We start from the raw sequence: 141729 nt of genomic DNA, 5'->3' as shown, positions 1-141729 counted from the left end.
GGCTTCCCATTCTCTCTCCCCCCGTTTATGAGCAATGAACACATTTCCTTTCCCTATCTGTTCTGCTCTTTGGCAACTGTGTGTTGCTGCGGATCTCTGAAGCACTGAGGTCCATAATTTTCAGGAGTAAAAAAGATTTATGTGAAAATTCATGCTTGATAAATACCAAGCCAGAGAGAGACCTTAAAAAGAAAATCAGATTTGATGTTTTCTCCCAGTGGGGGGGCACACTCACCTCTCGTGAGCGTCCTTCTGTCGGGTGTGTGCAAACCTGCACTCTCTTTCTCTGCTCACAGTGCCTGTGAATACTGTCCAGACTTGTCAAGAGGGTCTTCAATGGCCCATCACATGAAGGAATCCCATCTGGGGTAAAAGGTCTAACAGGGCCTATCACAGTGCCCTTGTCAGTATCTGCAGCCCTGTCTCTGGGCTCAGTTCTCAGCCTCTTCTGGGCTAGCTTGAAGTCTGTGTCTGCCCTGGTATAAAGCTGTAGCCCCAGGGCTTTCTCCTTGGAGACTCTTTAAGTCCTGCCCTTCACCTGGGCCTCTAAACAAGCATTATCCCCTTCTTGGAGCTTGGAGCTGCCACCGTCCAGGCCCACCCACTCCGGGTCCCAACCCAGGGACCCTACAAATAGCAGCCACGTGCTGCTTCCTGTCATAGTTGCTGCAGCTGTTGTTCCCTGGGCCGCTTTCCACATAGCGCCTTCTACTTCACCCTTATCTCAGGGCTGAAGTTCTTCCACACAGCATGCCAGTGTCACCAGAACCCATCTTCCGGCTCACCCTTGAACTCCAGCAGAGAGCACCTTCCTTGCTCCTGTGGTCCCTGCCAGGAACTGACTAGCGCAGGCCGCCTTGCAGCGGCTTTTATTGGAGCCTGCTGAGGTCTGATTGGCCGCTTCCCTGCAGCCTTTCTAGGCAGGCCTGAGGGACCCACCTTTACAGTTGCTTTACTAGGGTGGGGTGCGATAGGACCAGGGCGCCTCACAGGGCTCAGGACAGCTCATCACAGTCCCCATAGACACTAGCCACAGAACCCGGGGCTAAGGAATGAATCACCAAGTGCTTGTCACTGGAATGGATAAAAGACAAATGCCTGCTGATGTAGAAGACAGTGTAAAGCAGCAGTTCTCACCCAGGAGTGTGGGGCCACAAGCAGGTTTCAGGGGATCCGCCAAGCAGAGCCAATGTTTGACTCGCTGGGGCCCAGGCCAGAGAGCTGAAGGGCCGCCGTGCAGGGCTGAAGCCCGGGGCCCTGAGCCCTGCCACCTGGGACTGAAGCCGAAGCCTGCGCAACTTCGCTTTGCGGGGCCCCCTGTGGCGTTATAGCATGTTGGGGGGGGGTGCTTCATGGGTGGGGGGAACCCACGCTTTAGGGAGGCTAGCCTGCCAGCCCTACCCCTGCTGCCCAAGGCCCCACCCCCGCATGCCAGAGCCCCAAAGTCCCTGAACGCGCACACACCCCACCCACCCCGAGCCCCGGTGTGCCTGCCCCAGCCACATCGGGTCAAGCCACTGCCGCCGGCCCCCAAACCTCCCCCTCCCCCCCCCCCCCCCGAAGCACCAGGCCAAGCCACCAATCTCCCCAAGTGCTGGGCCCCACACAGCTCCAGGCCAGCCCCAGTGCCAGGCCGAGCCACCGGCCTCCCAAAGCACCATCTCCTCCCGCCCCCCCGCCGGCCCCAGCACCCAGCTGAGCCTCCTCAGCCCGCCAGCCCCTGGCTCTCCGCATCCCTCCTCACCTCCCCCCTCCATCCCAAGGAGGAGGAATTGGGGGGGCAGCAGGGACCTCTGGGGGCGGGGGGGGCGCTGTGTGGAGGAGGTAGTGGGGGTTTCAGGGAAGGACTGGGTGTCTGGGAGCAGCGCCAGGCAAGGCTAAGCCTTCCCTGGCCTATTATACCCGCCACACATGGCAGCGGGGGGGGGGGGGGGGGGGCTCAGAAAGCTAAAGGTTGAGAACCCCTGGGAGATGATTGCAGTGCAATGACTCCTAAGTGGCTCTGGGTGGCATGTAAACCTCTTTTTAAGTCTCAGACCATTGCAAGCTGCACTGAGTCACAGCTGTACATTAGAATGACAAAGGGACAGAGGGATAACCACTGTTGAAATGGCAGCCTGACCATATACTTGCTGCAGCAGAAATGAACCCCTAAATGTACCGTTTAATCCCGGCTCAGGCGGAGTCTACCCACCTCTGGCAAGCTGCTGAGCGTGTTAACACGCCCCACTCTGCAGTCTGTACTGCCAACAAAGTATTATTGAACTGAACTGAGCTGCAAGAAAGTCAAGTCATTTTGGGGAGAGTGTGATCTCCTTTCCCGTCTCATGTTCACTCATCCAAGTTTAATATTAAACCAAGGCTGTTCCAGCCCACAGACCCGTGGCCAGTACATTGGAGCTAATGAAATGACTGATCTTATACCTAATGAACACTTACTGCATGGACACATTTTTAAAATGTCCCACTTTTCCTTTTGCAGCCACTGGCAGGTTTCTGCAGGAGGCTTTTTTTTGGTTTGTTGGTTTATACCTACAGTAGCTCATAATTTTTGATTCCTCAGAGAGCTGCAGCTTCTTGTGTTCTCACTAGGTACCTGCTTTCATTTTCTTCTTGCTGGATCAGCTGGAGGTAGCCTCTGACTTAGCAGCAGTAACATCAAGTTTAGACCCCGGAGGGCAGTGTCTCTCATTATTCAGTTCCACAAAGAGGTATTTAAGGGTCAGTTCCTAGACCTCCTTGGGCAGAGGGAACAGGAACACGGGCACCTTTGTTGATGAATAGCAACGACCCCCCTTCTTCTAAAAACCCAGCATGCATTTCCTCCCTCAGCTAAGCAATCTCTCTGCTCCAGGTTCCATGCCAGACTGGAGCTTTGAAGTTCTCCCAACCACTGATCCAGCACTAAGCCTTAATGCTGGAGGCTCCTGCCGGTTTGGATAAAACTTTTTCAAATATCTCTAAAACGACTGATTCAAAAACTAAACCAAACCCAGAATCTCCCACACACAGAGAACAATTTGCAAAAAGCATCTCACTGCAGCCTAGCAGTTAGTTCTTACTGGCGCATATCTAGTGAATTTAGACAACCATTATTTCGCTGACATTTAGAAAACGTACTAGCTCACTATGGGCTTGATCCTGCACCCACTGACATCAATGGTAAAGTTCCCCTTGGCAGGCACCATGGAGCATATTACAAGGGAAGTGTTCCTACAGGTTTAAATGCATTTAGGGGCATGGCTGGGGGTGGGGGTGGGGAAGTAGCACCAATCCTCAGAAGAGCTGATGTGGTACTATGAGAAGGTCAACTACAGTCCCGGGGTGACGTGTGCTCAGCTCCGCAAGTGATGGGCAGCAAGTTACATAAAAGGACTGGATAATCTACCACCACCATCTTGCCATACAGCCACAAGCAACGCCCCACCACAAAGAGGCCATTAGAGTAAATCTCAATAATCCCTTTGCAAATATGAATGGACTGAGCCTCGAGACACCCTTCCAGTGGACGAGGGAGTATCATTCCCAATTTACAGGTGGGAACTATGGTTCAAAGAGGTCAGTAGCAGGTTCAGACCCCTTACTCACATGGAGTAGTACCTTACTCTGTGTGTCATCTCAACTCATTCAGGGGACTACTCAAGAAGCAAGGAACTACTACTACTGTCCCTTGGTGACTTGCCCAAGGCCATTCATTGAATCAGTAGCAGAGCTGGTAACAAAACCCAGGAGTCTTGACCCCTCCTGTTTTAACTTCTACATAATCCTGACTCCCTAGAAAACAGACAAGTGGTTACCTTATTTTTCTCTCTCTCTACTGTGGGTTTTGCAGGATGGTAGCATTTTTCTTCATGTAACTCAAACAGCCCCCTGAACCAATCTGACTAAGCTGCCTATTGGTCTTGCTGAAACCAAGATGGTGGCTTCTGCCCATTCCAAGCGCGGTCGTTGGCAGTGCTCCTGAATCTGGACTCTAACAAAGACCCAGATCTTCCAAGGTAGTTAGGGACCTAAATGCCTTTGTGGGTCTGGGCCCAAACTCTTCACGCATAAACACATGATGCATGTGAAGGTCTTTGTGTTAACGCATCTGCAGTCATGCTGCCGGGGGATGATTTATTTCCTGTAAGTCTCCATGGGAGAGGAACTCTGTCCGCATCTGTTTTCATACTCAGAAATGTTCCTTATCGGTGTACTATCAAAACCAGTGTAGAGAAGTAAACAACCCTGATTCTTCACACTGCTTGGACAGTGACAGCAGAGTGATCACTTTCACTTTGCTTCTGAAATCATTTTCACTTTCAGTTTCCAATGCAACATCCCAGGGCTGCTGGATTTGCATTTCCACCACCACAGCTTGGGGAACGTTTAAAATATTCCCATGAAACGCATCGTCACGCACACATTCCTGTTAGATCCTGAATAAATCCCTTCTCACACGCACCTCAATTTTATGTTCTGGAAACATCTCATGTCCCAATGCCCTAGACAGACCCAGGAGTAGAGTGGATAGAACTTCAGAATCTCTGTTTTGTGGGCAATCTTGACATTTCACAATTTGTTTTTGTTCAGAATCGGAATTCCTGCCAAATGGAAATTCTGAAAAAAAAATTCACTGACATTTTCTCCCACTGGCACTCCGGTCCAAATCAACACAATTTCACAAAAACGGCAATTTCTGACAGAAGACTCGATTGACAAAAATTTCCCAAGCAGTTTTACAAGGGAGTAATTTTAAGCATGTGTGCAGCCCCACCGACTTCAATGGCTCTATTCCTGTGGAAAAGGTAAGCATGGGAGGCTTTGCAGGACGGAGGTCTAAATTTTGGACCCCAAGTCAATTGATAGTGTTCCTGTAATTCACAAATCTTTTATTTTTAATGATGCAGCATGGATGATTAAATGGGGGGTGGGGACTCACAGAGAAATGTTTATTGAAAAGGATTAGTTATGGGGTAACTGCTGTGCTAAGTACATATTTTGGCTTGGCAGCAGCAAATACCTGACTGCCACTTTCGCTAGGGAAATAGCTGATCTGTTTTCAATATACTGGGTTATAAATAATTTGCCCAATTTCACTTTATTTTTAAAATCAAAACTCTTTTTGAATCCCACCAGAGAAGAGAGCTCTTTAAAGCGTGAACATGCTCTGAAAGGTGACTATGGAAAAATGGCACTTTCTTACTCAGATGTGAGGGAATCGTGCCTGCTAACTTCGGCCCCAATCATGCAAACACTCACATGAGTAACCTTACTCACACCAGTAGTCCCGTTCCAATCAATAGGACTACTCACACCAGCAGAAGTGATTGCAGGATTGGGGCCTAAAATACATTTTTTGCTGCTTTTTATACCTTTTAACCCTCCAGAGCAACAGAGCTAAGACAGCACGAGCTGGATTCAAGTCCTCAATGTGCATTAGCAACAGAACTGTTTACTAAGTTCCAGTCAGTTACATCTGAAGGCAATGGGACCACACAGGCGTCACTGAGGACATATTTAGCCTGCCAACCCTTTATGACTGGTGATGATGCATCAGAAAGATCACAGCTTGACTCTCAAAGCCCAGGCTGAGTTTGAGCAGCTGGCAGAAGACGCTTCCCCCCATCCCATTACTTATAATTATGCAGATTTGCTCAGGAATCCCTGAAAAAATGTGAAACATGGAGCCCCAAAATGCCATTTTTACAATCATTTTTCTGAATAGAACCATATTTGCCGTTATTAGAGTTGGCCTTAAACAGACATGCATCTATTTCACATCTTTTTTAACTGAAATCCAGCAAGATCCCTTTGTTGGCAGTTTCAGCTTGGAGTGGCATTTTTAAGCAAAAAAACCTGAAGCCCCCAAAATAATGAAGACAAGTGTCTTTATCAACATCCAAAGACCAACTAGATACGAGGGCAAGATCTAAATGAATTAAGGCCTTGATCCTGCAACAACTTACACATGCTTAACTTCATACACCTGAGCAGTTCCATTGCCTTCAATGACAATTCACGGGGCCTGATCCAAAACCCATTGAAGTCAATGGGAGTATGTCCATTAATTTCAATTGCCTTTAGATCGAGCCCGCAGTCCTTAAAGTTACGCACATACATAAATCTTTGCAGGAGCCGGGCCCTAAGTGGTTATTTCTTCCCCAGTCACAGTCTCTTACTGTCACGCCTCTCACAGACAGAGCACGCGCCCACCCTCCCCCACAAGCAACTAAGAACACACCAAAAGTAATAACACATTATTTAAAAATTAGAACTATATTTAGTCAATTGGTTAGAGTACAAACACTTTATACAACACAATTAAATAAATGACTCCATAAATCCAGTCCGTTAACACATGAGATTAGGGCAAATATACAGCTGCCGTTCTGAACAGCCCAGCTCCTCATGCATCCACTGTGCAGATGCTATCCAGGCACACATCTTACTGCTGGCTGGTTTGCAGGAGCAATATACATGGAAACATTTTGTGGTTTCAAACCATTTGTCCTAGTTTCTCAGTAAATTCTAAAGAAAAATCAAGGCAATTTCAACTTTTATCCAAGGCATCTCCATTCTCTTTCCTCCTCCCAAGAGACGTGTAATGCAGGAAACGATGCTAAAAACAGGCATAAAAAACACAGTCACCTAACGGAATGCTAATGTGTGTTAATATCGAAGGCTGGAATTCGTAAAGAAGCCTAAGGTAGGAAGATAGATCTCCAACACTCGTGGAATTTCAATGGGATTTAGGCACCTCACTCCTTTCAGCGCCTTTGAAAATCCCAGCCCAGTGCTGCGCTGGAGAGAAAACTGTTTTAACCTGTGTCCCAGTCTTGCTCCCAGTGACTTCATTGGAGCAGGACCAAGCCCCTCATCTCCAGCTGTACAAACCTGGCCCCTGATCCTGCAGGCTGACCTGGACCCTGTGTCTGTGTGGAGCCCCACTGAAGTCAGTGGGGAGCCCAGATAGGCACAGGAGTCTGCCCAGTGGGCAGGATCAGGACCTTGCAGCACTCCCTGGAAAGGCACCTTAACCTAACTGATTCTGTGACCCCTGAAAATGGCAAATGTTTCCGAGTCCGTCTGATCACCAGAGAAGCTGTTGGTATATTACACTCTCCCTTTAATTTCCAGTGTGTGTGGGCACTGGGTTTTGGCAACTGTGCACTAGTACTCTGCTTTTCTCGTATTAAATATGCTAGGAAGAGGCCTCCAGAATTCTGTGGCTCTGAGACAGTAAATGAAGGTCCAGCTCCAAAAATAAAATCATCCTCCAAAGAATTTGGTTTTTTTTCCTACAGAACACCCTGGAGATTAGATTACTTTCAAGGTGAGGAGACCTTCAGGAACCCTCTAAAATACTGGCACAAGACATGGTCAAATCTAGGTGCCCCTCTGAAAACCAACAGCGCTGGACATGTTTACGGAAGGGAATTATAAAGATAATAAATCCTTCCTCTCAATAATTATTCATCTAATCATACACATGCTTCACAGTAACTTGTAAATGTCACGTGAGTGAGGGCATGATCCAAAGCCCATTGAAATCAATGGGAGTTTTTCCATTGACTTTGGTGGGCTGGGGATCAAGCCCTGGCTGTGGAGGTCTACAGGAAGCAATCGTAAGAGAGCTTTTTCAGAATAACCGGGAGTCCTCTTTTCCCCATAAAGAGATGTTACATGCCCATTGTTCAAGGATTAGCAACCCCAATTAGACAAAACACAGCCCAGGGCATTATCTTGACCAACCCTTATACCATCTTTGAAGAGCAAGGAAACAATCTGTATTTAAACTATAGGCCAGACAAGCTCAACATCTTGATGTTAAAAGGGAGCCAGAAGATTTTTCATCAACATCTTCCGTTTGCTATTTAATCCTGCTCAATCGTGTGTTTTGCTACAGCTCCTCACGTGGCTCTTGGCTCACAAGTGGGCTTGACGCACGTTTTTACTTCCTGCCCACCTTTTGGGGTGGTACGGACAGGAGGCAATATCTTTAATCTTTGTCCTGTGCAACGGAAAAGCTTTATCTACTCACACAGAACCTCTATTCCCTCAACAGGGAATAGAATATACCCAAGATTAAAGTAACTGGAGAACAAACCTTTGTCTAGAAGAGGTATTGGAATCTATGCTGATATAAATGCAGGGATGGTGAAGACAGCAAGATACTTGTTTGCTTGAGCTAAAAATCACTGTGCAACTCACACAGAGCAGAAATGCCACATGTGGTTTTGAGAGTGGTCATCGTCGCTCAATGAAGAGTGGATAGCACAAACCACCATTATTCCTAATGGGGTTATCTGCACAAGCCAACCAAAGCAAGACCCAAGCTTCTCAGCCACTGAGTCTACAAAAGACTTAGCAGAAAGGAAGAGACAGAAACAAGCCTGTTTCTAGGCAGCTTCTTGTTCCCTTTGTTCTCCAGATTGAACGCCAGTTAGGATGGAAACAGAAGGTGTTAAGCCTTCTGCTCATGTCCCATCTGAAGTTACAATTACGCGAAGGACAAACAGTTATTTGCCCAGCAAATCACCAGGACATAATAACTGGTTACCGGTGAAAAAGTAAAAGCAAGAACAGATTTACTCTGAAATCCTGTTTTCATGCCACCATCCTTTGCAATAATGAAGGGGAAAATAACTGCAGGTGGATGAGACTCCATAATATACCAGACCATAATGAGATCATGGATTTAAGGGGCCAAAGCAGCAGAGCAAATCTTTGCCTAGAGGATGACGGTACCAGAATCCCACAGCACATTTCTCAGGGGACTTTTTAACAGAGTGTGGCTCAGACTTTGAGGTCTGATGCTTTTAAGCCAATAGAACAGCTAGTGTGATAGATGCAGCAGACTTTCATAGTTCGACATTTTAGTGATTTCAACTTGAAAATTAGATTTCTCTTTAAAAAAAAGTAAGTTTACATGGTGACAGGAATTATTTTGGAAAACATGAACATTCCCCCCTCCCTGAACATAGTTCATACACTGGGAACCTTCAGAGCTTGTTGGAATTGTATCCTGGTGGCAAGAGATGACAAACTAGCAAGTCACCATTTAAATAATATAGAGCGTTGACTAATTATGAGGTCTTTGGTTTTGCCAGTTTAACGGCATGGGGATGCTTGTGAGAACTTTTCCTGGGTGAAGCCAACCACTACAAAATGCTGCGGTGGTCAACAGGATTTTGAGTTTGACACTTTATGTTAACTTTGGGGAAGGAAACTAAGAAAAGGGAAAACATCGTGGACCAGATTTTGACTGTCATCTAGGCTGAGTATCATCTGAACTCCATGAATGGTTCCACTGACTTCAGTGAAGTAAGATACTATTCACCAGGAGAAAAGAGATCAGAAGTTAGGCCCAGATCTACAAAGGTATGTAGGCACCTAACTCCCATTGATTTCAATGGGAGTTCGGAGCCTAAATACCTAGGAGGAGCTGAGCACTAGTCCTTAATTTATTTCCCCCATCATAGAAAAGACAACAGAGGAGGAAGGATACTGCTGAGTCCCAGGCTTGTAAGGACACTGGACACATACTGGATATAAGTCAGAACCTCAGCCTACGCCTTTCAAAATGTCAAGGCAAAACTCTGGCTCAGTTTTAACCCCTTTTGCACTTTGTAAAGCAGAATGACTTCAAAAATAGAACAAGCTTCTAAGATCTCAGAGGCACTGGCAGCTCTTTGAAGATAAAGTAGAACCACATGACCACACAGGAGAGGGAATGGATAAGGGCCCATCCAATGAGCAGGCCAAGAAAAGAACTTTGAAGGAAAAGAACGTCTACAACATGAAGGCAGGAGCAGTTGTCGAACAGACGGCTCCTTATGGATGGGAAAGTTGGACACAGGGGAAGACGAAGGATGGAGGCTCTGGAACGGTCACACTTGCTGAATCCTGACTAACGCAGACACCCACTAAGCGGAGACTGGGACAAAGCAGAGGAAGTGTGTCTGTTGCTGGACAAGAGCTCAAGAAGTTAAAGGGGCACTGTCAAGTAGCCCATGATCCAAAATTTGACCTATCTTAAAAATCAGTACCAGCCAGAAGGAAGTTCTCTCTTTCCTCTTAAATCCACTTTGTTGCTGAATTTTTTTTAGGCTACTTCCTAGTTTCACCAAACCCCAGCAAAAAGATAGATCATCCATCACGCTGCTCCTGCAGCAGCCTATCAGGACAGGTTTAGCCCTGTGTGGACACTGACAAGGCCAGGAGGTGGGGAGGATGGAAGTCACGTTTGCCTGTGCAGGATTCGAAAAGACGAGCGAGGTGGGGAGGAAAAGGCTCAGAATTTTGAGAAATGGAAGACACCGATCGGTAGGCAAAGACCAGTTTATTTCAGGAGCTTCTCTGTGGGTGTTTCAAATAAGAAAATTAAAGAAAAGAAAATTAAAACGAAAAAAGTAGTCAACGGTGCCCTTTAAAGACAGGCGACTGATGGTGTATCAAGCAGGGGGTAGGGCGCACATGGTGGAAAGAATGAGCAGAGGGAGAAAGGTGAGTGATGAGATGGAGGCTGGGATGCAGTAGGAAGCCCCTGTCCTATGCAAATTGGCATGTTGTAACTGAAAACAGACCTAGACCTCTTTCTATGCAGCTTCCGTAGCACCCTGTATGGATGGTACATCAAGTTCCTTTCCCTGGTGAAACTGTTTCTCAGGGCCAGGCCATTTTAACAAGGCGATGTTAAGCATAAAGGGAGGCCAAGGCTGGATTTGAACATGATGGGAGTCAGGTTCCCGGAGCTACCAGGCTGTCCCATCTACACGACAAAGACTACAATGCTGGGGTACCCAGTTACAACACAGCAGGGAGTCACGTTTATGGGACCATGTTCTAACAGGTGTGACTGACGCGGGCTACAGCCTGATCTGGCAAATGCTTTAGTTCTAGGTACACAGGCAAGTCTGAAGCATATTTTAACTGTGTGGAGGGAACTAGCATATTGCAGGTGGGCCTCCAACACAGTGACAGTAGTGTCTGTTAGTCCTTAAATGAGGTCTCTCTTTTCCTCACCCCCATCAGGTGAGCCACCTGGAGGCTAAGAGGCAAGAAATGACCCTTGCTTATTTCAATTCCTTCCTGTAAAGTTCTTTGCTGGATCACAGGGCATCAGATGCCCATTTGCCCTCCCTCTTGAATGAGCTCACTGTGCTCTTACCACATCGATGCATTTCATACTCTAGCCTGGAAACTGGGGTTCATGATGGCTTTCAGCTCTGAGTTCATGCTTTATGGCCTACACACAGTCCTGGGCTGATATGAACTACAGCTAAACCCTAACAGAGCGCCAAAGAGTGACCGTTTTCCTTGTGACCCCCAGAAGGTAGCTGCTCTTCCTGGAACAAAAGGCCAAGATGCTTCAGGGATGGGCCCAGGGTTAATACCTAGAGATAGAGCGATTGCCTCTGGGGAAGACTTACTGAAGACATCCCCAGGGACCCGTCCTCATCAGCTCCAAGGCCCTGAAAAACCAAGCAGGGCTGGCATGTATTCTTGGGAACATGCTCACAACTAGGAGGCTGGTAAGTAGGGAGTGGCAGAGGCCACAACACGTTAAAGGCATAAAGTCCATTTTAACATTCCACCTGCATATTTTTTCCCCTTAAGCAAATCCCTCAGCTGCCCACACAGTGCCCACCACTGCCCTAGATACACAGACCCACACATGGAAACAGATAATAAATACAGAGTTTATATACACACGCACACATACATAGCACCACTTCTATAAGGCGTCGAAGATACTAAATGTACATTACAGGGAGGTGCTTGTTATAAAGAGGTATTTATAATGAGCTTCCAAAGAGCCAGGAGACAAAACATACAGCAGATAGCCTTATATCAGAGGTAGCCTTACAACAGACAGCTTCAGTACCAAGGCGCTGGATAAAAACTATGCAAGGGGAGCTGGAGGCAGAGAGGAGGGCCAGAGAAAAGGAATGACAAAAGTAGAATTGGAGTCCTGCTGGAACTTTAAAAAGAAGCTTCAAGCATCCGGGTTTGTTAATTTCAAGCTCGAGCTCACTGGCTCGGAAACGCTGCCCGCCCAGTGCAGAGACACAGCTGGGATAAACACTTGACGACTGCGCAGGTGACGAGGTGGCTGCCGCGACAGGGATGGGCCCACCCGTCCGACAGAGATCTCTCCCTGAACCGAGGCGTCAGGAAACGCAAGTGGCACCATTACCGCTAGCAGGAAGGAGATTTGATATGAGCAGGGGTTAGAGGGACGGAAGGAGCGGGGAGAAAACCCTGGTTCAGCCCACTAGCTGGTTCGATTCACTACCCAGATGGAGGTGCAGCTCAAGACAGTGGCCGAGGAGGAAGTCAGAAGCACTCCAGGGAGCAGTCACGAAAGAGGAAGCATTGTGAGCACTGCTAGTTCTGCCCGGGTGGAGGGGGGGGACACAAGGGGGGGCTCAGTGGTCCCCACAGAGAACTGTGAGGGTAGGGAGTCCACTGTGTTTAGGATTCATGAGAATAAGCCTCTTCCCTGCTCAGGAGGGCTGGGGCAGAGGACTGAAGTCACCCAGTATGTGTGTCCATATCAGGGGTGTTAGCCCCCCCTGTCTGCACTAACTCCTTATCCTTTTTTAAATCCAGCTGAGATCTCCAGGCCTCCCTTGATTAGGGCATCTCTTGAGAGACCCCACCCTGTATCACTTCCTTCTCAGCTGGGGCAGGGAAGGAGAAAGTGATCGCGCCTTTCCTGGCTCTGCCATTCATTCAGAGGCAGGGGGAGGGAAATGGGATACTAGCTAAAAGTGGCAGCCAGTCTCACCCTCTGCTGCGGTGCAGACACCACTTGGGGGATCAAGCGTCTAGTGTTTATCCAGGCCTCCGAAAGAGCTTGACATTGAGGGAAAGATGCTAGGCCCAGTGTGGAGTTTTCCTATCAATTTACGAGCTCCTGTCCCCCGTTAGCCCGGCTGCTTAAGCCCGTCCAGTAGTTGGGAGGCAGGGGGTTCTAGCCCACCACTACACTTCAAGTGATTTTGTACAGCAGATTCACTCTCTTCCCCCCCCCACCAGAAAACAAGCGAATGGCAGGAGACAGCACCAGGAAGGGCTCCGACCAGCCCCAGCATCCTCCACTGCAGGGGGTGGGGGACACGCCCCATGGCTCCTTCCATACTGAATACTCTCCATACAATTCTTTTAAAACTTTTATTCAATAATATAGAATTCCTTTAATTATAATATAGAACTGTCCATCATGCCATATTTCCCCCTGCTGCCCCCTCCCTGCTGCGTCAAGTCTGGAGCCAGCTAGTTAATACGTTACGCTGGGGTTCAGGGGGGCAAAGGTCAGCATGGGGGGGAAGCAACATTAGCCAACAACCGGTTTGCATACCCTTCACATTTTCCATGCTTTCTGGGTCAGGAAGAGGTCAACAGGAAGTCAAAGGTGGAGGAACCTTTTACATTCAGAAGTAAGGTTTGTGTTTATAAACTGGTGGGTGCCATGGAGCCGGTGCGGTCTCTGGTCTCGTCACCTGCCACCGCAACGCCGTCCGGCCGCCAGCTCTGTACACACGCTGATAAGACGTTTGATTTGGTTCTTGTTCTGCTTATGGAAAATTGGGAGGAACAGCATCGGACCTAGGGAGAGATGGGAGGAGGGAAGTGAGCATCAGGCGCGAGCTGCAGTTGATGCCAATGCGTTGCCAGAACTTTTTCCTTCTTCAGCACCTAGTAGGCTGAGCACAGAGCCGAGGAGACAGAAGCACGTTCTAATCTTTCCCTCACAATGTACTCCCTACACAGGCATGGGCATGTCACAGAACCTATGTCCCTCAGTTTCCCTATCTGTAAAGTAGGATAATACTGCCCTAATTCCCAAGGATGGTGCAAGGCTTACGCGGTGCTTTGAAGATGTCAGCATTGTAAAAGTGCTAAATTATGATCGCGTGGAATGGCACGTGAATCAAAATCTGTTTTTTCTACCTTGCCTCCCATACATATGGTTAGCAATGCCCCCCTTAGATAACATTTTTATTGGGGGCCAATAGGAGTCTCTCTGTGCCCCCAACACATTATCTCACCCCCACTCAGATGCCTTCATCACACCAAGCTTCCCTATGCACTACTTCGAACGTCCTCCCAGGCCCTGCTGATCTTGAGAGCAAAGCATCAAGCTCAGATTCTGAACTCCAGCCCTTCACGTGGTGCTGTAGCACTGGGCCGGGTTGGTAGGTGGGGAATTTTCACTGTACCTTTGTGAGCTCACCCACCTCACTGCCATACCTGTGACAGATTCATGAGCAAACAAGAAGGGGTGTGGTCAGGGATCTCCCTTGCCCCTTTCTTTCTGAAGACAAAGCGGTTTTCATCATCATAAGGAGAAGGAGATGTGAAATATTTACGAAACGGGGGAAGTGGCATTCCCGGCTCTGGGCACCTAAAACACTGACAGGCTCACAGAGAGACAGGGATCAAGCTGGAGCTGTGCGCACACACGTAATACTCACTGTACAGTACAGCAGCAAGGAATGGTAGGTCGCAAGGGTATTTCCATAATAACCATTTCAATCAGCTCTCTCATTTCCTTTTGGGCTGAAGCTTCTCACATTTGGTCTCAACGCCAGCTTTGAGGTGGTGGGACTGGGCTGAATTTGCAGGCTGACTGGGGCAAGTCACTTAACCGTTCTATACCCCACGGCTCCCCCTCTTTAAGATGGGAAACACGATATCTCTTCCTAACTTACTTTGGGTTTGGAAAGCATTGCTGAGATCTTCAGAGAAAAGGGCCAGCCAGAGGACAAGGTGTGTAGTGCATGTTGGTATGGCTGGGTCAGGGAAGAATGCGTGGAGGTCTCCACACCTATCAATGGGAGGTCTGACGTTGGGTCCTGAGCCTGGTCCTCTCCCCCAGAGCCTTCCACCCCTTTTCCCTCTGCAGATTAAAAAAGGACTGTGGGTGAAGATTCTACATCCACACCCCATTAGTTACCGATGTAAAAGCCAGGAGCTGAGCAATGCAGATGGTCCCCACTGCTACAAGAAATGTAAACCCCTGCGTTTCCCAAACGTGAACATCGACATTCACTTAGCATTGGTTTAACAGGGTGGAATTTAATGCTAAATACAAAAAACTGGAGTTTATGCAACACTGAGGCTAAGAAGCCAACCAATCAGAAAAGTCAGGAAATTCCCAGTGTTAAGGTCCTACCCCAACACTAACATGACCTCATTGCCATCTATTGTTTTACGGTTATAGATCAGAGGTTCCCAACCTGTTTTTGCTGAGACCCCCTTTCAGAGATACCTGTCTCATGCGTGCCCCACTCTTTCTAAGCAAGGGGAGAGAGGATGCCTGGTACCCAAGGGGGCACTCACCATGTGGCTGTTGAGGAAGCCACTTGCTGCATGCATGGTCCAGCAGTCTTAGCTGCCGGGACACAGCTCCCTGCCCGTCTTGCTCCCAAACTGCGCAGGGGAAGTGAACAGGGTAGCGTTAAGGGCTGGGGTCAGCAGGGAAGCGGAAAGTTAGTACTGGCCCCCTGCCAGACAGAGCCCCCTGCTGACCCCAGGCCTTCAAGAGCAGCCACACCTGCTTCCCGTGCAGAGGCTCTGTCCAGCAGGGGAAGTGGATGGGACTCTACCCTGAGGCCACGCTGAAGGGCCAGTGTCAGCAGGGGGCTCTGTCTGACAGGGGGCCAGTACTCACAGGGTGCAGCCTTCAGCTCCCTGCTCAGACAGTCCCCATCAACCTCCCCAGAAGAGGAGGGTAACTGCCAGTAGGTGAGTGCTGCAGCTGTGTAATGCGGGAGCGAGACCGGCAGGGAGCTTGTTTCTGGCAGCTGAGATGTCTACACACAGCCCCATCCGCTTCCCCTGCCAGGCAGAGCCCACTCCTGCCCCCTGGTCCTTCAGCCCGGCCGCATCAGCTCCTCGTGCCCCCCAGATAAACCTCAACGTGCCCCACAATTTGAAAGCTTCTGGTATAAATCATGGATTCTCAGACCTGGGGTTGTGAACACATCAGGCAATCGCAACTGCTCTGCTGACTCCATATGTCTAAAAAGGGGGGTGGGTCCCAAACAGACAGAAGAGGGAGACAGAAAGTGGGGAGGCAGTGGGGGAGACACCATCCCAGAGTGAACACTGCTGAGAACCACTAGCATAGGTTAAAACAAACAGTCTATTGGAGGTTCATAATTAACAAGGAACCTTCACTTTTGAAATTTTCCAACTTCCTACTGCGTGAGTTCTTAATAGCGAACAATCCACCCACCTGCACTGAGAAGTGTGTGTGTACATACGTACACATGCCGATTAAGAATTCAGGACACAAAGAGTGTGACATATTGGGTTTTCCAACCTGAACTCTCTCCCTGAAGGAGAGCTCTAGAAAACAACCCCGGTTTGAAGTTTCAGCGGTGAGGGTATGAACACAGTTCAGTTAAACCACAGCTGGTGCGATTCGGTCTCGGGGCTATAAAACTGCAGTGTAGATGTTCTGGCTGGAACCTGGGCTCTGAGACCCTCCCTCATCCGGGGTCCCAGAGCCCAGGCTCCAGCCTAAATAACTACACTGTAATTTCAGAGCCCCGCAACCCGAGTCAGCTGACATGGGCCAGCCGCAGGTGTGGTTTTTTTAACACTGTAGACATACCCCGAGAGTCTTGCAAGCCCAAAAGTTTATTCACTGGGCATAGGACACTTCCTTTGAACTCAACAGCCGCTAAAGCGATTTTGCAGAGACTTTCACAGAATTCCACCTTTGAGCTGAGAGCAAGTATGAGAAGTATCAGGCCAAAAGGAGCTCATGAGAGCAAGTTAAAGAGCCAGTTCTGATAAAAAGGAAATTGGAACAGAAGTTAGAACTCAATCCTAACTACAGGATGCAAAGCCTTCAGCTGCTCTTAGTTTCTGCACATCCCCATAGACTAGAAGACAACAGAAGTTCATACGTATAGATATTTATTGGTTTCAGTGAATTATACAAATGGATTTGACCTGCTATCAATGCCAATATAACTTTATTGGGATATGGAATGTAAACAGATGTTTCAAATAGAAACATTCCAACCTTATATTATAAAAAAAAAAATTAAATATTTGACAATGCCGGAGAAAGAAATTCGGTGTTTAGGTGCTGGTGGCAAAACACTATCTCCGGTTTCTAGGTTTAGGAGGTTTCTAGAACCGCTGGAGAAATTACACATAGAACAAATAAAGAAGCAACTGTGAGTTGTGGGGCTATAAAGCTATCAAGGGATCGGATGAAAAGCCACAAGAAAACCACCCCACCCCCCAACAGAATCTTAGCCCCAGAATTCAGCATCTGGCTGATTGTTAACACACTACATGGACCCAAGCTCTGGATCAGTAGCTTTAGTCACCCCAAAAGCACCACTCCCTTCCTGTTCCCACCACATCACTGCTTACTGATCCTCCCCCCTTGCTGTTCCCACTACTGCATCCCCAAGCTCTCCTACTGCATTTCCTCACAGCTTCCCCATTCTGCTCTTCATTCAATGGTGCTGGCCTGAAACACTCCAGATTCATACTCTGGAATTGTACTTCACCTGGCGTGAGCCATGAAACAGGTTACATGGCTGTATCTCTCTTATTACAGGATCAGCTTTCCTGAGGTCTGTGGGAAAGTATTTTGCCTGCTACAGAAAAAACCTCCTGCCTCTACATTCAGGACTTTCCATAACAGGCCTAACACGTTTTCTGAATGCACCTGCGGGGGTGCTCACCTCTCTCTGAGCAACTTAGAAAGTGGCAGTTGGTTTTAATGATCCAAAGCAATCCTGAGACACTCTTCCTCCGCAACTGAAACCGAAATGAAAGGGCCAAACTCAGACCTGGAGCAAGCAGGTGTGACTCCCAGACCTCGGAGCTGTATCTGCTTCTACCCAGTCTGAATTTGGCCCCAGGCGTCCACAGTTCCAAAGGGCGTATTTATATAGATGCATGCTGTGGTCCACTGGCAGAATGGCAAGTTTGCTCCACCAGCGTGGTAGGAAAAGGCTAGATTGGGAAGGAAGAGCAGGCGCCATGGAAGTGTGAACAAGAATCAGTCACCGTGAGCCCTGGGTATCTTGCAAACCATTTGCCCAGGGCTTTGGTACCACAGGTTGAGTTACATTATCCACAACCACCAGAGAGGAACAGAGGTGCTAGCCCCCCAGAGGTTAGATTTCTGCTGAGTATAAATGGGGGAGGGGTCTTGGTTATTCCCTTCACTGTGTGACTGAAGGTTTTGTTTTTATTTGTAAACATCTTGAGTTACCCGTTGTTTTCCAGCCTTCATCGCGCTGCTGTCAGGCCACTGGAGAGCACAGCATTTTCTGAGCTGGGCTGGGACTGCTCCTTCACCACTGGGTCTGCAAGAGAGACAAGGATCAGCCAGGGATGGGAAGCAGTATTACAATGAGCAATATCAAAGCTTCACTTTCATGAAGGCTTAGGTTCTTCCAAGGAACGCCCCCCTCCAAGCAGCACAAGCTTCCATTAGACTTTGGAGAACCTGGAATTCCAGCCGTCAGTATGACAGCAAGATCCATAGGGAGGTAGTGAATGGAAGACTCACCTCCCACCTGATCAACAAACCCTTCTTTCCTTTTCAAACCCAGCCATGTGACTCTGACCCCAGGTCTTGCTCCCCCTGGGACTCACAGAAATATGGATGCTCCATGGCCTCTTTGGCAGTCAGTCTCTGTTGATGGTCATATCGCAGAAGTTTGTCCAGAAGGTCCAGGACTTCAGGACTGACCAGGTGTCTGTTCTCGCTATGGATGAAGTTCTCCCAGCGTTTTCGCGAATGCCTGTAGCAGAGGGATGTCTTTCATAGTACAGACCGATCTCTGAATGGCACAGCAGCTACCATCAGATCCTAGGAGGGTTCACCTACCACACCCATATGTGAATTTAGAGGGCAGTGTTGGAGCTAATTAGAGCTACCTATCAACGCCCTCTACATCCGGCATTTCACTAGTGACACCCAACATGGGCAGTGCCACTCAAGCCTTCTCCTTTACAACCCAGTGTCCTTGGCTTTTGGCAATGCTGGGCTCGAGTGAAGTGTTCTGTATCTCAGTGAGAGGGAGAGAACTGCACAGTAAGGCTAATTTAGAAGTGCTCTCTTTATGAGCAGCTTTACAGAGGCCTGTTGCTGTCAAGGGTTCCATTCGATAAAGAACAGGCATAAATTCTAAACAACTAGGGTGACAGCTAGGTTCTGTAGCCTGCAACGTGCAGGAGGTCAGACAAGATGATCAGGATGGCCCCTTCTGGGCTTAAAGTCTATGAGATACATACAAGGGCTTTAAAAGCACGCTCAGAGTGGCGAGAAGGTCTCTAGTTCAAAGCCAGCCTTGCAAATTTTTACTCGCCATCCCACACGAGGCTGGTAATTTCCCTTGACAGACCAGTAAGAGATAGTCATCAAGACTTGCAAAGCAATGCAGTTGATTCAGCCACCTGTCTCCCACTAATTTTAACTGGGAGATGGGTGATTAAATCCCTTACCCTGCTTCGAAAATATCAACCCGGGTTTCTCATTATTGTCATGGGAAAGGATGGGCAAGTAGATCCTGGGTCTGGGCTGGCAAATTTGTGACACAATTTTGCAAGCTGAGAGCATGAAGGCAAAGCAATTTCTGGGATCTAAGGAAAGCACAGATAGCCATATGTGGGGTCAGAAAGGAATTTTTCCCCCAGGTCAGATTGAGAGTGGCCTGGGGGATTTTTCGCCTTCCTCTGCAGCGTGCGTTTGGGGGTCACTTGTCAGGATTTCCCTGCCATTGCAGGGGCCTAGGCACTGGTGCACCTTGGTCCCCCTACTAGTCTCCAGTGGGCTGTAATCCTTTGGTCTAATTTTGGTTGGAGTTAGCATGCAGATGCTGCGTGGTCTGGGTGGCCTGTGGTATGCAGGAGATCGGACTAGATCATCTGATGGTCCTTCCTGGCCTTAAACTCTACGACTGACTCGTAGGGAACAATTCCCAGCATCTGTGGTAGGTTCCCCCCCAACCAATTTCAAGTCTTTTTACTGGCATCACGAGGAATGGCAGAGAACCGAATCTACTATGCAAATCTAGTGGCTTATTCAGTGCATAGACAGCCGGAGGATAGAAAAAAAACTAAGTTTCATTAATAGCTAGATAAGAGGCAGACAAATGACACCGCAGCCCAGGAGACCTAAAGCAGCACTTGTGCTTTGGAGTCACTCTTGGGATGTATGTTTAAAGAAAAGAAACCAAAAGTCACGTTTTGCTTCTTGCCTCCCCTACTTACTGTCCCAGGATATCATTGAAGTGCGGATCCAGTTCTATGTGGTACTTCTTCAGATACCCATACAGTTCATCTGTGCCCAGAACCTTAGCAATGCGAACCAGCTGCAACAAAAGATAGATTTACAGAAGCAACAAGAGAAGGGCAGGTCACTGACTTAAGAGACTGTCCTGACACCACTGTCCTGGATGGATGGATGGAAGGGCTGCTGCATCCATGGGTCCTCTTGCATTTGGTAACCACAAACAAGAGTGGGAAGTTAGTCTGTTAGCACCTGAGCAGCTAGACATTAGAAGCTCAGTGTTGGGGAAATCCTGAGGTCCAAGGAAAGCCCCTTACTAACTTGTTTCTCCAGCACCACAACAATTTGTGCCACATATCACTGGGCCTTCCAGAAGGCACATGCTTTCTGCTGTGCAAGTCTTGACACCTCAGTTCAATCAAATGCATAACAATGCCTACCAATCAGATGGTCCCAGCCCCAACCAAAGGAAAGAGGCAAACAAGAATTCCCCCTTTCAGAGTCAGACAGCATCTCCTCACCTGATCATAGTTGTCCTGGCCATGGAAGAAGGGCTCCTTTCGGAAGATCATGCTGGCCAGCATGCAGCCTAAACTCCACATGTCTAAGCTATAGTCGTACATCTGAGGGGAGGAGAACAAAATCAAATGGAGGAAGGCCACACACACCTTAGACCCAAGCCCCAAAAGACCCCTAGTCAAAGGAGGCTCTCGGCTTTCCAACTTCATGGCAAAGTTGCTCTAACATGGTAACCCCCAGGGGGCAAATGGACAAACCAAAAGTGGCCTGAGTGCAACCATAAGCAACACACTAAGTAGCCATTTGGATGCAGACTCTTACTTGGTAGTCCACAAGGAGCTCTGGTCCTTTGAAGTACCTCGAGGCCACGCGGACATTGTATTCCTGAGCTGGATGGTAGAACTCTGCCAAACCCCAGTCTATGAGCCGCAACTAAACACGCAATAGAGAGAAACACACAGAGTAGGAGCAAACAGGGTTCGTTGCCAAGTACAAACAAGTCAGGTGAAGCCAAGTCTGCCAAAGCTTTTTTCAACTGTTTGGTGAAAGCCCGGAGCCCTTTGTGCAATGATGCTGTATCGCCTTGTCTCTGCTCATGCTGCCACCTCACTCGATTATTTGCAGGGCTTTGTGGAGTTACCAGGGCTCGGCGAAGTCTCTGCCCGGCAACCCTAATCAAATAATCTATTGCTGGGTGACTCATCGGTTACTAACGCCACCAGTCAAATAAAAAGACAGCTAATTGGATGCTAGGGAACAAGCAGCAACCAGCCGCATTAAACAAAAATCAAAAGCACAGCTGGGTGTAAAGGCAGCATCAATGCTAACAAGTGGGAAGAGCTACGAGAGAGTCACTGGCTAGAGCAGCCCTTTCGGGTGAGAAATGCAGACTGCACCACACTTGCACAGACCTGCAGATGGCGTTATAACTGCCTGGGAGACTGTCAACCCCTGAGCTGTTGGCATCAGCTGGGAGACCGCTACTGTGGCTTAGCAGCTCAGGAGAAATGTGCAGGTGGGAGGACTCTATGGCACCACTTGAACTGGCCAGATGGAGGGAAAGACCCTGAGATACCACTGTCCCTTTGGTATATGCAGCATCCACCCCAAATGAGAAAGGGGTAAATCGGCAGTTCACTGCCGCATGCAGCCATGAAGTTAAGATGGCACTCCAGTGCTGGATATCAGGTTTCTGACACAATGGGCAAGTACCCACTAAGCTATTTTATCCCATGGATTGACCAGTGTGCGTCAAAAATGACAGAGGAGACACGTGAAAAAGAGGCCACGGTATTGCACATGGCAGGCCTGTGCAGATAAACCACAGGCTTTCACCTAGGAGATCAAGCCTGAGCACAGGTGAAAGGAGGTTATCCACTAACTTCATCCACGCACACTTCGAAAAAAGTCATCTGAAACCTAAAATAGCTACAGAATTCAGAAGAGGACCCAGCGCTCAAGCCAGTGGAGTGAAGTTACTCGAGGGCTCTGAAAATACTGTGGTCTCGCATAATACCACACACACAGATGAGCCAGGGCTGGGGCAACAGCCCCTACTCTGAGCCTCTTGGCTTTTGGGGATTTAACTGGGGGAAGGGTCTTCTACTTAGTAGGTTTAAAAAATAATAAAAAAAACCCCAAAAGCTAGAGAACTGGTAGATCCCACAACCCCCCCACGCACCAATATCTCCTATCCCCTAAGAAAGCAAAACTCTGTATTGAGACTATAACTTCACTGGATCCAACGACAGGAGAAGCTTATGTTCCCAGTGTATAAAATCCATGTCCTCTTCAGACAAGATAGGATGTCATAACAGAACACTCATAACAATCACACTGTCCAACAGAGGAACTTCTGCCCCTCTGACCTCCCACTTGTGCCCCGTTCCCCGCCCTCTATTTCTCTTACCCTCCGTCCCAAGCTTTCCAGGTGGTAGCAGTGACCCTTCTCTTCTAGCAAGGGTTGGAAACTACTCCCCAAATAAGCGGAGGAATTGCAGTAAATAGAAGCAATCCCCACACATTCTGGCCAAGTCAGAGCACTTTGCTTCTGCAGCGCTCAGAGAAAAGGCAGCAGAAGTAAAAGGTGCTAGCTCAGACTGACAATCCCCAGCAGACGTGTTGTACAAGTGATCTCGCTCGGGGAGAGAGAGTGGTCAGGGCTGGGAACAAGAAAGCCACAGCCTAGAGTAAGGACATTGTGGTGGCAAAGTTTCAAGCTGCCCCGAACCCTCAATAACGCTGTGCCCCACTGCAGAAGTACCTTTTTCTGTTGGTGGTCTATCATGACGTTGTGGGGTTTGACATCCCTGTGCATGATCCCCATGCTGTGACAGTAATCCAGGGCCTGGCAGACAGACAATATACAGTCATGTTAGACAAACCAGTAAACACAGACCAAAGTCCATGATGTAGCACATGGTTCTCCAGCCAATAAAGTAGGTGTGCCCGAATGGGGAGAGTACAGCACGTGAAGGACAATGAAGAACCACTACCCTTGTTTCGCTCACCATCCTGGTTGCGGCAGAAGAGACATGTTGCCGGTAGAGAAGGGGCCATTCTACACTTGGTTCATTTGTCATACAAGGCTCCGACTCCTGGATCTGTGCTCCCAGCATGTACTTTAGAGCTATCTCACTGGCTCTTGAGATGTCCCACAACCACAAGTGACTGTCCGTCATTTCCGCTGTCACTGCTGGCAGGAGAGGAACTCCCCAGGAATGCAGTGATTTCTATCATTTGCTCAATGTTTTAGGGCCTTTGAGGATGGCTTTTCTTCTGAGACTCCAGAATTTGCTTGGATCTACCAATAATTTCTAAACAAAGATCACACCTGTGCAAGGCGCATAATGACTTGAACACTATGGGACGAATGATGATGTAGTTCAAAGCACAAGGCAGGAAACACAAGCAGAGAGTGCACAGACATGAGTTCTACTCTCAGCTCGAGGACCTTGGGCTAGCTGCGTCCCTGTGCAGCTGTTCTCTGTGTAATGAGCCAGAAGCATGCAGCTTTTCTACCTCAAAGGGATGGTGGAGCTAAATCTATCAAGGTTTGTCAAGTGCTTGGAGATCCTCACATGGAAGGCTTTAGAAGAGGACGATGTATTCTCTGCCTTTGTTGTGTTTGTGGAGCTGAATTCCTTATGCAGTTTGTCTAACCTGCCTTGTTCCTCTCCCTCATTTCTATAAAAATAGAAGCAGCCTGGAGCTTCATAGCATGTCTTGAGTTCAATCAGAAGGGGATTTCCCTCCCAGACAGGCACACAATTATTCCCTGAAAGGACTGGGAACACGGATGGGTAACCACAGCGTGGGGTGGCTAGGAGATCTATTCCAAGTGGTCATCTTGAGTCACTGGCCCCCCGGAGTGGACACTCCAGGGCTTGGACAGCCTTTTCCGACACTTCCAGACCCAAAGCCAGCCCAGGCGGCCTGGAAATGGCAGTTTTAATAATCCAGTTGCCCTGCTGGGAACCAATACAGACAACAGCGGCTGCCTTGGTGGAGATTCAACAGGAGAGTGCCCAGAACACAGCTTTGAGAACCGACGTGCTCTGCTAGCTCCTTCAGACTGAAGCTTGAGATCCCATAGAGACGGTTCAGCAGATCTCAAAGACCTGCCACATGATGGCCCACAAGCCTCAGGAGAGAAGGGGGGAGGGTGGGGTGTCTAATAAAACTCAAAGGAGCATAAGGGCGCACACTGCTCCCTTGAGGATGTCATTCATCCCTTTTCTTCCCTCTCTGTCATTTGGAAGAAGTACCAGCCAAATAGGTGCCTTACTGTAAGTTTCTCGGTCTGGACTCAAAGGGCCTTAGTTACCCTAAGAGGTAAGTCGAAGGCCAGCAGAGCCATGAGGGTCTAAAGCCTCAGCCCCACCGACAGAAAAAACTTCAGGGGCTTTGAAAGATTTCAAAGCATTTAACGAGCCAGCTTGTTTCTGAACCACAGGCTCATTCAGGGGAAGGAATATTTGAAGCCACCTACCTCCCACCCAACTCCCTAATTGCCCTGGTGACTCTGGACAATTGGGGTTACCAAATCAAGTTCTGTAAAAGCTCAGGAAAATGCCCCTCTTGTGCATGCACTCAGGTTCTGCAGTATCAAGACAACACAGGGCTGGTGATCCAACCCCTCTGGCTTTGCATAATGCCAACCATGCCTAGCCCACCTACAGTATGAAAGACAACTAGAGAGCCCCAGTTCAGTTCTGAACTTCCCACATTCTTCTCTCCTCCACGGGGGCTGGTTAGTTTGCTCTCCTCACATCAACCCTCCCAAATGGGCTCTGTTATGTGACAACAATTCTGCATTAACTACCAGAGAGGAAACAAGCCGAAGTGTCAGTTTGCCAGTGGGCTGCTCCAGGAATTCTGCCATTGCCTCAGAGACATTCATTCCCCCAGCCCGACTCCATGGCCTTTGATCGTTCTTCACGACCATCACTCACCTTGAGCAGCTCATACATATAAAACCGAATATCAAAGTCTGTCAGGATCTGGTACAGTTGCTGAAACAGATTGTGGGAGAGAAAGAGAAGGGCAAATAAATATTCAGATCTTGATTGTTTTAGTCTAAAACTGCACCTTTTAGTTCCTAACCCCCACTTCCTCAAGTACTGAAGCCACTCTGCATCCTTTTCTAATGCCGGGAGCCAGCGTCTGAACTCAAAAGGAATGTCAGGTGTCAGTGTAGGGTTACTCTGGTTAATCGGATATGTACATGGAAATGAGGGCACAGATTCCGCAGTGGGAAATGTCGGCATCCTACAGACTCATCATTGCCCCTTTGCTTCCTCTAAACTGGATGATCCCCTATAACATCAGAAAGCAGATAGATGCTTAGGAGAATATTAGCTTTCACGTTTCCTCTGCGTATCGAGACGATCTACACTGATCGAGAAGGCTGGAGTGGCAGTTGCTGCAAAGGGACAGAGACAGTAATACGGAAGGGAAAAGTAGTCCAGAGACTCCATCACAAGGTGGGAAAGAGATCACAGTACTGAGTTCAATACTGGCAGTGTAAGTGATCTACTGCGGTCTCACTCTTTCCTCTATGTTCCCATTGGGATTAGTAATCACGGCTACTGTAAAGCAGCAGGGGAAGCATTTAAGACGCAGGGTGCACTTAAAACCATAACTCATCAGCAATACCACTAATGTCTTTGTCACCCAGTCATGCCCAGCGTGAGCCACCCCTTGGGTCATGACTAGCACAGATTTAGCATTTCACTCTATATCCATCATCGGCACCTTCCTCAGCCCAACCCTGTTCCACTGCTCCTACCCCATGGGGTGAGTTCTTCCCTCCTTCCCAAGAGGCCCAGCATGGTGCTAGGAAACAGCAGCTGTGCGAAGCATGACATGCACATTGAGTTTTACAGAAAACACCAGGACTTAACCTTTTTTCCTTTTTAATAAACAAGCATCTCCTCAAAGCCCAGTCAAATTGTTTGATTTCATTAACTTCAAAGCCAGCTGCGGACTCAGGGCACTGCCTAGTAGTTTCAAGAAAACTGCAGCATGGTGATTTGAAGTTCACATTCAAAGGAAAGAGAGCAGACCCTGAATTCTCCTCAACGCTGGCGCGGTGTGGTGTTAAATGCTGAAGAGTGAGGTAAACAAGTCACCGCCCATGCCTAAGGCACCCTCAGCAACACACCTCAACCGCCCAGCCTTCACCATCCCTGCTCCAATAAGCTGCCTGCTCATCCAGCGACGTACAACACAGGTACAGCGCAGGACCTGGTTAGTGCCTCTTGGGGTGCAGACTAAATTCTGTTTTCGTGAGCTAGGGTGATCCTAACATTCAAGCGCAACTCAGTGAAGCAGGCACAAGTCAGCAAGGATGAGACTAAGATACAGCAATAAGCCACAGCAGGGCGTCTGTTCAGCTACTGGGGCTCACCGTCTGCTCTCCTCCAGCACACCAGCAGCCTCCTTCCGCATGCCCTGGAGCACATTATTGCTAGTGGAGCCCAGCTCTTTCATCTGAAAATTTATTTAGTTTTCAAACAAGCCATTTTGAAAAGTTGGGGGGGGGTTATGAAATTAATCTTTCCACGAAAGACAGACCATAATTGTCTTCATTAACATACCACCTTTCATCTGCAGATTTCAGAAAGCTGGGACAGATTATTCTTCCCATTTTACAGATGGAAAATGAGAGACTAAGGGCCAGATCCTCAAAAATACCTAGGTAACTAACTCCCATTGGTTTCAATGGGAGCAAGGTACCTAAATGACATTTGGGGCTAAGCAACTTGCCAAAGTAGCACAGGGAGTCTATGTCAGATCAAGGGAGAGACCCAAGTGCTCTCACTCCTTAGTCCCACTTCAGGCTGCCTTCTCCCAAGAGGAGAGAGAAGACAGTAGGAAAGAGATGATAAACTCTTTCCCCTTCTTAGCCTGAGGAAGGTATTCTAATTATTGTCCCTCCCAGCCCTCTCCCCATACCGTTCCCCTGAAGCTAGGCTGCCTTTTCAGCTGAAGTTTGTTGCCCAACAGCCTCTTTCAACACCCTTCCTTGTGCAAACGGAACATGAAATACAGAACAGTTCCCTACGTTTTAACAAGAGAAAGTCAGAGGAGTTGCTGGAGGAGCTCACGCTACTGCTCAATGGACTCCTTAGCACAAAGGTGGAATGGGGTATTTTAAGACTCTCTTCCTGAGCCTTCCTCTCTCAAGCTCCCTTGTACCATTTTACGCCCACTGATTGTTTCTACCACCCTTTTAACCTGCTAAGCACAGGGCCTTTTAAAGCCAGAGCCAAGGTCTCCAAAGCATGGTGCACCAATAAGAATATAGGTTTGGGAAATCTGGGTCCACGGAGAGAGAAATAAAATGAACATCCTCCCAACAGGGTTCCAGGCTCTCTTTATTTAAACTATTTACAGAGCACTGGCAGGTCCCTTTCTCACCAAGTTCCCTCTCCAGAGTTTCCTTCTCATGCTCTGTTCTCAGTGTGGTTTTAGTCCGAAGAGTGACACAAACATCACTGTGAGGCTCTGTATCTCGGTGCTTTCTGTTCACATCTGCTCTGTTAACTGCCAGCCCTTCAAACTGAAGGTGGGCTCTGCTCTGCCAGTCAAACTGGTCTCTTTCCTTCTCGCACATCAGCACCAGCAACAAAGGCTCCACAAGCCCATCAGGCCTTCAGTGACACCTGTACAGCCCTCGAGGGCTTTCAGTGGGTTTGTACAGATGGAATTGATTGTCCTTGAACAATTCTGTTGATGCCCAAGAGGGAACCAGCTCCCCCTCCCTCTCTGAGCCAAGTTGGTCCCTGCAGAGCTAAGAGGAGTTAATCAGTGAACACTTTTTCTCACTACAGCGAGCTAATCTGCCTGCCTATGCAGGGGGCACGGATTTCTGGAATAAGGCGCTATACTTTTTAGGACTTTTCAACATAGTACTGCATTTAAGGGGTGCTGCTTGGAGGTGTAAAGCATTCCAGTGGGATCACTTGAAAAAACATTTGCCTGTTGGCTGCTGGTGTTTATAGCTAAGCTAAGAAACAGTTTTATTTCATGCCTTTATATCCCATTTATGCGTTGCAAATGTAGTGGGAAACTATATTTATCCTCAATATGCATAAGCTCGTGCGGGAAGGTGCAGGGAAGCTGTCACTCAAGAGGTGAAAAATAGAACTAAAGGGAATCCCAGGACACAGGAGTCCTAGCAGCCTGCCTGCATCACCCCATACACCGAGAAAGAGGAGGGACCAGCTAACCCATCTTCATATTCTATGGTCATCTTCACCCTGGGTAGAGATATAATCCCAATTGCTCCAAAAGTTATCTGGATAGAGCTTCTTCACTTTCTTCGACTCTGCCCCATACAGCTTAGATCTCCCTTCCTGATCTGCCGTGCACCTCTGCCATTTCTCTTTCTCAAACACCTCTTCTAAACAGCCTATAAACTCTACTCCTGACTGTCAAAGTGGGCTCTACTAAAAATAAGATAGCACAACCTGTGCAGGGCTGCTCGAAAGACTCCATCTTTCTCTTTGGGGCAAGAGCCATTATCTTGCAGACCTATGAAGCACCACACATTTCTGGTAGTACACAAATATGCATCATTAGAAGGTTGTTGAGGGAGAAGGGAGGAGTTTGGGACCATAGAGGTGCGTCAGCTGTTTTAACTTCCAACTGGAAGCAGAAAGACAATGGGCACTTTGTGCCTCTACCTAATACCCATTTGCCTGACTTTCATTTGGTCTGAAGTCACAATTTAAAGGCAATCATTTGTGGGTAGCTTGTGATCTCAAAGATAACCATGAGTATAAACAGAATTTAAGAGAAATATTGGCCACTCATTAAGTAGAGACATTCCGTTTCACGTGAGAAAATAATTTTAAGTATGATTTTTCAAACTCTGGCTCATCAAGCCCACAGGTATACAATTAAGCAGTTTAAGATTATAATTTGACCAATTTAAAAAGTAAGGTATTCATCTACTTAAGGTATTTCTAGGGCCGCCTATCACCACAGAATCCAAATATTATCGTTTTAAAATATTTAAATTCCTTTGATTCTAAAGTTTGAGTCACTAAATCTGGGAACTCCAGTAGCTTTAGTTTAGGTAGGTCCTACAATGTTTTAGGCTCCTCTCTTGCAAAGACAGACCACGAGGCAGCTGAGGGAGTCCAAGCAGCACTATTCTCAGGGTTATGCAGATACCACTAGCGATGCTTCTGCTCCAAAAAAAGTGACATTAACCAAGTAGAGTAACAAGCAATTAACATTAAGCAAAAATGTAATTTCACTGAAAGCACGAGGGAAAGCATTTGCCAGAAAAGAAGATCAATACGGACATTTTCTAGCTTCAAAGAGGATATTACAAATGAGAGCGAGAGAAAGATAAAAATGTAATACTGTAAAATATTTGGCAGTGGCCCATCATGGTCAAAACAGTCACTTGGAACTAGCTTGAGAACCCTCTGCTCATGCTCTGACAATTTTTTCTGACACACACACACACACACACACACACACACACAAGGTTGTCACACTGCCATTGGGTGTACAAGTTATTATAGCAATCACAAGTTCAAGCATTTAGCATATGGACCAATGCCACCGAAATGAGTAAGAGGACAATTCCCTATCACTCGAATTAGAAACACGAACCATTGAAAGAAAGAAGGAAAAAACTGAAACAGGAAGGAAAGCTTCCAGTTTCAGTCTCCAGACATCTTATTAATAAGGTTCAAGGAGAGCCAGTGAGAACTGACATGAGGATTCTTGGACCTGTTTTCACTCAATCCTCCAAGCACCTCGCTCCTGTCTTAGTACAGAGACAGATTTTGGGGCTTTATTTTAAAAGGAGAGATCCTCTTGTGTATTTTTGCACATGCATTGGCTAGATAGGCACTCAGTCATCTGTGCATGTAAATACATGAACCTGCAAACTCAAAAAATGTAGGTCCTAAACAAGGCAACTGAGGTTTAGGCTACAAATATACTACTCTTTCCTAGCCAGGCTGAATGTCTCATGGTGTAGACAGGATTTTCATATTTTCAGTTTCAAGCAAAGTTTTCCAGTTCTGTCTCATATCAATCAGCAGAAGTCAGAGAGTAAAGAATCTTTAAAACTTGGACTCATTTGTGTCTTGATGATCCTCAAGGCTCAGGCTTTTATATTTACTTTTTAATGATTCATTTTAAAACAATTTAATTTCTTCTGATGCAATGGCCACAACTCAGCAATCCAACTTCTGATGTCTTGTTCAGATACGAACAACATGGATAACAGTGCACAACTTAGCTTGCAATCAGTGGGGAAAATAAAACAAGCAACTATTCCTGTTCTTGGTGGGAATGACAGTTTGCTAGGAATGTGGCACAGAATCCATACCAAACCATCAGGAGAGACCATTTAAGTCCCCTGCTACTGTATCCACTGACCATTATTCCCAGATATCTTTATGTTTAGAACAGTATTTAGGAGACAGCATTATCTGGTAAGAACTGGGTAGGTTTTCATAGAATACAGCATCATAGGACTGGAAGGGTCCTCAGGAGGTCTTCTAGTCCAGTCCCCTGCATTCAAGGAAGGACTAAGTATTATCTAGACCATCCCTGATGGGTGTTTGTCTTGAGTTGTTATATCTAATATCTCCCCGGATGCTACACCAGCTGGGGAACTGAAAATCAAATCACTGACTTGGAAATATGCCCTGCTTTGGATTTTTGTGTAGAGAGATTATTAGGCACTTGTGGCTTTTTGGGATAGCAAGAAGGGATCCTTGTTAAAAACAACTGGATTTGCTTCCTTAGGACTTGTCTTTATCTCATGCTGTTTGTTAAAAAGTGTAAATAAAGCGTAACAAGTACTTCAAAAGATTTCCAGCCATCAACCAAAATGGCTATGTCCTTGGGGCCAAATGCCTAGAGTCAGCATGCTTGGTGTGTACAGAAGCCCATAGTTCAGAACAGTACACACTGTTTGCACAATCCAGCTGATTCAAATTAAACCCAGACAAATCAAGGTCATTTTAATTAGCCCAGAAAGGTTGCTGCATAACACTTTAATGGGGCAATGCTCACTTCCCCTCAAACACTCGCAGGACAGATTCTCTTGCACGTTACCATATTCTGGTCTCCCTGCTAAATCCGTACATAGCGTAAATAATGTCCAGAACGCTGCAGCCAGATTAACTACATGCGCATCACAGTAGCACACCACTCGCTACTACACTGACTCCCACGTGATGGAAGCCAGGCATGCAATCTTGAACCACAAGGCTTAGAGAACTTGCAGGTCTTTCACATGGCCAATATACTGCTTCCTTATTCCTTTCGGCATGTTTTCAGTGACTGGGGCCAAAGTTGCTAGCAGTCCCATCTTGAGGGAAAAGGTTAATCAGCTTCTTGGTAAACCATAAGTTCGCAATGCTGTGTGTGGAGCACAGGGCACACTTATTCCCTAAGCTCTGAACTCAGGGGGTTTCTTCTTTTTAGTTCTTCTCCTCCTTTCCCCCATACTCTAGCAACTCCACCTCTGAAAGGCCTTGAATTTGAGCTCTTTTGGGACAATCCTGGAGTCCAGAGAAATTCACTAGAGAGCAAAAGGGATGCAATGTAATAACCTTGGGACCAAAGGTTTCGAAGCACCTAAAGATACATAGAGGCACCTAGGTGCTTAACTCCCATTGATTTAAATAGGAGCTCATTAGGTGCCTATCTGTATCTTTAGGCACCTAAATACCTTTAAAAATCTGTCCCTTGCTGATCTGGGCGTGAAGGACCAAGTTCTGCTCCTCTCTGTAAGAGTAAGTTGTACTGGCAACAGCCCAGTGACATTCCTTGTACATTTCTTGAGTACTTGAGGCCTAAATCCTAAGAAGCACGCGTCCACCAACAGTTCCCACACTCGGTCACCTTATTCGACATCGCAGTACAGTATTTTCCTACATATGGAGTAAGAAAACGGTTCTCAGAGACAGTGGGGTGTTCACTGATGGCTGTTAGAATTAATTATAAATGACTCATTAAAAGGCCATCTCGCAGAGTTAATAACTTATGATACAAATGCACCTGGAGCAAGGAGGGATAACCACACCTACTTCAGAAAGTTACTAACTACACAACTCTCTTGCAGATTAGCTCATTTCCCCCAGTCAGAAACTGTTACAGTAGCAAATATGCTCACTGATGGACCAACTCAGAGAGGTTCACCAGAGGAGAGAGAAATATTCCACTCAGTTCCCCACCTAACACAAAGGCAGAGAATATACAGCAGTCTGGAGAAAAGCTTTACATCTCCTCCAAGACAGTCATGTCAGACCTTGGCTATGATCTTTCCAAGTGAGAACACTCTTTCAGACCTTAAGTCACGACTCTACACACCAGCTCTGCAGGATTTCTATACAAATCAATGCCACCATCTCCATCAACAGCCCTGCCATAAATAGAGTATGATAGCAGAGGGATTAACTTAGATTTAAAATACAGCACAGCAGCAGTTGCTATGTTGAGAGAGGGTAACTAGGAAATGCAGTAAACTCTCCCATTTTCCTGTATCCTTGGAACTCACTCCTCAAAGTCACAAGGAGGGACAGCTGAGCAGTTTCGAGTTTTATTTCTCAGAGCCATACTTGATCTGTGTTGGCTGAAGTTACAAGGGAAGTTAGTGTATAGACCAAATCCATTATCTCCCCACTGTTGTCAACAGCAACTTGGCTTTTCAAAGGGTCTCCAGTAAACCTGGTGCATGGCAAATTTAGAGGACCATGACACCTCCCACCTCCCCCACTTTAGTACAAAGACAGACTCACCTTAAAATCTGTATTATTGATGTACTCAAACACCAAAGCTGGGGTCTTTGACTGCAAGAGAGAAAGATGAATGGTTTAGCCATCTTCCTGCAAGAGCAGTACCTTCTGCCCTTTCTGAGCCCCAGAATTTCCGACTGACAAAAAACACTTGCATTTACTTTCCTTCCCACAATCCCCGCTCTGCCACCGAAGTGCGCTGGAACAAACCATGCTTATTACCCAGACAGCAAGCACCAGCTAGGCATTTCCCACCACGCTTTCCCCCCTCCAGCTTGTTGATCACAGATAGCACAAGATGTTAGTGCACAGCAATGTGAAATGTATCTCCTCACAGCTGAGCTGATAAGTGAAATTGTATCATTCTCTTGCTAATACTTAGAACTTGCTAATCATTTTCTCTTGCAGTTGTCAATGAACTAGAAGGTCATGTGACCCCACCCAACAACCCCTTCCCTTATCCCCCAACCAAAGAATTTGTTCTGGGAAAGGGGCAAACGTAGCATCTAAACAACAAACCAGACCAAACAAGAGAAATATTATTTAGGAAGGAAAGAAGGTTTAGGTTGGATATTAGGAAAAACTTTTTCACTAGGAGGGTGGTGAAACACTGGAATGCGTTATCTAGGGAGGTGGTAGAATCTCCTTCCTTAGAGGTTTTTAAGGTCAGGCTTGAGAAAGCCCTGGCTGGGATGATTTAATTGGGGATTGGTCCTGCTTTCAGCAGGGGGTTGGACTAGATGACCTCCTGAGGTCCCTTCCAACCCTGATATTCTATGATTCTAAGGAAGAGGAAATAAGCAGTAAGCTGTTAAGTAGGAAGACAACAAGATGTAACCAAGTGGGAGGATGAGCATCTGCTATCAATTCACCTGGACAAATCTTACCATTGTTTAAGCCTCAAGTGGCCATGACACAGAGATGGCACGTGTGAGAGAGGCATGTTTGAGTCACCAAGCTTTCCCCCCACACCAATCAATTCAAGAGGCATCATTAGATACAGAAAGGGAATCAAGGATTTTGGCGTACAGGGAAGATTACCAGGTCACCCAAATCTAGGTATTCTCAAAAGAACCTAAAAACCCAACACTGCTCTTCAGTGAGGGAAGATGTAAAAAGCAAGATGAAGGCTAAGATGACAAGACAACCAGCAACAAACAGGAGTTTTGCACTTGAAACATGTATTTCCATCAATTACCCCACAGACTACAGCTCAAGACAAGCCCAGCACACAAGATACCTCAGGACATACTGATACCTACCACTGGATCCTTGACAGTGTCAATCAGCTTAATGATGTTGGTGCCACCTCGCAGATTCTCCAGAATCTTAACCTCTCGTTTTATCTTCTTTTTCTTCACTGGCTTAAATACACAAAAGTGATTAGAAGTGAGACCCTTTCAGAAGATACCACCAGTTCTCATCCAGTGATTTATAGTGGACTGAACTACTTCCCTCCTCTTGGCGGAGGGCAAGTGAGAACACTCCTAACTGCAAGAAGGCAGCAGTTTTCAGAAAGGGCTGACATAGGGCAGACAGGCACCTCAAAACAGCCAATTCTCTGTTGTCAGGATGGGTTACTTTTCTGTTACATGCAATGGCAGAGCACTTTACAGACAAAACCAGCCACAAGTACTGTGGTCATCACCAAGTCTAAAAGCACTTGAAAACCACCCAACACGGAAAAGGTAACAGTTAGCTGTTATGCATTATTGCATTTATCATCACATGGTAAATATGGCGGACGCTGTACCACAGCCTGTGTTTACCGGTTTAACGCATGGTGTTTTAGTTCTACAGCTGTGCAGTTCTTATTTCTTTGGGAAGTAACTTATCTTGAGTCATCCTTCAGTTAGTTAATTTGCTGAAATTCCAGATATCAACATTGATGAAGCAGTTTAGACATTTAAGTGTATAATTACACACCATGTAATCCTTCAACTACCCCAGGGAGTGCGAACACGCAGTAAAACTGCACCTGGCGACAGGTTATTGCTTTTATACACACTTCAAAATATTCTTACAATTTTTTTTAAACTGTCGTAAGCTTGTCTTCAAACATACACACTCCAAAAACCTCTTTTTGGGAGTAAACTTTATGAAGGAGGGTTCTTATCAAATAAAACGTTTTTTTCCCCAACCAGACTGATCAGCTGCCCATTCCATATAAAGATTCATAGATACTAAGGTCAGAAGGGACCATTATGATCATCTAGTCCGACCTCCTGCACAACACAGGCCATAGAATCTCACCTACCCACTCCTGCGAAAAACCTCTCACCTACGAAGTCCTCAAATCGTGGTTTAAAGACTTCAAGGAACAGAGAATCTTCCAGCAAGTGACCCGTGTCCCATGCTACAGAGGAAGGGGAAAAACCTCCAGGGCCTCTTCCAATCTGCCCTGGAGGAAAATTCCTTCCCGACCCCAAATATGGCAATCAGCTAAACCCTGAGCATATGGGCAAGATTCACCAGCCAGATACCCAGGAAAGAATTCTCTGTAGTAACTCAGATCCCACCCCATCTAACATCCCATCACAGGCCATTGAGCCTATTTACCATGAATATTTAAAGATCAATTAATTACCAAAATCATGTTATCCCATCATACCATCTCTTCCATAAACTTATCGAGTTTAATCTTAAAGCCAGACAGGTCTTTTGCCCCCACTGCTTCCCTTGGCAGGCTATCCCAAAACTTCACTCCTCTGATGGTTAGAAACCTTCGTCTAATTTCAAGTCTAAACTTCCCGATGACCAGCTTATAGCCATTTTTTCTTGTGTCCACATTGGTACTCAGCTTAAATAATTCTTCTCCCTCTCCGGTATTTATCCCTCTGATATATTTATAGAGGGCAATCATATCTCCCCTCAGCCTTCTTTTAGTTAGGCTAAACAATTTACATAACTCAGCATAAGGGGAGTTAACGTTGTTGACTCCCATTTCCTGCACCTGCTTGGAGGAAAAAGCAGCGCAGCAAGTAAGATTTTAAGACAATGGCTATGAACAATGGTTCATTGGCCGCAAGTGATCTGCAGACGGAGCCATGGAGAACCACAGTGAGGTACTAAGAAAGGATTTAAGTTCATGAAAAGCACTCTCTCCTACTCACATACTGCTCTGTCCCAAAAAAAAAAAAAAAATGGTTTGTAGAATGAGAAACTTTAGAGACTCACCATTGTAACATTGAATTGAAAAACGTTCCTTTTTCATTTTGGCTGCCTCCTGAAGCACTGAAAGTTAAAGATCCTTGAGAGGCTTTTAAAGTCTCTAAGAGCTTTCAATTTGAAAACAAAAGTCACAAAAACCCCTTACTCACAGGTATGAACACTAACCCCCCCCCCATCAGATCCTGCCTATAAAGAGCATATCATAAATACAAACCAACGAACTCTCAGTAAACAGACTGCTCAAAAAGCAAGAAAGCCAAAGGAAAAAACTGAAGTTTCAGTTAACAGACTCCCATTAAATATGTTATATTTAAAATCTACATTAAGAAAACATTAAAGTGGGACTGTTAAGCACCCACAAATTAGGAGAAGAAAGTTAATATCACCTTAACTCTACCCCCTTGTGAATACACACTACTATACAGTTAGTCATGATCTCAAACTCTCTCTCAAATTTAGTCATTTTAGGCTTTTGGAAATTCCATACAGTAACTAGTCAATAGTCACACAGCCAGAACACTGTGGCCTGAACACCTTAGGGAGGATCTGGCCAGCTTTGCAAGATGTGCAGTGAACGAGGCAAAGGCTTCTGCGTAGCCCTTTAGTTCACTGTGAACCTACAGTAAATTTTGCAGTATGCAATTAAGTTTTAGATACAGGCGTGCTGCATATCCCACCTTCAAAGAGTTAAAATATCATCCTATCTTTACTGCACGTACACAGAGAAAGAGTCAGGTCTCAAGTCAGTCAAATCAAAACAAACCCCGTTTTCACCAGAATTCTCCAAAGCCACTATCCCCCAATAAGGGCTATTTCTCTACCAGATTATGTTTTGTTTTTACTCTCCAACCATTTTAGCTTTAAAGCTGTTCTGAAAACATTACAACTGCATTTATTTACATTACGGAGCAAGTATCTCCTCTCTCATATGCTCTCAAACACAGCTGAACCATTTTAACTCAAACTTTCCAAAACAGGTCATCTTCCAACAGACACCAAGGTTAGAAATTTTCCAACTCAAAGGTGAAAATTGCAGAAAAGATACAAACTACTGAAAACATGGGTTTACTATGGAAACAATTAAGCAAAGCCTCACAGATAACAGTTACTGAGGCTCCCATAACACATGAATTGCAGCACAAGATATAATGCAACCGTATAAAATTGCATCATGCCCATCAGTTACAAGAGTCAATCAGGGCCGTGGCCCATCACCACTCCCCAGTGTCCAATGGAGAGAGGACAATGGAAGGCAAGAGTCACACAGGTAGCAATGACAGAACTGAAATGTCTGTGGCAGCAGGGGAAGGGAACAGTCGCCTGTGTGTGTCATGCACCCAGCACTGTAATCAGTGAGGGAGGGTTGGTTGTTTTTTAAGCCACCAGGGAGAGGTTTCATTATGGAACTATAATTCTGTCCATATCAGAATGTAAACCTTCTAGCTTTGTTCCCATGGTTTGATTATCACCAAAAGGCCAAGATGGAATTAAAGGCACATAGATAAATACAGTTACTGGATGCACACCCGGTGTTGCTAGTAACTGAAAGAACGAACTAGGTTGCCACTCCATCCTCAGCACTAGCCCATTAAACCTGGCCACCAACAAAGTCTCAGAACTCTGCGTGAGCTGCGCTGTCTCTCACGCTGCAATATCTAGGCCCAGCCAGGAAGCTGAAGAGGCATCCTTAACTTGCCAAGAGGACAAAAATGATGCCATTTGAAGTGCTGTTGTAGTGGTGTTGGTTCCAGGATATTAGAGAGACAAAATGGATGAGGTAATATCTTTTATTGGACCAACTTCTGTTGGGGAGAGAGACGAGCTTTCAAGCTACACAGAGCTCTCCTTCGGCTCAAAAGCTCGTCTCCCACCCACAGAAATTGGGCCAAAAGAAGGTATTACCTCACCCTCCCTGTCTCTCTCTCAAGGTGATGTCAGACAGTTAACGTCTGTATTTCATGCCCTAGTCTAACAGGGGGGAGGAGTAAAACCCACTTTCCCCTTCCACTGTACTAACTCCAAGGCCCTTAGCACCAGCCTGTAGGCAGAGGTACTGTGCTTCCTCCATCCTGAACATTTTAGTTCTTCATGACAGTAGCAATGACCGCTCCAGTTAATCATGAAGAAAGGTTTCTATTCTAACCCACTTTTCAATTACTCATACATGTCCCAGCGTTTTGCCTTTTGTCATGAAAATCTCCAGGCTTGGTCTCTGGCTGAAAGTGGTTTTTCTTCTTTTCAAAATGTGAGCAAAAAACTGGCCGCTCTTCCGATCAAAGAGAGTGACTAAAATCTTTGTAGCTGAAATGCCAGCAGGTAGACGAAGTCTGACAGGGTTATCGTTGTCATTAAAAAAAATCGTTTTGAGAGCTCTAGCAATAACTGGATTCAACTTGACTGAGTTAGGGCCCTTTCAAAACTGCATGCAATGCATGTGCAGTGTATTTTTACTGCTATGCTCATGAAGCATGTAGCTAAGGCCAGACAATACACACAGCTAACTCAGCCATGCACTTTACAAGGTGTGCATGGACAGAGGCAAGGGCAAACCTGAGCAGGTCCACCCCCACCCCCGACAGCCAGGAGCTTCTACAGCAGCTGACCTGTTAAGGAGCACAGGAGGTAAACCCTGCTCTCGTACTCCTTGGCAATGCCATAGCTGGGGTATACTATACTAAGGTAAGCCTGCCCTGCTTAGCATTATTTAAAGTTAGATGGGAGAGGGCTCTCTGCTTGATACCTTATCAGATGATTGGCCCAGGGCCATTCTGCCAGTATTTAGCCAAACTGTCAGGATTATGGCATTTTTGTCTATCGTTTCTCCTTTATAAAAAGGATGCTCTAGGAAGTTCCACTAAGTACTACATTAGGGGAATAGAAGGGTTGCACAGTTAATGTTCAAGGGTCAGGAGCAGCCAGCCTGAAGGTCACGTGTAACTTTCCCTCAACCCCCTTGTACAGATGCATTATGGTCACGCTCTCAGACATCATACAGTTTTCTCCTACAACCTTAAATATCTGCGTACCCTCTGAGCGCCATGGTACTAGCCTCATAATGCCAAGCAAGGCCCATCTCAGCCCTTTAGCTGAAGAGTACATAAGGAACCGGACGTTTCCTTGTATATGCAGGGCACCTCACTTAACAGCTAAGGCAGGGCGACACTTCCAAGTTTCATAGTAGAACTATTCTAGGTAGAGATGTGATTCCCCCCCGCCCCCATTCTCTTTCTATTTTTTTTAACTGAAATAGCTATACTGGTAAAAGCCCTACTTATACCAGTATAAAGGTGCCTTAGATCGTGATAGTTATTCTTCCTCTTGTACAGGAAGACCTATTACCAGTGTAAAGCATCTTTATACTAATGTAAGTGCATCCCTGCCGGGTGCTGCGTTTTGCACTACTTTAATGACATCAGTATAGTTAAAGCAGCACAACCTTCTAGTGCAAATAAGGCCTCACTTTTGTAGGTAACTGCCTCCTCTCCCAAACTGCATCTACACAGAGAGGTATTGAGGACTGAAAACAAAATGTGCAGTGCATGTCTGCTGACCACGTTTAACAAACATACCTTAGAGACAAGGTTACATATAGGAAGCCAGATGATGACAAAGACAGTGTACATACGTGAGAATGAAAAATACATAAGCTGCAGCCTGTGTAACTAGAACTGTAGAGAATACTGTTTAGGAGAATTATCCTGGGCATGCAATTAAAGCCTTATTATAACAGATTTGAGATTGCACATGCAACTTTCATCACTCAAGGCGGGAAGTGACAACATTAATCAGGCAAACTAATATTTTCAACCTTTAAAAAAAAAACAGAATATTCTTTTGTTCACCAAATCCTATCGGCACATGCCGTAATGATTCCAATGAATCAGTAAGCAAATCTTGGTGTGCAGAGTGCAGCCTCAGAAGAACTTGCCTAGCATCCATATGACAATGTTTAATAAGTAGATTGTACTAAAGGTCTGTTTATAGCTAACAATTGTTACCAAGGGGGTTATTATAACCAACCTACTAAGCACAACATTGATTGCTCAACAGGGAAAATGGCTTCAGGACAGCTGAATTTATTTTGTCATTAGCAAATGTTAGCTGGAAAACTAAGTAATACAGATTTAAAGCAGTTATGAAAACGAACATTTGTTTTAACAATTTGTGCCTTCACTGTCTTGCAAAATGTCCTTTACAAAAAAGTTTAAAAGAAAACTCCCAAGAGCAGCAAAGAGAAGAAAAAAGCATCTGAAAATGCTAAATTGTTTTTTCCTTCATAATTCTCTTCTCCCACTCTGTAAAGTTGCATACTGATAGCATTCATCCTTTCAGCTGAAGGATGGATGGACAGGGCTCCATCCGGGACACTTCAAGACTGCTGCACTTGAGATATTCAGGACCCAAACCTGGATCCTCCTTCCTGGACCAGCCTAACAGAACTTATTTACCAAGGTTCTGTCCAATGCCAGCGTGAACAGACTGATTACACGCCCACTTTGCCAACACCCAGCTAAGAACTCTCTCCTAGTTCTTAACTAACCAATTGACCTTGTTGTATGATAAATCAGTAGCTGTTTGGTGCAACTGAGTGACATCTTTGTATTACCACTTTAAATCAAGTACACAATTTTAATCAGTCACAACACCATTCAAAAATGGGACTCTGGCAACAGAATAAGCTTTAAACCGCACAAGGCTAACAGCATAGATTGCTCCACCGCCTGTGTATTTCATAGTTTCTCTGCGTGTTTTCGCTAAACATCAGTGATGTGTTTAAACGAGTGTTGTGGAATATGCAACAGGCAGATGCTTTGGGCCAAGAGAAAGGAGGCACTTCTTCACAGCACAATTGAAAGAGTAGAGGGGAAGGCACAGAACTACCAGGAATATGCTTTGGTACAAGCTCAGTTTTTAGGATGGAGATGGTGACTGAGTCAAAAGCTGCAGCCATGAGGAACCAGTGACACATCTGATCCTACTCCAGGCTCTCTTCTTCACACCAATACGAAAGTCATTTAAGTGTCTTAAAGTTAGTTTCTTCAAAAAGGCTTATAAAGACTCTAGCCTTCAAAGAAAATCATACAGTGGTTCTCAGAGAATCTAACAAAACAAGACAGATAAGGAGGTTTTCATCCTACTGAGAGGATATGACAACCAAAAAGGATGATAAAATATAATACTGTACAGTAGTCTCATCAAAACCGCTGCTTAAAAGTAGCTTTGGATAGGCCCCTCCCTCCCAGTAACTCTGATTGGGGGGGGGAACGGACCAAACTGTCACACTGCAATTAGGCGTAGGAGCTAATGCAGCAGCTGCAGGGTTGAAAGCATCAAAACGAGCAAGAGAACAATTCCATTTTCACTAGAAACGCAAGCCCTTACACTTCATCATTCAATCCCTCTGCTTTTTATTGCAGCCCTTCCCTAGCCTTCATGCGCGTGCTGCCTATTCAGATTGTAAACGCCTCAGGGGAAGAATCTTCTCCCTTATGTGTCTGAAAACATACAGCGCACTGAACAAAATATACAAATCTAGAGAACAGAAATGGGAAAAATCCTACAGATAGATGTATAGATAGATACACACACACAGTCACTGCCTTGGGCAGACACCAGTATTAGAGATAACAGGCACAAGAGAGAACTCAAACTCATAGGCTGTGAAAATCAACAAGGAAGTGACACTACAGAAGGTGTGCACTGGCAACTTTAACTAGAATGGTCCCAACTATTCCCATCTTCTTTCACTCATTTGTAACTTTCTCGAATTTTTAACTTTGGGGCTGCAATTTGCTATGCTTGTTCTTACCTTCAGAAAAGGGGAGGGCGGGCTCCCTGAGGTTTTAGGCAAAACAGATGAGCCATTTTCAGGCATAGAGGGATTGAAAAAAGTGTCCCGTCCCCATCCCCGATTAAGAAAAAATGATTGCAGCCAAGTTTGGGGTTTTTTTTTTTAAATAGCTTTAGCAACTCAGCAGAAGGTGATGGAAAACTTGAAATTTGGCAGGTGTACAGCACGTAAATTGTAGATGGTCCTTTCCCTGGTCCAGTGAAAATCCAGTTTGACTGGGTTTGAGTTATGATGTTTAAAAAAAATCAAATCAGACTTTGGACATCTGCACTGGATTATGTTAGATAACTCTGATATTCCATTGAGAATATGTATGCACATTACATAATGGGAACTGGCACCAAATAGATGATGCCCTGGTATTCCTTTGGCTGAGCAGCAGAATTTCAGGGCTCAATCCTTGGTCCGGCTGAGCTGTTCTTGGGATAGGACCTGAGTGGGAGGCAACGGTGGCCATGTGCCATCTTTGCATGTCTCTCGATCCTCAGATTGGCTTGGCCCTTCCCATAAAATTAGAGCATCCCTGAGGCTGTTCTAACTTCAATTACTAATGCCTCCCTCACCCCACCCCCAAGAGGCAGTTACACTAGATGGAAATCACCGGAGCACAGCAGCACCCTGACCATATTCCCCTAGACTGAAGGGCATGCCTTACACACCCTAAGCTGGCAGAGAGGTAGGTACATCACCCAAAAAATACTCCATACTAGGAAAACCCTCAGCAGCCTGGTTCATAGGTGGTGCCTGCTTCGGGTGGCCTTACAGATTCTTTGCACCACTGGAAGAATGCAAAGGCCAAGCAAGCGGAACTCACTTTTAACAGCTGATTGCTGTGGAACGTGATCTCCGAAAGCGCACATGGGACAAGGCAAGGGTTTCCGACTCACTGACTGTACATATTGTGCACCACAGAGCATTCAATTGTTGTCGAGCTACAGTGGGATGTGGAGGAACTTGCTTTCTTCGTTTGTTTAAAATAAAACACACACTTGGGACGTTTCATTCAAAAACGTTACATTAAAAGAGCATTAAGGTTGGCAAGTGAAGCACTCAAAAGTCAGGAAGTGACAAAGTTAAGGTTGCCGGCACAGTCTTGTGCAGATGCACTATGAAAATATCTAATGACATGCTCACAGTGAATGAGGCAAGGTTTTGTAGTGAAATAGGACATGGTCCAGAGCATCCTGCCTTATTCACCACAGTTGTATGGCGTGTCCAGAAATGAAGTTGGAGCCCGCAGCATCCTGCCCTCATTCACTGTAAAAGCTATTTGGCATGTACCAAATGAGGCAAGAGGCTATGGGAGAAGAATGGTTAAGGCAGAGGACTGGGACTTAGGAAATCTAGGCTGTATTCTTGCCTCTTTCACAGACTTTCTGTGCGACTTCTGACAAGTCTCTCTCTCTCCCCTCCCCACCCCACCCCCTCTGTAGCTCAGTTTTGCATCTGAGAAACCACGATAAAACTTCCTGATATCACAGGGGTGAGGTCAGGAACTCAGCCATTACGGTGGTAAGAGCCACAGAAAAGCCTATAAAGAATACATCAGTGCAGTGTGGCATACAGCAGATAAGACATGGGGCTGTATTGAACAGTGACGGTAAAAATATTGAACACCTGTCTAGTTAACAGGTTTCAGAGTAGCAGCCGTGCTAGTCTGCATTCGCAAAAAGAACAGGAGGACTTGTGGCGCCTTAGAGACTAACCCATTTATTTGAGCATAAGCTTTCGTGAACTACAGCATCCGATGAAATGAGCTGTAGCTCACGAAAGCTTATGCTCAAATAAATAGGTTAGTCTCTAAGGTGCCCCAAGTCCTCCTGTTCTTTTTGTCTAGTTCACGAAGCACTGTGTCAAGCTGCACACTGAACGAGGACTAGGGGAGCACCCCATTAGAGGGTGCAGCAATACATACAAACAGCTCTGCACTGCAAGAAATGTGACAAAAAATTAAGATGCTAAATAGGTTTATCCACCAGCAAGTGATTTTTTTAAGCCACACGCACGTGTTAAATTCTGGTTTAATTTTTCCTTTCACAGACGAGAGGCTGAATTCTGAGGGCCAGAAAGAGGCATCCTATTTACTAAAACTCAAGAGTACACAAATAGGCTTAATTATTACAGACGTAGTGACAGGAAACTAAGTAATCCATGTAGATCAGATTGTGACGTATTATCTACATGTGCTATGATTTTGCATCACACACAAGGTGGCAATCTGAAAGTTGCCTTTTACTGATCCAGTTTCCACTTTGAAGAAAGCTCATCTTTATCTTCCTGTATTTCCTGCTTTCACAATGTGACTCCAGGAATGCTGTTTACACACGGAAGTGAACAATGTCAGCCTGAGGCCTAAGGGCAGCAAAACACACTGACAGTTCAATCTCACTTCCAGGCCCAGCAGACACTAGGCGCATTGCTGGAGCAGCACACTCAGACCCTGGGGAAAGGGAACGCCTTGCCTTGCTCAAATGACTCTCTCCAACTGACTCACAAGTGATGCTGACAGGCTCCCAAAATGGACATGGATCCAGTCTACAACAGGAAGAAGATATCATCCCACTGCAGGCCCTTTGGGCAGGAAGGGGGAGGAAGAGAGACAGGAAGATTTCAGAAGACCCTTTCCTCGCAGCAGTGGCTCACTGGCACCCATTTGCATATGGTGATACATGGGTTCTCCTGGCACTGGATCAGCCATCTGAAGGTCCACCACCAAAGCCGTAGGGTGGATTTGCCAGACTGGTGGTAAACATAAGCATATGGTTTCCTGTGCTTAGTCTAGAGACATCTCTCCATATGACAATTATACTCTGGCTACCTTTTAATATTCTCTCTTTAAATGCTGACTTTTGTGCCCTTAGAGTGACAAACAAATGCGTAGATCATGGCAGCAGCATTCAAAGGAGGGACAGGCCTGAACAGTAAACCAAAAAAATTCAGCTACAACATGCAAGCCTCACTTCTACATACTAGCCAACTGTTTGGTGTGGAGACACTCACTGAAGATTCAGATCACTGCCACCTTAATTCTGAACCCCAGTTAAGAAATCAGAGGCCCTGGATGAGCAGACCACCTGGTCCTGAAGGAGAAAGGAAAGGATCAGAGCCAATGCTTATTGGCCAGCCAAGCAATCAGAGCAGCCTGGGCTACCAAGGGGATTTTGTTGGAGCAAACTCTGTCAGACCTAGTAGCCAATTCGCAGGCTGACAGATACATGCTGCTCTGCCAAAAAGAGCCATGCCTGTATGGCAGTTAGCTACTAGCCACAGCGGCTGAGGGGCCACTCCTTAAGTACAGCCAGCCTTCCCCAACTGTAGCACTGAGGATTGATGCATGTCGGAGTTCTCAGCATTTCTAGTGTTGGAAGCGGGCTTCTGTACATTAGGAGGGAAAGCAAGAAAATGATGGTGGACAAGGACTGCAGCTGCCAACCACTGCAAAGCCAAATGATTTAATTGGGGATTGGTCCTGCTTTTAGCAGGGGGTTGGACTAGATGACCTCCTGAGGTCCCTTCCAACCCTGATATTCTATGATTCTATTCTATGATTCAAAGCATTCTGTTAATTCATCAGTCTCTTATTTCTCTCCCCTTTAATATCCTTCCTTAATCAGCTGAATGGTCTGCTGCTAAATAATGCAGTTATTGGTTCTTTCACAGGCTGAGCATGCTGCTTCCAGTGCTCGCAGATATCAGAAACTGCACTCCCCACATGCCACTATGGAGCACTTGGCTGTCCCAAACCATTAGGATTTTAATAACTACCTCTGTAGTTATGTCTTTAACGTGCCACTATCATGAGGATGTTACCAGATCAGAACATACCATGCAGTGAGCGATGGTAAACAAGTTTCCTCCTTTGCCTTGATTTTCAATTATGTTTACTACTAATGTTAAATATCCAAGAATTTGCCACTTTCTAGAGTACCAAGTCCAAGACTTAGTTTGCTTTCCCAGAAATCTATACAGCCTGGCTCTGTCACAGTTAAATGCCAATCATTTAAAGGTTAATGGAAGGATTCCCCCTCAAGGCTTCACATTACTGTTGACAGGACAGTTCACATGCCATTTTAGACAAACATTGCCAGATATTATTTACCAAGTGCAGACAGCACATCAGTCTCATTCAAACATCAGGACGGACAGCATTCCTGTCCCAAAGAGCTCACAGTCTCAATCTGACAAGCACCCCATGACTCCTACTACCCAGGGTGGGAGGGGAGAAAGATTAAAACATCACTACAGGATACAAGTTGAAAATATGTTTCCAGAGATGTAATCCAGCACCCCAACATCAGAGGGGGCAGGGCTGAAACTCAGGTTTATGAGACACTGAATGAGACCTAAGACCTCTCCACGCCCCCCGAAAAACCTAGCAAGATGTCCCCTTCACTACACTTTTCCAGCTCAAAAAAGACTAATGATCATCAACTGGACACTCACCTTGAGGATTTTCACAACCACTCTCTCGTTGTTGGTAATGTTTATGGCCTCAAAGACTTCGCTGTATTTTCCCCTGCCGAGTTTCCGAACCAGTTGGTAATCGTCCTGATTACTGTGGACAGCGAAAAGGAAAATAACTGACAGGCTACTGGGCTGGAATTCTCCTTCCTCCCTACCCGATTAGCCCTTTGCATCCAAAGCACTTGGAGACAGCTCTGTGCATTAAGTGATCTGATTTCTGGTGAGGGGGCAGGCTTGAAACAGCTACATTCTGCAAACCCATCCCCTAACTAGTCTCTCTAGGCCCTCTCTAGGTTGAGAAAAGCCTTTAATCAAATAGGTCAGTTTGCAGCACAGGCGCCCACAACCATCTCCTCTCTGTCACACAGCCCCACAGAGAAGAGGGGAGGGGGCACTGTGACAACCCCACTCCCCCATTGAGCCTGCTCTCTCCCCATCCTTTAATATCCTTCTCAGGAAGGAAGAGAGACTCTGGCAGCTCGGAGATCTCCACCCACCCCTGGGCATCTGCTCTCACCGAGTCTACTGCAAGGTGGTTTCTGGGGTGGGCTTCGCGGGCAGGTTCCCAGTGCCATGAGGGGCAGTACCAACCCCCCTAATGCAGATCCTTGGGGCGCACTCGGGACCAGACTCCACCACCCACCTGAAGATCTGGTCATGGGGGGGGGGGGCAGGTCCCATCCACCCCCCCGGCCCTGTGTCTGGCAGAGGGGTGAAGGCTCCGCGTATCGGGCTCCCCCTGGCCCCCGCTTCGGAGTGTGGGTGGCAGCAGCGGGGTCTCCCTGAGACAGGACTGGGGGGAGGATCTCCAGCCTGCGCCCCCCCCCCCCACGCCCATTCACCAGCTCCCAGAGCCCCGGCCACCACCTCACCCCAGGCCCCACCGCGGCGTCTCAGCCCAATCCCGCCACTGCACCCTCCCGGTCCCCAGCGGCCCAGCCCCCCTGCTGCGGCCCAGCCCCCCCGCCTCCAGTCCCCTGCGCCTCAGCCCAGCCCCCCCCAGCCCGGCTCGGGGCGGGGGCCGCTTTACCCCCAGCTCGGGACGTGCGCCTCGTAGTCCCAGTACTCGCGGCTCCTCAGGCTGTTCACCTCGGCGTAGACCCGGGCCCTGCTGCCGGCGGCCGGGCCGGGCATGGCGGGGGCGAGCGGCGGGGGCGGCTGCAGGAGGCGGCGGCGGAGGGGGCCGGCGGGGCTGCCGAGGCGGGGCACGGAGCGCAGGAGGGCGGCGGCGGGGGGCAGCAGAGCCAGGCCGGCCCGGGGGGGAAGCGGGACGGGGGGGGGCCGGTCCCGGCCCGGCGGGGGGGGGGGGGCGGGGCTGGCGGGCCGGGCTCCGGGTCCCGCGCGGTCTCTGCCCGAGGCCCGATCCCCGGCGGCGGCGGCGGCAGCCTGAGCCGGCCCCGAGCGCAGCGCAGCGAACCCGGAAAAGGGGCTGATCCGGCGGCCGCGGCCCAGCCAGCAAGAGAGTCCGCGGCGGAGACCGGCTGGGCGGGCGGGGCACAGCGACCCCTGCGGCCGGGGGGACTCCGCGCAGCCGCTCGCGCTCTATTGCTGCCGTGAGCCCCAGCGACCCCAAGAGCCCTCCGACCCCGCCCCCTTCCAGAGCCTTCCGACCCCGCCCGCCGCCAGAGCCCTCTGACCCCGCCCCCTTCCAGAGCCTTCCGACCCCGCCCACTTCCAGAGCCCTCTGACCCCGCCCCCCATCAGAGCCCTCCGACCCCGCCCCACGACCCCCACCCACCCCAGAGCCCTCCGACCCCGCCCCCTTCCAGAGCCCTCTGACCCCACCCACCGTCAGAGCCCTCCGACCCCGCCCCACGACCCCCACCCACCCCAGAGCCCTCTGACCCCGCCCACTTCCAGAGCCCTCTGACCCCGCCCCACGACCCCCACCCACCCCAGAGCCCTCTGACCCTGCCCACCGCCAGAGCCCTCTGACCCTGCCCCACGACCCCCACCCACCCCAGAGACCTCTGACCCCGCCCACTGTCAGAGCCCTCCGACCCCGCCCACTTCCAGAGCCCTCTGACCCCGCCCCCCGTCAGAGCCCTCCGACCCCGCCCCACGACCCCCACCCACCCCAGAGCCCTCCGACCCCGCCCACCGCCCCACGACCCCCACCCACTTCCAGAGCCCTCTGACCCCGCCCCACGAGCCTCACCCACCCCTAGAGCCCCATGACCCAACCCCATAACTCCCACCCACCCCTGGAGCCCTCTAACACTGCCCCATGACCCCCACCTATGCCTAAAGCCCTATAACCATGTCCTCTGGAGCCCCTAAATCCCCACGGCCCCTGCTTTTCCCACCTATCCCTAAAGCCCTATAATCCCTTTGACCCCCAACCTCCCTCCTACTCCTAGAGACCTGTAACCCTTCTCCAAACCCAAGTGGTATAATCCCTTTTACCCCAAAACCCTATAAATCTCCCACACCCCGCTATCCATAGAGCCCTATAATCCACAATCTTCACTGTTTTATAATTCCCCAAAGACTTACAACCCCCAGTCTCCACTACGAGCTTTCAAACACTAAAGGCCTATAACCCCTCACCTCTCTTCCTAATCCTCCTAGTCCTATAATCCCCTATTTTATTGCCACAGACCCTGAGCCTTACTGAGCCTCCACTCCATTCCAGCTCCATAACCCTGAAATCCAACATGTCCTAGAACCCCCTACAAGCCAAAGGTCCCAGAGCCCTGCAACTCCCCATCCAACCAGGTCCCACCCCACATCTCAGAGCCTAAGATCTCCTTCCTAGTTGTTCAGTCCCCCCAAAGTCTCCATCACACACCCTCCATCACCTACTTCTCCATCTCCATCCAACCTTACTGCTGCTTCTACACCATCACCTCCTGCGCACCCCACCACCATTTCAAGCTAAACACCATGGCACCACTCACACCATCCCCAACATGCAGTGGTGGCTAAAAGACACAGCGGACCTCAAAATAAAGGGAACCATTTTAAACCTAGCCTGGCCTGGTCTCCTTTGAATCCTTTCTATAGCAGTTTAGCAGGGCACCCATCCATTCTATTCTCCTAGATTACTGCAGCTTTACAGGGAACCCAGGTAATAAGGAGGGTTCAGTTTGGTATCTTAAGCCAAAAACTTATGATCCACTGATTCCCCTATGATGCCTCTCAGAGAAGAGGAAGTGAAGCTAGCTAATTAATACTTAGCAAAAAGAAAAGGAGTACTTGTGGCACCTTAGAGACTAACCAATTTATTTGAGCATAAGCTTTCGTGAGCTACAGCTCACTTCATCAGATGCATACTGTGGAAAGTGAGCTGTAGCTCACGAAAGCTTATGCTCAAATAAATTGGTTAGTCTCTATGGTGCCACAAGTACTCCTCTTTTTGTGAATACAGACTAACACGGCTGTTACTCTGAAACCTGTCATAATACTTAGCAGTAAATGTTCTCTCTGGAACATACGCAACACAATATCTAACTACAACCTTAATTCATGTGGCTACTGCCCCCAAGTCCCTCTTTGCAGTAAATCAAATGCAGAGTTAAGATTGACTGGCAGTGCCATATGCCTACAGAACATCTAATGCACCTACACTTAAATCTCTGAAAACTAGGAAATACAGTGCTGAGGTCTGCTATTTCAGATCAATCCCAAGTGGGTGATATCAGTTGCGGGGAGGGGCCAGAATCATAGTTTGAGTCCCATTTGTGTGCAGAAAAATGTAACCGTAAAAGTCACTTGACTTTTTGGGCAAAGGCTGTATTTTAGCAACTCCTTGCCAAATAACCTCAGATATGGCTCACTGACCCTACCTTAGATCCCCATTAGGCACAGCAAATTTCAAGGCAATCTCAGTAAACATGTGGATTTTACAGCACCAGGAAAAATCAGCCATTAAACAGTAAGCCAGTCTCAACCTTAACTAAAGCGGTGCTACCATCCCACTGTGGTAGCTGGGAGTACCCAGGGCAAAATGCACAGGTGCAATGCAGAGTGGTGCAAATTAGACCCCCATACATTCATTAGCTTATGATTCCTTTATACTAGTTAATAGGGCTGGTCTAGTCTATGGAAAAGTGCATAGGTACTGCTACATAGATGTAGCTACTTTAAGTCAAACCCCTAATGTAGACACAATGCACTGGTGAAAACAGTGCTTGTCCTGGTGTGATTTACCCCAGTGATTCACTGAGATAAATTGCACTGGTGCATTCCCTGTCTTTCCCCAGTGCAGTGCCCCAGCACAGGGAGGATTGGCTGTGGTATAGCTACACTGATCCAAAAAACTCCAGTATAGACAGAGCTTTAGACTCCCGAAGGCCTATTTGCACCAGCTCTACCAAGGTGTACGTGTGCCTAAGTGATTTCACTGAGAGCAGGACTGGGCTTAAATTCTGTGGAGTAAACAGAACTGCAGCTACATAAGGGCTAGATTCTAACACCCTTACCCACACGAGCAGTCCTACTTGTGGAGCAAAGTACTTCTCAAAAGGAGTAAAGGGGCCGGGGTAAGCACCACGCAGGCTTTCCGATAACCCTGGGTCAGACTTAGAACCTCTTCCTCCCACTGGTGAGCAATTACTCACACAGTCCCAAGGACTTCACCGGGACCCTTTGAAAGAGTAAGTGCTCACCAGAGTCAACAAGAGCTCCGCAATCTGACCTCCTACGCCCACATCTCTAGCTCTGGCTATTCTGCAGGCTCTTCGTGGTAGGGTCTAACTTTTGCCTAAGTATCTTGTGAAAGTAAGAGGCCTCTCCCTTAACTCCTGTAGAGTTTTATCAAAGTCAAGGGTTTCTATGACTTGTTTTCCTTGGTCTCCAGTGCAACACATTCCACTTCTCCCTGGAACATATATGTAAAATGTTGCTTTATGCTTAATCCAACTCCTTAGACCTTCAAATGAGTCAGTGAACTCTGTGTGAAAGAAGCATTTGTTTTATGTAAGACCTTGAGTCATTCACTCCAGAGAGCCTTTACCACGCACTCTTGGTTTAAAAATGGGCAGACCCATTATTCTAGTGCCTAGAGCAAATCGGCTTTGCATTCCCTCTCTTTTTTTATTCTCCTTATCTTGACCCACCATTACTGAGCTATTTCTAGAGCTGCTCAGAAAATGATGTTTTTTGTGAACATTTTTGAAAGCAATTTGGTTTTAAATGGTTTTCCATTTGTGGGGGAAAAAACTAAAAACTTTCCAGTTTTACATTGAAAACCAGGAAGTTTCTCACACAAGTCTTTTTTTTCCTGTGAAAATTTTCATTTAGAAAAAAAGGCAATTAAAAAGAAAAAAGGTTTCAATGGAAAATTTTCATTCAACTCAGGTTATTTCTCATTTGACCTGGGAGCTCTTGTTTACTCATATATACGACATCAGATAATATATCGATTAACGCCATCTCGGTCTGCAGGAAGAGCCACACCAGAACTGGCCAGTGAAACCTCTAGCTGAATACCCTGTCTCTTATATTGGCCAGTACCAGCTGCTCCTGAGGAAGGGGCAAGAACCACATAGTGGACACTATGGAACAATCTGCTCCTAAGGGAAAATTCTCCCTAACTCTCCTCAGTTAATGTCTGGCTTGTGCCCTGCAGCATGACAGTTTATACTTATTTTTAAATTTATCCTAACATAGCTATCCATGTTCTCATTATCCAGACAAATGGCTCCTCTTTTTTTAATCTTCTTAAACTCTTGATTTCTATCATGTCCTGTGGTGGTGAGTTCCGCGGGTTAATTATCTATGGTGAAAAGTATTTCTTTTAATAGAATTTTCATTGTCTAGCCCCACCATTCATTGGTTTGTCTACTTTATCTTGTCCCCTTACCATTCTTCTTCTCTCTAAACTAAGCAAACACACTGACCGTGGATGTTCCCCTTGATTTTTATTTCTTTGACCAATTGTCACTTTGGGTTGCCTTCTCCTCCTTTCCCAACCATAGCCCTTTGCTCTCCAAGGGCTTCACTTCCATAGCTGCTCCACCTGGTGTTTCTGGTTTCTCTGTTTTCCTTTGATCTTCATGTGCCTGCTCTGTTATGGTTGGGGGAAGCTGGTGCAGGAGTGGCTTTATGCTGAGAGCTCCCCTGCCCTAGAATGAGAATTCTCCATTGGTCAGTTAGATCTTTAGAGGGGCATAGGAGGTGGATCAGAAATAAAAATCTGGCCTGTTCTTTGAACATTGCTTTGCAGATGACTAGCTCTAATAATTGGGTGACAAAGCCCTTGCCCTCACTTAGGCAATGCTCCCACCGAAGTCAGTGAGAGGAAAAAGTGCTAAGGGTCCCATCTCTCATCATCAGGAGTTTTGCCTGAGCCAGGTTGTCAGCACTTGGCTCTGTGACTTTCATGTGCCTGTTTGTTTCCCCCATTCTTGGTGACTCATGCCAGGGAGTTGTTAAATCCAGCCTTTCCTCCCACCCCCCCCTTTGGGGGAGGGGGAACACGAACATGCCAGCGATGTCAAGAGCTTTGCTGCTTCTGAAAGGTTAAACTGTTGGTTATTTGGCAGCTTTTCCAGCCTCCAGCAGCTGGGTGCGGGAGAGAGGCTGACTGGGCTGAAGTTTTATCCATTGATGAGGCTAATTGGCAGACACTTAAAACCAGCCCTTCTAAATTCAGCCACTGTTTGCCGGCAGCTTTCCCCCAAGACATCATGATTCTCATCTCAGATCGCATGAGGATGCCCTTTCCTAGAATTCTTCTGATGGAAGGAAGCGGTGTCAGGGCTGGGAGCTGGCTTGGAGTGACAGGCCTCTGTCATCTGGATTTAGGGCCTTGAGGCAGTAAAAATCAAAGGAAAGGGGCAGACCTGCCCCAGAAGCCGTGGGTAGAGGAGCGGGGAGTAGAGGTGGTACTGCTTGTTCCCTCCTCCCCAGGAAGGTCCCTTAGGGTATGTCTACACTGCAGCTGGGAACCAGCCTTCCAGCCCCAGGAGAGGGACTCCCACTAGCAGACCTGGAGCTAGTGCACTAAAGATAGCAGAAAGAAAAGGAGGACTTGTGGCACCTTAGAGACTAACCAATTTATTTGAGCATGAGCTTTCGTGAGCTACAGCTCACTTCGTGTACAGCTCACGAAAGCTTATGCTCAAATAAATTGGTTAGTCTCTAAGGTGCCACAAGTCCTCCTTTTCTTTTTGCAAATACAGACTAACACGGCTGTTACTCTGAAACCTGTCATTGTGAAAGATAGCAGAGTGGATGTTGCAGCTCGGGCTCTCAAGCCCTGGGGCTTGGGTGGAGCTGCAGCCTGTCGTGCAATGTCCACATAGCCATTTTGAGCACTCTACCTTGAGCCCGGCTAGGCTAGCGGGGGTCTGGCTCGCTGGGCTGGGACGCTGGCTCCCTGCTGCAGTGGAAACATACCCTAGGCCAACAGGGCTCTGAGGAGGGATATGTTGGAGGGGGAAGGTGTGGAGCATTGCAGACAGTTTATGTGGCCAGCTCCCTTTAGATTAAGCCAGGTGAGTGAAAGCAGCAGGGGCGGTGGCCACTAGGAGCAGCATTAGCTCCGGCTCTGTGCTGTCCTTTCCCAGTGAAGGGCGAATACACTGCATGTGTGGCCAACAGCAGCATTGCTTCTCCGGGAGCTGTGTGGGACGGGGCTCCTGACTGCAGAACAGAGGGGCAGGCAGCCCATCAGTGGGACTGGAGCACTCCCATCTTTCTTTCCCCTTGAAGGGGCATGTCCATCAGGAACTCCTTCTAGTAGGGTTGCCAATTTGCTTGGATGTATTCCTGGAGGTTTCATCACATGACATAATCTTTAATTAAAGATTGATCTTTAGTTCCTGGAGACTCCAGGGCAACCCTGGAGGGTTGGCAACCCTATTAGAGAACCTCCTGCAGTGTCCTGGGAGTCTATGTCCAAACCCACCTTTGGGCTTCATCACAAGAGGGGATAATATGGACTGGACAAAGGGAAATGGAAAGAAACAGAACAGAACATAAAGGAGATATAGGGAGGAGGAGTTGGCAAATGGGGAAAGAAGACATATGGGGAGAGAGTCAGCTTGTTTGGGCATTTCCGTGCTTCCCTGGTGCATCTGTTTTTCAGCATTTGCAAACGCTAATTGGTACAAACTCCACCACACTGATCCTTTCCAGGGGAACTTCTGTCCTCTTTGCCTTTGGCTGGGCCTGGAGATTATGTGTAGGAGCTTCACGAGCACCCAAGGATGGCGCCCTTCATTCTCTACTCAGAAACTGTGGCTCTATTTTCATCTGCTGAAGAAAACAGAACTCACTCGTGCTTTGCTTCAACCAATCACAAAAGACCAGCCAAACCAGTGAAACAATAGTAAAGCCAGTGCGGGTGCCATTTGGGACCCGTTACCCAATGGCTGGGAGAGAGAGTGAACCTCCGGCTGTGCGCTGTGGGGTGTAAGGCTGTTATCATTTAGAGGGTCAAACTCACTGCTGGCACAACTCCATTGATGCCAGTGGAATTCAGCCTGTTTGTGGCAGGAACTGCCAATGGTGTGGGATCTGATGAGAAAGGAAAGAGTCAGCCAGAGAACAGATGAAAGAGTAAGTGTCCATCTCTAGCTTCAGAGAGGAGCTGGGGAAAGAAATCAGTCACAGCACAGCGATGGCCTTTTTTTACCCACCAGCCCCTGGTTCCCAACTAACACACTGTTCTTTTACTGGTAGGGATTTTGGAGCAATGTTACGGCACTGTTAGTTACCTGCTATTACAGTGCTTTTGTTCCTGAATAGCCCTGATGCAAACTTAGACTCACCTGCTTACTACTACTGCTGCTCTGCTACTGAACACCTGGGACACATTCAGTCCTGCATAAAAGGGACAGGACTCCATTGGCCTCGAAAGAGCTGTGCCTGCTTATACCAGCATTGCATCCCATGCTGATGCAGAGGAATCAGTTCTATTTCTCTTCTGTTTGGTGTTTTACACCATGCCCACCAATGGTGTCACACTGGTCAGATTTAAAGCTTTGTGCACCTCAGGAAGGAAAGGTGCAATAGTGGCTTTAAGTCAAATTTACTGCCCGCCAATCCTGGGGCTGTCCAAGCACCAATTCAGACGCTGATGTAAATTAGAGCAGCCACAGGGCTGCTCTATTTTATGCTGGCAACCCATAGCACCCACAGGGCCTTTCCAGCAATCACATCATAGGGGCTCTCTGGCCCCACCCGCTTTCCCTGGAGACATCCCATATATTGGGAGTCACAAGGACGTGGTGTAGGAGCCTTTACAGTGGCTTTATGCTACCCAAGGATTTAGAGCTGCTTTGCACAGCTGGAGGGCTATAAAGCAGCCATAGTGAGGCAGAGGATCTGGCCCATACAGTACATCAAGTCTTGGAGTGCATTTCTTTACAGAGAAAATAGCATGGAAAAGCACACAGTGGGCCTCATTCTCTTCTCACACTGGTGTAAGTCCAGAAGAACTCTAGTGAAGTCAGATGAGTTGGATAGTGTGAACCTGATGTGAGATCAGAATCAGGCCCATGGAGTCTTCTGGGATGAGAGCTGAGGCAACATTGGAAATATTTCAAAAAAATAAGAGAGACAAACAGATGGAATCTACCATGCACCGGATGGCAAAATCCTGTAAAGCTTCTACTACATGAAATTGACTAGAAAACCAAATGAGACTTTATAATAAGACGTCGGCCCAATGTGCGACACAGCACTAAAGGAAAATGTCAGAGCTATCTACCACTTAAAGAGGCCTTCACAAAGGAAATGAAAAGTTGTCCAAGCCCTTGGAAATTCAGGATGAGATGATCAGGTGCTGTGTATGGTGGAATAAGAATCTGAGGAATACAAAAATGCATTATCTTTGCTTTTGATTAGAGAAAGGCAATCAGTGATTCCGACCAGGGTCAGTTAGATTTCATGATAGTATATGAAAAGGGTTGATTCATACTACCATATGGTGTAAAATAGCTCTGTGATACTGGCATGTCTGAAGTCCTGCTCTTATCATAGTATAGCAATAAGGCTAAAGCAACAATGCATATAGTTGAACAGTGCATCTGACACAGGAAATTCTAGCTGGAGGTGAACCCAAATCCAAATCAAGAGCCAAACACCCTCAGTCCTTGAGAAGGTTTGATCCAGGTCCGGACCCAAGTTCCCCAAATTCAGTTACATTCCTGCTTCTGACCAACAACAGAGCATGTTGATAATATCCCAAACAGTCATATTAGCAGACTAACACAGGTGTATGTTGCAGCACCATCAAGTTAACATTAGAGATAACTCACATCACCCCATGAATGTAAACCAATTATGCAGGTAACTAACTGTGTGTAGCTGCTATAGCTGCCCATGCAGATCGGGCAATTGTACATACAAATGACTAATTTGGGTAACTTGCATGCACAACCACCTGACCTGTATGTGCAAACAGAGTAACTAAGTAAACCTGTTAGGCATGAAATTACAAACCTTATTTAAAAATGTGGCTAAAACTGTCCCAGTTTTTGGCTACTCAGCTATTTGGAAGTATGTACTCCTTGTACCTATTAGTTCAATACCAAGGGATTTTGACAGACTCACAGAAATACAGGGCCAGCTCCTCAGCTGGTGTAAATCAGCATAGCTCCGTTGCATATGCGAACATAAATTCCTGGGGCTGGATAAGACTCCTTGTCAAATCTTCCTTCAATACTAATCTGACTTTCTCCTTTGAACATGCTCTGTTACTTTTTATTGAGAATCAAACTGGACCTTTTGCTTAGCTTGATGTTTGATCATCACCCCCCCACACCCCCAGTTTGTTCCCCCTAAAAGGTGAATACTTTAAACTCTAAGAATTGACTTATATTCTAGTTCTTGATAATTTGGAGGCCCATACTGCACATGGTAACCTCAAGAAGGATCCTGAAGTAATTTTTAGTTAGCTAATGGTACAGGTCAATTAGTTATTAAGGTTGCCTGGCACTCAGGGCTGGCTCCAGCTTTTTTGCTGCCCAAAGCGGTGAAGGAAAAAAACAAACAAACTAAGCCTGGTTGAGCTGCCGCCGAACTGCCGCCGAAGAGGAAGAGAGAGACTGCAGGGCCCGCCGCCGAATTGCCACCGAAGACCCGGACGTGCCGCCCCGTGCTGCCCTTTCTATTGGCCGCCCCAGGCATCTGCTTCCTTCGCTGATGCCTGGAGCCGGCCCTGCTGGCACTTCCCATTATAAGACCCTGTTTTGAGCTGCTTATAACTTTGCCAAACTTTAACCTTTGGGGCTAAAATTTTACATAGTGGGTGTCTGTCTCAGGCTGATTGTTTTTTGCCATTTAAAAAGTTTGGATGAACTTTTATTTTAAATGTGCTAGCATCCCCTTCAGAACATTAAGGTTGCAAAGCACCCAAAGATTAGAAAATGCCAGAATTATGGTTGCCCGGGCAACCCTGTTTCAGCCCCTGTGCATACGCACTAGGAGACAGTCTTTAATTACGTGATCACATACTATTTTCCCCCAGGACCCTTGCCTGATTCAATGCATGAATGGGGATGAATCAGGGTTGTGTAGCGAAGGAGGCTGTTGTCTGTAGGACCCCTGCCTCATTTGGTACAAAAGTTGGAAGGTGTGTAGTAAATGAGACAGAGGATTGCAGGAAGAGAAAGGATAGTATCAGGTTAAGGCAGCTGAACACTGCCCTGGAGAAATGGATTCTATCCCTGCCTCTGCCACAGAGTTCCTGAATGATGCTGAGCAAGTCACTTAAACCAGACTTTTCACTAGTGGTCGCTAATTGGGTTTTACATTTTCTGGATACCCAGCTTGAGACTCTGAGGTCTGATTTGCTAAGTGACTGAAAATCAATAGGAGCTGCACTTTGAACGTGTAAGTGCTAATATAATGCTAAGTAATCTGAAAAATCAAGTCCTAGGTGGCTCAAACTGGGCTCCCAAAATCAATGGGATTTTGACCTTACTTTTGAGGTATTTTGAGGTACTTTTGAGGTATCAATGGGATTTTGACCTTACCCTACTTTTGACCTTAATCTCTGCGTGTGTCAGTTCATCATCTGTGGAATGGGATTAACACCATCCTCTCACCTCATAGGAGTTCTGTGAAGAGAAATTCATTAATATTTCTGGAATACTCAGATACTACAGCAATGCACATGATAGAAGAGACCATGAGGAAATGAATAATTCTGTCCGCATAGTTTGAATAGTGTGCAGTAAATAAGGCATAGGACCACACACTGAACAATGAGGATAAAACAAAATATAGAATTGCTGCTCATTAATTGAGCACTGTCCATCCTGTGAAGTGAAACAGGTAGGGTTCCTGCTGAAAAATAGCATGTGATCATTAATTAAAGACAAGAGGGACAAATTAAGGTTCCATAGGCATCTTAATTGTGGCATTTCCTAATTTCTGAGTGTTTGATTTTTGCAACCTTAATGTACTTTTAATGTAATTGTTTTGTATGTTTATAGACACACACACACACACACTCCCAGAACCATTTTATAAAAAGCATATCTTATAATGCTTTGTTACGTTCATAGCCAGTCTCTATAAGTGATATAAGACCACAAGTAGGTGGCCATCTTGCTGGAATGGTAATGAGGCCACAGAGCTTGTTTCTTTGCTGAAGGCTCAGATCTGATTATTCCTAAGAACTGTTTTGTACATGGGGTTTGACATATTCTGGCCATTATGTGAATATGCAATATCCTTGCTCGGTTCTTCTGCAAACATGATATGATCATAATAGTGACATAATAAATCAAGTTTTAGCAACAGACCAGAAATAGGGAGAATGTTGCCACTGTACTGATCCCACAGTAGTTATATGAATAGGTTAACACCATGTATCCCAACTCCAGTAGGGTTGGATGAATTTGTCCCTGTGCTACATGCAGAGGACAGCGATGTCTATTTACACCGAGTTTGCAAACACATTGTTGGTGCTGCCACTGTCCTCCTTCTCAACAGAACTGCAGCAAAAGGCCTTGCACCTGCTTACCCCAAGTCTGAATTTGATTCAGTGATATCACAGTGGTGAGACACAGGCCCAGATCTTCAAAGGTAGTTAGTCACCTAAATCATTGGGAGCTAGGCACCTCAATATCTTTGAGGATCTGGGCCTTAGAGCCTACTCCTGCACACAGTTATTCTTATGCATAAACCCATTACTCCTGGCAGTAGGCATACACTCAAGAGGAACTGGTTGCAGAATTGGGCTTTGACAATTTACCTTAATTTTACTACTGGATGCAATGGTATCATAATAAACATCAGCTCCATAGTCTGAAACAAAGAGATCCAAGGTCCACACATATCAATACACGTGCAGTTGAGTGCATACATACTGCAACTGCACTCACAAAGTGGAATTCAGGTATCAAGTGGGTCTTTGTGCCCTTCTCGTGGGTGGGCCACATAAAGAGGTCTATGAGGTTGCTATTGCCTCCAAGTTAATGAACCTGACCCCTCAGCTCAGGCAGTAAATCAGATCTGCAGCTATCCCACCTGGGCTGTTACAAAGGCACTGATCAAATCAGAGGTTTTAGACAATGCTGATAACAAGTTAAAGGAAAACATTTAACATGGGAGTTTCTGGAAGTATCAAATGCATGAGCAGATGTGACCCTAAAATAAATAGAACCTAGAGATCGCCATTAAACTCCACTTACAGGATTATGAAACACATGCCAGTGTTAATTCTAAGAAGCCACACCTGGGTATTTGCAAGTGAGTCTCTGTTCACTGAAAATCTGGCCTTCAAAGTTGCCTCTACCCCTGTTGTACACTGCGCGGTGAACTTGGCTGCTGCTTTCCATTGCGAGGGTGGGATCATCTCCCCAACTTATGTGCAATAGGGACCTTTCACATCCAAATCTCCCCATTCCAATGTGGAGGAGACAGAAGGTGTGTTCCAGCACCATTCCCCCCCCCCGCCCCCCAAAAAACCCTTACACAAAATACTTTGTTGGAGAAGGGGCTGGAGATTAGTTGGGACAGGGCTGGGGTATTGCCATCTTCCCAGCTCCAGGCACACACAGGTTTTCAAAAAATGGCAACACTATCTGGAACAGCAGGGGAGGCTCAGAGTTTCAGAGCCTCGGCACTGATGGATCTGCAAGGATTGGGGGAGGGTGACAGGTCCCACGTTTCAGCACACATTCCCTTGCTGTGTCTGAAACCCAAAGACTAAGAATCTGAGTGAAACTGACTTCACCCATTTTCCTTATTCAAGCACTTTCAAAAACGAACAAAGCGTTAATAGTGACAAATACATAGGACTTTTCAAATCTTCACTTTTAATGATTTAAGGTTTAATTGGAACAAAGATACCCCTAGATCCAGCCCAGTACCCTATCCCCTGGATGACACTGCCTTTAAAATGATCATTGCTGCCTGAGATTTTGGTGACCTTGAGAAAATCCTACGGGACCGATATTTCCCACTCCCCAAAACCTCCTGTGATTTGATCTGTATTACAATATTGGAGGATTTTGTCACAGTTCCAGACAACTACACCTGTTTTTCTGCTCAGTGGTTCAGCTGTTGGCTTTCAGCACCTCAGCTGTTACCTCTCTTGAGTGGAGATCTCATCTCTCTCCCTTCTGACGGGGTATTCCCAGCCTGGACAGTTCCCCGCCTTCCCCGCACAGATAGACTGCCCTGGCACACCTTCAAGTTTTCACTTCAGAGACAGATAAGACATAAGTTAATACAGATCTGTGTAAGCAAGCTAGCTTTGTTCTTAAGGTACAAAGCATTACAAAGAAAACCAATTACACACAATAAAGGAACTGTCAGGTTTCCTTCCCCACGCTGAACTCTAGGGTACAGATGTGGGGACCTGCATGAAAGACTTCCTAAGCTTATTTCTATCAGTTTAGGTTAAAACTTCTCCAAGGCACAAAGTCTTTACCCTTAGATTAGGTAAACGCTGCCACCACCAAGTGATTTAACAAAATATTGAGGGAAAGGACCACTTGGAGTTCCTAAATCCCCAAAATATCCACCCAAGCTCTTAGACCCCCTTTCCTGGGGGGGCTTGAGAAGATGAGCACAGACCAGCCTTGGATTTTTAAGACCCAAAAAACCCAATCAGATTCTTAAAAAACAGAACTTTATTAGAAGAACAAAAAAAAAAAAAGAGAGAATAACTCTGTAAGAGCAGAATGGAAGATAATCTTACAGGCAGTCAGATTCAAAACATAGAGAATCCCTCTAGGCAAAACCTTAAGTTACAAAAAGACACAAAAACAGGGATACACATTTCCTCCAGCACAGCGAATTTCACAAGCCAAAATAAAGAAAACCTAATGCATTTTCTAGCTAGATTACTTACTAACTTTACAGGAGTTGGAGGGCTTGCATCCTTGATCTGTTCCCAGCAAAGATATCACACAGTCAAAAGCCTTTTCCTCCCCTCCAGATTTGAAACTATCTTGTCCCCTCATTGGTCATTTTGGGTCAGGTGCCAGCCAGGTTACCTGAGCTTCTTAACCCTTTACAGGTAAAAGGACTTTGCCTCTGGCCAGGAGGGGTTTTATAGCACTGTATACAGAAAGGTGGTTACCCTTCCCTTTATAGTTATGACAGGAACCCACATGCATGCTTCTAAGCATGCCAGAGTTCATCCTCACATGGACTTTAGCAAATGCAGTCTTTTCATACCTCACCCTGGTGGGTCAGCTCCAAACAAGCACTCTGGTAACATGCTCAGTTCCCTTTTGATACAGATCTGGGGTCTTTGAACCAGAGTTTTCAGAAGGGGGTTAGTATACAAAGGGTCTCTCGCCAGGGCGTGTAAAGGTGGGTTTCGGGGGGAAAGATTTTGCATTCCCCTGTACATCTTGTGTTTCAGAAAGACCTTTCAGCTTCCTCATACCCTCCAGAGACGGCATTCATCAGCCTGCTGGGGAGGGCCGGAGGCAGCAGGGCTCGGGGAGAGCCGGGAAGGGGGGTAGCAAGGCTGGGGGCAGAAAGAGCAGGTCTCAGGGGATACCAGGACTCAGGGGGGCACAGGGAAAAGTAGGGCTGGGGGGGGCACGGGGGCAGTAGCCGACCGCAGGGAAGCAAAGGGGGCAGGAGGGGGAGCCGGGGAGGGGGGCAGCAAGGCTGGGGGCGGGTGGGAGCAGGTCTCGGGGGATATCAGGACTCAGGGGGGCACAGGGAGAAGCAGGGCTGGGAGGGCACGGAGGCAGCAGCGGGGGGGGGGGGGACAAAGGGGGCAGGAGGGGGAGCCGGGGAGGGGGACAGCAAGGCTGGGGGTGGGGGGAGCAGGCCTCGGGGGATATCAGGACTCAGGGGGGCACAGGGAGAAGCAGGGCTGGGCGGGCAAGGGGGCAGCAGCCGGCAGCGGGGGGGGGGGGGGGACAAAGGGGGCAGGAGGGGGAGCCGGGGAGGGGGGCAGCAAGGCTGGGGGTGGGGGGAGCAGGCCTTGGGGGATATCAGGACTCAGGGGGCAGCAGCCGGCCGCGGAGAGGGGGCAAAGGGGGCAGCCAGGCGGGGGGGTGGGGGGCAGCAGGGCGGCCTTGGGCCCGCGGTTCCGGCCGGGCGGGGCGGGGAGCCGCCGCCTCCCGCTGCCATGGTAACCCCGGGGAGCGATGGCGGACGAGGACTCGGAGAGCGTCCGCACCGCGGACTCCCAGGAGCTCGCAGCCCTGCCCCTGCCCCAGCTGGAGGCCCTGGTGCAGGAGACCAGGTACGGGACGGGGCTGGGCACAGCGCCCCCCAGCTCTCGTGTGGGGTCCATAATGCCCCGATCCCACATGGGGGGCTGGGCACAGCACACCCCACTCCCTGGAGGGTCCATAATTCCCCGATCCCACATGGGGGGCTGGGCACAGCACACCCCACTCCCTGGAGGGTCCATAATGCCCCGATCCCACATGGGGGGCTGGGCACAGCACACCCCACTCCCTGGAGGGTCCATAATGCCCCGATCCCACATGGGGGGCTGGGCACAGCACACCCCACTCCACTCCCTGGAGGGTCCATAATGCCCCAATCCCACATGGGGGGCTGGGCACAGCGTACCCCACTCCCTGGAGGGTCCATAATGCCCCGATCCCACATGGGGGGCTGGGCACAGCGCACCCCCACCCCATGGAGGGTCCATAATTCCCCGATCCCACATGGGGGGCTGGGCACAGCACACCCCACTCCCTGGAGGGTCCATAATGCCCCGATCCCACATGGGGGCTGGGCACAGCGCACCCCCACCCCATGGAGGGTCCATAATGCCCCGATCCCACATGGGGGGCTGGGCACAGCACACCCCACTCCCTAGAGGGTCCATAATGCCCCCATTCCACATGGGAGGCTGGGCACAGCGCACCCCCACCCCATGGAGGGTCCATAATGCCCCAATCCCACATGGGGGCTGGGCACAGCACACCCCACTCCCTAGAGGGTCCATAATGCCCCGATCCCACATGGGGGGCTGGTCACAGCACACCCCACTCCCTGGAGGGTCTATAATGCCCCCAATCCCACATGGGGGGCTGGGCACAGCACACCCCCACTCCCTGGAGGGTCCATAATGCCCCGATCCCACATGGGGGGCTGGGCACAGCACACCCCACTCCCTGGAGGGTCCATAATGCCCCGATCCCACATGGGGGGCTGGGCACAGCACACGCCTACCCCATGGAGGGTCCATAATGCCCCAATCCCACATAGGGGGCTGGTCACAGCACACCCCACTCCCTGGAGGGTCCATAATGCCCCCAATCCCACATGGGGAGCTGGGCACAGCACACCCCACTCCCTAGAGGGTCCATAATGCCCCCAATCCCACATGGGGGGCTGGGCACAGCGCACCCCACTCCCTAGAGGGTCCATAATGCCCCGATCCCACATGGGGGGCTGGGCACAGCACACGCCTACCCCATGGAGGGTCCATAATGCCCCAATCCCACATGGGGGGCTGGTCACAGCACACCCCTACCCATGGAGGGTCTATAATGCCCCAATCCCACATGGGGAGCTGGGCACAGCACACCCCTACCCCATGGAGGGTCTATAATGCCCCAATCCCACATGGGGGCCTGGTCACAGCACACCCCACTCCCTGGAGGGTCCATAATGCCCCCATCCCACATGGGGGGCTGGGCACAGCACACCCCCACCCCATGGAGGGTCCATAATGCCCCGATCCCACATGGGGGGCTGGGCACAGCACACACCCATTCCACGGAGGGTGGTGGTGCTCAGATATAATCTCCCCCAGTCTTTATAATCAGGGCATGCTGAAGCAATACCTTCCCTATGGCCCTTACATGCAGGAATGTTTGAAAACCCCGTCCTCTGTACACAAGAAAGCTGGATTATAACATGCTCCCTTCCCCCTCAGCTGGGTTTAATGCCCTCCATCCCTGACAAGAGAGCGGGGTTGGGGTTATGTTTTCCATGTAGATTAGTGCAAGGCTTGAAGCTGCTTCCACCCATCTGCCTTTTGGTGTCTGTCCCCCGATGAAGGGTGAAGCATTGTGATGTATTTGATAGTAAAGGAGGCATCTTGTGCGTATTTGTGAGCAAGGGCCATCATTCCAGACTGTTCAGGAACCATCTGCTAAACATTTTCTTCCCTTTATAATGAGTTCCCAGTAGATGATTCCATCTGTCAGTCGCTGGAAATAAAATGATGGAGCAAATATAACAGAGAGGAAATATACCAGGGATGTGGGTGGGTGGAGCTGTACAAAAGTCATGGATCACATGGGGTTTGGGGGTTACTGAGTGGTTAATTCTGTGGAGTCAGCACGGCCCCCTCAGAAAGGTGTGAGCCTTCTATGCAATCAGAAAGCTTTTAAGTCTGGTGGGTTTTCTGATAATTGACAGGAGCCCAGGGGGAGTTCTTGGCTTGGCTTGGCCCCAATCAGAAACATGACAAAATAAGATCAGAGTAAAGTTGCTTTATCTACACCCTGATTGTGTGTGTCACTCACAACTGCTGATTTACTAGCTGGAGACAGTTCCCCAGTGGGGTGCTGCTTGTTCCAATCAGGAACTCCTTACTGGGATCAGGACTACCAGCAGGGATCCCTGTGCATGAAAGATCAGCCCCAGCTGCCCCAACAGAAGATTTGAAGGGGTGCTTTCAAAGTCCCCTTCTCCTAGAGCCTGAGTTCCCATTGACATCCATAGCAAACCTCCCAGGGATTTTAGTTTGAACGGGATTGGGGCTTTAATGAGCATGGGCCTGATTCTTTCATTTACCCCACTATTGCATCAAGAGGAGTGTCAAGTAATTTGTGTGCATCTATGGATATTTATGGTGCCCCACCTAAAATTTTCACCACTATGAGCCTTATGTTTCCCCTCTGGTTTCATACACTGACCATATACTCTATCATCTCTTATACCTGAAAGTCAGAGCTTGCTCATTCCAACCTCTGCCTCCTTGCAGTCATGCCCTCTCCATTCTCAAAGTCGAGACAGAAATGTTTGAAAAATACTACAATAAGATGGAGCCAAAGGATCTGGTCAGCCATTTGCTGCCAAGTGTACACGGCTCCTCGCTGGACATGGGGCAGGTACGTTACAGAGCGACAGGGTTCGTGTTTGCAATGCAGTATTTCTGGGTCTGCCTGTCAACATGACTCTGATTATCCAGCCGCCTCTCTCTCGCTGTGATTCTCATTTAATGCTTGCGTGAGAAGAGGTACAAGGGGAGCAGTCACCCATAAACACATCCAATGGGCTTCCCTTTGTATCTCACCCAGTTTGAAATGTACCCTGGAATACTGGAAAAGAAGCAAGTGGAGCAGGAAAGTGATGTTTACCATGCAACATCTCTACCTTACAGCCACAGTGCTTGGATGTCTTAGAAGGAAATTAACTACATACTCGAGGTGAGATGCCGCTGCTCTAGCAGGCATCAGGGTTTGCGCTGTTCCTTGCTGCAGCTGATTCAGTCTGAAGACCAATCCAGTTTTCAGTTTACCATTCACCCCATAGACGCTATTCTTTTCTCTTATACCAGCGTTGCCAACCTGGGGGTCCGGAGCCACATGCGGCTCTTCAGAAGTTAATATGCGGCTCCTTGTCCAGGCACCGACTCCGGGGCTGGAGCTCCAGGTGCCAACTTTCCAGTATGCTGGGGGGTGCTCACTGCTCAACCTCTGGCTCTGCCACAGGCCCTGCCCCCACGCCACCCCTTCCCGCCCCCTCCCCTTAGCCTGCCATGCCCTCGCTCTTCTCCCTCCCCCGCCCCAGAGCCTCCTGCACACCATGAAACAGCTGATCGGGAGGTGCGGGGAGGGAGGGGGAGGCACTGATCGGCGGGGCTGCTGGTGCGTGGGAGACATTGGGAGCGGGGGAGCTGATGGGAGACTGCTGATGTATTACTGTGGCTCTTTGGCAATGTCCATTGGTAAATTCTGGCTCCTTCTCAGGCTCAGGTTGGCCACCCCTGTCTTATACAATAACACTTTGCCCTTCACGGCACCTGCCAGAGATCTGAAAGTACTTTATAAGCACTAATGAATTTCTGTAAGGTAGGCTTATCCACATTTCACAAATCAGGAAACTGAGGCACAACGAGATTAAGAGACTTGTCTGAGGCCACACATCAAATCTGTGACAGGACCCACATCTCCCAGACTCTCCCACTTGTGCTCCAGCTAGCACTTTCCTTTCTGCTTCCTTGCCACTGTGGCCTGTGATCAATGAGCTGGGCAGCCCCTGAGTTTGAGTTTCACCTTCTCAGCAGTTGCTCAAGGAGTGGGACCTCTGTAGGCACTCCTCACCCTGGTCTCCTTCATGGTGGCATATTGCACTGTCCCCAAGCCTCGAGCTGAGACTGGGGTAGCCTCTTTGGCACCTCCCAGATGGAGTGGAGTTTAAACAGCAATCAGAACAGCCCAAAAGGGGCTGCTACAAATGGACACCACTACTAAACAATCTACAAGCCTGATTCACAGTTACACTAAAGCCACTTTACATTGCTAATTTGCACCCTTTTTAAGGCCCCTTTATGCTGCCACTGTGAGTCTGGCTTCAATGCAAAGTTAACTCAGATGATTGGCAGCTGGGTTAGGGTAGCCCAGGGCTGAGCAGTCACACTGCAGAGCCCTGCCCAAGTTACTGGGTCCTCACTTGTTCTGCACCCACCTCTATGTTGCTGGGACTTCTGGGGGCACATCCAATGGGTCTTTGTGCTGCAGAGCACTGAGCTGCTCTGTGAGTCTTTCCCAGTGAACTGCCGGAGAACTTGTCTGTTCTTCTGGATACCTGGGAATTGTGGGAAGACATTGAAGGAGTATCAGCACCCAAGGGATTTAGTTTGCATCATCACTGCCAAGTGGGTGCATTACTTGCTCACGTGAAAGCCTCGCTCAAACTTTAGCCTACTAGCCCAGGTTGAAAGCACCACCCAACTTGGGTAAGAGAGTTTTGTGTGTGTACGGGAAGGGAGTTGGAGCAACATGTGGGTAAGTGCCTGCAGTGAAGACATACCCTAAGTGTAAATGAGAATCAGGCCCATCATGTGTCTACAGATCCCTCACAGTCACTGTGGTTATTTCCTATTCTAAGTACAGGAAAAATACGAAAAGAAAAGGAGTACTTGTGGCACTTTAGAGACTAACCAATTTATTTGAGCATAAGCTTTTGTGAGCTACAGCTCACTTCATCGGATGCATACTATGGAAACTGCAGAAGACATTATATACACAGAGACCATGAAACAATACCTCCTCCCACCCCACTCTCCTGCTGGTAATACAGTACCGTTGGCAAACATTGACTTTTTAATGGCAACCACTTTGAATGGGTCCTGTTGCTATCTACTTGCTCCTTCAGTTCTTTGTTTCTCCGGATTGCAGACACGTCCTAGACGTAAATCTAAATCCCGCGCTGCAGCAGATCGTTTTATAGGCCTGACAGTGCAACAGAAGAATGATCTAGCGCAGCGGGAGCTGGATGAGATGAAGGAAGAAATTCAGAAGACCAAGGGGGATTCTGAACGGATTATACAAAACTACCAGGTACAGCCTTCCATGAGCTGTAGAATCCCTAGTGTAGTGAGTGAGACGCCTCTGTAGCTCGGGGGGAACACCCTACACCCCCATGTTCATCTTTTCTTTTTTTTATTTCACACTGATGTGATACCAGAGTAACACCATTTAAATCAATGCAGATACTCTGATTTTTACAGTGGCATAACTGAGATTCATCTCAGAATCTATGCCAGGAGTTGCTTACTTACTACACCTTGTAGTTCAGGGAGGAAATGTTGGGATTTTAAAGAATCACCTTTGCTTAACTGAGTAGGCAGGTTTGCTTGATACAGCACCATGAGTGTTAGATCTGCCGATCCATGTGCCCCTTCACCCAACAAGGGTTTGTTTTTTGAGGTCCCTAAAAATTGCAAAGAGGTCTTTAAATGGCAGTGCTGCCTGGATTCCTAATCCAGAACATCAACACAAATCAATTTTGAAGGGTTTCTTCTATACTATAAAGGCATATTTCTTTTCTTTCCTCCCACCCACTTCTGTGTTGGGAGAGTGAAATAGAACCCTTTGATTAGGCTAAATGGTTAGAACCTAACTGTCTCATCCTGAACATCCATATGTTCTAATCAAAAATAGTGTTTTGAACACAACCTTTCCTTCAGACTTGGTAGATCTGGAGATATTTGCAAGTCAAGGCAGAACTGATTAATCCTGAAACTCAACTACGGTAGATGTTTTGCTTTTCTTGTTCTTCAATGAATGAGAGATTGATATTATTACTAAAATATCACTGCCACAGGGCAAATAGGGCAGAATTCACTGACGTTAATGGATTTATGCCAACAGAGAACTTGTCCCACCATTCCTATATGTTGTTCTCCACCCCAAGGCCCAAAAAATGAATGGGAGATGACATCTCTTTACTATAATGTGACTTCCATTCTACAGGCTGTCATGGAAGAAGCAGCTATTCGGTGGGCTGATATTAAGAAAGCCATGTGCAACTTTAACAAAGACATTATCCAAACAATATCCAAGAAGAAAGGGAGTGTCACAGCAACTGAGAAGGTGCTGAGATACCTTGAGGAGAAGAACCACTACAGGGTCAGTTCAGAGTTGTGTATTTATACATTTATTATATACCAGGCTAAACAGTTTAGACAAAATCCTGATCCATGAGTAATCTCTGCCACGTTCTGGGCCATAGGTAGACCTACCTTGGCAAGTCTGTTTGGATATCTCGCTTTACCTTAAAAACAATAAGGAGTCTGGTGGCACCTTAAAGACTAACAGATTTATTTGGGCATAAGCTTTCGTGGGTAAAACAATTCACTGTTACAGTAGTGCAGGGGTCGGCAACCTTTGGCACGCGTGCCAAAGACTGCACGCGAGCCGATTTTTAATGGCACACTGCTGCCTGCCAGGTCCCAGCCACCGGCCCCGCTCAGCCTGCTGCCGAACCCCAGGCCGAGACCCCGGCAGGCAGCAGCGAGCCATTAAAAATCCTGCCCGCCCCGGCCACTCTTCTCCTCCCCCAGGGCAGGGTGAAGAAGCTTGGCCCTGCCGGCTGCTGCTGCAGGGCAGGCAAGTTCCCCCTCCCCTGCCTCTCCCTCCAGCGTGCTGGGTTCCTGCCCCTCCTCCTCTCCCTCCCTCCCTGCTCCGGATCAGCTGATGGCCCTTTCGAGGGAGGGAGAGAAGCGGAGTGCGCTCGCTGCTCCCGGGAGAAGGCGGAGGAGAGGTGGGACGGGACCTTGGGAAAGGGGGCTGGAATCAGGGCATATCCCCTCAAGCCCCCTGCCGTGAGCCACTCTGGGCAGGGGGCTGGGAGCACCCCCACGATCCCAGCCCACACCCTCAGCCCTCTGCCTTGACCCCTGTACCTCCCCTCACATACCCCAGCCCCCGGTCCTGACCCTTGCACCCCCCCTCACACACTCCCCAGCCCTCTGCCCTGACCCCCGCACCCCCCACACACCCCAGCCTCCTGCCCTGACCCCTGCACCCCCTCACACACACCCAGCCCTCTGCCCTGACCCCTGCATCCCCCACACACCCCAGCCTCCTGCCCTGACCCCTGCACCCCTTATGACCTGAGCCCTGACTCCAGTACCCCCCACACATACCCAGTCCCCCCACACCCCATGCGTTGACTTCTGCACCCCCTCACATGCCCCCAGCCCCCTGCCCTGACTCCTGCACCCCCCACATATACCCAGCCCCCTCACACCCCATGTCCTAACTCTTGCACCCCCTACATTCCCACCCCCACCCTGAGCACCAAACGGGAGCTCCTGCACCTTCCCGCACCTTCCCACCTGCACCCCTCGCACCAAATGGGAGCTGCCCAGGTAAGCACTCCACAACCCAATCCTAAGCCCCCTCCCTCATTCTAGCTCCTGGCCAGACCCTACACCCCAACCCCCAGCCTGCTCCTTCACCCCCAGCCCTGTGCTCAGTACACTCCCACCCTCAGCGCTGAGAGAGAGGAAGAGAAGGGGCGAGAACCAGGGAGAAGGTAGGTACCCGCTCTATGTGGGAAGGGCTGGGATCCCAGACCGGCAGTGGACTGAGCAGGGCTGGCAGCCGGAACCCTGGCTGGCAGGAGCCGGCGGACTGAACCCCAGGCTGGCAGCGGGCTGAGCTGCTCAGCCCACTGCCGGTCTGGGGTCCTGGCCGCCGGCCCCGCTCAGCCTGCTGCCGGTCTGGGGTTCTGGCTGCCGGCCCCTTGCCAGCCAGGGTCCCGGCCGCAGGCCCCACTCAGCCCGCTGCCGGTCTGGGGTTCTGGTTGCTGGCCCCTTGCCAGCCAGGGTCCCGGCCCCAGGCCCCGCTCAGCTTGCTGCCAGCCTAGGTGAACGGAACCCCAGGCCAGCGGCGGGCTGAGCGGGCCAGCGGCATGAGATCAGCATTTTAATTTAATTTTAAAAGAAGCTTCTTAAACATTTTGAAAACCTTGTTTACTTTACATACGACAATAGTTTCGTTATCGAAAATACAGACTTATAGAAAGAGACCTTCTAAAAAACGTTAACATGTATGAGTGGCACGCGAACCCTTCAGTTAGAGTGAATAAATGAAGACTCCCCACACCGCTTCTGAAAGGTTACCGACTCCTGCAGTAGTGCATTAGGAGCCAGCTTGGTGGCTCACCAATGACCTGTCCTCCAGCCAAGACACAGGAGCTTTGGCACACGCATGACTGCAGGGCTCACCTATGCACAGCCTAGTGGAAGTTGGAGGAGTTGCACGGCTGATGTAGGTGGGATTTGGGGCAAGGTGCTGTCCGGGTTGCTGTCAGAGCATTTCTTACTGACTGATTTATATAGAGGGGCATGAACAAGAGCCTTGTGGGGATGCTGCCTCCCCTCCTTCTCTGGCCAGTGAGAAAGTGCTGTGGCTTGGAAGAATGGGAGCGTCCCGATAGGAAGTGGAACCCGGGGGCTCTCTCCTGTTGGGTCCCGCTGTGCCAGTGACGGAGAGAAAGCAGGGGCCGTGACCGTATATCCCGGTGTCTTTTTTAGGATGCGATGAAAGAAAAATTGCGTTTGAAAAATGATTCCCTCAAAGTGCAGAAGAAAAAATTACAGCTGCAGCTCAAGCAGGTGGGTAAAGACTGAAGAGAGCCGGTGATGCTGCAGCCCTCTGAAGAGGAGGCAGGGAGATTTCAGGGGCTCACCCAGACCGGGGAGTCTCATGTTTCTGAGCATCTTCTCTGCGTCTCATCTTAACTCCTGTGTTTGGGAGAGATTTTAGTCATCTCGGAGTTTATTGAGAAAAGGCCCCAACCTAGAGCACCTTGTATGCCTGAGGCAGGCCCCGAAGCAGCTTAAAACCCGTGAGAAGATTGTGCAGGGTGACCGCAGCCGAGCTCCTGCAGAGTGGGAATTTGCACCCTTTTTGTGTTGTGGAGAAGATCTTGGGTGAATCTTTGCAGCCCCTCCTGGAAGGGGTAGTGTGGGTGTCGCAGGAACATAGCCAGTGGTGCTGGGTTCAGGCACTGCATGGATCCACTGAACGGCAACCCAGATTCGGAAGGAAGCAGCAGGTTGTGTCCACTACTCCTCCCCATGCCCTGAGTTAGCAGCCTGGCCAGGTTGGGTTGAGGATTCCAGCCTTTAGGACCCCCCGCCCCGACTTGCTGTCCCGACAGAGCAACGCCTTATTATGTGGCATTTAGCCTCAGATCAGGAATTGATCCTGCTTTGAGCAGGGGGTTGGACTAGATGACCTCCTGAGGTCCCTTCCAACCCTGATAGTCTATGATTCTATCATCAGCCTCTGTGTCTTTGCTGGCTTACAGAAGGAAGAGATGGGCGAGGCACTCCATGAGGTTGATTTCCAGCAGCTGAAGATTGAGAACGCTCAGTTTCTGGAGAAGATTGATGAGAGGAACCGGGACCTGCTACAGATAAAATTGACAGTGGGAAACACTCTTCAAATCTTCAATTCCTACAAAGTGAGTCAAGCCCATGGCACCTGGATTCTCTTTTTCTCTTTATCTCCTGTAGGGTAAGAGAGGGAGGGGGTGCTTAACACTGTCCTTCTCTCACACACACACACTCTCTATTTCCAGGACATCTCTTTCAATCAGAGGCATTTTTATTCCTGTTAACAGCTGCCTGACTTGCCTGCAAGACACATTCCAGCAGGTGGGGGCTGGGAGTTGGCACCTGCCCTGGAATTTTTGGAACCATTCCTTTGTTGATGGATTTGCCTGCCTGTAAAGATCCCTACGTTTGCTGTGGCTGTTAGGGTTTGTTCTGATACATCCTTCTGATGTGTGTTTTGTGGCATCCACATGTGATGGTGCAAAGCTGCAAACATTGCAGTGTGGTTATTTTGTCCCACAGGGCAATAAGCAGTAACCTTAGCACTGACCTACCTAGAGACTTTTGTATATCCTTGCAGCTGTGATCTCATCAGTTATGCAGGGTTAAGACTACCCAGTCCTTGGATGGGTGATCTTCAAGAAAAATCCAGGTGGTGCTGCAGGTGGCATAGGTGACTCATTAGGTGGAATCCTCCCCTCTGAGTCAATGCTAAGGTTGGGGCACTGTGCCTCTCAGCTGTAATATAAAAAAGAGGGATGTGGTCACTAAAGGTCCAGCCCACGGCAGTTTTTGCGAAAGTTGGGATATTGGGCACAGTATCCTGGTCAAAATAACACCGTAGGCATTTCTAGTACGCCTGCGCTTCCCCTCCACTCCTGCCTCCAGCAGGGTTACTGCATTCCACCCCAGAGCTGGCTGCACCTCTGTGGGAGGAAAAATGAAGAGCTTGTCAGTCCATTGCATATTTTAGGATCCCGGGGTATGGCTACCTACCTTATAAACCAAGGGGGAGACTTTCACAGGCATGAGCAACTCCCACCGACAGTCAGTGGCTCTGGATGGTTTACTCCTTTGGCAATCTTCCCCCGAGTTATTGTTAAACTACACTGGGAAAGGGCAGGGGAGCAGTAGTTCTACCTCTCGCAATATCAGGACACGGGCCCCACTCTGCCTCACTGCTCCTTGATGACGTGTTGGCTACCAAGTAACACCATGCTCGACTGTGTGAAACAAAGGCTAGATTCTGAGGCTGCCATCTACAAGGGAAACTCAGAAATGAGATGCCACGTTGATCGATGCATTCTACGATGAACAGGAGTAGGGAGCAGAGTCCCGGAAGGCCAGCCAGAGATAAAGCTTGACGAGAGCCTTGGTGTAGTGAGTAAAGGGACTCTAGCTTTCCGTGTTCATTGATGAGCCGTTGCCCTCCTTCTTCCCCTCCTTTGGGCTTGCTGACTTTACCGCATTGTGCTGTTTCAGAGAAAGCTGCAGAACGCCACCGCAGCATCCGCCTGCCTGATGAAAGATATCTCCCAGAGGAAGGAGGCACTGGAGAAGATGGAAAGGGAAACCATCCTGGTGGAGGAGGTAGTAGGAACATCAGAAATAATCAGCACAGGGATTGTGGGTTTACTTGTTTTTTTAATCCAGAAATTTCATGTTATGAGACCATTTCTTTTAAGATTTTCTAACACTGGATTACTGCATAGACTAGCAAGTGAGGCTGGTATTGAATTACACCCAAATTTTGATCCCAGTTCCACGTAAGGCCGGAGTAATGCCATTCAAGTCAGTCGACCCAGTTCCGCTCACACGCTTGTTTTGCGCTATTGGTAACTCTATCAACCTCAGCGGAGTTACTCTTGAGTTATACTGACGGGATCGCAATCTGGCGCCACGGCTCTTTGTAAGCTGCCCTTTACTGGCGTAGCAATGGGAGTCATTTCATTCCCGCAGCAGTCGAGAGGGACTTTAAAACACACAAGTCAGGAGATGAGGGAATGAAGATTCTCAAAGCACTGTTAACTTGGCCACATACTTAGATTGGAAGCTCTTTGAGACAGAGACTGTCTTTTTGTGCTGGGCTTGTACAGCCCCTAGCACAATGGGGCCTGATCTCCAATTAGGGCTCCTAGACATGACCCCATACAAATAAGAGATTATCATAATATTATCATAAATTGTCTATTACGTATGTAATTAGCAAAGGAATATTTCAACATTACAGTATATTGTAATACTAGAAGCTGGGGTGCCTAAAGTTATGCTGTGAAATTTACATTCAGGCACCTGCAGGCAAGCGCCCTCTTACCCAAAAGGCTGTGTACCTGCAGCTTTGATTGAAGTCAGCAGGATTTAGTGGTGCTGTGAAAACTAGTTCACTTTAGGTGCTGAAGGATGGAGTTTGGACCTTAACTTTAGGCACCCAGCTTTGGCATAGCTTCCTGCATTTAATATCCTTCCTCTTTTTAGAGGCAATGCCCTTCCCACTCCAAGGAAGGCATGAAGGAGGGCCCCAGCTGTGTTTTGTGCCATTCCACTGTCCCAGGCTGTAGCACCAGGGAGTTGCCCAGTGAGTTCAAGCAGCTCCGGAGTGCCCCTGGCAGACAGGAAACCGAAACGCCAAGAGCAGCTGCATTCTGCACAGCTTAATCGCTTGACCTTCAGTTTTAGGGGGATGGATTTTTTTTTTCCAAATTGCCACTTTGCAGAAAGCAATGTCCCACCTAATCTACCTGCCCTGGATCCTTTTCCTCTCTCAGGAACGAACCAAAGCAAAGGGTGTGAATAAGCAGCTGCGGCAGCAGCTCTCAGATTACAGAGTGCCCCCAGTGGTGAAGTACGTCAATCAGAAGATGGCCATCGATGACCTGGAAAACAATATTAAGATATGGGAGAGGAAGGTGGAGATCGCCGAGGTACAGTAAGACAAGAACTCCCGGAGTCTGTAGTCTGTCAGTTTCTGTGTCCTTCCCTGTATACAGCTGGGGTTTAACTTCCAGAGGGCATCTATCTGTGCCCACCCACATTCATACGATTATGGTGAAGGGGTCTGATGCTTTTTACAAACCAGGCAGCATGAGTGGGCAATTTTAGTTGTGGTTTTAACTACAGCATAATTGAACAACTCGACGTGCTTCCTGTTTACAAAGCAGCGATCATGTCATAGCCTGAATGTGTTCAGAGGACAGAGTGTATCTAATAATTGAGCTCTGAGACTGGAACCTAAGGAGTTTTAAGCCAGGACCTGGTTATTAGTGAGTTAATAGGAAGCATCATCAGGTTATTATTATCCTGACCTTTTAAACAACTATAAAATACAAAAGAGCAGCAATGTAAATGTCTCACCTCTGCAGATGTAACCAGTTTGGGCCTTTTCAAACACCCACGCTTGTGATTGTTTGAAAATGTTTTGGATCTGCTTTCTGATCATCTTCATGTAACAAGCTCCAAGCACTTCACAAGCATTCATTATTAGTAACTAATCATTATCCCTATGTCACGCTGGCTGGAGTGGCTGATGACTGGGAGTGCCAACCTCAGGGCAGATGGTCAAAAAGCAGGGCAGACACCCCAAATTCGTGGTATCTTCTATAATTAGATTTCACCAACCTAGTAACAAGTGTGAACTAAAGCACTGTAACAGCCTTACCATGGAGTCACAGACAGCCTCCTTGGGCTCTCCAGTTTATCTTGCCACCCAGGCAAACTGGATTATGTGATAGTCACTGTCACCCAGGGTGCTGGGGCAGCCCTCACTCGAAATGCCAAGGTCAGGGCAGGCTGCAAAAAGGAGAGTAGATCCTCCTGAGACTGGTAGGTGACACTGATGTTAAACTCCCCAACCAGTCACACACTGTGCCCCTGATCCCCACAATGGTTATCAAGAAGCAAAAAGAGAAATCACAGAGCCCCCTTTCTTGCATTCCAGTTCTCTGGGTCCCAGTCAGCACCTAGGTGCAGTAAGGTGAGGAGTTCTTTAAAAAACTCTTCTCACTATACAAAATGTTCTTCTGACCCTAAAGGGCAGCCACATTACCAGGTCAGTGCTAATGAGACCAATTCAATTAGGGTGGATGTGGTCCATGTCCAACAGCTGACATCTTGTCCAAATAAATTTGTTAGTCTAAGGTGCCACAAGGATTCCTCGTTCTTTTTACTGATACAGACTAACACGGCTACTACTGAAACCTGTCCTTTGATGATACACAGTGCCTCATTTGCCTTCAATGGGCCATCTTAATTAATTACCTTAATTAATGCTTCTCTTCCTGTCTGGTGAGTTACACAACTGGAGAGGGTTACAATGCAAATACTCAATATAACTTTATACCATGGGAGACAGATATTGAAAGATGGATTAATACCTGCAGCATCCTACAAGCATTCCAGAAAGTCTAACACTGATATCTATTTTAACTATACTAACCAGACTGGTTTCCAGCTATGCATTTGTCAGTGTTCAGTGAGGCCCTGGGCCTTGGCATGAGCTGGTACTTGGTCTGCCAGCGTCACAGCTCACTTTACTGATGAAGAAACTGAAGCACAGAAAGGTTGTGACTTGCCCAAGGACACAGGGTGAGTCTGGGGCCAAGCTAGGAAAAGGATTCTGAAGCTATTGCTTTAGATCATGCCCGGTTATGCAGCGAGATGGGTAGAAATAAAACAATAGTGCCCAGGGGTAAGTCCTCCGTATTGAAAAGCAATCCTTGCCCCACAGTTAGTGAATTCAGATATGCAGTAGTGAGATGAAACAGACTTGCTAGGGCAGGTTCCTAGTAATCTCTTATGTTCATGGTACAGTCTTAACTCCCCTCCTTCCCCCCCCCCCCCAACGTTCATTAACGCAGAGAGATGGGCCCCAGTTGCATTCTTAGATTGTAAGGTCTTTGGGGCAGGGACCAGCTTTTTGTTCTGTGTTTGTACAGCACCTGGCACCACTGGTTCCTGGTTCAGGATGGGGTTCCTAGGCACTAGGGTAATACCAATAATATTAAGGGTCAGATCCACTCTGGGATCTGAAGCCAACATTCCCCAGAGTTCAGTGTTATTCAGGTTCAGAGTGCTGAAGTTCAGATCCCAGTACAAACTGCTGTGTGGGATCTCAATGCTTTCTATATAGCATTCAAAGGAAAGCCCTGGGAAGCAGTGCTAGGCTGAGATTGCAGGAGTGTACCTACTCAAATGCCCTGGGTGCACAGTATACTCCGTGGCAGTTTGCCATGGTCTTACTATTTCTCCATGTTCACTTCTGCAGATGTCCTTGCAGAGCTACCGCAGAGCTTGGAACAAGGTCAAGGTGGCTAGTAACCAACTATAGCTTTGTCTCCCCCTGCAAGGTGGCCAATGAGAGATTTGGCTTGGAGCCAGCCACATGACCAATGAAGCTATCGACTGGGGGAAATGCAGAACACCTTATACTGCAGCTTGGTCTGTGAAAAGAGATGGGACCATTTCAGCCTGATTGATAAAGAAATCAAAACCACCTGGGTTAGCACACCTCTATTTTGTCAAGTTCCATTTGTCGGAGAGGCTGGAGCATCCACTGGGCTCTGTCACCTGGGTTCTTTGCGGGGCTCTCAAAGTCCTGAATCAGCTGTGCTCCTGAGCTCCCTTTCCCTCTCAAATATATCTGGCGATTGTGTCTGGACATGTTCACAGTCACTGTCCTCTCTGGACTGACCCTTGGGACAAAAGGAATCAGGAGAGTTTTGGGGGGGGGGGGCGGAGTTTAAAGTTTAATAGCCCAGAGTGGGTGCTAAAATGCAGAGACAGATTAACACATGAGGAGGTTGCTGTGGGGGGAGGACATGTCAGCACTGTGCACATGGATCGTGCCACGTAGCCACTGTCACCAGCACGAAAAAGGATGGGGAGGGTGCCCAGAGTGTTGGGAATGGCCCCCGAGGCCAGTCAATCACACAGTTGCCTCGGTTACAGTGTCTCATCTAGTAAAAGAGGAACCCAAGCAGAAGGAAAATAGCACTCATTTCTGTGAGGATCTGCGGCTGACGTAAGCTCCCCTTAGAAATGGGGAGCGTTTCCCCACTGTAGTAGTCATAGTACACTGGGTCAGACTTGGCGTGAGCCCTGGCTAGCCCTTCCTGGGCGGGCTTGATGTCCTTCGGTCGCTGCTTGGGTTGGCCGTGGTCAGACCCAGCTTCTGAGATGACTGAGGATTGAAACACCTTCTCTGCTGGCTCAAACGAACCTTCCAAATCCTCAGCCGGCACTTGGAAAGCGGAGCGCCCTCTGGCAAAAGTGGGATATATGGGGACTCCTGCATCAGCTGTTGTGGCTGAAATCCAGTCGCTGTAATAGGCCACTTTGGTATAGAGAAACGGTCCATAGCATCTCATGCCGCCCTGACTCAGCACTCCATTCAGAACCCAGTCTCCGGTTCCCTTAGCCTGGCACATGACTGGGTTTCCTGGGTCCCCCTTTGAGAGAGAAAAGGCAAGTTTTAGTCAAATCAGACCAGTTTTCCTCCTACGTGTGCTGTCACTGCTCTTGAATCCTGTGGGCACCTCTATACTAACCCCAAGCTGGAAGGAGGACAGATCCCACCAGCTCATTGCTTTATCTGCTCCAACAAGCCACCAGTAATTCCAGGGGGCTGGCTCTTCTTTAGGCTGTTAGAACACCCCCATCACAGATGCATTGCCCAGAAATCTGCTCTTATGGCCCCCAAACATCAGCTGGCTGGCTGAACAGGGGAGTTTAGTTTTCCCAGGCGAAGGCTAGTATGCGTGATGCGACAAAGCCTCAGGACAGAGGAGAGTGGAAAGTGACATGTGGAAACTCAGGCCTTTATTATGGCCCAAGGATGATGCGGGCCCCGGATCTCATGGACAATTCAGTAGCTAACTGGGGGCTAGGAAGTGTGAGGGAAGCCGAGCTCAGGTCCCCCCGTAGTTCGCACCCTGTGTCAGAGTCTGTGGCTGGATCAGTGCGAGCTCCTTACCAAGCAGCCAGTCGCATTGTCGGAGTCCCTGTGGCTGCTGCACTCGGTGGTAACGATTCTCTTCAGGGGGCAGGGATCCACATCCACGACGGAGAGCTTCCGTAGAAAGCTTGCTGCCGCGCGCCTTCCTGTCCGAGCCAAGACACCAAGAGATCAGAGGCCCCCGGTCTCGGGCCTAGGACCTTGAAGTGGCCATGCCGCATGCTGCATTTCTTCCCGCTGGCAGGCCCAGCCGGCTAAAAGGAACACCACCTGCTTCAGTCCCACGGGGATCAGCCTTGCTGGGCGGGCAGGGCTAGGTCCCTGCGCCGGCAAATGGGAGAGCTGGGCTTGAAACAGGGCTCTGGCATCTCCTGGGGGCACTGCCCCCCCAGCCCCGAGACTCAAATCCATTTCCTAGCAGCTGCTGCTTGCCGAGCAGAAATGGATCTAACTGAACTCCCTGGGGAGCACTGTTCCCCCTCACCCCTGCCCCCCAAGAGGACACGTGGCTTTATGGCGAGGAGAAGAAAACAAAGGCCTTTGGAGTTGGGATGCTGCACCGTGTACCCACCCCACTGCCCCCCCACCCCACTACTCGGCACTGGATTTCATACCCTGACCATATTTCTTGATCTGCGAGGACCTGCAGGTGCACGAGGTACATGCTGACCCCGAGTGGCATCCACACAGTGAAGAGCCCCAGTTGCTATAAGGCAAGTCACCATCCTGGTGTCTCACCGGCTCTTCTAGCTGGAAGAAGCCAGCAGGTCTGATTGGCTTTGCAGTCTCTCTAAAAGCACCCAGACTTTTGAATGAAGCTTTTGAGGTTCACGCTGCTCCATGGGCGTTGCCCCCCCCAACAGGGCCAGCCTTATTGGGGGTGCCGTGGTTGGGGGGTGAGGCTCGGTGCATTTAACATAATTCACCAGGATGGGCGCTTGCCAGCAGCACCAGGAGGCACTAGAAAAGCAGCGGCATCGAGTCCTGCTGTAGCAGCTTGGGCCAGAGCAGCCGCAGCTCCCACACTCAGGTCCCCACAGCGGACAGCAGCAGCTGGGGCTCCCCCGCTAAACCAGCAGCCCAGGTAATGTGCAGCCTGCCGCAGCCAGAGCACCCGCCACTCCAGGCACAGGGGAGAGACCCAGCGAGCCAGGGGGACTGGCTTCAGTGTGTGTGCACATTCGTTCATCTGTCTCCCCCCATGGTTCCATTGGCCTGGCTAGAGCTGTCCCCCCAAATATAGCAGTCAAACTAGGCCTGTGCCCTTATCTCGTACATGTCACCCAGGAAAAGGAAGGGGTTACCTGCCCTGGGGTGGAGCCACCCGGACACCCAGCAGTTCTCCAGGGTGGCTGCGGTGAGGTTCCTGCTGGGGAAGCAGATGGGCTGAACAGCATCACTGAACTCTACTGGGGTGGCCGTCTTCAGCAGGGCAATGTTCTTGTCCAGTGTGATTTCGTTGAAGTCTTCATGGGGAACGATGGTGCTGATGGAGTACTGGGGCTGGGTCTTCCTCTGCACGTTCAGATCCGTTATACGAACCTCGGCAAAAGCTGGATGCCTGAAGAGAGACCAGAGGAGCCTTAGACGTGCAAAGAGCTCTGGGAACTGAGAGCCCCTTGGCAGTGGGAATGTGACAGCTCAAAGGGTGCAGGGTGACACCAGCTACGGGAAGACTTGAGGCCACTAGTCAAGGCAGTTTATCCTGGTGCAAACCTAGTGCAAGATCAGAATCGGGCTCCGTGCCTTCGATTTGATGGCTCAGGGTCCAGATCCCAGCACAACTCAGGAGGGAGATGTGTGCAAAGGTGATTTTTATGCCACCATCCCCCCAGATCTGGGTGGCCCAGCCCCAGTCTGGTCCCTTAGACATGTAGTCTAAGGACTGCTGTAAATTGCAGTGTCTGCAGGGGCTATTCTGGCAGTAGGGAGACATTGGCCACCCACATACCCTGCGTCCCCTTTCCCTCAGCCATACCTCCTGCAGCAGGGGAATGGAGCTGGGGGGCACAGGAGATGCCATAGCAGCTCTGATACCCAGGGATTCCTCCACTGCCAGCTTTACACCAGCAGAGCGCCACATCAGAGGGGAGGATTGGGGCGTAGTTGTACTGTGTCTGGGAGGGGCAGGCTGGAATGCGGAGCATCCGATGACTGAACGCTGGCACAGTGTCCGGTTCACCAGGGTGGACCCTGGATTGCCAGCAGCTGGGTGGCATGTGCAGAGGAAGGGTAGAAGGCAGCCCAGGAAAAGAGATGGGGTGCAAGCTTTCTGTCCCTTGTCGCTGAGCGAGTGAGAAGGGAAGAGAGGAAGCCTCACAATCTCTTGCCTGGCCTTCCAAACCAGAGCAGATCTTCTCAGAGGACTAAACACATGAGGGGCCGAAAGGTGGGAAGAAGAGCCCAGTGCAAATGGCGGCAGTGCGCAGCGAACTGTGTGCTTAGCGCAGTCTCCATTTCACTGGAAGTTCATTACAGCCGCAGCCTCGCTACGAGCAGCTCCAGCTACTCAGCAGTCAGTCAGAGATCATTTAATCTTCTGATTGCTGTAGACAAAGACCAGGAACTGAGCCAAAGCCTGCCTGTCAAGTCTGTGCCGGGGGGGCTGGTTCAGAACATGGAAGGTAATGCACTGAGGAACTGGGTGCTCCTGGCAGCCTCCTTCCAAGGAGGACCTCCAAGAAGCAGTGTCCTCCAGAGTTGAGAGCAAGCCCGCACCACAAGGCATCAACCTCCCTCTGTCGAACGGAGCTATGGTCAAAGAGCGCCATGGCACATCATACCTTGTCTGAAAGCTGGATGCAGCGCTCAGGATCCAGTGCTCGCTCAGGATGGAGCCAAAGGCCAGGTGGTTGTGCTGTAGGTCCTGAATTGACACCACCCAGGGGAATTCCCCCACAGCTGCAAACGCCTGCATGGAACTAGATGGTGTCAAGCTCATCTGTGTACCACATCCTGCAAAGCAAATGGAGGGCACGGTCCCTCTGGGGCCCTTTCGGGACCCAGCAGACCTGTGCTTCCCAGTCTATTACCACCCTCTCCTCTCTGCTTTTCCTCCATTAGTACCCCATCCTTTCCTCTGCTTCTCTCATGCTCTGCCTCCCTTCTCCCGCCCTGGCCCGTCGACTCATTCACTAGTGAGTGGCTGCTGCTGGTGCCTCCTGAGATCTGAGCAGGCCCGTCAGGCAGCGCCACCGTCCCATGAGTACCAGCTGTCCAAATTGCTGGCCTCACTTGGGGCTGGGCCCAGGCTCCGTCACCCCTGGGAGCAAGCTGAAGGCACTAGCTGGGGAGTGCAATGGTCAGGTCGCATCTCCCAGACACAACTTCACTCACCAGCTGCCGGGGAGCGGGAAATGCACAGCCATAGCAGCACCAGGCCTCTCGTCCTGCTGCCCCGGCAAGGAGATGGACCCGTGCGGCCCGGACCCCTAGGGAAACCACAGGACAATCACTCCCTCCTGCCATCACCTGCATGGTGCGCCTTGGCTGCCTGACCATCTCAGCACCGCCTCGGCCCCTGCAAAGGCAGCCACACAGCGCGGGGAGGGGTTGTTCGTGTTTCCTCCCGCTAGGAGGCCCAGGCCTCTGCTTATCCCCCCGGCCGAGTTGGAAACGGCGTTTTCTCCCCCGAGCCGTCCCGGCTCTGCACATCCAGATGTCCGCCATGCAGCCTTGCTGGGGCAAACCCAGGGCCAACCCGTGCTGGACTCGCCCCACTGGTCAGGGGGCTGCACAGACGGCGAGGCAGGGCCTACTGGGTTGTGTTCCTTCTCACAGAAACCAGCTCCCGCGGCTGGCTGCCTCACTCCAGCGTATTCTCCATCACCGCTCTGATCATCTTCAGCTCCCCGTTCCTTCTCCCCAGCCAGACTCCTGCTTCTTCACCGACACCGTCTCCAAAGCCTCCGCCTTCCCTCGCCGTCGTCCCGCTCGCCAAAACCCTGGGGCCAGCCTTGCCATAGGCTAGCGTGGGCCCCGATTCCCCAGCAAAGAACAGACGGACCTCCCCCAGCCACTTCCAGCCCCACCTTTCCCCCGCCACCCGCCTTGGCCCCGGTCTCCTCGGCATTGTTCTCCTCTCGGCAGCTGCTTTACACAGCGAGAAGGTGGGGGTCGCTTGGCCTCGCAAGCCCTGGCTCCCAGAAGTCGTTGGGCACCTCGGCCGGGCCACGGAGCAGGGCACCCTGGGAGATGGCAGGGTTCTGCGGCTGCATAAGCAGCCACTGTTCGCTCACCGTTGCCATGGCGTCTCCAGCCGCGCGTAGGGAGGAGGCTAAAGCCAGCCAGTTGAAGACCCGCTGCACGGTACCTGGTGCCCCAGGGTAGCTCAGCGAGCAGTCTGGGGCTTGGCGACAGGACCAGGAAGCATGAAAATCCCCCAACTCTTCTGTTCAGATTAGCACTAGGTGTGCAATCCCCCCCATCCAAATAGAGACCAGCAGCCCGGGCCGGTATTCAGTCCCCATTTGCAGTGTGCAGCCAGCTGGTGAGATGCTCTCAGCCTGCAGGGGGGTGTGGGGAAGGGATCTTCTTTCATTCCCATCAAAGAGCGGTTTGACAACGGTAGGACCAGCCCACGGCTTAGCACTGCCATTCTAGAGACTGGGCCGTGACTCATGGTCCCTGGGGCAGGTACTGATCCCAGTTACGCTGGCGTGAGGGCAGAGTGCACTCCGTGACCCGGACGAAGGAACTTTGTATTCACACTGAACCAAGGGAATGGAGATCAGAATCTAGCTTCTGCTCTCACGCCTCAGGCCAGCGTAAACTGGGGGAGCTGTGGGGGGCACCACCCTGACAGCAATCTAAGAGGCAAAGGGTGCGTCTTCTGTAATTCATCAACAGGCACCCTGGCAGAGTAAGGCGCAGAAATGAGACGCTCCGGATCGAATCCTTTGCCCAGTCCTCCAACAGGAAGGATGGCATGTTTAAAACAGAGCCTTGACTGGTGGGTTTAAAGCAGGGGGAAAGGAGCCTTAAAATGGGGCTCCTTCTTGCCTCCTACACCGGCTCCCTGTGTGAACTCAGAGTCAAATCTGCTCAGTTCAGCTAAAAAAATAAGCATTTGTTGTACTTTATCCCTGCAGCGGCCACTCAGCTGGAATCTGTCCCATCTCATGCATCACCCACAGAGCGATGTAGTAAAGTCCAGCCTGCTTATTGAAGGCAGGAGGGGTGCACGGATGTAACAAAGGGCAGACAATTTGGGTGGCAGCATCTTTAGTGGTGGTGGTGATGATGCGCAAGAAGGAAAGAACCCAGCTTGACTCTGCCATGCAAGGTTCAGCGGGCAGGGCTAGCAATCTTACTTTTCAACTCAGCACATTTATTACGGAAACCATGGCCAATAAACCCAGAGCCCCATGGTGCCATTTCTAGAGTCGCTTGTCAGAGCAGGCCTATGGTGTGATGGATACTTCTGAGGGATCTGCCACTAAGCTCGTTTAGAGGGAAAGCATTTACTAAATTGTTCCATTTATGGAGTCTCTCTATTAGTGGAATCAGGGTGCAACATCTCTTTATATGTCCTTAAGGGAGGCTCAGCATTTCACAAGACCCAGGAGATGTCTCTTTTAAACTCTCACTGCTGCTTCTATGCTGGCTCAGCCAGAGGAAGCCCGGCTTGCTGCTTTGTCACTGTAGAGACTTCCTTGAGGTTAGAGGGAGAGGATGTTGTCTCCATGAGCAGCAGTTGAGACTGCAGACCACCAAATTAAACAGTCTCACAGCTGAGCTTTGACAGAGACAGCTTCTCATGCAGGGCGATGCAAAGCACAGAGCAGCTTGTTCACGTACAGGGCCGCATAAGCAGCTTTACCAGCAACCAAAGAATCATTGCCGTGCCAGAGTTTGCGTCAGGCCATGCCTCAGAGCACAGTTTACTAGTTAAACTGAACACACAAGCAAAATACCCAAATAAAGCAGGCCCTCTGCCCCATATAGGCTCAAATGCCCAAAGATTTTCCCCTCACCCCTCAGCCCCTCCAGTCCTTGCTTGGACCCCAGGACACCTACAGTTCTCACTCACAAGGTCATCTGCCTGGGGATCACTTACTAGCAGGAATCTTTCCTCTGCTTCAGCAATCTGCTCCCTGCAGTTCTCTGGCTCAGCTGAGCGCTCACTGGCCTTTATAAGACCCAGGTGCTCCTAGGGGATCACCTGATCCCTAGCCCCACAGCTTCACCTAGGAGGCAGCGAGCTGATCAGTCACAGGTGGGGCTGGGTTCATCTTCCCTTAAAGGGCAGGTCACACTGTGACTGGCTGTTAAAAACATTTTTAAGAGAATCGGCCTCTGCCTTGTCTCCACGAGGATTTTGCAAGGAGACAGCTAATGCGGGCTCGCTCTCTTGTGGTAGAAACACACCTTTTTGGCAGTGAAGCCCTAGCCTATAAATTAATCAGTTTAAACCCCCTCTTTAGATAAACCAGCATAACTCCTGTATGTAGATAGGCCTGTGGCCCTGCTTCCACCTGTCATCCTACTGAAGTTGGAATTGAAAGGCTGCAGTTAGGAAAGCCAACCCAGGGCACCAAGCCGTCTCTATTCAGACTGAGAGGGTTAAGAGCATTCGTCCAAACAACTGATCTACTTGGCTGAATGTCCCCTTGTGCTTTATCATGTTTTGGGCTCATTCTGAGTGTCAGGAAAGATTTAACGATTACGTAGGAACTACCCAATAAAAATCTATTGATCCTGGAAACCCACTAACCCAGCAAAAATGGTACACACAGGACCGTCTCCAGTTGGCTTCTGAGATGCATTCATTTGGTTTTCCACCTGGCAAAATAAATGCAGCCATTTTACTTACCACGTTTGACAGGACAAAAACCTAGATTAAATTAACAAAACAAAGTGAGACATTTAAAAACTGGTTTCTACTTATTTCCCAGAACTCTGTACCCCTGTTGTGCAGTTATACATCTGTGCCCTGCCTCTTAAATTATCGGCTCTGTGAGGCTGCTTTGCATCTCTAGATTAAAATCACATCCCCCTCACTGCTGGCCTTATCACCGAAAAACATTGCTCCTGGTGACCTTTAAGGGCAGATCTCAGATACAGCCCCTTCTGACTCAGCTCTGAAGTCTCGGCAGGGTGCCCTGCAGAAATGCCTCCATGGGCACTGGTGGAAATGTGTAAGTTTCTCATGCTGCTCAGTGACTTTCAGCGAGTTTTACAGATGGAAGCATTCAGCCTGCAGGCAAGCCAGGAACTGGCAACTTCCTTGTTTAAAATGTACTTATTTAAGATGCAAACAGGCAAAGATTTTCATGCAGCCAGCCAAATGTACCAGGATTCCTGCAGTTTCCATAAGAATTTCCTGCCCACAGCTGTACAGGAAAAGCTTCTTAGTGGGGTTTTTCTGAATCCAGCCACAATGTAAACAGCTGCTGGAGATGAACTGAGTTGTTAGACAGTCCCTTCGTCTTTTGCTCAAGGGTGATGGACAGGGTTTTTTTTGTTTGTTTCTAGCATTCATGAAATGTGCCAGGTTGAGGGACTTGGAGACTCACGCCCTCGCTCCACAGATCAAGTCCAACACAAGGAGTGGCGGTGGAGATTCCCCTACGGTAGCCCATGGCCTGGCCTGTAGAGATGACAGGTGCCTCTTTACCCATCTGTTCCTTAGCCCTTCTACTATTTGCCAGCACAGGTGTTGATTTGTGCTGACTACGGTGATGGTTTTGTGATGCAGACAAGTTTCCACCAGGAACTAGATTGAGACTACAGCCTTATTCCACATGGACTATTGAGCACCCACCAGAAGGTACCAGCTTTCAGCTACTACTGCCATGGACGGTGTCTTAGATGTGAAAGGTCCCATCTCTCACCACCAGTCGCCTGAAGCATCCAGTCCCATGATGAATTGGTTTATTTTTGCTCCGAATACACTGACTGCACAATGAGAGACATGGCAGATATGGAAGCCCTGCGGAGAACGCTCATTATCTCATGGCTGACTGGAATACAAGGATAGGAAGGCCTCAAAAACTTCCCAGTGTGTTTCTGTTGATTGACACATTTCTCCCACTAGAAAATATACACCGGGAGTATGTCACACCTGCTGAGATGATGACATTCATCTTCGGGACACAGGGTGACCTTGTAATGAAGAAGTGGTGCAGCCAGGAGGGGCCAGTGACTCGGAGCAAGTGCAGATATATTTCAGGATAGTTGATACATGGTTGATTTACACAACTGCCCATCTTTAAAAACCTCCCTGGATGGAAAACCCATCTGCTCTTTTGCCTGCCGCTCCTAGCCTGCAGGGGTTCTGTGTTGCACTGAAACACCCTTACAAATCCTGCCCTTCCTATGAGAAAAGAGGACAGGAAGGGAAAGAAGGGCCAGAGAACAAAGACTGGTTAAAGCAGGGAGAGGGGTGTGTCACATTTTCAGCAGCTTTGGTGTCCCAAAAGGCCCTACGTACATGCAGCAAGAATATTTTTCATATTCCCCTGGAATGCATCTAAAACGTCCACATGTTGCCAGCTATGCTGAAATCATCATCGGTGTAAATATGGAGATAGTGAAAAAGTAGCTGGAGCCCCTAACCCCCCTTTACAGAAGGTGAGGGGTCAGGGTAAGTAATGGGCCCTCCTTGGCCTTTAACTGCTTTTAGCCGCCCCTGTTAGGAGTGCTTTTCCGAGGTACAGAAGTCGATGGTAATTGCTGGGGTTCAGCCCCTCTGAAGGCCAGATCACGTATGTCTTAACATCCCCATGGACGTGCCTGAAATGTGTGAATGGTTCTTTTTATACATCCAGATTCCCTAAGAAAACCTGTGTTCAAAAAGCATTCCAATTGCAGTGACGCCCAGGAGATGGCAAAGCCCACAGCCTCCGCACTGTGCCTTTGTGTGCTCGCACTGAGAGAGGGGCTTTCCTTAAACGCTCATGTGCTCTCGCTACTGCACACTCCTGGCCCGGACACGGTTAGACAGTGCCCAGTGAGCAAGGGAGTGGCGAGACATTTCTGTTTAAATAACTTCTTCCAACAGAAGCAAAGAGGAAGGCCACTACTCAGTGATCATCGTTGGGGGAAATGGATTATTACACTGGTTAAAATAAATCCACTGGTTGTAATCAGTGCTTTCTAAAAAATTCTCTTCACCCTCACTGTTCACTGAGCGCCTCGTTCCCCTACGTCATCTGTCCTGTGCACACCGGGCCTGACTGTCCTCTCCCTTCAGTGTGTATTTGGAGTAACTCTGATATTACTGCTCCCGCTCCCAGAGAATTTACAGTCTAAGCAAATCTAATCGAAGGAATTTGACAGTTGTCAACGGGTGCTGGAAAACCAGGCTGCTGAATTAGGTGCCCATGCAGCCGGCTGTTGTGCTGAGACAACCGTCCATCCTGCTGACCAGTCCTGTCTCTCCATTTCCTTGTGCTCACCTGTCTGTACCCATCTACTGTCTCTTGCCGTAGACTGTTAATTCCTTGCAGCCGGGCTGTCTCTTTGTGCTGTGTGTCCAGTACCCAGCCCCATGGGGTCTTGGTCTGCAACTGGAACGCCTAGGCACTACGGTAATACAGAGAATGATAATGATAAACAAACCTGGGTTCAGGTGCCTCGCTGTTGGCACCCATGTATGAAAATGTTGGCCTCACCATACGGTGCAGCAAGGGAGACAAAGAATGAGGCCAGGCAGGTTCAGAATAGCTTTGCCTCATTCAGGAAAGTACTTAAGCCCAAGTTGTAAAGTTCAGCAAGGGCTTAAGTGCTTTCCTGAACAGGGATGCTTTGACCACCTACTGGTTACTGTTGTGTGTGCTGTGAAAGCTAACTCCCATTAGTACATCAGGTGATCCTTGTTACATGCCTACTGGTAAAACCATCTACTGATTCTGCGTGAAATCTGATCCTCAAAGCCTCCTCACTTGCCAAATTCAAAGGGATTCTCCTCAGAACAGGGCAAGGCACCGTCTCGGGGCTACTTCCCTGCCAAATGGCTGCTTTCTAACTCCACCCACTTCACTGCCCCCAAATAGCAACACACAGCAACACACAGCATGAGAATACTGTACTTGGAGCCTCAGCTGGGTTGGTCATGGGGATGCGGGGTGTGATGTAAGTTCCACCCTTTCCCCTCCGCACACAGGTCTGGAGACAGGAGGTAGTTGTCTGTCCTGCATGGGAAACGTGAAACCCACACCTTAGGAAGACGTGATGCATTCAGGGCAGTCAGTCATCCATTAGCAATTGCCACACTACTACTGCATACAAAGGGCTCGAAGCTGCCACCCTTAATTCCACTGAGTCGAACAGCACTCTGCAAGCAGTCCCCCTGAGTTTACTGGGACTACTTGAGGAGCAAGGGAAGTGTTCAATACAAGCAAGGGTGGCAGAGCTAGGCCCAAAATAATTATCCCTACTATACAGCAGTCACATGGGATAAGAGAGAATGAGTTTAATAAACCTGTGATGTCTCCTGCTGTGAACAGAAATGTCTTGGCTTCACCTTTGCATTTATCTAGTTGCAGGAGCCCATTCTCAACCTTCTGTTCAATTGACATTATCTCCTCATTAATTCAACTCTCCCATTTAAATCATTGGATGAAAAAAGCAAGGAAACAGTATTAGGTTTTACCTGATTCTTAAATTCATTTCTCAGGCAAGATGTTATCATAAACAGCAGGATTTTAATATGAATAAAGAACATCCACTATAATGTATATTTATCTCCAGAGCTGTTACCGGACTTTTGCAGGTATTCTTTAAAGTCAATCCTGCAGGAGCCAAAGATCAACTTGCTATTAAAGAGACAAAGGGATCAGAGGTGGCCAAAGTAAACAAATACATGTGGCCCACAGAGCTCTGCACTCACTCATCTTCAATATGCGGGGGAGACCAGCATGCAATTCTGTATCTCCAGCCTAGTGGCCAGAAGGAGCATTGCAGGCCTGGGCCACCCCTCCCATATTAAAGAAAAGGGTGGCTTCAGTCTGTGGTTCTAATCTGAGCCAAGTTTGGGTGCCTCTGTCATACATAAAGACAGACAGACAGAGAGCACAAGGGAACTAGGACTGGGGTCGATTAGAAAAAAAACAGTCTCCAGCTTGAATCCTTCCGATGGTGCTGGATGTAATAGTCATGAAAATACAAGAGCATCATGAGGGGAGGACCCAAGACCAGACTGATCCACATGAAGATGTTGCCAAAATTACCACCAAAAAGCCTTTTCATTAGACAAGCCAGTGGGACCTGTAGGGAGAAGAAAACACAAGTCACTAACAACATTCTTCCCAGTAGTTCCTACCGTTTTCTAAATGGTGCAAGTGCCCTTAATTAGAGAACAGGTTCAAAATGAATGGACTTTTATATAACAACGTCTCATTTTCTTTCTAACACTTCCCTTTGCCAAAGTGTCCTGGGTCTGTGCACAGCATAATTAAATTTTTAAAAAATCATTAAAGAGACCACCTGCTAATAGCTTAACAGCTAAGCAGTCACAAGGAGAAGGAAAGGGTCCTGTACAGAAAGCCAACAGATGTCAGACTAAAAGTCACTGTTGGAACAGAAAGGCTTGAAGATGGTTTTTAAAGGTAGGGAGAGATTAAATAAGATTTCAGGGGGGAACAAATTCTGCACCACAGAAACCATCATAGCAAAAGAGCGATCGTTACACTGAGGAAATTAACCCTCAAAATTCAACAGGTTTTAAAACCAGGTGGAACTATAGTGTACGTGGCCTGAGCGAGTTTCACTGAGCTGGTTACAAGACCACAATAAGGTTTTTTCTTGTTGGCTTAAAAAGATTTTATAAACTGTTCAGGGTTAAATTACTGCAGAATTTGGTACATTTCTTCTCAGATCGCCAATGGCTCTAAACATTATACCAAAGAAACCAAAGAACAAGGAAAGATTTCTCTCGGAGGGGTTTATAAGCCAAGATTTCTGATGTTTGGCATTTTTTGCCATAAAAATAAAACTGGGGTACAGGTTTTTTTAGCATCTTTACTGCATGTCAGAAAGCGACAGCTCAAAAACATTTTGTAGTGTAGCTCCCCAGCGTGAACTATGGCGGGCAGGAACAGCCTGCCCAATGCTCACCAGAAACCCTGGGCTTGGCAAAGCTTTCACTCGTGGTTTAAACTAAAAAGCTTCATGCCTTAATTATAAAGATCATCGCTAGTTAGCAGCAACAGTACAAAGAGCTTGGTAACCACTCCCTGTTAGATATACATTCATTGGCAGAGTTTCCATCTTAGCATACCTGGGCTGCCATAGCAAAAAACATCCAAAACCGGAACATCTTCAGTGGGATGGCAATTAGATACTGAAAAAGACAAAAGCAAGGATCTGAGGCGCACTGCCCTGAATGAGACTATAAGACTCTGCTCTTTACTATAATAAGCAGTGGAGTGTGAAGGGCCTGATCCTGACACGGCTTCAATAGGACTTTTTCCTAAGGAAGGAGTGATGTTGATACATTTCCTTCATAGTCAAAGGAGTGAAGAAGGGGAAAGAAAGCCTTCTGAGATGCAGAGCTCGTAAAGAACTACCAGCCTAATGCACTGACCATAGGGACCAGGGTGGGGCACAGGACAGCCAGCATTGCTGGCATCAGCCTGAGCTCACGTGCTCTGTCCAGTTCTAAAGCACTGTCACTGGGACAGCTAAATGCCAAGAACCAGGAGTATATACAGGGAAGCCTCCTTAGCCCTCTGGCCCCAGCCCTGCATGCAGCAGCAGCAGCATGGCTTGCACAGCTGCTGGGCTGTCTCTGACCAGGGGCCTGTCAGCCTTGGGCCCAGTTCCCCCATGACAGTCTCTGACAGTCGCAAGGCAGGTGTTTCTGGTGTCCAGAGCAGCAGTAACTGCACCTATGCTGCACCCTGGCCATGGAGGCAAAAGAGGCTGTGACAGGTGCGTTAGGTAACAGGTCATGTGGCCACCCACCGTCTGCAGGAATAGGGTTGTTCTACTATTCCCCAAGGCTTCATGAGTCCAGATGAGCAGACACCTGAGCAGGCTCTTCAGAACTGGGCTCACAGTGACAGTGCAGGATACAGAGTGACTCAGAACCTTTGTTATGAACTATTAAAACAATGGAACGTCCCAGGGGCCCAGTGCTAGAGGTCAGCCCTGAAATGGGGGATAGCCCTAGAGAAAACTGGAACGAGGAAAGCTGCACAGACCTGCAAAGAAAACAGAGCATCCTCAGCACGGCGTGGATCATCAGTTACTAGTGACGTATTTTTCAGTGGGGAAAAGTCCCATATTCAAGGAGTTAATTTTTCCGGAAAATTTTCTAGGCTGGGAAATTGGCATGTCTACACCTGCTAACCTGTCTCAGTAGCACTTTCCTCTGGCCATGCCCTCTTTTTAACTGACCACACCCCATTTTACAGCCACACCCCTTATGAGGCCCGGGGTCACTGTCTGACGAAGTGGAGTGAGACTCCTTGCACAACTGATGGATTCGACTGGTGAAGCTTAGCCTACTTTGGCACTTAAACCCATTTTCTGTCTAACTTACACCGCCATTGACATTGCCAATCCATTTAGTCCCATATGCTAAATGCGTCTCAGCTAGCATACCCAGCACACACAGCACAGATTGGGGTCTGTAGAAGAGACTCTTATTGAAGAGAGACCATTAGGATCTTCGCAGATTTCGCAGTTTGAGTGAGTGATCTGTTAAAAGTCAATGACAGTCATTTGTGGTCTCAGGACAGTGCCCCCTTGCTGATGCTTAGATCAGTGCTGTTGTGACCTACCTCATAGAAACATGCAGAGAGTAGGAATACTGTCATTCGGGCCTGCCACTTGTCATAGCCGTGATGCAGCAAGGGCCTGTATACATGTCTATGTACACAAGCCAAAAGAAAAAGAGTTACTTACACTGTTTCCTGGTGCAGTCAGCCATTAGTATCAGTGTTAGTCCGACAGAGCTGTCTATGTATCTTATACCAGAGTAACTCCACTGAAGTCAGCTGAGATACTCCAGATTTACACCAGTAAATAAGTGCAGAGTTTGGCTCACAGGACAACTATTTTGACTTAACAAAAGCACTATTTATTATTTTCCTGCCCTTTAGCCCTACGCAGTGACAGAAGGAGCTAGGGAGAAGAGTAACTGCACTGAAATGGCTGTTGCTGGTAAGTTGCAACCTCCATTGACTTTCCTGTGAGCTTCCACATGGATCTTAGTAGCTTAGTGGTTCCTCCATATCTTTTAATGAACATGCATCGAAAATACAATTACACAAAGAGGCCAAGGTTTTCAGGAAGGGGTTATTCCTGTCACTTCCAAGTTCATATTTAAGGTACTGAAAATGAGTGGCCTGGTTTGATTTTCAAAGGTGCTGAGCAGCAGTAGTTGCCACTGAAGTCAGCTGAATCAAAATCAGGCCACTTATTTCGCTGCCTAAATGTGAGCGTAGAACCCCATTTTTGAAAATCTTGGCAATAGCTTTTACCTATAAGAGTGGCCCTGCTTCTTGCGCAGTACGTTGGTGGTGGGCAGCGTTAAGGAGGTCAGGGTGTTTGATTCTCTGCACCGTCGGAGTTAGAAAGATTACACAGCTCTTCAGACTTGTTACCCTGCTAACGTGACTTAGACCATCACAACAAGGAACTCTCAGGTTATGCCCAGGTAATGTGTGAATGGAGCAGTACCGGCTTCACGAGGAGCAGGAGTCACTTTAGCACAGGCCCCAGTGGACTAACAGGTCACTATCTATCCTCCCAAAGTTAAAGAGGCTTTTAGGTTGGAACACAGCCACCTGTTTAGCGTTTTGAACCTGCACCAGAAGGTACTATAAGAGCTACCAGTTTCAATAGACACAGACTCTACCTGTTTGAGATGTAGAACCAGATCAGAGCCCGCGTACAGCTGGGATAGCTGGGCTGCATGCTGGGGAATCTCAGTGCTAAGGAATCCTTTCTCCCAACCTCTCTCAATAGCCCCTGCAGCCAACATATCCCATCTGCACAGGGAAAGTGACTGGGAAATCCATAGAATGGCAGATCCACCATACTGCACATTCCCTGGCCCATCCCTGACCATCTACACATTGGGGTGAAGTCTCAAGGAAACCCTCATGGAGCAGAGGTCTGTGATGCAAAAGGGTTCCACATTCCCTGATAAGGAAAAGGTTCCCAAATTGCATCCCCCACAACTGGAACTGCAGAGATCAGAACCCCCTGCAACTGCAGAGGGGACAGGATTTGGTCTATAGGGTTGCTGTATTATTCCTGAAGATCCCATTCTCAGCAGCATATGCTAGATCCTTCCAATTATTTTAAAGTGTTTAACTTAACAAAACTGTTACATTTCCTCCAGCACCCTGCTATTCCTCCACGACCACCTGAAATTTAAAGATCACCCATTAATTATGCTTAAATGTCAAGGCTTAATTGCAATGTCTGAGAGTTAAATTTCAAGCCAGCAGATCTGCTGGTGTGATACAGCAGGCAAACAGGCCCATTCATGGTGATTTAATCCTTCACAAAGGAAATCAATTATTATTATTATTATGGATTCCCAGCAGCAATATTTCATCTCCTCACTGACGCTGAATCTTAACTGGGAAATGCAGGACTCATTTTTGTACCTGTCTAGCCACTTGTGGGCGGGGATATTCCATCTGGACCAGAACTGTAAGACGGAGTCTGCATTCCTACAAGGACAGAGCAAGCAGAAGGGACGTCTTTGTAAAGCACAGAAAGAAGAGCATACGCCCACTCTACCAGACACACGTTTTTCAGCACCAATTTTGTTTCACCAAAAATCAAAATGCAGCTGTCAGCCTGCTGATTATGACTGCACCTTCCATGGCACTACTGAAATAACCTCCGGATAAGGGCTTTGGTATTCTCTGTCATGTAACCCCTGGAATCAGAAATAAATGCCATGCTTGCTATTTACGGTAGGAGGGTTTAAAAAAAATCAAGTGCACCCTGGAGTAGTGTGCAGTTAAAGCCACTGACTCACACATGTGACTACTCTGCAGTTGATGGGCATGCATACATCCCTCCAGTGGTAAGCCCATCATTTTTACCAGATCTAGAACTTGGGAGCCAATTATCTCACACTTAACGACGACACATGATTAAGGCTATTATTTAATCACAGGTATTTTTAGTAAAAGTCATGGACAGGTCATGGGCAAGAAACAAAAAATCACGGCCCGTGACCTGTCCGTGACTTATACCATAAATACACATGATTGAATGTTGGGGGGAGGGACGCTGCCAGGGGGAGCAGGAGCCCATGGCACCAGCTACTGGGGGGGGGGAGGAGTCTCAGGGGGCTAGCCACTGCTCTGGCCACCGCTGGAGGGAGAGCCCCAGGGGGCCAGTTGCTGCTCCAGCCGCTGCTGGGGGGAGAACGGACAGGGCCAGCCGCTGCTCCAGCCGCCTGGGACCACTGCCAGGAGCCACCAAGCTGTGGCTGCTCCCACTGCTCCTGGGACTGCTGCTCAGGCGGTCCCCAGAGCCAGCTGCCCAGGGTCACCAGAGCACCGGCCAGTGCGACTGGCCCCGGGGCCAGGGACCGCCCAAGCGGCTGGCTGAAGAGCCGCTCCAACTGTGGCCAGTGTAACTGGCCCCAGGACCATCTGAGTAGCTAGCCCCAGGGCCAGGTGCTTGGGCGGCCCTGGGGTCAACCACACCAGCCGCTGCAAAAGTCACGGAGGTCGCAGAAGTCACAGATTCCGTGACTTCTGCGACCTCTGTGAAACACGGAGCCCTACACATGATGTATTCTGCTAAGCTACGAAACCACTAAGTGCTGTGTGTGACAGATATGGCAATTTCCTGCAATATCCTTGAAAGACCTTATTATATTACATTTATGTATTATTGTGGGCTGGAATTGTATGTAACAATTCTAGGGGGGAGATGTGACAGATGTGAGACCTGGGAGTTTACAAGACTAAATTGGAAATGAACTAGAGAAGTATGGACTTTAGGGACAGTAAGTGTGAAGTGGGTTTCCTCAGGAATCCCTAGGGAGAAATTAATACAAATTCCGCAGTTCTGGTTATGCAAAAACCCGTTTGGACACTATGCCTTGAGGAGAGGGTCACTGTCTGCTAATTACCTGTTACAGAAGCCTGAGATCAAAGGCTGGAGCTGTACAAAGAAACAGCTGATCTGTCCAGTCTCTGTTCTGGATCTAAGACAGATGAACTTGTTTCCATTGGGAAAACCCTGTTGTGGGTCTGAAATACTAAAACCTACCAGAGCCCTAGGCTGGACTTGGGGGTGATCTCTGGTAAGCATTCTAGCACAGGTGTAGGTTCTTGTATTGTTTTAATATGGTTTCTCTGTAATGCTTTTACCTTAAGAATAAATATGCTTGCTTAGAAGGAGCTGTGTGGTCGCTTGACACTGTGGGTGATACATTGGTCAGAGCCCTCAGGGAGACAGCAAAGCACAGGCACTTGGCTTTTAAGCAGTCCGGCTTTCTGGCGATATCTCAGTGTAAGCCATGAAACTGTGCAGCCTTAAAATCCCTCGTCAGAAGGGAGTGAGATGTGGGTCTCTGCCCAAGAGAGGTGCCCTTGGTTTTCCATGTCAGGGAAATACAAGTGCAGTTGCCTTGAACTGTGACAATGAGGTTAATATTTTAGGTCTCTCATTGTCAATGAATCAGTCATCAGACCTAATTGTAGAAAGGAAAGACTAAGGTATTGGGTATGGAAACATACAGGGAAGAGAGAGCCCTGAAAGGCAGGAGTTTTTTATTTCAGCTAAATTCAATATCTAAAAGAGCTGCAGAGGTTAGCATGCCTCCTCCAGATATTGTAAAGGATGACTGAGAACAGCAAACCAATTTTAAAAAATGAAAGAAAATAGACTCTTCTTCCTGCAGATCTCACACCTTGTATCTTCTAGACCCGATCAGCATGAATCCTTTATACATTGTGTGCAGATGCTGCAGAGCATAATTTTACTTCAAACTTTTCAGTTACCTAATTTAACCTGCAGCCATTCCTCCTTTCCCTTGTACAGCTTTGGCAACTTGAGATAGGTGGAATCATCAGTCAATCAAAATGATGAAGAGGTATCTGCCACCTACTGCACTTCCTGCCTCTCACCCACTCTTCTAGAGTATAACATTCTGGTTTTCCTGACAATGCTTACACCAGCACCAGAAGATTATGCATACAAACAGAACTTACCCTGATGACACTCTATTAACTATCATCTTGTGGTTCTCTTGAATGCTGTATCTTTGGAGCTAGCTTACATTTAATTTATACTGTAGTTATAAAGAATTTACCACCTGGAGCTTACAACAAGATGACACAGTCTCTGAGACTCATGATATCTGGTGTGTGTCTTAAAACTCCAACTCCTGGAGTCAGATGAATATGGGAGAATCTCAGCTTTTTTAAAAAAATAAGTTTCTAGCCCTGATGTCTGCAGAGCAAAAATGGAAAACGTGGACTCTAAAGACTCAACTACCAGAAGGCAACTAAAAAGAACCAAAAGTTTTGGGTTTTTTAAAATCTCATTTTTGAGCCAATCTTATGTTTTTTGAGGCCTGATTCATGATTTTTGAACACTTGGGGTTGGCAGTGCTGTAGCTTAATATTTACACTTACAAAGTATTTGTCCCTGGGGGTAGTGACTTGCCATTGGGTTAATGGAGTCTGGGTTCACTTTGCCCTGCCCCATGAATTTGGGCCCGAGGCACATACTTAGTTTGCCTATGCCTTAAACCTGCATAACTGGGTCCTGTAGACAGCACCATGTCAAGCCTTGCCAACTGCTCCTTCTCCTGCCTCCAGCTGAAATTGGGGAACCCTGGATCCAACGTCTGACTCAGAGGCAGACCCTGCTAGGGGTCCTGCAACAAGCCTATGTACTGTACTGAAATCCTCCCACTGAAATCACTGCCTTAATTTTCCTACCTACTGCAGGGATTAGACCAGTAGATCTATGGAATGGCTTTGGAGCACTTTCTATACATGCACCTTTCTGATTGTTGGTAAAAGAATTCACCTCATTAATGCCCAACAAAGACCAAAGTATCGTGGTTCTTTATATCCTTTTCATAAGTTGCATCTCGTAAATCCACTCAGACACTGCAGGTGGATTATGCCATTTCTTGGGAGGCTGGAATCATTCTTGCTTGCTTCATATCGCCTGATCCATCCACAGTATGCAGACCATCCCTTCCACCCCTGCAGGCCATGACTCATTGCTTAACTGTATACATGCATACACCTGTTCTCAACAGCAGCATAGTTAGGCTGTAACTGACATCTCTGTGTGCCAACAACTTTAAAATATTTTCTATACCAATGCTTAGGAAATGAGTATCAACAGAATAATTACTCTATATTCTATGACACATATACTATATATAAATAATAATACACAGGAAGGTGTGTCATTTTACCCTGTTGAGAGCCAAAAGCACAGAGAATTCAACGACAGTACCTGAAAAGTAGGCATGTCTGGGTACAACTGTCTGTTTGAAAATTAAATAAACTATTTGATTTTTTTTAAAAGAACCCAAAGTTGTTTTTTTAAATGAAAAATATCCTTTTCCAATCTGAAGTACTGCAGGCTTTTCAGCTACTTATGCGAACTAGATCTTGCCAGGAAAAGCCAGCACCTGGAATCCCTATCGGTTGCTAGTGATACTAACATTACCAGCTTTTCTGGAAATAGAGGTCAGATCAGTGAAAATCAGGCAATGGTTTAAAGCGTAGACTTTGTTTTTGAACGTTCCTGTATCTTGTTTTCACAAGTCCACCTTCTGTGCAAATGGCAGTGGAAACAAGAAACAGATGCCAAAACACTTGTTACTTTCAGCTGCTGACTTCTGTTTTCTGCTTCCACAGGGAATTAGTCAAAGTAAGGTAAAGCCTAGATTTGTGGACCTTATCTGAATCTTATTTTAACAGATCCAATGTCTATTTCTGCAGGTAGCGGTAAAAGTTAAAGTATATTTGTAGAGTTTATGAGGCAGATTCTTGGGACATCACTTACACGCATGCGAAGTGTGGTGTAAATCACTGTCTGTCTGATTAGGTGACCTTTTAACATCCTATTTCCATTGTGTAAATGACTGCACAAGGTGCAAAGCAACAGAGCATCTACAGCTGTATTTTAAATTCCTTACCTTGCTTTTCCCAGCCCCATTGTTATCTAACAATGCTAACTGACGAACAGTTACAGAAATTCAGTCAGTCATGCCAGATACTTGTACAGGTAGAACCTTTGCCAGCCAATCAGATCCCTCTTTTTTTGGAATACAATCTCCCCACTGACATTAAGCATGACACATAGCAGTCTGATTCTATTAAGCAACAGCGATCTGTTTTGACAAGAGGTAAAAGACACCTTACCACCAGTCTAGATAAAATTGCCGGTCTCCAAATCGAAGCAGTTCTGCAAGGCAGTTGAGGCAGGAGTGAAAGTACCAATAAAAAAAGATCAGCCAGATGAAATGATTTGGCACCTGTGTGGGAAACATAATAAAAACAATCCTTCCCTCCTGTACAGTGCCACTCCTCCAGCACTGCTTCACTATAATCAGATATAAACTGGCCCTTGCCACAGCAACTGCTCTCATAAAGAGATCTACCTTCTCCTGGATTTAAAGTATCCAGTTGCAACCAATGCAATGGAGACAGGCTTTTAAATATGATTAATATAAAGAAACACATGAAAATGATTCAAATATAAATAAAGCTCATAGACTAATGCAAGGCAGGAAACTGAGAAACTATATGGGCCTATGGTGTGTAATGAGGTAATTCAGGAAAGCAGACTTCGACTCCCTCAGGGAACGGATGGCCAGGATCCCCTGGGGGACTAACTTGAAGGGGAAAGGAGTCCAGGAGAGCTGGCTGTATTTCAAGGAATCCCTGTTGAGGTTACAGGGACAAACCATCCTGATGAGTCGAAAGAATAGTAAATATGGCAGGCGACCAGCTTGGCTTAATGGTGAAATCCTAGCGGATCTTAAACATAAAAAAGAAGCTTACAGGAAGTGGAAGGTTGGACATATGACCAGGGAAGAGTATAAAAATATTGCTCGGGCATGTAGGAATGTTATCAGGAGGGCCAAATCGCACCTGGAGCTGCAGCTAGCCAGAGATGTCAAGAGTAACAAGAAGGGTTTCTTCAGGTATGCTGGCAACAAGAAGAAAGCCAAGGAATGTGTGGGCCCCTTACTGAATGAGGGAGGCAACCTAGTGACAGAGGATGTGGAAAAAGCTAATGTACTCAATGCTTTTTTTGCCTCTGTTTTCACTAACAAGGTCAGCTCCCAGACTGCTGCGCTGGGCATCACAAAATGCGGAAGAGATGGCCAGCCCTCTGTGGAGATAGAGGCGGTTAGGGACTATTTAGAAAAGCTGGACGTGCACAAGTCCATGGGGCCGGACGAGTTGCATCCGAGAGTGCTGAAGGAATTGGCGGCTGTGATTGCAGAGCCACTGGCCATTATCTTTGAAAACTCGTGGCGAACCGGGGAAGTCCCGGATGACTGGAAAAAGGCTAATGTAGTGCCAATCTTTAAAAAAGGGAAGAAGGAAGATCCTGGGAACTACAGGCCAGTCAGCCTCACCTCAGTCCCTGGAAAAATCATGGAGCAGGTCCTCAAAGAATCAATCCTGAAGCACTTGCATGAGAGGAAAGTGATCAGGAACAGCCAGCATGGATTCACCAAGGGAAGGTCATGCCTGACTAATCTAATCGCCTTTTATGATGAGATTACTGGTTCTGTGGATGAAGGGAAAGCAGTGGATGTATTGTTTCTTGACTTTAGCAAAGCTTTTGACACGGTCTCCCATAGTATTCTTGTCAGCAAGTTAAGGAAGTATGGGCTGGATGAATGCACTATAAGGTGGGTAGAAAGCTGGCTAGATTGTCGGGCTCAACGGGTAGTGATCAATGGCTCCATGTCTAGTTGGCAGCCGGTATCAAGTGGAGTGCCCCAAGGGTCGGTCCTGGGGCCGGTTTTATTCAATATCTTCATAAATGATCTGGAGGATGGTGTGGATTGCACTCTCAGCAAATTTGCGGATGATACTAAACTGGGAGGAGTGGTAGATACGCTGGAGGGGAGGGATAGGATACAGAAGGACCTAGACCAATTGGAAGATTGGGCCAAAAGGAATCTGATGAGGTTCAATAAGGATAAGTGCAGGGTCCTGCACTTAGGACGGAAGAACCCAATGCACAGCTACAGACTAGGGACCGAATGGCTAGGCAGCAGTTCTGCGGAAAAGGACCTAGGGGTGACAGTGGACGAGAAGCTGGATATGAGTCAGCAGTGAGCCCTTGTTGCCAAGAAGGCCAATGGCATTTTGGGATGTATAAGTAGGGGCATAGCGAGCAGATCGAGGGACGTGATCGTTCCCCTCTATTCGACATTGGTGAGGCCTCATCTGGAGTACTGTGTCCAGTTTTGGGCCCCACACTTCAAGAAGGATGTGGATAAATTGGAGAGAGTCCAGCGAAGGGCAACAAAAATGATTAGGGGACTGGAACACATGAGTTATGAGGAGAGGCTGAGGGAGCTGGGATTGTTTAGCCTGCAGAAGAGAAGAATGAGGGGGGATTTGATAGCTGCTTTCAACTACCTGAAAGGGGGTTCCAAAGAGGATGGCTCTAGACTGTTCTCAATGGTAGCAGATGACAGAACGAGGAGTAATGGTCTCAAGTTGCAGTGGGGGAGGTTTAGATTGGATATTAGGAAAAACTTTTTCACTAAGAGGGTGGTGAAACACTGGAATGCGTTACCTAGGGAGGTGGTAGAATCTCCTTCCTTAGAGGTTTTTAAGGTCAGGCTTGACAAAGCCCTGGCTGGGATGATTTAACTGGGAATTGGTCCTGCTTTGAGCAGGGGGTTGGACTAGATGACCTTCTGGGGTCCCTTCCAACCCTGATATTCTATGATTCTATGAATTTTGGAACTGAACCTAGCGAACACAGAGAGTGAGTAACTGGCTGGAGTCAGGCAGAGGACAGGCAAACTCTTCCAGGCAGTTGTGCCAACACTTGTCATAGATCTGGACTGAGTTGTGACCTGCGGAGATGGCTCAATGTGGGAGGGCAGGGTAGATTTTTTATCTGCAGTATGGATAAAAATGTAATATGAACTAGAATGAATCAAATACATTCCTCTTGTACCCTCCAGGATTCCAACAGGGAAATACTCATCCATTAACCATGGTCCCACCTTCAATGTTTTGTTTTCTCTGTATTCTTGTAAGAGATAATATCATTTTAGGCCTCGTCTACACACAAAAGACATACCGCTTTAACTACACCGGTGGAGCAGTACTATCCCCATGGGTGGATGCAGTTAGACTGGAATAAAGGTGCTTTTATCAGTACTGCTTAGGCTTGGTCTATACCTAAATAAAACTAATCCCAGCATAGCTACGTCAGTGAAAAAGCCACAATCCCTAGCAATTTAGCTATGCTGACAAAGTCCCCAGTGTAGATGCTGCTGTGCCGACAGAAGAGTGCTTCTGCTGACATAGCTAACGTCGTCTGGGGAGGTGGCGTTTCTACGCCAGCATAAAAATTCCTTCTCTCAGTGTACACTGCATTCACACTAAGGGGCTATGCCAGGATAAATTTTACTGTACGCAGGAAGGGAAATAGGCTATCCTAGTATAAGGCAGCTTTCTACAGCTATACCTGCATCTATACTACGGATTCAACCAGAATAACTATTTGAGTTTAAAAAAAAGAACACCCCAAACCAAAAATAATTATATTGGTACAAAATCTGTGTGTAGACCAGGTCTTTCACTTGCAAAGCACTTTTCATCCTGAGGGATCCCAAAGAGCTTTAAAAGCTAGAGAATGGTATAGACCAGTGGTTCTCAAAGCCGGTCCGCCACTTGATCAGGGAAAGCCCCAGCGGGCCGGGCCAGTTTGTTTACCTGCCGCGTCCACAGGTTCGGCCGATCGCAGCTCCCCCTGGCCGCGGTTCGCCGCTCCAGGCCAATGCGGGCTGCGGGAAGCGGCGTGGGCCGAGGGATGTGCTGGCCGCCCTTCCCGCAGCACCTTGGCCAGAAGCATGCGGACTGTTGACAGGCCTTGGAAGGGGAAGCTACACAGCTATGAACAGACATAGTGTAAAACAGGGGAAAGTGGAGGAAGGTTAGGGCTCCACCAGGGATGGAGAGGTCTTTCCCACATATCAGTGAGAGAGGTTAGTGTTTGTGGAAAAGAAATAACTGCTAACTTAACACAAGGGTTTTCACTCCAGCTCACTATAGGAAATTTTGTCCCCTCCTCCCAGATGAAGACCTGCCAACACCGATCCATGCACATGTCACCTACAGGTATGTGAAGCAGAATGTGAAAACCATGCACAAGCTCTAGATGGTATAGAATATAACTGCCCACCTTCTCCATGGCTTAGGCTGCTGTGAGAGTATCAGGCTAGTGCTCAAGCCCCTCCAATGGCTCGCAGTTAGCTTCTGCTGCCAATTTAAGGCCTTGGTCCTTATTTTCAAAGCAATTAATGGATCAAACCCTAGCTACATCAAAGATCGAATTTTGATCTTTGAACCACGACAACAGCTGTGCTCCGCTAGGACAATGCAGATCACAGAGCCCACAATGAAGCACATGAGAAGCAGGGACAAACCATTCTCAACTGAGGGGCTCCGCCTATGGAATAAACTCCGAGAGGAGACTGGGCCAATCCAGACTCTGAGGATCTTCCAGAAATGCTGCGAAACCTTCTTCTTCAAAAAAGTAATTCCATCGTAAGAATGACACAACACTGGCACCCCCTTGTACCCAAAAATCTTCAACACTGATACCCTCTTCTGCCCAATAACCCTTACCCAGAACAATAATTTAAAAAAGAAAATACCATACCTCAAATAAAGTTTTGACTCTAAAAAGTGAGACATGCCAGAGAGTCCATGAAGTCCACTAGGGACTTTACTATTGCTCCTGATTTTACATGGAAGGCAATCAGATGCTGTGGGATGGACAGCAATATAAAACCCTAAGTGAGATTAAAGAGCTAGAAGGGAATAGATCTAGCATGGTTACTGGACCCCTGGCATTCCCAAATCTCCTTTGTTTTCTATTCCAAAGGGAAATTTCTAATAGTTACACATCAGCTTAACCCTGGAATCGAAAAGCATGCAGATTGACCTCACCGCTAGTTTTAAGATGTATTCTGTGAGCAGGGTGGACTCGATTTCCTGCAGAAACAAACAAAATAGATGAATGTTATCTCTGGCCCTGGTCTGAATGAGTCAGAATTTGGTTCAAGAAAATAACCAGGTGTGATTTGCTTACATTTATGGGCTTCATTGATTTATGAATATTTGGTACAATCCACTGGAACAAAAAATAAACACAGAATTGAGGATATAAACAGTTCTTTCTGCAAGGCATTGTAAAGTGACTCATTCTTTTATGTCTCTGCTATAATGAAAAAGCACAAGTGCAGCTTGTGTAGCATACAAACCCTTCCTGGGCTGTCATACCAACTGAATAGCTAGGAGGACACCTGACACCCTGCTAAACAGCTGCATCCCAACCTGCCAGCTGACTGTTGTTGTTCTCATGGGTAGCACCCTTTCGGGTGTAAAGACCATGAAGTTCTATAATGCTTTCAGCATCAGTTTGGATATGGAGCTGGAATCTCTACCCCCCTGCATTAGTGTGTGCATCACTGAAGCTTGGGGGTACAAAGCGCTTGTACTCTCTCTTCTCTAGCTGGGAGCAAACGGAACACAATCAAATGTACGGGGGTACATCAGCATGGTAAAGAATCCTCAGCACTTGCTATCATGATGCAAAAGGGTGGCATCTTAGATGAACATGCAGTAATAAGAGCTCTAAGTGCATTAGTAAAGTTAGTAGTTTACTAGATGGATTATTAAACTGTACTAATGCACTACAAATTATGCTTGATTACTGAAAAAAATCCTCATCTAAGTGAATCCTCCTCCTTCACTGCACTCAATTGCCACCGCTACAGGCAAAAGGATTTTGGAGCAAACGGTGGAAGGGAAAATACTGGACAACAAGGCAGATGACAACTGCTGAGGACAGAGAGTGAACGGGATGAGCTGATGAACTGGGTGTTAGGGTAGGAATTGGGAACAAATATGGGGCATGGATATTTGTGCACTTGGTTGAGGATTTAGTCTCCTCATTGAATCCTCACTAGTCTTCAGGTCCCGGTGGAAATTCCTTTGCAATTTAACCCCAGCCCAGTTTAGATCTTGGCTATTAAACATTTTCCAGCTTGCTGTGAGAGGAGCAGCTGAGATGGGGAGAAGCCCAAAGAAGTGGCAGAACAAGTTTAATAATCCTTTTGGTGACTAGGGACGCAGTGGGTACTTTCCCTCACTCTCTCAGTCACACGTCTGTAAATTCCCAGTGCTTAACTTGAGGCATGGACAGTTGTGGAGGAGCAAGTCAGCAACACCACTAACAGGAGTGGAGAACTCCCCCTCTCCCCCCGCCCCTTCAGCATCTTTACTTTGTTATATTATATCTGCACTGTGGTCTCGTGGTAGCTCGCTGAGGCAGTAACTGTGGCTTGGTCTATACTTAAAACTTGTTCTGTCATAGCTATGTCAATCAGGGGTGATGGCAAAACCCCAGCGGAGACACAGCTATGCCAACAGAAGAGTGCTAACATCAGCATAGCTAACATCGATCAGGGACGTGGTGTGCCTGCAGCAGCAGAAAAAACTCCTCCTGTCGGCGTACACTGCACCCATGCTATGCTGGCATAGGCGCTGTAGAATAGATATAGCCTCAGTCTAAGCAGATACTGACAGGAATCTAAATGATTGATCCATTTCCAAATTGCGTGAGTATTAAGGTAGATGCAGGGGCTTATTTTGACAGTAAAGAAAATGAAGTGGTAAAGGTCAGATCTAAATAGCTTATCGCATTAAGTGGTAATATGTGGTTCACAGAGGCCTCATTATCCATGGTAGCTGAATCCCTGGGGTTTAACCTTAGACAAAAAACATACCTGCTGTATTAGCCCCAGCATGAGATGAAAGAGAAAAACCTGCAAAGAAAACAACAAAAGTAGATTTTGGAGCCTTAGTTCCCTTAAACTGAGTTGACAGTATCCTGGGTCATCACTGCAAAATCTCCAGTCTATCTTGTATTTAAACATTATAACCACCACAGCATCTTCAAGTGCAACTGACCCTAAAATATCTGGTGCTGCAGCAAGCTCGAGTGAATGGCATGCTTCCCAGCGTATCAGTCATTCTAATACAAGATGTCAAACATCTACAGCTGCAAAATACAAGGACTCGTCTTGTCATCTGTATTTTCATGAAGTCTGCAGTGCAATTTTATCTTGTGTATTTCCTGCATTAACTGACCAAAGATCAGCTGATCCGGTGGCCTAGTGGCCATGCACTGAGTTATACATGCAGGGTCCATATTTGGATGCTAAGTTTGGTCCTTTGCTCTTTGTGTTGGTTGGAGACAGGAGAGTTCCAGAGGCCTCACATCAGTGTCAGTGACCCCACTGGACAACACTTTACAGGCTGCAAAAGGAACCTTTAGCATAAGACTTGCTAAGGCACAGGGGTCTAAGGGGTATCAAGAGGGCTCCCCTATAGAGACAATCTATGAAAGCCAACCCCCATTTCTCATTCAAGTGTTCTAAAGATGGGGGTGGGGATTCAAAATGGATTTGTGAAAAATGGACATTTTTGCAAAAATGTCAATAAAAAGTCTGAAATGTGTGTCAATTTGATGACATTTCACAACACAAGTGCGGTACAACTTGCCTCAATGAAGCTAAAAGAGGCTTCAGGTAGCACTGCTGGCTGTTGCATTTTTAGGATGCATTTGGGATGGCATTCCATCCCTGGTAGACCAAGAGCTGGAAGGATGTCCTAGGACACTCTTCTAGCCCTCCAGGGAGTGAGGGGCCTAAGAAAAATCTTTTTAACACAGCAGAAACGGCTTACCTGTGTTTGTAAAATGTCATGGGAAAATCATGCATGGCTCAGAACTGTCACATTCAGCCTCCAAGGGAACATATGCAGTGTGAAACCTCAAGATCTGATACATTCACTGTGATAGCGGGAGCAGAGAAGTGGACAGTTTTAAATGCAATGCCTTGTTCTTACCATTTCAATGAATCTCCTAATGATATAGCCTTGCCGGCAATTCTTTTGTCTTGGGAAATTCAGCTGGTAGCAAAGCGTGGGGGCTAGCAGGAAGTAATACAGATCTGGGGGAAGAAGAAAAATACCAGGCTTTAAAAAAAATTCACTCTTCATGGCAAATCGACTTTAGAATTCAGTTTATCTACACAGTTTGGACCATATTTATTTTTTTTGTGAAGTACTGTGATTTCAACCAATACAGGCTTTGTCTGAAAGCTAATGTTGCTAGATGGAACTGGGAAAGAGATGGAGGTTGCCATATTGTTGGAGCATGATATTCCAATCATAACCAGAACCATGGAGTATCTTGATGCCATCACTTTGGGTACCCAGTAAACTGTAGGAATGCACAAATGAACATGGGTAATTCCAATGACAGATAATCTAAGGCTAGATCCTGACCTATGCTACATGCATAACTCCAATGTAAATAAGTCACTTAAGAAGTGGGTGGATGACTTAGCTCACAGTGGGTGTAGACATACCCACGGCTGGCCCATGCCAGCTGACACAGGCTTGCGGGGCTTGCGTAAGGGACTGTTTAATTAGAGTGTAGACATGTAGGCTTGGGATGGAGCACAAGCTCTAGGATCCTGTGAGGTAGGAGGGTCCCAGAGCTTGGGATGCAGCCCAAGCCCGAACCTCTACACTGCAATTAAACAGCCCCTTAGCCCGAGCCCTGCAAGCCTGAGTCTGCTGACACAGGTCAGCCACAGGTGTCTAACTGCAGTGTAGACATACCCCCTGACAGCTAAACTGTGACATAAAGCAGCAGCCTGAAATGTGGGTGGTGCTGAATCACTCCATCCCACAACATGCGGTGCAGCAATTACCGGGTGATACAGTGCCTTCTGGAGTACCCAGAGACACCGTTCTTAAAGAGGGCAATGGCCACGCCTGGCTCCTCTCCACCCCTAGGGACAGGCTTGGCAGCCCAAACAGTCCTGATGCTCAGGGAAGCATGAGGACTGGAACTGTGGCCAGCCTCTGCATGGGGGCTCTGTGAAGGGAGAAGTTCCTTGCCTTCCCTCCACCCTTACACATGTGCAGGGGACAGCACAATCTCGCCCTAAGAGGCCCTGAAAGGTTCATGAAAAAATTCTCACTTGATGTTGTTTGCTTTTAGCATTTATGAATGTATTCATTTTGGGTGAAACCCTGGCCCTCTGAAACCAGTGGGAGTTTCCTCCTGACTTCAGTGGGGTCAGGATATCACCCTTTATCTTTGCATCTTCTAAGTGACTATACACCACAGTCATAGTAGGGCTAAGCTGGAAGAGCGACACTGCCACACAATGCACTCCATAATAGCTAAATGTCGCTGCATTTGTCAATCAGTTTGACTCTGACTGTGTTAAGCTATCACTGCTCATCGCAAAACGCTTTGGGATGAGTGAGGCTGCTGTGCCCACATAATGTATCACATTTGGAAGCTTGCATGGAGCTCAATCAGAATTCAACAGCTACAAAACACAAATCATGCAGAGACATGGCAGAACTCGCAATATAGCAAAGAGAACTCCTTGAACCAAAGACGTTCTCTTCTGAGGATCTTATCTCTGTAACAGCATTAGAATAATAGAATCCTAGAAAGGTAGGGCTGGAAGGGACCTTAAAAGGTCATCTGGTCCACCCCTCTCTGCTGAAGTAAACCTAGAACCTCCCTGACAGGTGTTAATCTAACCTTTCTTAAAAGCCTCCAGTGACGAGATTCCACAACCTCCTCTGGAAGCCTATTTCAGGTCTGACAGAGCTGTGCAGTTAAGACAGTTAAGTTTTCATAGAAGCAATGACTAGAATGCAGGCTAAATGGCAGTGCTGTGAGATGTGCTCCATACTTTCAAACTTAAGGCCAAGATTTTATAAAATGAGTAACTAATGTTAGGCTCCTAAGATCATACTGAGGCCCCTAAATAAAAGGCCTGATTTTTAAAAGTGCTGAATCCCCAACAGTTCCCATTGAGTCAAGGTGGGGATATCTTTCGAAGGCACCAGTGTCAGTTAGGCAGCTAATAAAAAAATCACAAACTTGATTCAAAAAGTAGTTCCAGGTATTACATCTGCCCCGAATGCAACTAGCCATTTTTGGACCATATTTGCATTTTTATTGTGAAGTACTGTGATTTCAACCAATACAGGCTTTGTCTGAGAGCTAATGTTGCTAGATGGAACTGGGAAAGAGATGGAGGTTGCCGTATTGTTGGAGCATGATATTCCAATCATAACCAGAACCATGGAGTATCTTGATGCCATCACTTTGGGTACCCAAAGTGGCTTTACAAATATAGTTTCCATTTAAAACATTCTGCCCCCTGCTCAACATACAAACAAATGTTGCCCTGTGAAAGACTCACAAACAACACACTGTACAAGGGGAACTGTGAAACTGACTATACCTAAAGTACTGCCAAATATACAAAGTAAACTAAAAAAACCCAGATATTGTTTTCTCTGTTCTCCTCCACTTACAATTGCCTTAGGTGGACTTGTAACAGTGGCAGGTAAAGTATTTTCAGCCAGAAGTGTGATTTGTAAGGGACAATGTTCTTTTAAGAAGAGCTATTAGAAATGCAATTTTTGTTCATCTGGTTATCAGGGTAAGAGCTGCTGCAAATACAGTGAAGAGTGCTGACGGTGAAGAGGTAACTGCTGAAATATGAGGAAATGTTACCTTTTACTTTCAGGTTCATTGGGTACATGATCTGCTTTGACTGTCCTCTTTCGTTCCTTCTGGACTGATGGGCTGAAGGATCTGTTGCTAACAAAAGGTGTAACATCTATCATATGGTTTCAAGTGAATTGAAGGTCACAAATGACTTTATATAACAAGCCGGGACTGAAGAGAGCTCAACTTTTACAAAGTTCAAGGAGGTGACACCAACACCAACGTTCTGTCCAACTTTGACTTCATGCTAATCTGTGGGTGCATAGTTTCCAACACTTTGGGTCAAGGGTCAACTTTTCCTCTCTCTCTCTTTAGGCACTTAGGTAGCCCCCATTCCCATAATATCTGAGCACCTCACAATGATTGCGTTCACCCTACCATACTTCTGAGGCAGGGCAGGGTGAGGCTATTATCCCCATTGTACAGATGGGGCACTGAGGCACAGAGAGGCCTTCCCCCATGTCACACTGGAAGTCTATGGCAAAGCAGAGATTTGAACCTGGGTCTCCTGAGTGTCAGACTAGCACCCTAACCATTGGACCCTTCTTCCTCTTTTTCACAAAGAAAACCACTTCTTCATGAAAAAGAAACCATCTCATGAACACGTCTCCTGTGGTTCATGACTGTGTGAACTACTTCCCCTTCCTTTTGTGATCACACGAACTACTGCCCTTCCCCTCTGTGATTATGCGCATCATCTGCTATTGGTTGGGGCAAACCAGCGCACAGGGTTTAGTTGCAGGATGACTGGAGGAAGCTAATATACAATTAAAAGAGGAGCCCAGATGAGGCAAGCAAGAGGCTAGAGTAGGTAAGACTCTAAGCAGGTAGGAGCTCATGGTAGGATTTTCACATGAGCTCAGAGTTGCCCTAACTCTGAGCCCACTGAAGTCAATGGTAGAGAGGAATTTAAATCATTTTAATCAATCTATTCCCAGTTACACCTATGTCTTCACTGCCAAAAAGGTGTGTTTTTACACCAAGACAGCTAGCTCCAGATACTGATCCCAACCCTACTGGTGACTCACGTGGGAGTCAATATGGTTCCACAGGATGAAATTTCTGCTTTTTCTGTTAAGTTTTTTAAAACCTAGCAAATTACATCCAAAAAACTATGTTAAATGATCATTACGGTTGCAAAGCGAAGCGCTCAAAAGTTAGGAAACGTCAGAATTCAGGTTGCCTGTGCAACCTTAATTCAGCATCCTTGTGCATATGTGTTAATGACATGATCACATTCTATCTTTTCCACAGGACCGCCGCCTCGTTCGGTGCACAGGAGAGAGAGGCTGAGTTATTACTGCTGGTTCACCAGGCCGGGTGAATCCTATTTGCTCCCAACCAAGAGCATCAAAGGGGTCAGAATGTCTTTTGGAGGAGAGGAGAACTAGGGCTAGGGATGCTGCTAGGAACAAGCGAAGGTCAGGAGAAAGTGTAGGCTGAGGGGTAAGTATGGTTGTTACTTAAATTAACAAAAAAGGCAAACCCTAGGGAGGGGCAAACTTAGACATTAACCTATTGTGTGCACGTTGTTCTGAAAGCAGAGTGAGACTCTGCCTGTTCAAAAACACCGAGGCCCTGGTCCTGTTCCCACCAAAATCAGTGGTACCAGAGCTAGCCCTTATAGAGCACTTTATATCTTATATCAAATTTTAATGAATGAATCCTTACAATAACTGTGTGAGGTAACAGATGTCTAGATGCCTCAACAAAAGCACATTTACAAATACTCTGGACAGAGAGATTTTCCATCAATAGATTGGGAAGCTGAGACAAGGAGACTGCCACACAAGGAATCCATGACAGAGCTGGAATTAGAACCCAAGCCCCTGGCGTTGATGTGCTCGGTCCACTGAGCCACATATAAATGGTACGTTCTTTTCGGTGCCTACTGATAAGAGATAGGAGGGTTCAGAATTTGCTGACCTTGCACTCTGGAAGTTCCTCTGACTGGTCTAGGGGTTCCCTCCCTATACCAGCGATTCACCTGATAGTAGGAGAACAGTTTCAGGGCAATGATGATATACACAAACATGGTCAGCAACCCTCCAGCTAAGAAACAAGAGAGAAAATAACCTGTTGTGGTAATTCCAAGTGCAGTTTATCTTTTCTTCTCAAACACACAGACTCAGGACAATGATGTTGTCTTTGCTAATTAGATAAAGGATATCAGTCTATCTGTGCAGCCTGCCTAATGCATCCATAAAAGAGATTTGCAAACGAATTCCTTCTCATTACAAGGAGGTGCCCAGTGACACTTGACTGCTTGAGTGTTCTTTAAATCTATACACACCTTGGGAGGCAATTTCCTGCTGGCACCGACCTTGGCAGAGGGCTCTGGCAGCAGAGATTCTGTCACAAAGCCCACAAGAGCCAACGCAGCCCCAAACGTAGGCAGCCCTTGGCCAGGGAAAGCGCATGGCAAGTCAGCCAAGAGATGTACTGGCTCAGAGAGAGGCTCTGCCAGAGAGGCTCCACTAGACCCCTAGAGACTGAAACGGCTGGACGGCAGCAGCCAGCTCTCCCCCGCATGAATCCCCCCCATAGCGAAAGGGGCCTGGCTCCTATAGAGAAGCACAGTGTGAACCACGCTGCCCCAGGAGGGTGGCTCAACCCTGAAACCAGGCAAAGCTGTGAATCAGAGGTTGGTAACAGAAGTGACCATTGAAAAGAAAGCATGTGTCAGCCTGTTACCACACAGCGATACTAGAGAAGCCATAGGCTCTCTCTAGATTTAGTATAGGAAAGAACTGTGGTACCTGGGACTTCTTAATGGCAAACAATGTAAGGAGTTAAAATCATAAAGCATGGCAGAGAAAGCTTCTTGAAATATGGTTTAATATGGTTTCCTGCTCCCTAGCCATGTAGCCATATCATATTAGTTACATTAGATGATGGTGTTACATCGCTAATCTGCGCACGCCAAAACTAAGTGACCCTCCAAATGAAAGGAGTACCATTTTGAGAGAGCTTCTCTATTTATTTATTTATCTATCTATTTATTTCATGATTTCTGTGTGTATATAAAGTCTGCTGCAGTTTCCACGGTAAACATCTGATGAAGTGAGCTGTAGCTCACGAAAGCTCATGCTCAAATAAATTGGTTAGTCTCTAAGGTGCCACAAGTACTCCTTTTCTTTTTGCGAATACAGACTAACACGGCTGTTCCTCTGAAACCTGTCTCTATTTATTGTCACTCATCATTTCACTTGACTGAATTAACACTATTACCCACCTCACACATTTACCCTCAAAAACCTGAATGAATACAGATTTTTTAATAATTGGCGCATTATTAAACAGAGCATGCAAGACATGAAAGTGTCATGGCATGCTAATAGTGTCGGGAGCTCTGGGTAGGCTGTGACACCTGGACTTTCCAATGAGTTACTATTTGTTTCAGCAGATGGAGCTATTGCTATTGCATTACTATACATGCCACCCTGCCGCTGCTCCCCCCTCCCCCGTTCCTCAGACGTTCTTGTTAACTGCTGGAAATGGCCCACCTCGATTATCACTACAAATGGTTTCTCCCCTCCCCGGCCCGGTAATAGCTCATCTTAAGTGATCCCTCTCCTTACAGTTTTCAGAGTAACAGCCGTGTTAGTCTGTATTCGCAAAAAGAAAAGGAGTACTTGTGGCACCTTAGAGACTAATCAATTTATTAGAGCATAAGCTTTCGTGAGCTATAGCTCACTTCATCAGATGCATATCGTGGAAACTGCGATATGCATCTGATGAAGTGAGCTGTAGCTCACGAAAGCTTATGCTCTAATAAATTGGTTAGTCTCTAAGGTGCCACAAGTCCTCCTTTTCTTTCTCCTTACAGTGTGTATGATAACACCCAGTTTTTCATGTTCTGGGTGTATATAAATCTCCTTACTGTATTTTCCACTGAATGCATCCGATGCAGTGAGCTGTAGCTCACGAAAGCTTATGCTCAAATAAATTGGTTAGTCTCTAAGGTGCCACAAGTACTCCTTTTCTTTATACATGCCCAATTTGTTCAAAGAAAAAAGTACTTTTTTTGCTCGGTTATTTGTTGAAAGAATTGCCAGCTACATCCAGGCAAATTATAAACAATATGATAGTTTAGCAAATTGGTTAACCTGCTATGTACATTCAGTGCCCAAGCTGCAGAACTCCAGGTTCACTAGTGTGCACACAGGTAGCACTTGTAATTATCACATACGTGCATATGCAAACTGGGTGACTGCACACTCAAATGACTAGCTGTGCATTTAACTGGCCATTTGCACCACAAATTAGGCTCACATTTTTGTATGTCCATTTGCAGGCCTCTTAGGCCTTTACGTAATTCCTTCCTGTGTGTACGTAAACAGCAGCTTTCACCTTGATAATCTGCCATCTCCTTCAGCCAGATTCCCGCACTTAGCCACAATCCAGTGTTTTAAAACATCACAGGTAACTACAATGGAAGTGACCAGGTGCCAGACTGGGACACTGAAGGATACATTTGCCAGAATGAGTAGGTTTTTATAAAGAAGACATATTTATGCACAGGTATATTGGGAAAAGGAATATAAACAAGTACACAAAAACTGAATATACATTTCCTAAAATATATTTTTAAAATATGTCTACTTGTGGGTGTAGTGGTTTAAATTAGAATTTGGGATAGATGGGCTAATAATGTATTGTACAAGCATCTATTTATTATATGAGGCTATAGACCAACAAAGGTTTCTGTTAACATCATAAACTTTGAGAGAGGAGAACTGGGACTCCTGACTCCTCTTGGTATGCAAACTTATTACCATCACCCCTGACAGAAGCTACACACATGTACAAAATGGCCAGGGAACAGACACTTGGAAGAGAAGGATAGAATATCTTGAAGAATTGTTTCTTTATATTCTGCATGCCAAACAAGTCAGATGAGTATGCATGTACATTACTAGTAGAACTTTGAGACATCAAAGTCAGAATTTTAATGCATGTTGTTCTGTGGCACTGTTCAGAGACCACGTGATAGTGAATTACCAAGACTGCTCTATACACTTTTAAATACTGTGTCATTTTGAATTTTAAAAACAATATATTGTGGCCAGCAGCCCTTCCCTTCTCCTCCCCCCACCTGAAGACAAACACACCTGTTGCGTGACAAACTGCATATTACACTATAGTGCTGGCCATAAGTACCATAGCACAAAACAAGCATCTCTCACCTGGAGTTATGGCTTGCATTCTATAAACCATCACAGCTGGGAATGTTATCAGAAAAAACAGGTTTACTGACTGCAACACCAAACCAATGCTTTCAGAGCCACGAACCTACAAAGGATAATAATTTTATAGCATAACCAGTGATTCTTTGGCCTTATCACTAATGTGCTTTCTAAATCAGAGTGATTTTGGCGGATTTACTGCTCATAAAAGAGCTGGACAGAAAGGAAAACTAGGAATGTTGCAAGCTTCCTCCATGTACCTCTACCAAAGGCCAACCATCTTAGCCTCCAACATATATTTCAAGTCCAGTCTCTGACTCAAAGACTGCGAGTTGTGCCAACTGTGTGGTAGTTTAGGGCTGATAAAAAGCTATCTAGACTGAGGCCACATAACTCATTTTACTGGTGCCCAAATCTAAATTTTACTCTTGATCTCCAAAGCTGAAATGCACGAGTGCATTAAACTGTGCTACTTTGCTACTAATGTTCTTTACAATCAATAATGGCTTATGGGTATTTCACTTCTCCCAGTAGATCCATAACAGAAGTGTTCAGTCAGAAATACCATTACAGAGAGAGAGCACAATGCATAGCAAACCACCAGTTCACCTACCTTTCTTAAATACCTTTCTATAAAAACTGCAGGAAGTGCAAACAAAACAGCGGCTGAAAGGAAGAAAAATAATAAAACATCAGGAAATAAATCTGTATCAAACACATCTATGGTAAAGTAAGTGCACAGGTAGGACTCAACTGGTGGGCAGTGATATGTTCTACTAGAACTTCTCTGGAGATCTACAAGTTTCAGCAGAATGGAAGCTTTCATTTTTTAAAATGATGTTTCTAGCCCTTCTGATTGTAAATATGCTGTTCTGAATGTGATCCAACACGGAGATGACACTTCAGACAGAATGAAATCATAGCTCCCGGGGCTAAATGCTAAACTCTGCTCCATAGAAGTGGAAGGCCCTAAACACACTGTGGAACAACTGTGGTTCCCTGCAAGGATAGGGACAGCATGCAGTGCTAATGTGCTGTGACAGAGGTCATGTAGAAGAGTGGCATGGAGAGCAGCTATTATATGGAAAGTTCTAAAACGGCTCACTTAGGAAGGCATATGAGCCCCAGTTGTTATTAAAGCACATGGGCTTCACAAGTGGCTACGCAGCTGCTTAGCATCAACCAGCTGGGATGGGGAAGGGAAAATGTCTTTTCCTACAACTCCTCTTAGATCTTTTGTCCAAAACTGGACTGTGCATGAGGTGTTTCAGCAGTTAGTGCCAAGAGGGGTGTGCGCTGTTTTCATTCATCTCAATGAGATGTTAACTTTGATATCTGACAAGGACAGTTTAAATTCAAAACTATTAACTATTTTACAGCTAATGATGTTAGGAGAAACATCCACCTATTCTTGTCTTGAAGACAGAGTCTGAGCAGAATATCATCACTTCCTCATGCCTGAGTAAATATAAGAATATAAGACCAGCCATACTGGGTCAGACCAAAGGTCCATCTAGCCCAGTATCCTGTCTTCCGACAATGGTCAATGCCAGGTGTTTCAGAGGGAATGAACAGAACAGGTAATCATCAATGATCCATCCTCTGTCGCCAATTCCCAGCTTCTGGTAAACAGAGGCTAGGGACACCATCCCTGCCCATCCTGGCTAATAGCTACTGATGGACCTATCCTCCATGAACTTATCTAGTTCTTTTTTGCATCTTGTTATAGTCTTGGCCTTCAGAACATCCTTTGGCAAGGAGTTGCACAGGTTGAATGTGTGTTATATGAAAAATTATAATGAAGCTGAAGGGAAAAGGTAAAACAACAAGCACCATATGGTAAAATTTTTAGTGCCATATGTGGGGAATGAGATGTGCAGTTCTCATTAATAACAAGGAGCTGAGTATCTCTTTTCTTGTGCTCTTATAGTGAAAACCACAACCAACACTTAAAGCAAAAATCCATTTGAATTCCATGCTGTTTTCAGCATCCTGCTGGAGTGCGCGATAATCGTATCAGATCTTTATTTTCAGAGTTGATTTTGATTTTTAAAATGATTAGCATTTTTAAAACTGCTCACTATTTCTGTGTATCTGCACTTGTTGGGAAAGAGGCAGCAAACTGCTCTGTAAATCAGGACGGTTTAAGATATTGGGCCCAATTCTACAGCCGCTCTGAAGTTAATAGGAGCTGCGCATGCAGAGTAGCTGCAGAATCAGATCAATTGTACTAACTACTGACCTCACTCACATTAGGGGAAATCAGAGCTTTGATTCTGATGGAATGATAATTAAACTCGCTACCATAAGGGGGCGGGTCCCAGGCTGTGGGATAAACTCCCCCAAGAACCAAGGACCATCACAGACCTCCCCACCTTCTGCTCCACGTACCAGGTGCACTCCTCTGACCTGCTTTCTCTAACACTAACACAGAACAGCATAGACATTTAAAAACACAAACAAAACCCTACCAAAACAAAGCGCCCCACTGCACACACAAATCTCCCCTGCGGGAGAGAGAGAACAAGTCACATGTGATAGACGTTAGTCATGTTGCTTAATGCACCACTGGAGGGCACTCAGGCCACAACGTTTTGCTGGCATAACTATGTTGGTCAGGGTGTGAAAAGGTGTGATCCCTGACCAACTTAGCTGTCCTGGCAAAGCCCCTAATGCAGATGTAGTTATACCGTCAAAAATGCACTTTTGGGGGACTCGGACTCTCACCCTCACCCGTATTTTGCTCCAGGGCCTGAAAAAAACATACTGTCAAAAGCGCTGGTTATAAGCTACAACCATTCTAGCAGCACTTTGCCTGTATAATGCTCAGGACAGCTATTCCAACAAAGCATTCCTAGTGTAGACCTGGCCACAGACACTATGGTGGTGAGGGCAGCAGGCTAATCAATAGAATAGAACAGAAACTCTTCCTCTGAAGCCTCTCTCATAGAAGCTAAAATTCATGATAGGTGTAAATGGAAATATGCAAAAAAGAGAAAGCCAGACGCTACACTGCCTCTCCTACCAGGGATTTAAACCCTGCCAAAAATCCACATCTGGGTTTGTGTGATAAAACTGGACATTGCTTGTGATCCAGAAAAGTGCAGAGAAAATACATTTGTGATAGAAATATTTCATGGGATGCTGTTAAATGCAAAAGTGACACCATTAGGTATTCAGCAAATGACATTTGCACACTGTCAGCTTACCAGTAATGAGATATACTGCTGGCCACTTATAGGGGTCTTTCAGGAAAACTGAAATTATCTTTACAGGGTCGAATAGCAGTCCATACCTGAGAGAGAAAAACAGTGAGGTGGTGCAGAAACTCTATGGTTTGATACTTAGAAAGATGGATACTACACTTCTATCTAATTGTCAAACTAAGAAAAGATGCCTGTATCTTTTCTCCTACTCACTCCCCCAGACCTTGAATCCCCAAACCTGTCCCAACTGTAGTTGTTCAAAATGGAGACCATGATTTCCCCCAACTTTTGGGTTCGAGAACTGAAATCCGATCCCCCTGTATTCTCTCTCTGCTCCAGAAGACGCTACAATTTACCATCACCCAGGGGTTCCACCAGAGGTAGCCGTTGTAAAATTTTGGCGAGGGTTCTGCAGGAGCCTTGCAAGTGGCAGGCGCGCAGAAATGCATTCAATCAGCACACCTTCCCTGGCACTCAGGCCCCGCCCCCTCACTAGCCAGCCTTGCCCACTTGCTAAAATGCCCTGACAGGTTCTGAGCCTCCTAAAGAAGTGGAGATTGTGGGCAACATGTGCTGCTTCAGTCCTCTTCAGATGGACCTGTTAGTTGGTTCCCCTGCTTTACATTCCCCCTTTCCTAGGTTAATAGTTTTTCTAAATACAGTAGAACCTTGCTTTTATGAATGGCCAGTTATAGGAACCTTTTTTCTGCTGCCAAATGTGAATTCAATCCCTCAGCCAATGTTTAATCGGCTGTACAGGTTTGAAAAGACTAAGAGATCTGGCAGCGAAGAAAGGGAGCTCTCTCAAAGAGAAATCAGGCATGCTGTATACATGAGTTACCATTCATTAAGGACACGCACTGAACAATGACTACATTCACATATGCAGCGTACCTACTGTCATTCTGAGATTTCATTTTTAAGAATTTTCGGTTCCCAATTAGTTCATAAAATAAAGGTCCTACAGTAATGCAAGATATCCTTGCTGAGCTGGCTCTGATAGTAATCATATTATATGGGCCAAATTCTCATTGGTGTAGATCCATTGACTTCAACTGATTTGCACCAAATTGCCCCAGCTGAAGATCTGGTCTTATACTTCTGTCGCATCTTTCACTCCAAAGGATCCCAAAATATTTCACAAATTATGGAAAAGATTCTGCTGTGGGCACCCTCAGGTTTGGAGGCTGCATAGGGTCTATGTGGCAGATGAACCCATGAGGAATTCTCTCTCCATGATCCTTTGAGAGGATGCTACATGCTCTACAATATGATTTGGGACAGCCCCTACACAGGGAGTCAGTAAAGCAAATTCTTTGCATCCTTCCCCACTCTTGGACACCAGAAAAAGGGTGGAACACAATCTGGTCCTATAATCACACGGCGCCCAGAAATGCAGCTTCTTTGGCAGCAATTAGGTGGACAAATGATGCCGGGGTGGGGTGGGGATTTTGGTCAAGGACAGCAGGGTAAACCTGTACTCGGCTGAAACATACCATGGGATTGTTAATGTTCAGGCAAACAGGTTTCTAAGGACTAAATTATTTAGTAAACAGCATGGAACTTAACTTATCCACCACTGAAGGATGAAGGGCTGAGTTAATCATGCTGGGATTTGAAACCATGGTTACAGAATCTAGATATTTTGAAATCTGAAGTTTAGACCACTATGCCATCCTGTCCAGCAAACAATTCTGGGACACCGTCATAGTGTTCAGGGGGAAATTTGATGCAGTTATTTCTTTTTTTGTTGTTTACTGATTAATCACAGAATGACTCTTCAGTCAATATATGCCTACTCCCCCTGCAACTAAGAATTCAAGTTCTCCAGAACTGTGAAACACTGCTTTTCTTTTTTAGTGACACACTTACCTGATGAAATTCTCCAGGCTCATGTGAACATGTGTGAGGACCTAGAGTAAAGAAACATACGCAGTTCACCAGAGTTCAACACAAAAACATATTTAAAATATCAGCATTCAGATTGGCTGGAAACAGCTTGCCTGTAGTCTGCAAGAACTAATTTCCTTTACATAAACCAAAAAGTTGATGACAAATGCATTATTTTGGCTTCCTTTGATTAGAATAGGTCAGAGTAGCTCAGAAGAAGCTGATAGGTCCATTCAGAATAGTCAAGTTTATGTAAGAGAATAGCCTTTTTTTTCCCATACTGATCACCAATCCCAGTTTCTTAAATTTCTTGATATTTGTTTTATTCTGCTTGAAAAACCCCCACAATCTATTCAATAGATCCCAGGGAAGACAACCAAACTTATTCTTCTCTCCTAAGGTGTACGGCAGGAGTCGCTCCCCAGAATTTTAGAGTTACATCTGTGCATACTTGACGTGAGAAGAGAATCAGTTCCAGTCATAGTACAAGAAGCCTGCTGTGGGAGGTGACAAATTTCAGGGAGGGAGGGTGTTAAACCCTAGTGATGAAAATGGAAAAAAGGACTGATTGCTTTGCTCATTTGGCTGAGCAAGGCTTGCTTTCCCCCTCTAGGAAGAAGAGAAATCCTCTCTCTATAACAAACAAAACAAATATATTGAGTCTGGCTCTCCCTGGCATTACACCAGATTTACACCCACAAAATTCCATTGACTTCAGGGGTCTGAAACTGTGGGGAATCACACTGATTCACTGGGATCTACTAGAGAAATATGCTGACCCACATTAAACAGGGCTTCATGTTGTATCAACCTCTCACTGAAGGAAGAACGCATGTACCCACCATTTCCCCACAATTCTAAGCTGCAGGTACTTGCAAAGAGTTAGTGATATACATAAAGGAACACAAAGAGAATGGAAAGTTACTGACTTGGTACAACAAAGAAGTGACAGCTGCTGGCTCTAAATTTAGGAGCTGAGACAAGAAATACCAAATATTTTTGTAAGTATTACCAAGTAAATCATGAAAGGTTTAATCTATTCAGCACCTCCCTGTACGGTTTTAAAGTCAGAAACACTAATCAAACATCTATTATCGGTCTACGTTACTTGGTGATTTTCCACTTACCAACAGGACTACAGACCAGTTAAAAATGCCTTGAAAATTGTTGAATCCACTCCCGTACGATAATAGGGATTCGCACAACATATGACAGCTAAGAAAAAAAAAAGAAGAATTATTGTAATGCTTTCATTTTCATTTTTATTGGAAAATATAGTTTTCTATATAGTTGTCTGAAAGACAAATATATTCTCACTTTAATTTTCCTCTTCGGTGGCTTCTTAGAAAACTTTGAAATTAAGAGCTTGTCTACATGAACAGTTAGTTCATGGCATGCTGGCTGGGGTGTAAATCTACCCTGTTTTAGCCTCCTACATGCTAAGTGTCCACGTGGACCCTGCTGACGTCAGCTAACAGTTCAGTTGTGCGGTATGCTGCATTGAAACAGTGTACTGGGGAAATTTTAGTGCAGAGTAGCAGGGGTCCACATGGACACTTAGTGCACGGCAGGCTGGTGCAGGGTAGATTTATACCCTAGCTTGACATGAACTACCTATGTAGGCAAATCCTAATCTTATAGGCCAACTGTAGAAGGCAGTAATGTCATAGGGTGGTAGTGTGGCCTAGAAGACCCCACCCTAGACTAGGATTCAGAAGACCTGGTTTGTTTCACTAGCTGTAAAATGTGTTCCTCCTTTGTCAGGGAAAAGTGCTTGGGGATCTATGGGATGACAAGCCTTAATCACTATTAATGGAGCTTGCAGGTGTTCAAAAAGCAGCAGAAAGGTTGTTATTCTCACCCAAGATCCAGCAGTGACTAAGAACTCCTAGTCTTGCTTCCTTCTTTTTCTCCAAGAAATGAATTAGCTGCTAAATTGCTCAAGGAGGGACAGATTCTGCAATGTTTATTCATGCAAAGCAGCACTCACTCCCACAGGTAATCCCACTGAAGCCAATGGAACTACTTCCACAAGTACTGTCAGTCCTACTCAACATATGGGTTGCAAAATCTGGCACGAAGGATACAATATGTCTGGTCGCTCCAAGTATGCTACCCCCATCATCAGTCCAACAGGCTGATTAAGAAACACAAATTGTTCCTATCAACAAATGCTCCAGTAAGGAAAGAAATGGGTTTAACCAATATTTGGAACAGTTTTAGATTGAAGGATAATGATAGTAATTTATAACTTCAAAGCACCCATGACAAACACTAAGGCCCCGATCTTCAAAACTGTGCATGCCTAAGGCTACGTTTTAGTCACGGGTATTTTTAGTAAAAGTCATGGACAGGTCACAGGCAGTAAACAAAAATTCACAGCCCGTGACCAGTCCATGATTTGTACTATACCCCTGACTAAATCTTGGGAGTGCTGGGGGGCTCATGGGGAGGGTGGCCTGGGGGGAGGGCCACAGGTGCTTGTTGAGGCTGCCTGGGTGGCACCGTAGGTGCTGGGGGACAGCATCCCAGGAGGGGTTGCGGGGGGGGGAGGGCGCGCAGGTCCTTCGGGGTGGCACAATGGGTGCACACGGGGGGGGCAGCCCGGGGAGCAATGCGGCTGCTGGGGGGCAGTAGCCTGGGGGGTGCTGCGGGGGCGGTGCCTACGGGTGGAGGTAGCGCACAGAGCTAGGAGCTGAGGGACCTGTTGCCGTTTCCAGGGAGCCACTCCAAGGTAAGTGCCACCCAAAGCCCTCACCCCCTCCCGCGCTCCAACCCCCAGTCCTGAGCTCCCTCCCACACCCAAACTCCTCCTGCTGCTGCTGGAGGACAGAGGGGTCTGAGGCTGCTCAGCAGCAGCCAGTGCAACTGGGCCAGGAGCTGCCTCAGCCGCTTGGGCAGCCCCAGAGCCAGCCGCACCAGCTGCTGCAGAAGCCACGGAATCTGTGACTTCCGTGACTTCCATGACAAGCTTGCAGCCCTTATGCATACCTCTAACAGACATGGGCATTGTTGGTGCACACAATTACCCCTATTCTATGCCTTATGATACAGGGGAAATCCTGGCCTGGAGATTTGGGATTCCAGATCTTGGGGATATAGATTAACACCAAGAGAAATGGGATGCTGCCTGCTTTTCCCTCAGTTTCACTACCATAAGCTCAGGTGATTCAGTTTGCCCCGTAACAGCCAGTATTTACTGCTGCAATACTTTACTCTCCTCTTCAGTGGGGGATCACTTCTCATCTATAACCTTTATAGTAAGATGGACTTTCACCTTCTCTGTTTTCCATGTCCTATCCTCTTGATTCCCCACTCCCCTTGTTTGTATTCCACTTCCTCTGTCCTTATTTTTGTTTCATATCTTCCCATCATCTTCTTTCCTTTGCCATTTGTTTCCCCACTCTCCTCCACTCTTTGCCCTCTTCTACCTAGCTTAGGTTCTTGAATTTTTATCTTCATTCATCTCATTAATGGGTCTGATCCTCCTCTCAAACCACCGTATACCATTGTAACTCCATATGACTTCAGCAAGATCACTCCCAATTTATACTGACGCTCACGCATTATGGAATTATAATTAATTCCACAATGCATAAGCAGGATCACTTATGCATTAGACCATTCCCTTTCCTTCAACAAGGCTAATCAATTATAATCTGGTTTGCTGTTCAAGGCTGTTATACATTTTTGAATGCTGCAACCTGCTCAAGACTCACTCTCAGTAGTTCAGTGGCAAATCCCAGTATGGTATCTCTCTTATCATGGAAGGGCAAACTATATAAAAGGAGGCATATGATCTGGCAGCTTATTTCCAACATTTCTTACAACGCATACAGAGACACAATTCTCAGGCCTGGTCTACACTTAACAGTTAGGTTCACATACCTGTGGTGCTCAGGCGTGTGAAAAATTCACATTGCTGAGCGCCATCGCTATGCCAACCTAATCTACAGTGTAGATATGTCTAGGATGACGGAAAAATTCTTCCATTGACCTAGCTACTGCCACTGGGAGAGGTTGATTACTTAAAGCTATGAAAAAGGTAGGGCTGTCAATTAATCGCAGTTAACTCACGCAATTAACTCAGAAACATTAATTGCGATTAAAAAAATTAATTGCGATTAAGCGCAGTTTTAATCGCACTGTTAAACAAAGGAATACCAATTGAAATTTATTAAATATTTTGGATGTTTTTCTACATTTTCTAATATATTGATTTCAATTACAACACAGATTACAAAATGTACAGTGCTCACTTTATATTATTTTTATTACAAATATTTGCACTGTAAAAATGATAAACAAAAGAAATAGTTTTTTTCAATTCACCTCATACAAGTCCGTAGTGCAATCTCTTTATCATGAAAGTGCAATTTACAAATGTAGATTGTTTTTTGTTACATAACTGCTCTCAAAAACAAAACAACGTAAAACTTTAGAGCCTACAAGTCCACTCAGTCCTACATCTTGTTCAGCCAATCGCTCAGACAAACAAGTTTGTTTACATTTATGGGAGATAATGCTGCCTGCTTCTTATTTACAATGTCACCTGAAAATGAGAAAAGACATTTGCATGGTACTTTTGTAGCTGGCATTGCAAGGTATTTATGTGCCAGATATGTGAAACATTCGTATGCCCCTTCATGCTCTGGTCACCATTCCAGAGGACATGCTTCCATGCTGATGACACTAATTAAAAAAAATAATGCGTTAATTAAATTTGTGACTGAACTCCTTGGGGGAGAATTGTATGTCTCCTGCTCTGTGTTTTACCCACATTCTGCCACATATTTCATGTTATAGCAGTCTCGGATGATGACCCAGCATGTTGTTCATTTTAAGAACACTTTCACTGCAGATTTGACAAAACAAAAAGAAATGTGAGATTTCTAAAGATAGCTACAGAACTTGACTCAAGATTTAAGAATTTGAAGTGCCTTCCAAAATCTGATTGGGACAAGACATGGAGCATGTTTTCAGAAGTCTTAAAAGAGCAACACTCCAATGTGGAAACTACAGAATCCGAACCACCTAAAAAGAAAATCAACCTTCTGCTGGTGGCATCTGACTCAAATGATGAAAATGAACATGCATTGGTCTGCACTGCTTTGGATCACTATTGAGTAGAACCCTTCATCTGCATGGATGCATGTCCCCTGGAATGGTGGATGAAGCATGAAGGGACATATGAATCTTTAGCGCATCTGGCATGTAACTATCTTGCAACAACAGCTACAACAGTGCCATGAGAATGCCTGTTCTTACTTTCAGGTGCCATTGTAAACAAGAACCGGGCAGCATTATCTCCTGCAAATGTAAACAAACTTGTTTGTCTGAGTGATTGGCTGAACAAGAAGTAGGACTGAGTGGACTTGTAGGCTCTAGTTTTACATTGTTTTGCACACATTCTACACATTCTACATTTGTAAGTTCAACTTTCATGATAAAGAGCTTGCACTACAGTACTTGTATTAAGTGAATTGAAAAATACTATTTCTTTTATTTTTACAGTGAAAATATTTATAATAAAAATAAATATAAAGTGAGCACTGTACACTTTGCATTCTGTGTTGTAAAGGAAATCAATATATGTGAAAATGTGGAGAACACCCAAAAACATTTATATAAATAGTATTCTATTATTAACAGCACGATTAATCGCGATTAATTTTTTAACATCATGCCATTAACCACAATGGATTTTCTTAATCACTTGACAGCCCTAAAAAAAACAAACTTCCGTCGCCGTAGGAAAGGTCTACACTACAGCGGCATAGCTGCACCACCACACCTGAGCCACTTGTAGCACCTGCAATGTAGACATGGCCTCAGAGTAGTCCTCTAATAAGCACAAGGGTGTTTTTTGAAATTATGTGATTCCTTTATCTTTGTGTTTGCCCTGTACCTCAGTCTCTCTGGGTTGTCTTGTCTCACTTCAGTATCATTCATTTCAGGCTGACGCATCTCAGGATTGATGGAAATATTAATTTTCTTTTTTCTCTTTCCGGACATTTTGATTCCAAACCCTATAAAAAGAGATGACTCCATTTGTACAATCCTCTCTTCTCACAATCGCTGCAAATGTCCATTTTCAGCACAAAGACTTTGTTCCTATGACCCGATTAAACAGGGATATCTTTTTTAGTCCAGTCTTGTAAATTAGACTCTTCATCCAGAACCATCCTTTAAAAAGGACTCTTGAAATCTGTTATACCATTCCTCTGGAAAATGTGCAAAGATGGAAATAAAATTATTCCAAAGTTTCTCTCTCTCTCTCTCCCATCACAAATCAAGGACAATATTTAAGACTTCTATCTAAATATACCAACTGTTTTCTGTACAATGGATAAACACTTGGAATCTTACTAGGGAAAAAGACAAAATGTTGACCTTTTCATTTTTATGTGAATCATTTTTCTGGTGTTGGTTTTTGCCCTTCAGTTGTGCATTGCATTGTTGCAAGGATTTAACGTACCTGATTAATGGGGAAAAGAGACTTTCTAAAACTGGCAAAGTGTGGGTGTCATATTTGCATACACATGTGCAGATATTCCTTCTGCTCCTTGGTCTGTGTATGTTCTTTCTACTCAGCTAACAAATCTAGTTCATTTGGATTTTCACAACTTCAGCATACTGGCATTCACAAAACCTGTTGTTACTTTTTATCTACTTATGGTTTTTGTATAGCTCCTATGTACCATAGCATCTAAACAATGAGTAAATAATCCAAGTATGTATTCTTAGCCCAACATATTGTACTTTTAAAAAAACTTTTGATGAAATTTTCCTTGAATAAAATAGATAATACAAGATTTAACAAAGTGTTGCAAATTTGGCTGTTTTAACAGATTTGATTTTGATCAAAATACAAGTGTGGAAATTAACAGTCAAAACAATATCAAACAAGCTTGAAACCAGCTTGAGCAGAAGGCTTTATGGAGAACACTGTGATCATAAGAATGTAAAAGTAATGAAAAAAGAGACATTGACTGGTGAGTTAGCCATGAACTGCAAAATCTCTTCCTTTATTCTTTCTCTTTTTGATAGATATGAATTTTTAAAAGGACTACAGATTGGAAATCTTGAAAGATTCAAATGTAGATTTTTAGTTGGCAAGTGCAATGACTGATTTCACCCTTCAAAAGATGATAAAAAAACAAGCGTTCATGGTTAATAATGACACACACTTTTTATAATACCAGTTCAGTCTATACATTTCCATTATTATTTTTCCCAGTAAAACAAAGAGTGGCATACAGAATCCCAACCCTCTGCACAAAAAAGGGTCAGCTGGATGATCCATTCCACAGAGCAGACTCAATTTCCCCACTCACTCTTGGAACAAGCCGTGCCAGATTAAACCAGAATCAAAGGTGGAGGTCGGGGGAAGTGTGACAGGCTGGGGCCCATGTTTCAAAAGCTCCCCAAATTTTGCAAATCGAATCCCACAAATATATGAACCTATTTGGGGCCATATATTTTTCATGGATCCAAGCCAAGTTTACTCTAAAACTTTGGCTGTATTCAATTGTAAGAGTGGTACAATCGGAGAGGCTCAAAATCAATGAAAAGTCAATCTCTGATAAATTAAATGGGGGACCAAATATGGACCTAAAACTTAAAGCTACATTTCAAAGAGAGTATGAGAGCCACCAGTCTTTCACACTGAATCTGAGGCTGTCAATTTTTAAACCACTAGGGAGAAATTTTGAAATTCATGACTAAGTCATGAACCAGTATTCATTAAATGTATTGAAAGAAGTCTTATGCACACAGTATTCCCTATATCAGGGGTGGCCAAACTACAGCTCGCGGGCTGGATCCGGCCCCTCAGGGCTTTGGATCCGGCCAGCGGGATTGCCCCCAGTGGTGCCACAGGCCCCGAGCTGCTCTCAGAAGCAGCCGGCACCACGTCCCTGCAAGCCTGCCCTGGCCCCGGTGCACACCGCTGCCTCCCCAGAGCCCGAACCCCTCTGGCACCCCGCCCCCCAACTCCCTGTCCTAAGCCCCCTGCCTGCACCTCGCACCCCTCCTGCACCCCAACCCCCTGCCCTGAGCTCCCTCCAGCAGTCCGCACCCCTCCTGCACCCCTGAGCCCCCTCCTGCACTCCACACCCCTCCTGTACCCCAACCCCCTTCCCTGAGCCCGTTCCTGCACCCCACACCCCCTCCCACACTCCAACTCCCAGCCCAGCCCTGCATACAATTTCCCCACCCAGATATGGCCCTCGGCCCAAAAAGTTTGCCCACCCCTGCCCTATATTGTTCTTCTATTCAGGCTTTTTTCAGATTAGTCTGGTTTTGGCTACATTAGTTACCACCCTTCAACTTTAATACTGACCACACTAAAAACAAAACAGAATTTTCAGGAATGTTGATGACAATTAGGCCTCTGACTCCTACTGAAAGCTGCTTCGTGTTTTTCAAAATCCCACCCTATACCTTTGATTCATTCCTGGTCCATTTGTCAGTATGTCTTTGGTTGAAGGGAAACGGAGTAAGTTTCAAAAATATCATTCTGCTTAAGTCATCAAAAACTGTGGGAACAACCCAAATTGCCATTTCCCATGGGTGTACCGATGCTCTTGTTTCTTTCAAACCTACTCAAAGCTTTGTATGAGCAGAGATTGATAAACATAGCTATAAACCCTGATACAAGAAAAATAAAATCTTTACCAATTATATAAAAGGTCTGTTATTTTATAGATTACTGTGTTTAGGAATAGTAGAGGGATTTTGATGTTGTTTTATTTCTCAACATGCACAATTAAAGGCAGGGTAACAAGGTATAATCAAGCAAGGAGAAAAAAATGAATTCCCAAACAAAATTTAAAACATTTTAAAATTTCTAAACAAGACAAGGACAAAAGAAGTCAAATTCTGCTTTCGGTTATACCAGTGTAAGTCTGGAGTAACTCTGGTAAAACCAGTGCAGTTACTCTGGAGTTATACTTTTTTACCCAAGATCAAAATCTGGCCCAAAGAGTGTGATTTTAACCTAGAAGCATTATCTCTGGTGTACTACATTATAGCACTAAAGTGAATGTGGCATTTGAATTCAAATCCAATATTCTGCCGCTGCATGAAAACAATTTAATAATTAAATCACTGGCATTCAGAGATCATTAAGATCTACTTAAACCTACTTAGCACAGATATTAATTTGCCTGGATTTTCACCATGTCCCTTATTAAGCAGGATAACCCATATTCCCACTTCAAAGAAAAAAAGGAATACCTAACCACACAGATCAAGTTCATACTCACTGTGGTCTTCAGGCAGTTTGTGGCTAGGGCCAGATTCACCCCTTGGGCATAATGGGGTGCAATTTGCAGCTCCCCTGTGCCTGTCAGAGTGGCTGCACTTAAGAAGAGATTCAAACCTCAAATACAGGCAGTTGTGATAGCATAGGTGCTCTCTAGGGTTCTGATAGGGAAGGAAAGAGAGGCAAGGATGGTTTGTACCACTGTGCCCCTTCTCCAGGCTGACTTCCTGCTGTCAGCAACCCACTACTTGGGTTGCACCAGTGTGAACCTGTCCCAGTGCCTCTGGTTAGATCCAGTCAGCAAAGGCTTAGCTGAAAAGATGAGCCTAGCACAACGTGCTGAAGGCTAACAAATTCATGATCTGACACCTGCCAGAATGAGAAAGTTCCACAAACAGGGACCTTCCAACCAAGAACTGCCTGCATCAAGATCATACATCTTAGACAGTCAGCAAAAACACTCAGGCTGATTTCAGCCATCACAAAGGAGATGGCCACACTCTAAACCAGACAAATGTCAAATCACATAGGCCTAGATCCTCAAAGGTATTTAGGTGCCGCACTCCCATGGAAGTGAAATGTCTCCATACCTTTGAGATTCTAGGCCAGAGGGCTTTATGTTAAACTAAAAATAACTTGCATCAGGGAAGCCAGTACAGTTTATGGGATGAAGGTGTGTTCTCATGCCAACCAGCTCCACTGAACAGGCCTGCCACCAAATTAGACAGAGCAGTCTAAATCTTCTGAATCATATGTTTTTAGTTTTTATTTAAATTCCCTAGGGATGAAAATCTGGCCCCTTTAAAGTCAATGAGAATTTTGCCAGAATTTCTCCCCAGATTTTAAAAATCTAAACAAACTGTAACTTCTTTGGGGCAGGGACTGTCTTCCTACATGTCTGTACGCCACGATGAACTCTTCGGTGCAACATGTAATTCTCGGGTCCCTTCTTCACAACTTTGTAGCGGAGCGAGAGGTTCCCAAGAGGCCAGGCTTTTACGTGACTGTCCTGATTTCACCGGGGTGGTCCTGTGTGCAGGGCTATTGGCGGTTGGCCTGAACGCGATCTCCCGCCAGGGCAATGTTATTACGTCACTGCCAGGGGGTGGCGTTGTCTCATGAGGACATTTCATGACATCACGACTCAACCTGTCCCGGATCAAGGCTGGATTCAACCCGAATGCAAACTGCCTGTCTGCACTGGGTGGGGGGGGGGGGGGCAGGGGGAAGGGATGGGGGCACTGGGAGGAGCCAGGGGGGTCTGGTATCCCCGGAGGGCGGCTGGTGTCCCCAGGGCCAGGCTGGGGGCATGGGAGGGGCAGAGCTGGTGATCAGGGGGTGGGGAGCAGGGGGCCCGTGTGGTTTAGGATTAAAGTTGTTACACGTGGTGTCTTTGCAGCACATCGCTGAGTACCGGGGGGGGGGCCCCCAGGCACATCGCTGAGTACCGGGGGGGGGCCCCCCAGGCACATCGCTGAGTACCGGGGGGTCGCCCCCCCAGGCACATCGCTGAGTACCGGGGGGTCGCCCCCCCAGGCACATCGCTGAGTACCGGGGGGGGCCCCCCAGGCACATCGCTGAGTTTCGGGGGGTCGCCCCCCCAGGCACATCGCTGAGTTTCGGGGGGTCGCCCCCCCAGGCACATCGCTGAGTTTCGGGGGGTCGCCCCCCCAGGCACATCGCTGAGTTTAAGGGGGCCCCCCCAGGCACATCGCTGAGTTTAAGGGGGGGCCCCCGTCCGAGGTGCGCTCCCCCCTGCGAGCCCCCTCCTGACAGCAGAGGGCCTCACCCTCACATGCTCCGCCTCCCGTTGGCCCCCGGCCCCGCGCCTCGACGCCGCGGCGCTGTCGGTTACCGGCCGGCCCCGCTCGAGTCATGAGGCAGCGCGCGCCCCCGCCCGCTCGCGCCGCCCGCAACGATCCACCGGGCAGGGCGGGGGGTGCCGCGCTCGCGGGGGAGGAGACCCCCCCCACCTCAGGCGGGGCCGGGGCGCAGCGCTTCCCCCCACGCCGGGCGGGGCCGGGGCGCAACACCGTTGGCCTCGCAACTCCCAGCTGCCCAGGCCCCCATCCAGGCGACCGGCCGCGTGCGACGTGCGCACGCGCACACCCGCTCCCCTCGATTGCTCTCGCCTGGCGCTGCTGCGGGGCTTCCGGGGTGGGGAGAAAGGGACGCATGCGCGTTGTCCGTTCTCCTGGCCCAGCGGCTGCTTCTGCCTGGCCGCGGCTGAGCGGGAGCCGCGGGGTCGGAGCGCGCCGCCGCCCCCCCGCCATGTCCGAGGCCTATTTCCCCGTGGGGCCCGGGCTGGGGCCTGAGGAGAATTTCCTGTCGCTGGAAGACATCCTGATGTCCCAGGAGAAGCTACCGGGCCGCGTGGAGGCTGCCCTGCCCCGCCTGGCCGCCGTGCTGGGCAAGGGCGCGGGGGCCGGCCAGAGCGACGGCATCCCGGAGGTAACCCGCCGCCGGGGACTACAGCTCCCGGCAGCCCCCGGGCCCGGCCACGTGACAAGCCGGCGGGCGGGCCGGGAGCTGTGCGCTGTGTCTGCCCGCGGGGCCAGGGCGTGAGCCTGGAGCGGGGCAGGCTGGGAAATGCAGTCTCCAGCCTCAGAGTGGTGGCGTGCGGGGTTGCTCGCGTGCGTCGGTGCCGTGGCGGCCGCGTGGAGCTCTCTGCGGGGAGCGGTTTGTAAGGCCCGGCTTGAGAAAGCCCTGGCTGGGGTGACTGAGTTGGGGGTGGGACTAGACACCTCCTGAGCTCCCTCCCAACCCTGGTCTTCTATGATTTCACCCTCTGTCATGTGTAGCTTTGGCCTGGGTGCAATACATCGCGCTAGGCTCTGCATTTTTGCATTACAGATTGCGGGGGGTGGGGCTGCAAACTGCTCTGGGTGGGCACATTTTACCCCCACCCCAGATTCTAATCTGAGATCGGTGGGATATATAGTGAAATTAAAGGGTAATATCTCTTCAAACCAATATCAGAAAATTCTTACTGTAGCATGCCCTCAGCCTGTAGAGTGCATTCACTAAAGCAATGACTGTGACTAGGGTATTTTTTTTAAGGGCCTGAAAGTGTTATGCCCATTAAATATTGTAGTGAGGTGAGAATTTTTGGTAGAGAATGTAGTTACTGTTGGTTAGCTGTTTCGTTTAAATTCTAGTTATTGTCTGGGGACCATGCCCTGCAAATAAATTCTGTGTGTAAAATTACTTCCCGGAGGAATCCTAGTGGGGGGGAATCACATAAGCAAAGTTGAACATATATGAAAGTGTCTGCAGGATCAGGGGGACTCGGCTTGTAACTTTCCTTACACTGCAATATTGTTTTTTATTTATATATACATCTTACACAGGCAGCTGTCTTTCTGTGCCTCATACTTTGGCACCCGTTCTCACAAAAATTTTATGTCTATGGATATTGCCAGTGACAACCAAAAGTCTATGATTTACATTAGTTTCTACTATTGTAGACTGAAATAAAATCACTCTCTTGTGGATCTTCAGTATTCATCCGAGTCTCATGTTTATTTGTTATCATGATCAGAGTTCATTTACCTATATTTTGGGGGTGACGGGGGGTTTTCTGTTGTTTGCATGCAGGGTTCAAAGGTGGAAATACCATTGTGGCTAGCAAAAGGGTTGTATGACAACAAACGGAGGATACTTTCAGTGGAACTGCCCAAGATTTACAAGGAAGGCTGGCGGACAGTGTTCAGTGCTGATGCCAATGTTGTTGACCTGCATAAAATGGGGCCATTCTACTATGGCTTTGGCTCCCAGCTCCAGAATTTTGACAATCCAGAGAATCCAGAGATAGCTCAGACTATACTGCAGGCAAGTATTTGAACCAAGTCTAGTTCCTTTGTTAGCTTTGGTTTCCTTTTTCTTTGCTGCTGCCTCCTCCATATTTCCTGCAACTTTGCTGTAAACAACATGTAAAAACATGATTCTAGCTTGAGTAAGGACTGCAAGATCGGGCCCTCTGACCTCAGATGTGCATATTCAGATCCCAGAAAATTCAGTAAGATTCATATGTATGCATCCAGGAGCCGAATTTGGTCCTGTGAGTTTTGTACAAGGAACATGATGACTTCTAGAAGAGGAACTACTTTGATGCATCACTTCTTAGTAACAGAAAATGCAAAGCATCTGTCAGAGATTGTACCTCTGGGGCATCCTGTTGGGGTGACAGTGGGCACCTCTGTGGTCCCAGACATCATCTCTGGCTGTACGTGTTGCGATTTTGCTGGTTCAGAGTGCAGGGTTTAGTCCTCTGGTTGTATATCTGAGGGACGCTGCTCCCCCCCCCCCCCCCACCCACTCACTTCTTGGTATAACAGCATCCAAAACAAAAAAGGCAAACAAAATAATCCTGCAGTACAGGCTCACCCCATTGTTCTCTGCAAGGCAAAAGTTAAATAGTCTCTGTGAAGAGGGTGGAGGGGGTCCAGGGTCTTAACTGGCTGCGTTTCTGAGGGACTCAGGCTGAGTGCCTGAGACTGTAATAGAAAATAAAGTAAAGATGGTCCCTTTACCGGTCAAGTTGGCAGAGCTTCATAAGCAGCCCCTGCACTATGAGCCCCGGGAGCTCCGCTTTCCTCTGAGTGCCACATTGCCCTGAGCAGGGATACTCCCCTGTAAGGACCTACTCATCTCCAGGCTTGACAGGCTTTGGGTGTGCTGGGCTGGGTGCTGATTGTGCCTAGAAGAGCTCTTTAACCCCTTCCTGACTGGAGTGAGGATCTGCCCCACCACAGTGTCCCTCCTCCTTGTTAATGAGTTGTGTTTTATATATCATGGCATAAATAAACTAATGTTCAAAGAAATGTGTGACTAAAGTACAGAGACCTCACTGAGAGCTTGAAAGTCTTTATTTGGTGCTTGTAGAGCACCCAAATACCAAAGTTTTAGATGCCAAATAAATGTGTATACTAGAAATAATAAATAAAACCCAGTCATATTTTGTGACTGGTGCTTCTAAAAGCATAGTTTCCCAAGGAATCTTAAACCCAATTTCCAAAGATTATCAAGAGTTTAACCCTTTGCCTTTCTTTGTACCTTATTATATATATATGTTTTTACCCATAGTGGTAGGGGAAAAAAAATCTTTTAAATGATCCCCTCTTTGTTTAGCTTTTTAAGTGTATTGTTTATGTATTGTATGTTTTTGAGTTGTACTGAATGTGAAAGTGTTTGAGCAGCATCCCAAGTGCTTTGGGGGCAGAGGGAGGTTTGTGTTTGGTAAATGCAATCAGGAGTAGTAGTAATGCCTTTAAAAAGGGGAGTCTCATTTGGCTCAGTTTTGAGAAGAAAAACATTAAGCAGCATTCACAAAAAAAAAAGGAGTACTTGTGGCATCTTAGAGACTGACCAATCTATTTGAGCATAAGCTTTCATGAGCTACAGCCAACTTCCGATGAAGTGAGCTGTAGCTCACGAAAGCTTATGCTCAAATTGGTTAGTCTCTAAGGTGCCACAAGTACTCCTTTTCTTTTTGCGAATACAGACTAACACGGCTGTTACTCTGAAACCTGTCATTAAGCAGCATTGTAACAAATGCATGACTACAGATTAATGGCCTGCAGCCAAGCAAGGCCCCGTGCTCCAAAACCAATGACTTCTCCCACTTGAATGGAGGTGGAATTATAGTTATATTATGTTTCAGTAGCCCTGTTCGGTCAGCAACTAGAAGGCAACAATCACACTTGACCAATCAAATTCCACCCAGTGATACACACATTTTCCAGCCAGGATTTTGTATACTCCTCCATTCACCCCAGTTAGGTAAAGCTTATCCTTGAGTACATCGAGTTCACTACCAACAGACAGGTGCTAGCCCAGAACAAATCCTTGACTGCATAGATACAACATAGGGACTAGAACCCTGGATCTTTCAGCTCCTAAGCAAAGGCCTCTAGCACCTGAGTTCAAGAAGAATCTCCCTTAGCCTTTGGTAATTCTGCTTTTCTCCCTTAGACATTTATTGGCCGTTTCCGTCGCATCATGGACTCCTCCCAGAATGCCTACAACGAAGACACCTCTGCACTGGTGGCACGGCTGGATGAACTGGAACGAGCATTGTTTCGAGCTGGTCAGAAAGGGCTGAATGACTTTCAGTGCTGGGAGAAGGGGCAGGCTTCTCAGATCACAGCTTCCAGCCTGGTGCAAAATTACAGGAAGAGAAAATTCACGGATATGGATGGTTGACGGCATGAAGGACACAAAACTGCTACAGGGGATACTGAGGTACTCTGTGTCAGAGAGAAGAGAGACCAGCCAGTCTTGGAAAGGGACAGACTCTCCTCCCAGTTTAACTGAAGTTCTTCTGTGCAGCATCTTCAGATTAGAACAAAGAACATTTTAGACTAAAGGATGAGTATAACAAGAATACATCACAAAATTGTTTTACAGTGCTCACATCCTTCTCCCATGGATTTATGGTAATAGTTTTGGGCTTCATATCTGAGTGTATATAAAAGGCTCTTCTGAAAGAGGATCATTTAATATTTACTGTATTTATCATCTAAATAGATCTGGAATTGTAAATAGGGATTCTGAAAATGTAGTTTCAACTCTTTCACCCCCACCTCAAATCCCACCTTCCCCACACATACCCCAGTGTGTTGACCATGAACAGCTGTTTCCAGCTTCATGATTCCACAGGACATCCCCGTAACATGAAGGGAAGAGTGGTATAGATTGCATTGTGTTATCCCTTTCTCTCGTGCTATGTCTTAATGCACCAGTACAAATGTCTTTGTTAGGGATAAGCACCTGCTTTTAGCTGATTCTTTTGCGGCTTTAGTTTCATATGTGATTTTAATGCTTGTCATTTGTACAGTAGAGACTGCCTTCTGTTTGTCCACACAGCAGTTGAAGTGTTGCTGCAAACTTTATGCACCCTGCTTCCACCTCCCACTGCCACTACTATGCCTCATACCTGCAAAGCCCACCTCTGGGCAGCAGGTGGGAATGGAGAGCCCATTCACTCCTAGATGCATGGTGGTTTTTGTGATATGGACACCCAGTTCATGGAAAAAGTTATCCTGATTTCTAGTTTTGGCTAATTGTGAAGGGGCAGAGCTAATGCGTTGTTTCCTTCTGATCTATTGTTATTTCCTCTCTGGAAATGCCATTCTTACTATTGGAAGCGAATGGAATTAGAACTCATTAAACAGCACAAGGGTTGCTCTATGGAGATGTCCTCAAAATGTAGCTTTGCTTGTGAGTCACGTTGGAGGGCTCTAGAAAGCTACTCCTGGGACCATTGGAATTGGTATTCTTGGGACAAGTCATTAGAAACTATCTGGGTGTTTCTTAGCCTTCCTTGGGAGGAAGCCCTTTAAAAAGTAACTAATGAGGGCCCTTATCCTGAGAGGTGCTGAGCATTCACAGTGACTGTTGACTTGATTAGTAGCTGTTGATGTTAATCAGAATTTCAGCGTCTCTTGGGATCAGGCCCATGGAGAGCAAAATTTTGTGTGGGCCACTTGTTCTTGGATGTTTAATGTAATTGTTGGCTAAGGGATCCCCCACAATGGGCGAGTGGCCATTCTTTGGGCCTCAGGAGTGAAAGCTCTGCCTCTGCAGTCAGTCAGAAGGGATACTGAGTGCTGGATACGGCAGCGTCTTCCACTTGCCATGGTCTCTGAAGTGTACAGGGCAACCTGTCCTACTGCAGGAGACTAAGCAGCAGCTAGTGGAATATGAAGAGGGAGTTCAAGCATGCACATTATTAAATGCCACTGTGCTAACTGACAGCATGCTGTGAAAATGATGCATTTTTTATAAGAAACTAATTTTAGCCTGGAGTTTGTATATTTTCTATTTGGGGATTTCTGTGCTGAATAAATGAGTGTTTCACATGGAATAAGTTCTTCACACAGTGTGTGTCTCTGTAATTGCCCTGCTGCTGAGAATCAGTCCCAGCCAGGAGACGAATGCTAACCCTGTGGCTAAGGTTTCTGAATAGCCAAAGTCTTGCTGCAAGAACCCACCGTGTTCTTCACACAGCTCCCAAACACAGGAGTATTACATTTATACACTTCCGCTGGCGTAGCAACGTCTTCCATTTGACTCCTAGCTCCACTGAGACAATCCTAGCAGTTGCCACGAGTCACATTAGAGACACTGCTAGGTTGCTAGAAGGCTCCAACCTTTAATTCTGTTTTAAAAAAAATAATAAAATAAAACCCAAGTGACAGAAATGTGTCAGTATTTATGCTTAGATTTTGGATTTTTTTTTTTTAATTCCAGGGAAACTATTTGATGTTTTGGATGTAACCATTCTCTTGCAGCATGTGCAGCCCAAACATTGAAGCATTGTGGTAATACTCAAGAACCAGAAAGTGAAATTGACTGATGATTATAATACTGTACAGCATTCACTGTATATAGTGCTTCTGTTCAAACACTTTCCAAATATTAACTAATGAATTCTCACGATCCCACTGTGAGGAAGGGAAGTATTATCCTCAGTTCCCAGAGGGGTAAACTGAGGCACAGATGTATGAGACACACCAAAGGTCAAACAGCAACATGATGGAAGAGCCAGAAATGGAATCTCTGTCCTGACTCCTATTCAGTGCTCTAACCACTAGAATGCAGGCACTCCCAAATAAGAGCAAAACGGGCGCAATCTGTTTTCATTGTCCAAGTTGAGTGAAGTGAAAACAGAAACCAATCAGCATATGTAATTAAAAGTAATTTAGGTTTTAAAAACCCAGTTTTAAAGGGGGCAGCATCGACTTGAAATCTAGTCTGTTTGCCAAACAACACGCGTTCCCTAAATTCTTTTACCAATTTTTGAGGCATGTTTTTAAAAAAAATTGTTTTCTCTCAAGCAGCAAAGACATTGAAATGACTGCACAAAATGCTGTCAAATGCACAAAATGAACAAATTAAAAAATTACTATTGGGAGCGAATGGAATTAGAGCTCATTAAACAGCACAAGGGTTGCTCTGTGGAGATGTCCTCAAAATGTAGCTTTGCTTGTGAGTCACGAGGGTTTTTTTCTCTAACCGCTTTCAGTAATCTTAGATATACTTGTGACAGTAGTCGATACAAAATGTTCACATAGATGTGGTGGGGTTTTTTGTTTTTGGTTTTTTCCCCATAGATAAATGTTCCTTTGATACTTTCAGGTGTTGTTAGTAAACACGATAGGACTTTTTAAAAGAAAACATGATATTTAAACTGACAGTGTCCTCTGAAATTGCAGCCAGCAGTTTGCAGATTTTATGTGCTATTGATTTTCTTGTTATCTTGTATGCCTTATTCTATCCAGAAATACTTCATGGCTGTTCCAGAGACCAGATGCCATTGAGAAGCCTGGTAAGGTATCTGGCTAAGCCTACTGTGTAATTTTGATAAACACAAATTGTACTTCATAATCACGCAGCAGTGAACTAAAGTGAGAAGAGTTTGGATTTGCATACTTGTAAAACAGAAACAATCCCTGGCATTTGACTAACAAAGTTAAGGAGCACATATTTAACAAACCAGCAGAGTGGAAGTTCTCTCTAGAATACTGGCAGCGAATCCCTGTCATAGAATCATAGAATATCAGGGTTGGAAGGGACCTCAGGAGGTCATCTAGTCCAACCCCCTGCTGAAAGCAGGACCAATCCCCAATTAAATCATCCCAGCCAGGGCTTTGTCAAGCCTGACCTTAAAAACTTCTAAGGAAGGAGATTCTACCACCTCCCTAGGTAACGCATTCCAGTGTTTCACCACCCTCCTAGTGAAAAAGTTTTTCCTAATATCCAACCTAAACCTCCCCCACTGCAACTTGAGACCATTACTCCTTGTCCTGTCCTCTTCTACCACTGAGAATAGTCTAGAACCATCCTCTCTGGAACCACCTCTCAGGTAGTTGAAAGCAGCTATCAAATCCCCCCTCATTCTTCTCTTCTGCAGACTAAACAATCCCAGTTCCCTCAGCCTCTCCTCATAAGTCATGTGTTCCAGATCCCTAATCATTTTTGTCAGAAGTAATGAGTTGGAAAACTCCACGTTTGCACTTAGATTCTCTTTAAACTTTTTATTTATTGCTTCTCAGGTACTTTTCCTTACAGCAGAGGCAGCCACTGAGGCATGATGCCCAATTAAATATAAATAGCTTTTCAACCAACATGCAAAACCACCCCATCCCAGTTCTTTCCCCCTTTTTTACTTCTGTTGCAGCTTCTTCGCCAGCATCTTTGTGCTCTAATCAATGTCTGTCTGTCCTCTGGGCTAGGGTTATTTTTAACCCTAAAGACATTTTAGGGTGGGATTTTTGAAAGCACCGAAGTGAGTTTGGAGCACAAATCCTATTGCAAATCAATGAGGCTTGTGCTCGTAGGTCATTTGAAAATCCCACTGCTGTCCTGGCAAGGTTCTGAGCCAACGCCTACAGGTTAGCCAGTGGCTGAGCCCTACGGCATCAATTTGAGGAGTGAGGTGTGACCCAGGGACTTCTTGGTGCCAACCAGCAGAGAGCACAAAGGATGTATAGGGTTGCACAGGGATCGCCTGGGTCAGATATAGGCATATTAGTTCACCAAAGGGTGACATGTAAAGTCTCTACTGAGAGGCAGTAGCCGACAGGTCTCCATAATCGTTTCAAAATGTTTGCACGGATAATATTTAAGGAGTTACTTATCCATACTGGAAATTGTGTTCTTAAAATCTTAAAGTAAAGGCAGGGAACCAGGAGATGACATGCTGTGGACAGGTTCTTTTTAGGCAGGGCATCTCACCAGACAGTTGTCTGGTTATTGTGTATTGTGTGCTTCACAATGGATGCTGATTTACAGACTAAGTCAAATGCTGATTGAGATTGTGAAATCTACAAGAAAAAACAGCCAGCAGGGGGGCATCTGGTTTATGAATAAGGACAGTCATTAATTCTGATGTATCTATGGGTGCAAACAGACACCCTAGATCTTTTACCAAAGAGGCAAGCTAATGGTGTGACTAGTCTCATGAATGGAAGATCACAGCCAAACCTGGCTATAAAACGGTGCAAGGACTTTGGGTGAGCATTGCTCTCTAAGACATGGAAGTGTCTAGGTTCCAGAACATGTTATGATTTTATTTTATATGTAACCATATGTTTTTAGTACTTCTGCTTGCTATCATGTGAATTTCTACACTTTGTTCAATAAACTTTTGTTTTTACTGTAAGTGTTGTGTGTCAAGCAGAGTAGTGATCTGAAGTGGAACTGTTGAGTGGGCATGTACTGCTTCTTTGGAAGCAACAAATCTGTGAATACTGCAAATGGCCAGTGGATCGTTGGCTGGAAACTCTAGGGAGACTCTCAGGGTTGGAGTGTTCCTGCCGCTAACCTGTAGAGAGGTAGCCAGGCTGGCATAGGCCTAGAGGGGATGGTTTGTGTTGCCCATGGCCAGTGGAGTTGGGGAACTGACCCACGGCAGGCACAGATGAAGCTCCCTCATGCTAAGGGCGGATGGTCGCCTCACAACTGTGGGTACCTGCAGGAAGCACCTTCCTTTGATCGTTCGTTTTGTTTTTTTTTGTTTTTTTTAAGCAGTGATGTGTCAGAGGTGCTATACTCAAAATTCTAATTGAGCCTCTGGCACAATCCAGGTCTGAGCCAATCCAAAGATGGCACTCGGTAAACCTTTTCTAGATATAAAGTGCCCCAAGCCACATCTGCTCAGAGGATGCATTGTGTAGTG

The 141729-nt window shown here is 47.1% G+C and overlaps 5 protein-coding genes across 18 annotated transcripts; 2 read left to right on the top strand and 3 right to left on the bottom strand.

The window, feature by feature from the left end:
• Positions 1-6256: 6256 nt before the first annotated feature.
• On the bottom strand, positions 6257-47846 carry CSNK2A2 (casein kinase 2 alpha 2). Of its 4 annotated transcripts, none has more exons than XR_012154454.1 (13): positions 47583-47764; positions 46532-46643; positions 34329-34430; positions 33070-33120; positions 25240-25299; positions 23049-23132; positions 21107-21217; positions 20788-20889; positions 20248-20348; positions 18628-18776; positions 18242-18335; positions 13349-13596; positions 6257-6601 (listed from the first exon to the last, which is right to left on the bottom strand). XR_012154454.1 is itself a non-coding variant. In XM_073307365.1 (12 exons), exons 5-11 carry the CDS (start codon positions 25255-25257, stop codon positions 18259-18261), a joined length of 642 nt encoding a protein of 213 aa, XP_073163466.1. In that variant the 5' UTR covers positions 25258-25299; positions 33070-33120; positions 34329-34430; positions 46532-46643; positions 47642-47846; the 3' UTR covers positions 11671-13596; positions 18242-18258. The 4 variants fall into 4 exon arrangements, 2 of the variants coding, with proteins under 2 accessions (XP_073163466.1, XP_073163464.1); XR_012154455.1 differs by lacking the exon at positions 6257-6601 and adding an exon at positions 17706-17781 and having other exon boundaries at positions 11671-13596; positions 47583-47765; XM_073307365.1 differs by lacking the exon at positions 6257-6601 and having other exon boundaries at positions 11671-13596; positions 47642-47846.
• Positions 47847-63044: 15198 nt separating this feature from the next.
• CFAP263 (cilia and flagella associated protein 263) lies at positions 63045-78406 on the top strand. 4 transcript variants are annotated; one of them, XM_073307355.1, is made up of 9 exons: positions 63045-63173; positions 65883-66009; positions 68302-68463; positions 69379-69534; positions 71949-72029; positions 72728-72883; positions 74238-74381; positions 75521-75676; positions 78098-78406. In XM_073307355.1, exons 1-9 carry the CDS (start codon positions 63076-63078, stop codon positions 78134-78136), a joined length of 1119 nt encoding a protein of 372 aa, XP_073163456.1. In that variant the 5' UTR covers positions 63045-63075; the 3' UTR covers positions 78137-78406. The 4 variants fall into 4 exon arrangements, with proteins under 4 accessions (XP_073163456.1, XP_073163454.1, XP_073163458.1 ...); XM_073307353.1 differs by having other exon boundaries at positions 78016-78406; XM_073307357.1 differs by having other exon boundaries at positions 63049-63173; positions 74238-74345; positions 78016-78406.
• On the bottom strand, positions 77599-90244 carry PRSS54 (serine protease 54). 4 transcript variants are annotated; one of them, XM_073307358.1, is made up of 6 exons: positions 89106-90244; positions 86420-86487; positions 82488-82659; positions 81009-81265; positions 79723-79850; positions 77599-79198 (listed from the first exon to the last, which is right to left on the bottom strand). In XM_073307358.1, exons 2-6 carry the CDS (start codon positions 86469-86471, stop codon positions 78707-78709), a joined length of 1101 nt encoding a protein of 366 aa, XP_073163459.1. In that variant the 5' UTR covers positions 86472-86487; positions 89106-90244; the 3' UTR covers positions 77599-78706. The 4 variants fall into 4 exon arrangements, with proteins under 4 accessions (XP_073163459.1, XP_073163461.1, XP_073163460.1 ...); XM_073307360.1 differs by lacking the exon at positions 82488-82659; XM_073307359.1 differs by lacking the exon at positions 86420-86487.
• Positions 90245-90333: 89 nt separating this feature from the next.
• LOC140896131 (diacylglycerol O-acyltransferase 1-like) lies at positions 90334-132096 on the bottom strand. 5 transcript variants are annotated; one of them, XM_073307349.1, is made up of 19 exons: positions 131836-131902; positions 130941-131195; positions 126687-126807; positions 121906-121993; positions 120761-120801; positions 118892-118977; positions 116296-116348; positions 115683-115788; positions 112420-112545; positions 110500-110586; positions 107790-107893; positions 106667-106705; positions 104968-105009; positions 104826-104870; positions 100029-100141; positions 95274-95339; positions 93435-93522; positions 91928-91990; positions 90334-90915 (listed from the first exon to the last, which is right to left on the bottom strand). In XM_073307349.1, exons 2-19 carry the CDS (start codon positions 130975-130977, stop codon positions 90748-90750), a joined length of 1473 nt encoding a protein of 490 aa, XP_073163450.1. In that variant the 5' UTR covers positions 130978-131195; positions 131836-131902; the 3' UTR covers positions 90334-90747. The 5 variants fall into 5 exon arrangements, with proteins under 5 accessions (XP_073163450.1, XP_073163453.1, XP_073163452.1 ...); XM_073307352.1 differs by lacking the exons at positions 130941-131195; positions 131836-131902 and adding an exon at positions 132020-132096; XM_073307351.1 differs by lacking the exons at positions 130941-131195; positions 131836-131902 and adding an exon at positions 132020-132037 and having other exon boundaries at positions 126687-127002.
• Positions 132097-132198: 102 nt separating this feature from the next.
• Positions 132199-141213, top strand: GINS3 (GINS complex subunit 3). Its single transcript, XM_073307362.1, has 3 exons — positions 132199-132497; positions 133644-133877; positions 136020-141213. The coding sequence occupies exons 1-3, from the start codon at positions 132222-132224 to the stop codon at positions 136248-136250; spliced, it is 741 nt and encodes a 246-aa protein (XP_073163463.1). The 5' UTR covers positions 132199-132221; the 3' UTR covers positions 136251-141213.
• The last annotated feature ends 516 nt before the right edge of the window (positions 141214-141729 follow it).

The sequence above is a fragment of the Lepidochelys kempii genome, chromosome 12 (genome assembly GCF_965140265.1).
Source record: "Lepidochelys kempii isolate rLepKem1 chromosome 12, rLepKem1.hap2, whole genome shotgun sequence".
In the NCBI taxonomy this organism is placed as follows: domain Eukaryota; kingdom Metazoa; phylum Chordata; order Testudines; family Cheloniidae; genus Lepidochelys; species Lepidochelys kempii.
The sequence above is the reverse complement of the archived record's forward strand: the minus strand, read 5'-3'. Positions and strand labels throughout refer to the sequence as shown.

Excerpts from the sequence above, each read along its gene's own strand:
- CSNK2A2 (XM_073307363.1), bottom strand. The coding sequence starts at position 47,686 with ATGCCCGGCCCGGCCGCCGGCAGCAGGGCCCGGGTCTACGCCGAGGTG. Across the intron at positions 21,218-23,048 it reads TAGACCACCAACAGAAAAAG|TTGCGGCTCATAGACTGGGG; the intron begins GTACTTCTGCAG and ends TTGCGTGTTTAG. Across the intron at positions 18,336-18,627 it reads CATGGAGCATCCATATTTCT|ACCCAGTGGTGAAGGAGCAG; the intron begins GTGAGTCCCAGG and ends TCTCTCTTGCAG.
- CFAP263 (XM_073307353.1), top strand. The coding sequence starts at position 63,076 with ATGGCGGACGAGGACTCGGAGAGCGTCCGCACCGCGGACTCCCAGGAG. Across the intron at positions 72,884-74,237 it reads AAATCTTCAATTCCTACAAA|AGAAAGCTGCAGAACGCCAC; the intron begins GTGAGTCAAGCC and ends GTGCTGTTTCAG. Across the intron at positions 74,382-75,520 it reads AAATAATCAGCACAGGGATT|GAACGAACCAAAGCAAAGGG; the intron begins GTGGGTTTACTT and ends TTCCTCTCTCAG.
- PRSS54 (XM_073307358.1), bottom strand. The coding sequence starts at position 86,471 with ATGCATCTCAGAAGCCAACTGGAGACGGTCCTGTGTGTACCATTTTTG. Across the intron at positions 82,660-86,419 it reads GTGTGTACCATTTTTGCTGG|GATGTGGTACACAGATGAGC; the intron begins GTTAGTGGGTTT and ends TTTGCTTTGCAG. Across the intron at positions 79,851-81,008 it reads GTGGCTCCACCCCAGGGCAG|GAAGGCGCGCGGCAGCAAGC; the intron begins GTAACCCCTTCC and ends TGGCTCGGACAG.
- LOC140896131 (XM_073307349.1), bottom strand. The coding sequence starts at position 130,977 with ATGTTGCACCGAAGAGTTCATCGTGGCGTACAGACAT. Across the intron at positions 120,802-121,905 it reads ACTGGTCTGTAGTCCTGTTG|GTCCTCACACATGTTCACAT; the intron begins GTAAGTGGAAAA and ends TCTTTACTCTAG. Across the intron at positions 91,991-93,434 it reads TCTCTGCATGTTTCTATGAG|TATCTAATTGCCATCCCACT; the intron begins GTAGGTCACAAC and ends TGTCTTTTTCAG.
- GINS3 (XM_073307362.1), top strand. The coding sequence starts at position 132,222 with ATGCGCGTTGTCCGTTCTCCTGGCCCAGCGGCTGCTTCTGCCTGGCCG. Across the intron at positions 132,498-133,643 it reads AGAGCGACGGCATCCCGGAG|GGTTCAAAGGTGGAAATACC; the intron begins GTAACCCGCCGC and ends GTTTGCATGCAG. Across the intron at positions 133,878-136,019 it reads TAGCTCAGACTATACTGCAG|ACATTTATTGGCCGTTTCCG; the intron begins GCAAGTATTTGA and ends TTTCTCCCTTAG.